A 126302-nucleotide genomic window follows, 5' to 3' on the forward strand; every position below is an offset into this window, starting at 1 on the left:
CACAGCTGCATGAAGAAAAAGCTTCAGGGGCTCTTCTAGCCCCCACTCCAACAGGTGCACCCGTCTCCGGCCGGGCACCAAACTAAACTGAGGTGCCTTGGCTCGGGGGCGGGGTATAGGAGGGGGACCTAGTGCATCCTGGGAGGCTGAAAGCTTAACTCTTTGGTGCCCTGCGACTGACGTCACACCTATACACCAAGGTATCCTGTGGATACCCTATGGACCCTGAAGTAGAAAATATAATTTTTCTTTCTTTTTTTAAGGGGGTGTGGCCACGCCTCCCGCGATTAGGCCATGCCCCTGTCACCTGGGCCCGGCGCGGCTGTCGGCGCCCCTGAACATAGGTAGGTGGGTCGAGGGCAAGGCAGAGCGATTGCATCATCGTGGCCCCACCCTTTCTATACAGTGCCAATATTACAGGTTCTATAGACCGGGGCTAAGATAACACAATTTAGCACAAATCGCGTAATAGTCTTCCCCAGACCGCCAACTCTTTCTCAGTAGGTGTGCAGGGAGGGGGAGGGGCGGCAGCTGCTTGCAGGTGTTGACCGATTCCGGAAGACTTAACTACTCTTTGGGAGCACCACCTAATTTTTGGGAGTCTCCCGGCCATTCAGGGAAAGTAGGCCAGGGACGTGCACAGAGCCTCCCCTGTCATACTCCTGAGATTTAAATAAAAATGATTAAAATAATACAAAGAAGAAATGTATAACTTTTAAACATCTTCTTTGTTAATTGTAATAATTTTTGTAGTTTACACTCACCAGCTTTGTGGAGTTCCCTGGAACTGCAGGGAGACGAGAGACGAGGGAGCAGCTCCTCCTTGCTTCTGTATAGTCAGACACTGCTTGCAGAGCTGGGGGCGGGGCAACACACTGGGCAGTAAGCTACACAGAAAGAGAGCTAATAGAAACATGCCTCTGAGTATGGGCTGAGTATGTCTTGAGCACTGATAGACACCTTGGATGTTTTCAGTTGACCAGGAAGTGCACTGCAGTGTTTAGAGATCGGAGCTCAGTCAGCAGCAGCAAGACTGAAGCTTTGTGTAGTAAGGAGAGAATTACAGTGATTAGGGGTGATACAGGCTCCCAGCACTCAGACCCATGTGTGCCTCCCCAGCCATTGACCTCACCACACGTCACTGGAGTAGGCAAGAATGAGATCAACTCATTACACATTGGGAGTATATGGGCCTTATTCATTACCGATTGTAACTGCGATTATGCACGCAATTGGCCGATTGCGTATGCTTTGCAGTGCATGTGCGCAAAGACTCCACTGCGATCGAGATTGCAATTGCAGTGACTATGCAGACCCATTACAGTTGTTGGCAGGAATGCCTGTTTGGGGGTGGTGACGGGGGGTGGTCGGCGAAACGCAGGCGTGCCAGTGCGATTGAATGCCGTTGCAGGGGTGTGCAAAAATTAGCCACTGCGATGCCGTACGCAGCTTGGGCTTTCACTGCGTGCGATGAGGTTATCAATTTCTGAGTAAGGTGAGACCTTGCGCAAGTGTGCGTGAGGCTGCGATGGTACTCGTTAACGATGGTATCGCAGTCTTGCTAAGTATTCGGATGTGTGTAAGGTAAAGGGGGCGTCCTTTTGTTAGGCTGCGTATGGCATTGCAATCATTAGCATATCTTCACCGTGAGACTGCGTGTGTAATCGCTATTGCATCGTAATCAGGCCCTATAATCCTTGTTCTCTCGGTACCACAATCCTGTGTTTTGTTTGTTTGTTGGTTTTATGGTATGCCTTCGGGATGCCGACTGTCTAATCCCGGCAAGGGTCTAATGACAGGCGTCGAAATCCCAATGCCTGTCATTTTACTTACGCCTTCAGCCAGACGCCCAGCATCCCGATCGAAGTTAAGCTGGGCGGCGGGCTCGGACAGCCGCAGGGGGGGAGGGTTAGGTTAGGGGCTCCCGGGGGGGACTTAGGGTTAGGTACACCCCCAGGAGAGTTAGGCTAGGGGAAGGGGCGGTTAGGGTTAGGCACTTGGGGGGGGGTAAGGGTTAGGCACCCCTAAGGGAGGGTTAGGGTTAGAGGGGTTAGCGATACTTACCTTAATTGATGATCTGGATTTTCACCCTTGCCGGGCTGCCGCTGTCGGGATTCGAACCGCCGGCCTCATGGCTGATTACTGTTTTAAATGGGCCTGGTGAACTGGTCATGTTTGCTCCCCCTCCAATCAGGTAGTTTTTCCATTTGGGTTCTTTGGTCCTCATACCACTACCTGATTTATGAACCCAGCAGTGATGCAGCATCGGATCACCTGTGCTATCATCGTCCAGCTGAGTCATCATGGGGTAATGCTAGCCATCCGCCGCAGATGCACAAAAAGGGGCAGAAAATCTCCAGAGATCCTGGCCTCTTCACTTACCCCCACCCCCAACAGCGGTGATTCAGAGCGCTCGCAAGCGGCTCGATGTTATAGGCCTGCACATGTGCCATGTCCGGCGTACGCATGTGCAAGCCCTGCAGAGCGACTGAAGTTCAGTCGCTCCGGGGCTCGCAACAAGATGGGGCGGCTGTCGATGTTGATTGACAACTCACCCCGTTTTGTGGGCGGGTAGGGGGGTGGCCGGACAAATGCAGGCGTTCCCTAAGGAACGCCTGGCGTTTGTAGGAGGGCTTACTGACATCAGTAGTGATTTCAGTAGTGGACTTACTGCTCTATTAGAGCAGGAAGTCCACTCGGGCTTGTGGCAGCCTAGACCCTACCCCAGGGTCTCGTCGCAAGCCCGATGGTCGCGATAATCACGATGGTCTCCAGCCTGCTCGCACGAGCTGTGGGTGGTCAAATTGAATATGGGCCTATGTTGGAGGGCACTGGAGCCAGGTACATTCCTGACGTGGGTAGGTGATTGGAGTGCCGGGGCAGATTGGTGTGAAGATATATATATGAGACACACACATATATTATATATATATACACAGACATGTATATACAGTATATACACACACACACATTTATTATATATATATATATATATTCATATTCACATACAGTACATTATATATATATATATTGTGATATGATCGGGGTAGGGGGTCCCTCTCCTAGGTAGGTGGTCACCTTCTTACACACAGCAGCCAGGAAACAACATTCCAGTCTTGGGTTTTCGTGCAAGCTGGTCAGCGCCAGTTTTTATTGTGCAACACCAATAATCAAATAAACAAAACATAAGATAAACCCTAGCCCGTCTGGGCTCTAACTAGACAGAAGGTTCCCTCACTACAGAACACTAAAACAAGTTCACGTCCACAATACCTTCAGGTTTGTATCAGAGTCTCAGAGAAAGATAACCTGCGGGCCTGCTCTCCCAAGTGTGAGACACTGCACCAAGACATTCACAGCTCTTATGAGCCACTTCCAGGTGTTGAGATGGATTGCAGCAATCATGCAATTTGCAATCGATTGTGTATAAAAATCTGCAATGTATGGGCTTCACAGATTGCAGATTGCAACCAAAAAGTGATTGGAATTGTTTAATCAGATTGTCCAACATGTTGGATTTCACAGATCGATTGGGGCTGTAGATTGCTAGTGTATGGACATGATCAGCAGATTTGCAGACCGTTTCTAGCAAAATGATGGGCCTTTCAAGATTGCCAGATCTGTGTTTGCTGCAATCGATCTGCAAATCAATGAAAAAGATCTGTAGTGTATGGGATTGCTCGACTGGGAAATCCTAAGATCGGGCAATAAATCTTCAAATTGTTCAATTGTGGTATTCAGATTGCTGATGTATGGGGGCCTTAACACCTGAAATGGCCCTGTGGATGGAGCCCACCCTTCTCTCTCACAACCACACCCCCAGGACCCATTCTCCGGCTTTTACCAAAAGCCGACAAACTTTTAAAATACAGATTACAGGAGTCTGGGACACATATACACGCCATCCCTAACTTCTCCAGTGCTTATATCACTATATATATATATATATATATGTATATATATATACACACACATAAATATATACACACACAGATTATATATATATATATATATATATATATATACACACACATATACATATATTATTCATATTCCCCCAGCCTGCTTACCTCCTCCTAATGTTCTTAAGGAACAGCATTTGTCTCATAGAGCCCCCCCAGTGTGTGCTCCCTCGGTGGCTCAGGGGTCAGCACAGAATTGAAGGAGGGACGCAGCCGCGCAATAGCCGGCAGCCAGAGAGCAGGCAGACGAGAAGGACTGTGGAGACGAATCGGCAGAGTCTGCCGGCTGGTGACATCACCGGAGCTGCGGTTTGCGGCTTGTCTCTCGGGTCTATCTGAGTGAAGGGGAAGTTACCTTGTCGGAGGGGGCGTGTCTAGATGGCCATCCGCCGCTGGTGTAAGCTAAGCAGTGTTCACCGGGTGTCCTAAGTGGCTTCCGTGAGAGTCAACACTTTGTCCCCTCTAGAAGACAGCCTCAGCAGGTCACCCATCAGGGCCCAGCGCCCTTAGGCAGCTGCCTAAGGCTGCCTAATGGAAGCGCCGGCCCTGTATGTAGGGTCATTGCTATATCTACTATGTGTAATTTGCTGCTGTGTCAACTGGACTTTGATTCTGTTATGGAAAAGTGTCTCACCAGATAAGACAGGATTTCTTGGCTAGATGAGTTGCCTGCCAGGAGGGCAGGATTTCTTGGCTAGATGAGTTGCCTGCCGGGAGGGCAGGATTACTTCCCTAGATGAGTTGCCTGCTGGGAGGGCAGGATTACTTGGCTAGATGAGTTGCCTGCCAGGAGGGCAGATTTCTTGGCTAGATGAGTTGCCTGCCGGGAGGGCAGGATTACTTGGCTAGATGAGTTGCCTGCTGGGAGGGCAGGATTACTTGGCTAGATGAGTTGCCTGCCAGGAGGGCAGATTACTTGGCTAGATGAGTTGCCTGCCAGGAGGGCAGGATTTCTTGGCTAGATGAGTTGCCTGCCAGGAGGGCAGGATTTCTTGGCTAGATGAGTTGCCTGCCAGGAGGGCAGGATTTCTTGGCTAGATGAGTTGCCTGCCAGGAGGGCAGGATTTCTTGGCTAGATGAGTTGCCTGCCAGGAGGGCAGATTACTTGGCTAGATGAGTTGCCTGCCAGGAGAGCAGATTTCTTGGCTAGATGAGTTGCCTGCCGGGAGGGCAGGATTACTTGGCTAGATGAGTTGCCTGCCGGGAGGGCAGGATTACTTGGCTAGATGAGTTGCCTGCCAGGAGGGCAGATTACTTGCCTAGATGAGTTGCCTGCCAGGAGGGCAGATTTCTTGGCTAGATGAGTTGCCTGCCAGGAGGGCAGGATTTCTTGGCTAGATGAGTTGCCTGCCAGGAGGGCAGGATTTCTTGGCTAGATGAGTTGCCTGCCAGGAGGGCAGGATAACTTGGCTAGATGAGTTGCCTGCCAGGAGGGCAGGATTTCTTGGCTAGATGAGTTGCCTGCCAGGAGGGCAGGATTTCTTGGCTAGATGTGTTGCCTGCCAGGAGGGCACGATTTCTTAGCTAGATGAGTTGCCTGCCAGGAGGGCGTCATTTGCTAAAGCGGTCCACGATAGTCCAAATAACTGAACAGCCAGCAGAGCGAGGAAGGTCCACAATGAAGTCCATCGCAATGTGTGTCCAGGGTCTTTTTGGTGTGGAAAGAGGAAGCAGTAATCCTGATGGTGGGGTACGAGGAGTCTTGTTATGAGCACAAACCTCACATGCCAAAACAAACTCCCGAACATCCAAAGCCAAAGACGGCCACCAAACCGCACGAGACATTAATTCAATGGTCTTATTGATGCCTGGATGTCTGAAAGCCCGTCTCACATGGAAGTCCTGTAGGACAGCTTTTCTCAAATTTACAGGAACAAACAGGCGATTGGACGGTCTACCAGGAGGCGAATCCTCTTGAAACACAGACAGATTCTCAGCCAAATTTCGAGATAAAGCCACAAGATCTGGGAATGATGGATTATTTGATCACAGTATCCTGTTGGACAGGAGTGAAACTCCTGGACAATGCATCAGCTTTGATGTTAGTAGATCCGGGTGGAAAAGAAATTAGAAAATTAAATCTGGTAAAAAATAGTGCCCATCGTGCTTGCCTGGAGTTAAGCCTCTTGGCCGATCCAATGTATGGCAAATTTTTGTGGTCGGTGAGGACAGAGATCCGGTGTTTGGCTCCTTCAAGCCAATGTCTCCAATCCTCAAAAGCTAACTTAATGGCAAGCAGCTCCCTGTTCCCAACGTCATAATTACACTTGGCTGAAGAAAATTTACGTGAAAAAAATGCACATGGATGGAGTTTGCCATCCAACGGATTATTCTGAGAGAGAATAGCTCCTGCCCCAATCTCAGAGGCGTCCACCTCAACCACAAAAGGCAGATCTGGATCCGGATATTTGAGAAGAGGGGCGCTGGTGAAAGCAAGTTTGAGATGTTCAAAGGCCCGAACTGCCTGACTAGGCCAGTTAAAAGCATCCGCACCTTTCTTGGTTAACTCTACTATGGGGGCAACAATGGAGGAAAACGAGCCAATAAATCTCCGATAGTAATTGGAAAAACCAAGGAAACGTTGAATGCCTTTCAATGTAGTAGGCTGAACCCAGTCCAATACTGCTTTAACCTTTCCAGTATCCATGGAGAAGCCATGAGGAGAAATAATATATCCAAGAAAAGATACTTGCTCCACATGAAACTCACACTTCTCCAACTTGGCAAATAACGAATTCTCTCTCAATTTAGATAGGACCTGACTGACATGCTGGACATGCTGCTGGTGCATGGAGTGAGAGTAAATGAGGATGTCATCGAGATAAACAACCACAAAAATGCCAAGAAACTCCCGGAGTACATCGTTGATAAAGTCTTGAAAGACGGCTGGAGCATTAGCCAATCCAAACGGCATAACTAAATTTTCATAGTGCCCCGTATGCGTATTGAACGCCGTTTACCATTCATCTCTGGTCTTGATCAGGATCAAATTATAAGCTCCACGGAGATCAATCTTAGAAAAAATGGAAGCTTGCCGGAGCTGATGAAAAAGTACCGAGATCAAGGGCAAAGGGTACGAGTTTTTGATGGTGATTTCGTTCAATGCCCTAAAGTCAATGCAAGGACGTAATGACCCATCCTTCTTCTGGACGAAGAAGAAACCAGCCCCAACCGGAGATTTAGAAGGACGGATGAATCCTTTAGCCAAGGCATCCGCAATATACTCCTCCATGGCCTTATTCTCAGGTATAGAAAGAGAATAGAGACGACCCTTGGGCAACTTGGCTCCTGGTAACAGCTGAATGGCGCAATCATATGGACAATGAGGTGGTAGAGAATTGGCCTTTGATTTAGAAAAAACATCGCAAAAAGATGGTATTGAGCAGGAAGTCCTGGAAGAGACTCTGAGATAGCAGAGATAGCAATCCGGATGGGTGTAGATAAACAGCAATTTTGACACGCTGGACTCCATTTGACAATATCCCCCGTAATCCAATCAATGACGGGATTATGGGTCATTAACCATGGAAACCCCAAAATGACGGGAGCAAAAGGACACTGGAGTAGCAAAAAGGAAATAATCTCCGAATGCAAAATTCCAACTGAGAGACGAAGAGGTGGTGTCTTGAATTTGATAATACCATTATCCACCAGACCACCATCTAACCTACAAATAGGAACCTCTTGAGGTAAAATAACTGCAGCTAAACCTAAGGAATGAAAAAATGATAAGTCCATGAAGTTCCCAGCAGCACCGCTGTCCACAAACGCCGATACGGAATGGACAGATTGCGACAGATGTACCACCACGGGAACTAGCAACAAATTTTTTGAGGAAACAGATGCCAGGCCTATATGTAACTCCTCTTTTACATTCAGACCCGAACTTTTACTGGCCTATGTGGGCAAGATTTCAGCGGATGACCTCTAGCTCCACAATATAGGCAGAGGCCTTGAGATCGTCGTCTTTGTCTCTCCCTGGGCGATAGCCGGAAAGCTCCCAGTTGCATGGGTTCCTCAGAGTCCTCCGCCAGCAGCCAGGAAGGTGACTGAGGCGACTGTACAGAAAGACTGCTTTCTCATTTGCGTTCTCGGAGGCAACAGTCAATACGGATGGCTGAAGATATTAAGTCGTCAAGGGACTCAGGTGATGGATGTTGGACCAAAATGTCCTTGATGGCATCCGAAAGACCCAAGCGGAATTGGCTACACAATGCCGGGTCGTTCCATCCTGAATCCACTGCCCATCCCCGAAACTCTGAGGAATAATCCTCTGCGGGTTTCTTTCCCTGCCGAAGAGCCCGCAGCTTGGATTCGGCCAAAGAACTACGGTCAGGATCTGCATATAATAATCCAAGAGCATTAAAAAAGGCATCTACTGATAAAAGCGCAGAATGTGTTGAAGCGAGACCAAATGCCCAAGTCTGTGGATCTCCTTGTAAGAGCGAGATCACTAATCCTACCCGCTGAGTCTCGGATCCAGAAGACAAAGGTCGGAGACGAAAATAGAGTTTACAACTCTCACGGAAGTTCGGGAACTGAGTACGGTCTCCAGAAAACCTCAGGGAGATTCATTTTAGGTTCCTTGGGAACGGCTCCAGGAGTGGATGCCCGAACATCCTCAAATCTTATAGAGAGCTCCTGAACTTTTTGGGTAAGCACTTGGATCTGTGCGGCAAGGATTTGTGCAGGGTTTTGAGCCTGCTCCATAATGAAGGATACGGAACGCACAGACTTAAATACAAAGTTGGCCGGTTATAATGTTATAGAAAAGTGTCTCACCAGATAAGGCAGGAAAACCTTGGTTTGTAGAGTAGCCTGTGAGGAGGGTAGGATAACTTGGTTAGGTGAGTTGCCTGCCAGGAGGGCAGGATTTCTTGGCTAGATGAGTTGCCTGCCAGGAGGGCAGGATTTCTCGGCTAGATGAGTTGCCTGCCGGGAGGGCAGGATTTCTCGGCTAGATGAGTTGCCTGCCGGGAGGGCAGGATTTCTCGGCTAGATGAGTTGCCTGCCAGGAGGGCAGGATTTCTCGGCTAGATGAGTTGCCTGCCAGGAGGGCAGGATTTCTTGGCTAGATGAGCTGCCTGCCAGGAGGGCAGGATTTCTTGGCTAGATGAGTTGCCTGCCAGGAGGGCAGGATTTCTTGGCTAGATGAGTTGCCTGCCAGGAGGGCAGGATTTCTTGGCTAGATGAGTTGCCTGCCAGGAGGGCAGGATAACACATGCTGAAAATAGTTCAGGTGTAAATGTACAGTTTGATTACACACAGTAGGGCTGAGAAAGCTGTAGCTGCTGATTATACAGAGGAAGCACGGACCCAAAGGCTTGGGCCTGCATACACTGAGCACAGCATGTGGATGGTGAAAACAGACAGCAAGCTAACAGCAATCAGAGCAGAGTGGAACAACAGTCTTGAATAATTGAGCTACCTGCTGAAGCCTGGAAGGCATCGTAGAGGGAGACGGAGAGTGGTAAATAGAAGCAGCGGCTGAAGTGTAGACAATCACGGAGGGTAGCTGGAACTACCAGACCGAGCTGTAGGAGGAAACTCTATAACCAGCGAGGGGGAATGAATCTGGAAGCTACAAATAGGAGGAGCAGCCAATCAGCAGCATATGGAGTATGTCACTCTCTGCAGCATCCCCGCTGCTTGGTAATCAGCGGAACCGGATTCTGAGTCAGTGTAGGTCTCGAGCCGGTGGGAAACAAGCCGCTGCCACGGCTTGTGACAGATTCAGCCTTTTTATATGGTGAGTTAGTGGAGGAGAGTTACATGAAGTCACCGGAACATTACAATATTGAATTGATGCATTCCCGAATGAGAAAGTATGTCTATTAAGTATTCAGTTTGGGCTAAAACAAAGTGGCCTCTGCTGGTACACCAAGCTGGACAGTGCAGAGACATCACTGTGTCTGATCCCCCCCCATGCGGCAGAGCCACACGCGTCCAAAAAGGAAACAAGTGCTTACATAAAGGGGGCGTGGCCTCATAGGAAATCCCAATTGCATCACTCCGGAGGCGTGCCCAGGATCCCCGGAGATGCTGGGCTGCCCCCGGAGACTAATGCCTGCACTGACGGCTTCTCTGTGTCAGGAGCCGAGTGCTGCCGGGGAATTTCACACTGCAGTAACCGGCTCCTGTCACTGAGGAGGAGCCGGCATTTTGATGTCACCCCCTTCGGGGGAGACACCCGGGTGCGGCCCGCACCCCCTGCACACTGGGCCAGATTCAGACCCGCTTGCGAGCGAAGGATGCTCGCAAGCGGGTCGATGTTGGCCGAATGCGCATGCGCACGACGGAGGGAGCTCCGTCGTGTGCATGCGCGAGACCCGGTGAGCGACGAGGAAAACGTCGCTCGGGGTCTCGCACCAAAGGGGGCGTGCTGTCGATGGTGACTGACAGCACGCCCCCTTTGGTGGGCGTGGCTGCCAGATGGAGGCGTTCCCATGGGAACGCCTACCGTCTGAGTCCGGCCCCACTGACATCACTAGTGATGTCACTGGGAGGGATTTTGGCTCTGATAGAGCCAAAATCACTCCAGGGCTTGCGGCAGCGAGACCCTACCGCAGGGTCTCGTCGCAAGCCCGATGGTCGCGATGGTCTTGACCATCGCGACCATCATCATGGACGCTCGCATAAGCTGTGGGTGGTAACCCACAGCTATGCGAGCGTCCAAGAGGCCGCTCCGTTTTTAGGGAGGAGGGCCCTGATTCAGAGCGAGCGCTCTGGTCAGAGCGTTCGGCTCTGAATCAGGCCCACTGTTAGCAACGCCACTGAGACAGTGTATTGCTGGAGATTAACTTTGAATGTTGTAAAACTGATCACTGTTTCCACTACAAGTGGAAGGAAAAAAGCTTGTTAATCGTAGTAGTGTGTATAGATGATCTATTGTTTTCAGGTCTAGAAAGCCAGATAGCCAAAGTTAAATTGTTGCTTGTGACATGTTAAAACTAAGGGGTCTATTTACTAAGCAGTGTTAGGAGACAGAGTTAAAAGTGATAAGGTGACAGCCAATCAGCTCCTAACTGCCATCTCACAGGCTGTGTTTGAAAAATGACAGTTGGGAGCGGATTGGCTGGCACCTCATCACTTCTCAATCTAGACCTCATTCAGAGTCGGTCGTTGCGGCCGCACGGTCGTACGCCACCAATGTTCGCTAAACTGCGCATGCATAAAATTCGCAATGCGCATGCGCAAAACTAGCTATTATGATCAGAAATTGCTCTCTCCTTGAACACAGCTAGGTCGTTAGTTTGAGTGACAGGATGAGGCGTTTGTGGGTGGTAACAGGGGAAGGTGCTTGTGAACGGGGGAGTGGAGATCCGAACGCAGGCGTGCCTGACTATGCAAACGGCGTTTTATGGGAGTGCATAATTAACCAAGTAGTGTCATGGCACATGTGACATGGGTGGTTTTCACACTGACTAGATCGTAGTGCTTAAGAGAGGGTATGGTCAACCTTAAGCTCTACGAGCAGCTCCGATGGTTCCCGATGGTCTCGATTAATCCTAATATGCCCGGAGATGACGTGTAATGCGAACGAGAAGGGGGCGTATTTTTAGTCTTACGGCCGCATCCTCCCTTCGCTCGTCCAGGTAACGATCCCATCTTAACGACGCAACTTGCGAGCGCTTCATTTGCATATCCGGCCTATTTTACCTTACGACCGTGTGGCCGCAACGACCAACTCTGAATGAGGTCCTCTGTCTCCTAACACTGCTTAGTAAATAAACCCCTGAAAGACCTTGGGTTCTATTTACTACAATCCGCATTTAAAAATTTGGTTGTAGTGTGATATTTCCGACTGAGGGCCTAATTCAGAGCCGCTCGTAAGCAGCCGCTCGTTCGCTATGAGCGATGTTCGCACAACTGCGCATGCGTATGGTTCGTAATGCGCATGCGCAAACCTGTCATTGCAGTCAGAAATCGAGTGCTTGCAAACCAGCGAGGGGCTGCTAATTTGATTGACAAAATGTACCGTTTGTGGGTGGTAACAGGGGAAGGTGCTTGAAAACGGGGGAGTGGAGATCCGAACGCAAGCGTGCCTAACGGTAAAAAGGGCGTTTAATGGGAGTGCATAATTAGTAAAGGAGTGTCATCGACCACGTCACTTTTAGCCTGAACTGCTCGCAGTGATTGCGGTAGGATAAACCTACCACAAGCACTGCGAGCAGTTCAGATGCCTTTCGATGTACCCGACTAATCAAATACCGGAGATGACGTGTGATGCGAACGGCAAAGGGGCGTCTTTACAAAATAGCGAGCGCATTTTTCGTTTGCTCGCTCAGACATAGAGGCGTCATCAAACCGCAATGAGCGAGCGCTCAATTTAAATAGCCGGCACCTTTTTAGGAACGACCGTCCGCAAATAGCGTCCGTCTCTGAATCAGGCCCTGAATTCGCATTGCTGAAGTCGCAGTGCAGGAGCCGGGAGACCAGCTGACCAGAGGGAGGACATCATCGGAGCACCGATCACCGGACCTGGACTCAGGTAAGTTTTTAAATTTTTTTTTTTACTTTTTTATTTTATTTTCAGTGATCAGCTTGTGGTCTGTTTAGACCACACAGCTGATCACAGGGGCCGACTCCCGGCTCTGCTCTGCCTGTTAGAGCGGAGCAGGAGTCGGTAACTGGGGGGAAACCCTGGATAACACCACCTCCAGATGGAGTTATCACAGGGCTACTCCCTGAAGCCGGAAGGGCTGCTGCCGGGTCCCGATTGCCGGCAATGGGAAGCGCATCTCTCTCACCATCTAGAAACTGTAATCTTACATTACCACTTTTTGTTAAATACAGAAAGGATGATGTAACCCTTTTAACTGTACCAGCACAGATTTAGAGTAGAAGGTGACACATGGGAGCAGCTGAGAGTGGGGTATTGTGTACTGGCACAGCATATGGTACGATGGGTACTAGTATACAGTATAGCAGGTAAGAGTGGGATATTGTGTACTGGCACAGCATATGGTACGATGGGTACTAGTATACAGTATAGCAGGTGAGAGTGGGATATTGTGTACTGGCACAGCATATGGTACGATGGGTACCAGTATACAGTATAGCAGGTGAGAGTGGGGTATTGTGTACTGGCACAGCATATGGTACGATGGGTACTAGTATACAGTATAGCAGGTGAGAGTGGGATATTGTGTACTGGCACAGCATATGGTACGATGGGTACTAGTATACAGTATAGCAGGTGAGAGTGGGATATTGTGTACTGGCACAGCATATGGTACGATGGGTACTAGTATACAGTATAGTAGGTGAGAGTGGGGTATTTGTGTACTGGCACAGCATATGGTACGATGGGTACTAGTATACAGTATAGCAGGTGAGAGTGGGATATTGTGTACTGGCACAGCATATGGTACGATGGGTACTAGTATACAGTATAGCAGGTGAGAGTGGGGTATTTGTGTACTGGCACAGCATATGGTACGATGGGTACTAGTATACAGTATGGCAGCTGAGAGTGGGGTATTTGTGTACAGTGTGGTAGGTACTAGTATACAGTATGGCAGCTGAGAGTGGGGTATTTGTGTACTGGCACAGTGTGTGGTACGATAGGTTCTAGTATACAGTATGGCAGCTGAGAGTGGGGTATTTGTGTACAGTGTGGTAGGCGCTAGTATATAGTATGGCAGCTGAGAGTGGGGTATTTGTGTACGGTGCGGTAGGTACTATTATACAGTATGGCAGATGAGAGTGGAGTATTTGTGTACAAGTACAGTGGATGGTGTGGTAGGTACTAGTATACAGTATGGCAGATGAGAGTGGGGTATTTGTGTACTGGCACAGTGTGTGGTACGATAGGTTCTAGTATACAGTATGGCAGCTGAGAGTGGGATATTTGTGTACAGTGTGGTAGGTACTAGTATACAGTATGGCAGATGACAGTGGAGTATTTGTGTACAAGTACAGTGGGTGGTGCGGTAGGTACTAGTATATAGTATGGCAGATGAGAGTGGGGTATTTGGGTACTGGCACAGTGGATGATGCGGTGGGTACTAGTATACAGTATGGCAGAAGAGAGTGGAGTATTTGTGTACTGGCACAGTGGACGGTGCGGTAGGTACTAGTATACAGTATGCAGGGGCGTTTTAAGAGAGGAGGGGGCCCGTGTGCAGCCTCCGTTTGGGCGCCCTCCTGTCTGACTGCGGCTCAGCGGCACTGAGTGCTGTAGATTCTGGCTTCATGCCACAATCTACAGCGCATGCGCGGGTCTCCGGGAAAATGGTGCCCACGCCTGCTTCCCAGGGACATCTTTTCTGCGCATGCGCAGATCACTGGGAAAATGGCCACCGCCATTCCCAGTGAGTGTTTGCTGCTCTACAGCGCCGGTAGCAGCACTTCGGGAATCGGCGGAGAGGTAAGTATAATTACCCGGGGGCCCGTGTGCCCCGCACACCCTGCACCCATTATAGATACGCCCCTGACAGTATGGCAGCTGAGAGTGGGGTATTTGTGTACTGGCACAGCATATGGTACGATGGGTACCAGTATACAGTATAGCAGGTGAGAGTGGGGTATTTGTGAACTGGCACAATGGACGGTGCGGTAGGTACTAGTATACAGTATGGCAGATGAGAGTGGGGTATTTATGTATGGTGTGGTAGGTACTAGTATACAGTATGGCAGATGAGAGTGGGGTATTTGTGTCCGGCACAGTGGATGGTGTGGTAGGTACTAGTATACAGTATGGCAGATGAGAGTGGGGTATTTGTGTACTGGCACAGTGGATGGTGCGGTAGGTGCTAGTATACAATATGGCAGATGAGAGTGGGGTATTTGTGTACCGGCACAGTATGAAGTGCGGTAGGTACTTGTATACAGTATGGCAAATGAGAGTGGGGTATTTGTGTACTGGCACAGTGGACGGTGCAGTAGGTACTAGTATACAGTATGGCAGATGAGATTGGGGTATTTGTGTACCGGCACAGTATACGGTGCTGTAGGTACTAGTATGCAGTATTGCAGATGAGAGAGGAGTATTTGTGTACTAGCAGAGTATACGGTGCGGTAGGTACTGGTATACAGTATGGCAGATGAGAGTGGGGTATTTGTGTACTGGCACAGTGGATGGTGCGGCAGGTACTAGTATACAGTATGGCAGCTGAGAGTGGGGTATTTGTGTACTGGCACAGTATACGGTGCGGTAGGTACTAGTATACAGTATGGCAGCTGAGAGTGGGGTATTTGTGTACTGGCACAGTGGATGGTGCGGTAGGTACTAGTATACAGTATGGCAGCTAAGAGTGGGGTATTTGTGTAGTGGCACAGTGGACGGTGCGGTAGGTACTTGTATACAGTATGGCAGATGAGAGTGGGGTATTTGTGTACTGGCACAGTGGATGGTGTGGTAAGTACTAGTATACAGTATGGCAGATGAGAGTGGGGTATTTGTGTACTGGCACAGTGGATGGTGCGGTAAGTACTAGTATACAGTATGGCAGCTGAGAGTGGGGTATTTGTGTAGTGGCACAGTGGACGGTGCGGTACGTACATGTATACAGTATGGCAGATGAGAGTGGGGTATTTGTGTACTGGCACAGTGGATGGTGCGGTAGGTACTAGTATACAGTATGGCAGATGAGAGTGGAGTATTTGTGTACTAGCAGAGTATACGGTGCGGTAGGTACTTGTATACAGTATGGCAGATGAGAGTGGGGTATTTGTGTACTGGCACAGTATATGGTGCTGTAGGTACTAGTATACAGTATGGCAGCTGAGAGTGGGGTATTTGTGTACCGGTACAGTGGGTGGTGCGGTAGGTACTAGTATACAGTATGGCAGATGAGAGTGGGGTATTTGTGTACCGGCACAGTGGACGGTGCGGTAGGTACTAATATACAATATGGCAGCTGAGAGTGGGGCATTTGTGTACTGGCACAGTGGACGGTGCGGTAGGTACTGGTATACAGTATGGTAGCTGAGAGTGGGGTATTTGTGTACTGGCACAGTGGACGGTGCGGTAGGTACTAGTATACAATAGGGCAGATGAGAGTGGGGTATTTGTATACTGGCACAGTATATGGTGCGGTAGGTACTAGTATACAGTATGGCAGATGAGAGTGGGGTATTTGTGTAGTGGCACAGTGGACGGTGCGGTAGGTAGTAGTACAGTATGGCAGCTGAGAGTGGGGTATATGTGTACCGGCACAGTATACGGTGCTGTAGGTACTAGTATACAGTATGGCAGATGAGAGTGGGGTATTTGTGTACTAGCAGAGTATACGGTGGGGTAGGTACTTGTATACAGTATGGCAGATGAGAGTGGGGTATTTGTGTACTGGCACAGTATACGGTGCGGTAGGTACTAGTATACAATATGGCAGATGAGAGTGGGGTATTTGTATATGGCACAGTGGATGGTGCGGTAGGTACTAGTATACAGTATGGCAGATGAGAGTGGGTATTTGTGTACTGGCACAGTATACGGTGCTGTAGGTACTAGTATACAGTATGGTAGCTGAGTGTGGGGTATTTGTGTACCGGCACAGTGGATGGTGCGGTAGGTACTAGTATACAGTATGGCAGCTGAGAGTGGGGTATTTGTGTACCGGCACAGTATACGGTGCGGTAGGTACTAGTATACAGTTTGGCAGATGAGAGTGGGGTATTTGTATATGGCACAGCGGATGGTGCGGTAGGTACTAGTATACAGTATGGCAGATGAGATTGGGTATTTGTGTACTGGCACAGTATACGGTGCGGTAGGTACTAGTATACAGTATGGCAGCTGAGAGTGGGGTATTTGTGTACTGGCACAGTATACGGTGCGGTAGGTACTAGTATACAGTATGGCAGCTGAGAGTGGGGTATTTGTGTACTGGCAGAGTGGACGGTGCTGTAGGTACTAGTATACAGTATGGCAGCTGAGAGTGGGGTATTTGTGTACTGGCACAGTGGATGTTGCGGTAGGTACTAGTATACAGTATGGCAGCTGAGAGTGGGGTATTTGTGTATCGGCAGAGTGGACGGTGCTGTAGGTACTAGTATACAGTATGGCAGCTGAGAATGGGGTATTTGTGTACCGGCACAGTGGACGGTGCGGTATGTACTAGTATACAGTATGGCAGCTGAGAGTGGGGTATTTGTGTATCGGCACAGTGGCTGGTGTGGTAGGTACTAGTATACAGTATGGCAGCTGAGAGTGGGGTATTTGTGTATCGGCACTGTGGACGGTGCGGTAAGTACTAGTATACAGTATGGCAGCTGAGAGTGGGGTATTTGTGTATCGGCACAGTGGACGGTGCGGTAGGAATTAGTATACAATATGGCAGATGAGAGTGGGGTATTTGTGTACAGGCACAGTGGATGGTGCGGTAAGTACTAGTATACAGTATGGCAGCTGAGAGTGGGGTATTTGTGTACTGGCACAGTGGATGGTGCGGTAGGTACTAGTATACAGCATGGCAGCTGAGAGGTTAAGAGAAGCAGGAAACTTTTCAGAGTTTTTGTTACTGCTCCAGCCCAGTCTCCCCCCTCTCAGCTGTGCCTCCCTCCCCCCTTTCTCTCATTCTCTCTCCTCCTCCCCTCCCTGGCTGATTACACAGCCCTGGCCCCTTATTTCCTCTGGATTGTCCTGCTTCTTTCCCTCTCCATAGACTGCTCCAGCCCCCTGTGGGTTGAGGGAGACGGGCACCCTGTCAATGAATCTGACTTTGCCTTTAAACTCGGATGCAGTAGCCATTCCCAGGATAAAGTCCCAGTTGTCAGGCTTGGAGAAGGGACCTCTTTTGCCATCACTCCATGCGGATAAGGATGTGATTTTGGGGGGTACCAGATGGCATCTCACTGACCCATCATCCTCATACTGGGGCACAGAGTGTTGCACAGATCAGGTGAGTCCACATTCATGTAGAACAATGGAAGTGTTACGCTCAGCTAGCGAGGGGGCTCATAAAGACCTCTAAACTGGCTGAAACTCAGATCTGCCCCAGCTAGGAGCCTCTTTCCATATATACGCCGGGGACAACTAGCTCACAAACCTTGGTCTGGGCTACATAACTTTAGTTGCATTTAGAAGAGAATCAATGGCCATTGTACTCCAAGACAGATTTTCTTACTGATCATCCCCTGGTATATCTCCCATTGTGTTGTATCATGTATCTCAGTGTTCCTCAGACGAGCCATGGCAGACTACAATAGGACACTGGTGATTCACTGAGAGTCATGTTCACTGAGTCAGCTGTGTCCAAACTGGGTTATCCATCAGTTTGGGGCTCTTAAAGGCCAATATGCGGGATATAAACGGAAAATCTCTCGGTGCTAGTCAAGCTCCCATATTAATTGTATTTGTTAATGTTCATACCGGTCAGAAGAGTTCAAAGCGACTCCTCCAGATGTAATATCCAATCCACAAGACCCATCTCTGTCCCTGAAATTGTCACCCTGTGAGTGGCTCAGAGGCATGACCCCATAGCGATATGGATTGTTGGATTGTATGGGATGAAGGTTCCCTCATATCATAGCGTGTCTCCCAAAAGAAACAGGTGTGACTGCCGAGGAGATGGAGAGGACTTTATTAGTGAAGTGAAAGTGCTGAAATCGGCGAAATATTGCAGATATATAAAGTACCAATATTTATTGCACTTTATGGAAATAGAAGTATGGTGGTCCCACTTGCCTGCCCAATATACTCATTCTACGTTTGTGTGTAGTCACAGTCTCGCAGGCAGTGGGCTGCACATTCTACTGGCTCCACCGTAAGGATCGGCGATCCCCATGTCTTGATCAGTTCCTAGTATGTATGCATGTAACTGTATATTTGCTAACTGCAGGATAAAAATGCGTTTAACTGCTCTGTCTTTAGACACCTCGGCTTCTGCTGGAATCTAGTTTTTTGGCACCCACTACCTTTTCAGTGGAAAAGTGCTTCCTACCAACTCTCCTGAGCCTCCCCCTACGAGCTTCAGTACGCGACCTCTTGTTAGGGTACACCTCTTCCACTGAAATATACTCGCCTTCTCAACTGGGCTAGGCCTAAACTCCTTTGTTAGATAAACCTATGTGCAAACGCTGCTGCGTTCCAATCACGGGGGTGATTTGAGAAGGGGTCACGCTGGGTTGACAACCTGGTATCAATTTCCAAAAATGTCCAGAAGTCCATTTCAAATCAGATTATAGAAGTAAAACAGGCCCTTACAAAGGAGAATTTCACCCGTCACAACACAATTACTGTACCAGGAGCCTCACACCATCTCTGTACTATTTACTCCTCCTGACTCTCCCCCAGGTTGCTAGTATTACACTCCACTGGCTGTAGTGTGCATGAATGGCTTTGTATTTTATATGCCTTCCTTATGCTCAATGTGCCAGTACTCCCACCTTAGCGGTGATGTATAGTATTATACAGCAGGCTGCGCAACCAGTAATACGTGTATAACCCTACTTTACATAAAGTCACATTTTTTTTATTATGACAGTACTCCCAGAGGTAGAAGTATCACCGTACAATACTGAATAGGCGAAACGCGAGAAGTACATTAAGGAATCAGGAGACAATGTTGCGCAACTTAAAGTCCCAGTATGCTCTGGCACCCTCTGACTACCCGGCATGCAGGGACTTGTAGTTCCTCAGCCATTCAAAAAAAAAACCACACAGGCCGTCTAAACCTATTTTAATGAAATGAAGTAATCAAGGGAAAAAAAACACTGCCTATATAAATCAAAAGCTCTCCAAATCCAAAAGGTATGATAATCCTCGGCAGGGGGTTAGCCATGGCCCCTGTGAGTCAGATTGGCCCCCCAATGCTTGCGGAGTGGGTCAGTTTTACAATGAGTAATATGGTTATCTAGTGAATAAGCAACACAGTTTCCATATGCGTGACCAAGGTCTCCCGTGGCGATAACGTTTTCTAATGCATGAGTTACAAAAACGACTGCAGGGGGAAAAACAACAGTTATACTGTTTACCTATTGTGTTTTTCTTATATTTATCCTGTAGGAGTTTTGTGCTAGCTAGGATAACCCTTCATGATCTGGTTGTCCCGTGCATTTTCGGCAGTGCGTGTCCCTGCTGCATCTGCTGAGGGACCATGCTGCAGATCTACTACTATTTACCCTCAGTCTCAGTGCTGTCCTCAGGAATGCAACTCATGATACTGTATGGTTGCGTGTTTATAGCATTAAGGAGTCTAGTTATGATAGAAAAAACATGAGGAAACAGCTGTTTCTGCCTGGTCCAAGTATCAGAGCAATTTAAGAAATGTCTCTAACGCATGTGTTATCCCATCAGACATCTCTCCCTCCATTATTATCAAGGGGACTACTGTCTTGGCCAAATTAAAGAGCCAAACTTGGTGCCCTTCAGATGGCTTTAGACGTTCTTCTAAGCATCACCAGAGAGGGATATTCAACTCTTCCCCATTGTCCTGCATGTGCCACCCATGCACAGCCTCAGGGTCACAGCCAGCACTGTTATAGCAATTGTTATCGCTTTATTGCAGTTTCTTCTTCAGGACCGGCGAGCCGTAATTTGGTAATTTTGGAAACACACCAGCTGATGACTCGTGAACAGCCCAGTTAAACCACCAATAGTGTTGGTTTATTGAAAGCTATCAGGTACAGCCATCCTCACTGTTACATGCAGACTGGTAGTGGAGTGGAGCGAGATTCTATATACAGCTCACCAGCCGGCGAGTGTATGCTGCAGATAGGTAGCAGTGCAGGGATGCTGGAACAAATGTCTACTGTCTCCCACCATGCCACTCTATGCAGTAAACACATGTAAAGGTTACTTTGCTCTGCTCATTATTAAAATGAATGTAATCCTCTTAAATCAGTAATCATGAAAGCAGTACAACATTCTTACAATGGTACTATAATAGTATAATGCTGACAGAGAATGGATGAAGACCGCAGTATTATTGGTGACCTCACTTCCATACCGTTACCAGCTGCAGATATCAAATATGAGGTGCATGCAGCATGATATCTCACACACTCCAGGGTCTTGCACATGGGACTCCTGCAACTCCAGTGGTTGGTGGGATGGGGCCAAATAAAAAAAAAATATCCTAAACACTTTAACTGAGCCTTCCCATTTACGCCTGGAGTTTAGAAACCCTGTAAGATGTTTTGTTGGAACTTGTTTATTATAAGGGCACCACGTGACAAGGAGATATGTGGTCTCATATACCAGGCCGGAGCAGCATTCTGCTCTTCTGACGTGTCCCTCCTCCCTAGTTCTTGAATCTGGGGTGTGGTCCTCCCTATCTCATCTATTTATTTCACCCTGTATTCAGCCCGCATGCTGCCCACCTCATTCACTTAAAAAGCAGGTAGGCAGTGGAGCTTTCAGGGGGTATCTGAATAGGAGGGTCAGCAGTGTCAGCAGATTATTACTATTATTATCATTTATTTATATGGCGCCACAAATGTTCCGCAGCGCCTTACAAAGTACATAAACAAGTTGTAGAAAAGCGACTTACAGAACAATACAATACAGGACCAGGAGATAACCTAGAGAAGATGGTACTGAAGGAAGTAGAGCAACTGCAGTTATTCGGGTGGTTCAAGTATAAGTGGCGCCCCTATAATTAACAAGTGCTGTTTTGTAGAAAACTTAATAGTTATTCTCTTAATTTTTTTTAATTCATATATATATTTTTTTTAAATATAACACCACTCTAACTGTATACAGTATTAACAGTGAACTATATATCCAGTGACCTGTAAAGGAGCATTATATATTCTCTTTTCCTGCTACTAATACTTCTTCCCAAATAACCAAGTTTTCTACTAGCTTTTCCCATTGAGTCACCTGAAATTCTAGTTTCAAGGGCCCTACCTTTGCTATTGACATATATATATATATATATATATATATATACACTGCATTCTGCTCTTCAGTCAGGGACAATGCGTTCCGCTAGCAGCCACTGTTTCCCCTATGTGTTGTATTGAATAATAGGGAGTTGCATTTTATTCTAATATATAAGAAATGTGGCACAGAGATATGCGGCACACTGATCAACATTGAATTTTAGTGAGTTGTCATCATCTGCATATGAGTGCTCACCAGTGAGTGACATTGCATCCTAGTGAGTTGTCATCATCTGTATGAGAGTGCTCACCAGTGAGTGACACTGCATCTTAGTGAGTTGTCATCGTCTGCATATGAGTGCTCACTAGTGAGTGACATTGCATCCTAGTGAGTTGTCATCATCTGTATGAGAGTGCTCACCAGTGAGTGACAATGCATCTTAGTGAGTTGTCATCATCTGTATGAGAGTGCTCACCAGTGAGTGACATTGCATCCTAGTGAGTTGTCATCATCTGTATGAGAGTGCTCACCAGTGAGTGACAATGCATCCTAGTGAGTTGTCAATATCTGTATGAGAGTGCTCACCAGTGAGTGACACTGCATCTTAGTGAGTTGTCATCATCTGAGTGAGAGTGCTCACTAGTGAGTTGTCATCATCTGTATGAGAGTGCTCACCAGTGACTGACAATGCATCTTAGTGAGTTGTCATCATCTGAGTGAGAGTGCTCACCAGTGAGTGACATTGCATCCTAGTGAGTTGTCATCATCTGTAGGAGAGTGCTCACCAGTGAGTGACAAAGCATCCTAGTGAGTTGTCATCATCTGTATGAGTGCTCACCAGTGAGTGACAATGCATCTTAGTGAGTTGTCATCATCTGTATGAGAGTGCTCACCAGTGAGTGACATTGCATCCTAGTGAGTTGTCATCATCTGTATGAGAGTGCTCACCAGTGAGTGACACTGTATCCTAGCGAGCTGTTTTTGTCATCTGTATAAAGCTGGCTACACACTAAACGATGCAGGGGCGTATCTATAATGGGCACAGGGTGTGCGGGGCACCAGAGCCGTAACTATACTTATTGGTGCCCTGTGCCAGAAAGAGCATTGGCGCCCCCCTCATATTTCAAAGGGACATAATGCACCCAAAATGGGCCATGACTTCATGGGGAAGGGCCAGGGAAGAGATAGGAGAGGCCAGGAGATGCTGGGGATGAAATAAGAGGAAGCTTCAAGCAAGAATGATAATAAACAGAAATTTGACAGGTCCAAACAGAGCCCCCTGACCTGTGGTGCCCTGTGCGATGGCACCGTCCGCACTACCCTAGCTCATAATTGCCAACTCTCCCTGAATGTCAGGGAGACTCCCTGAAACAGTAACAATCTCCCTGACTCCCTGAAGAGTCCAGAAATCTACCTGATTGCACCTTACCCTCATTATGTAGCTGTTATATACTTGGAAAAAAAAAGAATTAAGATATTTATACATTCAAATGTGATCATTAATGCCATTTCCCTGCATTGGTTATAAGGCATAATGATGTATCAGTGTGTTTCATCAACAAGTACATCTTAATGAGCAACAATTGTTGCTTTGGGGCTTGTTTACATTTGAATGTAAGTCAACTTTATGGCACACCTATAAGGAGGAACAGGACACGTCCACTTTACCGCCGCGCTCATAGGTGTTGCTATCACAATCTCCCTGAAATTACTTTTCAAAAGTAGGCAAGTGTGCCCTAGCTACGGCCTTGCGGGCACATGGGCCCCTGGGTCCAGGGAGGGCCTGCACTGCACATCCTGCACCCATAATATACTTACCTCTCTGGAGTCCCACGTTGGCGTGTGGGTCCGGCGCTGTAAAAACGTCTGGAAAATGGCCGTGGCTGTCATTTTCCCGTAGTTTGCGCATGAGCAGTACAGGGAAAATGGCCGCCGCAGCCATTTTCCCGGTGACCTGCGCATGTGCTATAGACTCTGGGCACTAGAGCCTATAACAACGGCGCTGGCCGCGAACAACACAGAGTGCTGCCGGCTTCCAAACGGAGAGGAGGGGGCCCGTGACAAAGACTGCACATGGGCCCCCTCCTCACTAGAAACGCCCCTGAAACGATGCGTGTACCCAGCGATGTCGCCGACGATCCCAGGGTCGATGGGCTGACATATCGGGCGGACCGTACACACTTGGCGATCTGCTGCCCGACCGCCCGATATGCCGGCTCCCACGCATAGTGCTAAATGTGCTGTTAATAAATGAGTCCTCTAGTCTGTGAAATTATCAGTAGAGAAAGAACTGAGAGGATGGTACACATTTATAGGCTTATAGGTTAAGAACATTTAAGATTACATATATATATGTTCATGCCAGAAGTCACCTAAACCAGTGGTTCCCAAACTCGGTCATCAAGGCACACTAACAGTCCAGGTTTTAAGGATATCCATGATTGAGTACAGATGGTGAAATCAAACTAAGGGGCCTATTCATCAACACTAAAATAACGTTTTTAAGGACATTTTCCTTAAATAACGTTATTTTGGTATTCATGAACAGACTTAGCACGGGAGATATCACAGATATCTCCTTGCTAAGTTCCCCTGCGTTAATTTCCACACTCCCCATACATTAGTATGGGATGTGGAAGTTGTGGTATTCATCAAATTCCGAAAATTATGAAATTTTCGGAATTTGATGCAGTTACTTCGCCACTGTGAGGTGGCGAATAGCAGAATCGACTTACCTGTATCCGCGTGTGCAGGTCCCCCGACGAGTCCCTCCGGCGCTCTGCTTCGTCCTCAGGCTCCGGAGGCTGGTCGGACATGTGTGCTCCCCAGCAGAGCACAAGAAAGTTTAGAAAAAAAAAAAGTTTTTTTTTTTCTAACCTGTCGTGGTCTGCTGGGAAACCACATGACAGACCAGCAGGACGGAGCCGGAGGCTGCTGCGCGGACAGGTAAGTCGGGGGGGTAGGTGAGCGGAGGGGGGAGGGGGGGGGATCGTTTGGGGTACACAAACTTAACGCATCTGTAGGCAGTGCTGCGCATGCCCTGGTTTTACAGATGTAACAGCGTATGCGCAGCACTGTTTCCAGATGCGATAAGGTAGTGTAGGCAGGGAAAAGTATCTATTTCCCGAAAAGCTGTCATCGCAAAAATGACAGCTTTTCAGAATAGATACTTATGGAGAGGTGGAATGATGAATTCCACCTATAATTAGGTAGAACTCCATGTGAGTTCTAAACCTAATTATCTCTAGAGAATTTTTAGGTTTAATGAATAGGCCCCTAAATGAGGAACTAATTATACCAGCTGTGCTCAAGCATGGATATCCTGAAAGCCTGGACTGTTAGGCCTTGAGGGCCAAGATTGGGAACCGTTGACCGAAGCAAATGTGTCCATTAATCAGAAATGAAACTAGGGGAATTATATAAAGTGTCCCCATCACATATACACAGTATAGGAAGTCATTTCCTAAACTGCGCCATTACTGAACCTATCCATTCACTAGTAGCAGTCTTCCTAATGGATGCCAGTACAATCCCAGTGACTAGAAGGGCCGGATATGGTTTTGGCATATCTGCTGCAAAAGTACTTTTTCTGTTTGTTTCTTGCTCATATACAAATAATTCCAAATAGGGCTAAGAAGTACTTCCCAGGGTCACCTCTAAATGCACTCTGACCCTCTGCCCTGCTCGTTATGGCGACTCGAGTCAACCGATCAAGCAGAAAATGGGCAGGCCAATTATATGAAGGGTTTCTGAGAATTTCTTCAGTCATTACAGCAATGTGATGTATTTTTATCATGTTACTGATTCCTCTAATGTATAAAATGAGCCCAGTAATTAGAGAATTGTAGGAAACAATTAGAGCAGCCTCCTAATCTCCCCCCCCCCCCCCTTCCCCTCCTACTTCAAGTAGAAATGGTGGATAAATGATTTTGCATTACAGTGATAATTGGATCCATCCACTGATATATATCTGTATATGTGGATACATTAACATTTAAAAATCCTGAGTTGGTGCATCTCTAGGTTAAGAGTCCTTGAAATGTACGTGACAACAGACACATATATATCATGCTCAGGGCCACCATTAGAAATTCTGCGACCCGCCCCCCCCGGTATGAAGAGGGAGTGGGTCCGTGGTGCGTGGGTGTGATGTCACACTATGCCGGGAATTCTGTAGCCACATGTACAGGTGCTGATTTGCCGTCGCTACTGAAGGGGTCGTGCTGCCCATACCATATGGTGATGTGGTTCTCTGACAGGCCTGGGCCCCAGAACGTTGTACCTGCACCCCCATCTTGACACCTTTGATCATGTTGTGTGTGCGAGAAATACAGGTGCATGTTAGAAGGTAGAACATGTAGTGTGTGTGTGTGTGTGTGTGTGTGAACAAAATTCTAAAATGGATTGTTACCTATACATAGGCGCTACTCAGATACAACCAATAGTGGAATGAAACAAAGATATTCCGTGGTGATTGGACGTAAAACATATCCATTTAATAAATAATGTTTTAAAATAACATGAAACGTTGATAAAATCTATCATTCACAAAAACAAGACGGTACATATATCGTGCATTGAGTTTTTTCAAATCAGTAATCAATGAAAAGGGGAGGGCGGGGGCGGTTCCTTCCATACATGTTTCAGGTCCATTATACAATATGCTTAGCATGTATATAATCAAGTGCATGTAATGTATAAACATGCAGAAAAAAACATGTTATGGTCTGTCAAACAATGATTAATGACAATATTCAGGAGATCCTACCCGAAGAGTGGTGTGGAGCCAGCGGGTGCTATGTTGCAGGGTACCCGGGCTGCCCTGCAGTGGCTAAAGTCGCTTAACCCAAACGGGGAGGGACTCCTGTAGAAAGGCTTCAGAGTCCAGGAGATGACACAGGTGCAGGTGGCCAACGCGTTTCGAGATGCAAGGTCTCTCCCTCGAGGCTGCCTGGACTCTGAAGCCTTTCTACAGGAGTCCCTCCCCGTTTTTGTTAAGCGACTGGAGCCACTGCAGGGTAACCGGGAAACCCTGCAACACGCATGGAAGGACCCGGCCCCCGCCCTCCAATTTTCATTGATTACTGAATTGAAAAAAATAATTTTGGACACGATATATGTAACGTCTCATTTTTGTGAATGATACATTTTATCAATGTTTCATGTTATTTTAAAACATTATTATTAAATGCATATGTGTTACGTCCAATCACCACGGAATACCTTTGTTTCATTCCACTATTGGTTGTATCTGAGTAGCGCCTATGTATAGGTAACAATCCATTTTAGAACATTGTTCAAACACTTTGGTTTCCACTAGGGAAAACTTTTTACCTTTACGTCCTGCTTACACTCAGGAGCGCCCAGTTTCACATATACACCACTTTTTTAGTGTGTGTGTGTGTGTGTGAAATATATGTGTATCTTAGAAAGAAGAACATGTGTGTGAAAAACACATGGATGTTAGAAGTTACGACATGTTGGTGTGATATACATGTATTTACAGCATGTTAGAATGTTGAAAGTCTGTGTGTGTGTTAGAAGATAGTACATGTCGTTTGTATAATATAAATATGCATGTGTAAATATAGAACATGTTTATTAGAGACATGTATGTTAGAATGTATAACGCATGCATGTGTGGAATACATGTGTGTTAGAATGTAGAACTTTGAAATGCATGTGTATGTTCGAGATTTGTACATGTTATGTGTGAAACACATATGTGTGTTAGAAGGTACCACATGTCGTGAGAGTCTGCGTGAAATTACGTGTTTATGTTGGAACATATGGGCATGTTAGAATGTAACACGTGTGAAATACATGTGTTTGTTAGAAGGTGTGTATGAAAAACATGTGCGAAGGTGTTTATGAAATACATGTGCATGTTAGAATGTAGATCATGTTTTGTGTGTGTGAAATACATTTGAATGTTATAAAGCGGAACGTGTGTCTGTGAGAGAACATGGCTTTGTGCGAGCACCGAGGCCCCTCTCACCAGCTCACATTTTGCAGAAAGCGTTTTACGATATCTGATCCAAAAAGTATTTTTGGAAACATGTCAGATTATTTGGAAACTGATTGTTTCCATATTTGGAAGGGTCAGAGAGCAAGATTTTAGACTGTGTGTGTAATGTACTCCGCAGCGTGTACTAAATGTACTGTGTGTGAAACGCTCAGTATCACGTGCGGCTGGGAGGCTCCTCCTCTGTGTATTGGCATAAACAGATTTTGTATTGTTATCAGCCCACTCATGTTTTTCCTGGCCCCGTCCAGCTCTATGTCATTTTCTTACATTGGTAGAAAACTTGTTTTTTTCCAACTTATTGTTACTTCTCTGTCTATAGACTGTGCATTCTATATGCTGTGAGTGTAGTTGCTTCATAACAAAGTAACAATATACCTGATGTTTGTAAAGGATACTATAATTATTAATATCCTTACAAACACATCTTGTAACTAAGGGGTGTATTCATTATCACATGGGGCCCCATTTACAAACGAAAAGTAACCCCTTTAGTGCTCGCTAAAGGGGTTATGCCGCTTTTCTGTATTTAGTAAACAGCGGTAATCTTAGATTACCGCTGTGTGTACAGCATCGCTCTCGCCATCTTTTAGATGGCGAGAGCGATGCAGGAACCATTGCCGGCAATGGAGACCCGGCGGTGCCTTTCCGGCTCCAGTGAAGCCTTCCAGGCACTGCCGGGTCTCCCTGTCATGCACATGCGTATGACACGGGAGCCCCGCCAGCAGCCCAGCGGAGGACCACGCCGAGGACGAGGATTCCACTGGACTTCGCGGGACCTTGCCAGAGGGATAAGTATTACTAAATACCGTGGAATTTTCGTTTGTAAATGGGGCCCTTAATTTCACCTGCTTTTGTAGAAATTAAGTTTTGGCGCCATTCATCAAAAAGAAAATGCAGGAGACATACCTTTCTCTCCCAATGTGGCCCGCTGTCCCCATACACTAGTATCACAGATATCTCCTGCTTACCTTCCTCTCACAATGTGGCCCGCTGTCCCCATACACTAGTATCACAGAGATCTCCTGCTTACCTTTCTCTCCTGATGTGGCCCGCTGTCCCCATACACTAGTATCACAGATATCTCCTACTTACCTTTCTCTCCTGATGTAGCCCGCTGTCCCCATACACTACTGTCACAGATATCTCCTGCTTACCTTTCTCTCCTGATGTGACCCGCTGTCCTCATACATTAGTATCACAGATATCTCCTACTTACCTTCCTCTGGCGGAATGGCCCGCTGTCCCCATACACTAGTATCACAGATATCTCCTGCTTACCTTCCTCTGGCGGAATGGCCCGCTGTCCCCATACACTAGTATCACAGATATCTCCTGCTTACCTTTCTCTCCCGATGTGACCCGCTGTCCCCATACACTAGTATCACAGATATCTCCTGCTTACCTTCCTCTCACAATCTGGCCCGTAGTCTTCATACACTAGTATGGGGGACCTAAATTCAAGCTTTGAAAATACAATATTTTCATATATGTACAGTATGCGTTCATATATATATCTGTAATCTGGCTCTGCTACTAGCCAGTGCTTCCCCAGCCATTTACCTCATGTCACTGGTATGGACCATCATTATAATGTATTTATAGTGCCATAAGGGGTCTGTAGCGCCTTACATCAGAAAAAAATAGTAAGAACAAAACAAGTAAAAAGTGACTTAGAGTACAGAACATTGCAGGACATGGAAATGGTTTATAAACATTGCTGCATCAGCTGTCATAATACTCAAATAACCAATAATCAGGATGGCAGAATCCAAGGGATAGGTGGTGAGGAGATGAGGGATAGGTGGTGAGGAGATGAGGGATAGGTGGTGAGGAGATGAGGGATAGAAAAGCACAAGAGGGAGGTGGCTGGTGAGAGTGTACAAATCATGTTTGTGTTGCTTTCATCATTAGATGTAACAAGAGTCCTTCCAAACAGGAATAAAGCCAGCTATATGGCAAGGTTACTAGCAGTGGCGTCCGTCCCCGCTATTGCACCAGGTGCGGGGAGGGCTTTAGTGCGCGTGCCGGGAGAAAGGGGGAGTGGCCTCGAGGCCCGAACCCCGTAACTAGGGATGGCCATTGGTATGGTTACCATCAATGGTAAAATAGAAAGTGGCCATCGATTGTAAACCAACTGTGCAATGGATGACCATCGATGGCTTCACTAACCGATGGTCATCCCTGTTCTATGACTGACTGGCCCGTGGGCGTATCAGAAATGGGGGGGGTGACTTTGTGGGTGGAGCTATGCAAAAAAATGACCCAAAAAATAATTTGGTTTTGTTTTTCCATTGAGGGAGGGAAACCATCTGGTTCTCCCCCCATCGATGGGAAAAACATTCGACATTACGAATCATCGATGGTCAATGGCCATCCCTACCCGTAACAACTGGGGAGCTCTGGTGGATGGGAGGTCCTGGAGTTCACCCTGTGACCACTCTGTGGGCAGTGCTGGCTCCCTCACTTTGTCAGGAGCCGAGTGCTCCTTTCACTGAGGGGGAGTCGGCACTTTGGTGTCACCCCTCGTCGGGTGACACCCGGGTGCGGCCCACACCCCCCTTGTGGCGCCACTGGTTACTAGACCAACACCACAAATTCTCAAGGTGGCACAATTCAACTGCAGCATGAAAATGATTTATTTGGGTTATTTGTTGCTCTTATGCATCATTGCCCCTATGCACCCTATACTGGGGAGCTCTTATCCAGCTGTTGTGGGATATGTGAGTATATTGTATATAGCATATATTGGGAGGCTATCACCATAAATTTATTTGACAGGAATGTAGATGGAGCGTATGGTATTGATCTGAAAGTCCTGTCACTGCTAGTATAGTTGACCCTACATTCCCAACATTGAATAAGATTTTGGGCTATTTATCTCCTAACACTAATTGCTGCTTCCCGCACTTAGCAGTAACCTCAGTCACCCACTGTCAGAGCTTAATTATGGGGCCCTAGACAAGATGTTGGTTTGGCCCCTCCCCCCTCCATTTGCAAATAAAAAAATAATCCATATAAAAATGAGTTACCATAAACTAGGCACCTCAGTGTAATATGGGCCCTAAACATATATAAACTGCTCCCGGCTAAAGTGCCCAAATCTATGTAATTAGGGGCATGTGATCACCCCGCCACTAGCTCCTCAGATTTTTGCTTACACCTCTGGAAGGAAGCAACTTATAATTGTGATGCAGAATCCCGGGCAGCTGGTGTATATTGGCACAGGGTAATCGCTTTATGCCAGGTTCCTGTGTGTTAATGTGTATTTCAAGGGAAGGGGTCACACCAAAATCCAGGGACCAGGAATAGTTCTGATTATATTCTTCTTTGTCTCAATAACTTTTAAGGTTTGTCTAGGAAAGGACACATGAAAATTAATTTGATTGTAAGTTGTTAGTGGTATTTTCTAAGGAATAGACCAGAGGTTCCTGAACATGGTCCTCAAAGCCAGGGCCGGCTCCGGGGGTCTGAGCACCCTGTGCCGGCCCGTTGGGATGCGCACTGTCATCGCGCGCACGACCGAAATTGGGGGCATGGTCTCATTACCATAGACCACACCCCCTAAGTGATGTTATTAGGAGGCGTGCTCACATGGCACACCTCCAAATAACGCCAGGCTGGGGGTGTATCCCAGCACTCCATCACTGGCTGGGCTTCCCCCAGCCCCCTCCCATCAGTGAATGGATTCCGCGTGCATGCGCTGCATCCATTCACACTCCGGGGGTGTGGCGGTGGGGGTCCCCAACCTCCCGATTTGACTACCCGGCCCACGGGTGGAACAGCGGGACAGTACTGCTGAAATAGGGATGTTGGGGAGGGGTGCGCCCTCTATGGGTGGCGCCCCTGTGCAACCGCACTGGTCGAACACCCCTAGAGCCGGCCCTGCTCAAGGCAGCCTAACGGTCTAGGTTTTAAGGATAACCATGCTTGGGCACAGGTGACTTAGGGCCTGATTCAACAAGGATCGAAATTGCAAAGCTGCACACAGGCAGCTTTGCATTTGCGATCCTTGCAATAATTAAAATGCAGCAGGAGGTGTATGACACCCCCTGCTGCATTTGCGATCCCATCACTGCAACGGAGATCGCAGGCTGAGATCACTATCGCGACCATCGGTGGTCACGGTGGTGGACGGCGCTGGGCCTCCGGCATGCTGAGTAAGCCTCAACTTTCTCAGGCTGGCCAGCTTGCGAGCCCAGGACACTGCGTTGATCCTGGGCTAGCCACTCCCGGAAAACAGGATGTACACGCCTCCATTTCCAGAAACGCCGGCCGCCCCCTGCCTTAAATGCCTTTGCCTATCAATCAGGCAGAGGCATACAAGGGCTTGCATGCAACTACGCAGGACCCATTCTGCACACTCGCAGAATGGATCCTGCGCATGCGTAGATTCCCGATAATCGCCAATCTGCGATCAGCAGCGAACTTGCGTTCACTGCTGAATCAGGCCCTTAATTATTCTTTTGAGTTAACCATCTTTGCTCAACCATTAATATCCTTAAAACCTGCCATGAAGACTGCGTTTGAGAATCTCTGGATAAGTCTTTAAAATGTGTTCCTAGTAGGAAACATTAAAATTGGGCAAGTTGATTTTTGAGAAGATCATAAGCCAATCAGATCCTCAGAATGTTCACAACTGCGCGTTTTACTTCAAGGGTAGCGTCATGCTTTGAGAGGGGGAATGGAGGAAATTGGGAAGTCACAGGCTGAAAGTTAAATGGTGGAAGGAGCAGGGGGCTCACCAGAGAGTAGCGATGTGAGGCTCCGGGGACCCTGATGCAGGAAGATTCAGGAGTCACACGCACCTCTGCTCAAAATGAAATTCATAAACCATAAACTGACAACCTGTTTACCCTTAGAAGCATGTCTGAGTCACCCTCCATTCATCTTCCAAGGCCATTAAATTGTGTCCTTATTTTCACTCATTTCTTGAAGGGCCATCTGTGAATGCCTTTCAAAATGTGTGAAGAGTCTTACTTATAAAGCAGTCTTCTCTTTGTTACTAATGATTTTATTTTATTCACCTCCCTGCTTATGGGTCTGTGCATAAATTAGTTGTTAGTTTGCAACAGAGATGGACAAAATAAAAAAAAACTAAAAAAGCACCCTGCATTTTTTTTTTTTTTTTTTGCATAAGAAGCTGTTGGCTGCCGTTCCACCATGTTTGTGATGGACTGGGAGTATGGTGCTTGGCTGTTATATCACAACCAGATGCCACACCCCCAAACTCAAAAGCAAAGGATGTTGCCCTTCCTCCCGTCTGCTAAGGTACAAAGCAGTGCCACCACAGAGTGGGTGGTGGGTGCTATCTAGGGCCAGTGTCGGACTGTGCTATGAATGGCACCCGCGGAGAACGTAATGGTTTGAGGACCAAGCTTAAAGGGTGTGGCCAGCCAACAGAGGGGGTGTGGCCATCCACCATAGATGGACTTGGTCAAACATTAGAGATGACATTTAGTCGGCCTGCAAAGAACAGGACTCCTCTATAAAGGAGGGGGTAGGGTTGTGTCAGGACCACTCACTTTGATTGGCAGGAGGGATAATTTTTATGTACTTTCCATAGGACGAACCAAGCACCCATTCTCATTCACAGTCCTGCTTCACCAAGTTAGTGAACTTCTAGAAGAGTAACAATGCATAATTTGAGGCACAGTCTGAAACATACTTACCTACTTTGCTGGGCAGCTTTCCGGGAGCAGCAGGAGGGGACCTGCTGCTCTCCTCTTCGGGGGGCGGGGCCAGATGATAGATGACATTAGGCCCCGTCCCCATTACAGAAAACCCCCTGTGATTTGTGGGTACGTGAGGAGGGGGCGGGGCTAAATGACGCGATTTGCCTAATTTAGCCCCGCCCCTTCCCGACGGACCCGATAATTTTAGGTAAAATCTCCCCATCCTGCCCACTTCACTAGGAAGTGGGCGGGATGCGGGAGATATGCCTACTCTTCCGGGATCGCGGGAGGTTACCCGAAAAATCGGGAGCTTCCCGCGATTCCCGGGAGAGTAGGCATGTATGGTCTGAAACCTGACCCCTAGAGGAGGGGGTGGGACCCACAGGCAGTGGGGCCCACTGGAGATTTTCTCTGTACACTTGTGGGCCAGTCCAACCACGTCTAGGGCATCTTCAGGGCTTGTACTGAACCTATTGATACTATTGCTATCTATGCGAACCATATAACATGCTCCTTTTTATCTGTTACTTCACGTGGTTACCTCATTTTAAACTATATCCAACAACCTGTTTCTTACCCTTTGCCTAATATTTTCATATCTTTCCAGCCTGTGAGCTACTGGGGTCTTGCTCCACCTCAGAATTTCCATCTTCTCACAATGGGATGAAGATATCTGGGTCATCTTTGGTGAGTCATAGACCCGTCTTCCCCACAAAGTACTCATTCCCTCTTCCACCCTATGAAGTGAATAATTGTGGCACTGGATACATCTTAGCACATAACAATCTACTGTACTATTATTGTGTTTAATGAAATCATCAGGCCACTTGATTGGATAACACTTCCTGCATAATGTATCAGGGCTACTTTAGTAGGGCCTGTTTATTAAGGTAATTTTCCACATGATTTATGCTTTCTACTTATCTAAGAAATGCGTAATGTAGGAGTTATGCGTTATGCAAACTAATGGTGCAGATCAAGGTCGCCACTGGTCTCAATGGGGATTGTGGTCTTGCCCAATTTTTCATTCTCCGAAAAACTTGGCTTCTCCGAACTTGTCCCCAATAGCGAATACTCAGATGGGGTCTGGTATAAGAGATAGACAGTAATTAGATAGACAATGTCTCGATAGACAACAGATGTTAGACAGGCAATAGGTCGACAGGGGAAAAATGTCGACACAGAAAAGGTCAACATGGGTAAAGGTTAACAAGTACAAAAGGTCGACCGTGTCAAAAGGTGGACAAAAATAGTTGAGAAATGTTTTTTGTTCCTAGCCCTAATCTTCACCCTAACCCTCCATCCTGGTGCCTAACCGTCGGGGTAAGTGCCTAACCCTAACCGTCCCTTCTAGTGCCTAACCCTTAAAAAAATGTGTCTACCATTTTGTTGACCATTTCTGTGACGACCTATTGACCATGTCGACCTTTTGTACCTGTCGACCTGTATCCAAGTCGACCTTTTGTCCCTTTTGACCTATTGCCTGTCTATCTAGACATTGTCTATCTAATTATTGTTTATCTATTGACTGGAACCCACTGATGCACTAAACCTATCTGAGCCGCTGTCCTGGCAAGGTTTTTCTTTTTGGCAAATAGCCCCTGAAAATGTCTTATTGATGCGATATGCAGCGATATAAGACACAATAGTTATCGGGGCCCCACTGCCATCAATTAAATCCCATAGAGCTATATGCGTGCCATATTGTAATTCTGCATCTTACTTATGTCCCAGATCTCAGGCTCCCCGCTTGAATGCCCAGACATCAGCTGAATGATGAGGCAGAGGGGAGCAGTTTATTATACTGCCAGCGCGACCATGCATTCACACAGGCAGCTTTAATTACCTCAAGTCAGGAGTACGTGGTACTCCTACAACCTGAGAAGTAAAGTGGCCACCCTGATGAACACTGGTACACAGTGACTAGTCTAGCAGGGTTGGGTATGGAATGCCGGCATACACATGACCGGCGGTCACAATGCCGACGCCGGAATCCCGACTGGTTTGCAATACCGACACCTGGAAGTTGTCTAACCCTAACCGTACCCCTCCTTCCCCCCCTCACAGACTAACCCTAACCCTCCCACCGCAGCCTAATCCTAACCTTCTCCCCGCAGCCTAACTCTAATCTTCCCCCTAGTATCTAACCCTAAACCCTAACCCTAATACTTACTTGCTGGGATTCTGAACCCTGTTGGGATTCCGGCGCCGGTATTCTGAGCACCAACATCCCGACCATCGAGATGCCAACTACAACCCGTCTAGCATACATGGACACTTATTAAACCGCACAAACATCAGTACTTCATAGTTCGATAAGTATAAACTAAAACGGGAGGGGTCGGTCAGAATCCCAATGCCAGCATCCCATACTTACCTACTTTGCAGGGCACCTTTCCATGAGCCACCGAAGAGGACCTGCTGCTCTCATCTTCGGGGGGCGGGGCCAGACTATAGCTGTAATTAGGCTACGCCCCCTTTATAGGAAAAGCCCACGGTTTCCGGGTCCTTGATGAGGGGGCGGGGCTAAATGACGAGAATCACATTGTTTAGCCACGCCCCCTCCCTACGGACCCACAAATTTCTCGGAAAACCTCCCCATCCTGCCCACTTTACTAGGCAGTGGGCGGGATGCGGGACATTTGACTACTCTTTCGGGGGTGCGGGGGGTTACCCAAAAAATCGGGAGCCTCCCGCGACTCCTGAGAGAGAAGGCAAGTATGCAGCATCCCGACCAGGTTACAATCCCGACGGTTCTAGGTAAGTAACCCTAACCTAACCCTTAGCCCCTAACCCTCCCCGGTCCCTAAACCTAACCTCCCCCCTAGTGCCTAAACCTAAGCTCCCCCTCCCAGCGCCTTAAACATAACCCTCCCCTCTTAGTTCCTAACCCCTGACCCCGCTACTTACCTTCGGGACCCCAACGGTCGGGATGCCGGTGCCGGTATTCTGGTAAGTGTCGGGATTGTGGCATCGGCATTATGAACGCCGGAAACCCCGGGCTTCTGCACGTATACCACTGAAATAACCCTTAATACAGGTTACATAATGGATTCAGATGAACGTAAAGTTTTCCATCAATATACAACATGAGCAGGTTAATACATCATTGCTAACCCAAATACTTTAACTTAGACCTGGTCAGGGGTGACACAGCCCATCCTTGTTTAGTCCACACCCATCACAATTACTGATCTATTTTTTTATTTTTTACTATCTTCCCTAAATCCCCTCAACAAAGCGCCCTATGTGTTTGAAATGTCAGAGACATCGTCGTCTCCCTACTGGTGTTGTACTGTGTAGTACGTTTCCTGCATTTCATATTTCAGATGGATTCTGTGCGAGTCCTGACTCCTATATAGTGTCGTTATTTCATCTTCTGCTGCAACACAATCTAAGTATTCATCTTTGTAAGTGGCCGCTGCTGAGCGTTGCTCCCTACAGCATATTTTTTCATTTCCGGACTCATGGTGGAACATACAGTAACTTTTCTTATAAAATATACATACACATGATGGAGAACAGCAAATGGTAGCATAATAATAGTAATTTTATTTATATAGCACTTTTTTTACCAGAAGGACTCATTTTCACGTACTCTTGTAGAAATGAACTAGGGATGATGAATAGAGGCCTGATTCTGACCCGCTCGCGAGCGCTGTATGCTCGCAAGCGGGTCGATGGTGCCGATGTGCGCATGCACACGACGGAGGGAGCTCCGTCGTGCGCATGCACGAGACCCGGCGAGCGACGGGGAATCCGTCGCTCGGGGTCTCGCACCAAAGGGGGCGTGCTGTCGATGTTGAGTGACAGCACGCCCCCTTTGGTGGGCGTGCCGGGGGCGTGGCTGCCAGACGGAGGCGTTTCCATGGGAACGCCTACCGCCTGAGTCCAGCCCCACTGACATCACTAGTGATGTCAGTGGGAGTGATTTTGGCTCTGATAGAGCCAAAATCACTCCAGGGCTTGCGGCAGCGAGACCCTACCGCAGGGTCTCGTCGCAAGCCCGATGGTTGCGATGGTCTTGACCATCGCGACCATCATCATGGGCGCTCGCAATAGATGTGGGTGGTAACCCACAGCTATGCGAGCGTCCATGAGGCCGCTCCAATGTTAGGTAGGAGGGCCCTGATTCAGAGCGAGCGCTCTGGTCAGAGCGTCCGATCCTGAATCAGGCCCTGACTCCAAAGCGAGTTGCACAGAGGAGTTTCTAGAGAGGACCCGTGTGCAGTCTCTGTCCGGGGTCCCCTCCTCTCTCTTCGGCGGCCGGCAGTGCTCAGCGTCGCACCGGTAGACTCTGGGCACTAGAGTGTGCCCAGAGTCTGCAGCGCATGTGTTGGTCACCGGGAAAATGGCGCCGCAGCCATTTACCCAGTGTATTCCCTACTGCGCATGCTGAAAACGCTGGGAAAAAGGCTGCGGCAGCGGTTTTACAGACATTTTTGACAGCGCTGACACCGGCTCCGACGTTGGACTCCAGAGGCGGAGTGGTAAGTATTACAAATATGGGTTCAGGGTGTGCGGTGTAAGCCCGAGTGCCCCACACACCCTGCACCCATTATAGATATGCCCCCAGAGTTGCAGGATCCTTACAGAATCACCAGAATCATGCAATGTTCTTCCTACCCACGAGCGTACCAGGTGAGGCAGCCATTTTAGGTGATCTACATAGGATACAATGTGTGAGATAAGCAATACATGGAACTATGACATACATACATCATATGACAGACATCATAGTTCCATTTAGGAGTTTGATATGTGGCAAAATGTGGAACTAAGTTTGTTTTTTATGTTCGGAGGTGGTCACATGTGAGTCAGTCTTACACACTAGATGATATGTCGTCCGATCCCGCGGATTGGGCCGACCTATCGGGCACATCGTCTAGTGTGTACCCACCATGCGCGCCCCCGTTGCCCGACATCAGGGTCGTTCCGTCATCCGTGCATGAACAGGCCGCGGAGCTGCCCATCTGCCGACGCTGGCAAGTTCAGTGGTGCCGGTGACCGACATATCAGGCGGTCGGTCATCGGATTGTGCAGTGTGTACCAACCGCCCGATATGTCGTCCACTGTCGGGCGTCGCATCAGGGGTCGCCTGATGTGTACCCACCTTAACAGCACTGCTTACCATGAGTGCCATTCAGCATGGATCGCAAGTCTGCAATTGCACGCACCCGCTCGCTGCTAAATTATGCAAATGAATGCGATCACAGTGTGATCGCAGCACTATACCAATATGCCCACCACTCTATAAAGCCGCCCACTTCCCATTCCATACATCCGCAAGTCAGAGAAAACATTGGTAACATCGAGTAACATCGGAATCATACGCACAGTTATGGTTGAGCTGACCCTGACTCACAACTGCAAAACTTCCTGTCGCCATCTAGACTTCTGGCTGCGTATGCCGTTGCTGGGGGTTAATTATGCACGACCCTGTAACGCCTGCGTTATTTTTCGACCACCCCACTCTCCACCCCAAAACGGTGCTTCCTGTCAATCACTGTGCGAGGGCTCTGCGTATCCGCTGCATTCGCTTTTGCGATCGCAGTGGCCGGTTCGCGCACACGCACTGTGGTGCATAAGCATGCGCAGTACGCAAACATCGCCCGGGTGTGTGCATCCGCAGTCTTGCAATCCGTGCTGAATGAGGCCCTATGCTCCAGAAAGAGCATTGCCCTACCCTTCATTTTTCAAATAGGGACATAAGATGCGCATCTGAAAAAGGGGTGTGGCCTCATGGGGAAGGGGCAGGACAAATCTGATTTGTCCGATACAATGCTGAAGGGGTACCCGATCACTTTGTAGCATTGTTATCCAGATGTCACTGCCAGATACAGTGTGAATTCAATGGCTGCAATGATGATACACAATAATTATGCAGAGGTGATGGGTTTGAGTCCCGGGTATGACAGTATTTTGAAATGTGTGTTAAATAAAGGAGGATGTGACTGGAGGTGCTTGGGGAGGTGTCCATGTGGCGGTGGAGTCAGCCAGGGAGGAGATAGGGGCTGCTCGCCACATGAATATATTCCCCCTCTATGCCCACTTGGATGATAGGGAATGATGTTGGACACTGGCTGATGACGTCATCGTACACAAACGGAATGGGATGTATCTCATTCCATAAGGGGACTCAGGAGATGCCGGTATAAAATAAGAGAAAGCTACAAGTGAAAATTATTATAAACAGAAAATTGAAAACCCCTGCCCTGCGGTGCCCTGTGCCATGGCACATGTCACACCACCCTAGTTACGGCCCTGGGGAGACTTGTCCGAAGTCACAGGGGGCTGAGCATTTGAAAAGGGGTCTCTCTGGGGCATATTCAATTTTGAGGAATGTATCGTCGAACATCACCACGATGTCCGGCTGCGCACGTTAACGCTTAATGCAGTAAGCAATATTCCCTAATTTTCTTGTGTACCTCTATGGGCTGCGAGGAAAAATTCGTGAAAATATTGGTCGCGGAGTGCCTTCACCGGACGGTCCTGGGCGCACACCTCTCTGTGCCACTGTTATGTGATGAGTACTCCGAACCACTGAATGCATCACTCCTCCTCTTATCCTCCCATCTACACTAGTCTTGTTACGCCCCTGGTTACAGTTTCAATATCTTGACAGAACTTGGGCTGTTTGGCATCCTATTTAAGTTTGCTAATAGTTAACACGCCAGCTATTTCCCCCTGTTATCAGCCATTTCTGCAAAAGGTGTCTGACTATTTTGTCCTTTAATGGAATTTCTCACAGGAAGCCACATCGTAATAAAAATATCTTCTTCTGTGACAAGCTCCTGACATGTTTACATCTATGTGTGATTGCTACTAACAGCTATGTTATATCAGCCCAGCTGAATGTCATGTTTAGTAACATATTTTGGGGACGTATAATTATACCGTCCTATAGTACCGTAAGTAGATAGTCCCCATTTTTGTTGTTTAGTTGCCAGTAGCACTAACATTTATAATGCTGCAGAAGATATTATTATTAATATACCAATGGCAGAGAGGGTGTCTTATGAGGGGAGATAACCAGCGGTCTCCACCACAGAAGCAGGAAGTGAGGAAGAGGAAGATTAAGTGAATGTTTACAGAAGACACATGAGAGGAGCTCAGTAAGATCAGCCTGTAGGCTTCTATAATGACCAGATGTTTGTGAGAGAAGGGACACAAATTAGTTCTTTTACTGAACCAGGGTTGGGTACTTTTAACTTTCCTGCTTTCCCAGGGTAGATTAACCTCTGACGAACTGGAAAAGCTCTATCCTGATGCTGATAAGTACGGTCCTGCATACTGTACCTCCCAAGCGGACCTGTTTGTAGTGTACCCAGGTACCTTCTTCAGTCAATATTCACCTACTTCTACTATATAAATGATTGCGATTACATGACTTTAGAGCCGCTACAGGGCTGTCATGATGTCATGCTGAGGGGGTGGGGCCTCCAGTGATTGAAAGGACAGCAGCACCGCCGTAGCAACCTCAGGATACTCCGGGATGCTGTAGAGGCTGCTGGCTGCCTGTCTGGAGCATCCAATGGCTGAACGGCACCCTGCTAGCCAGGTGCAGGAAACGCATCTGTGATGTCATACTGTTATGTAGTGATATCAGTGATAGCTGTTATGTGGTGATATCAGTGCTAGCTGTTATGCGGTGATATCAGTGATAGCTGTTATGTGGTGATATCAGTGCTAGATGTTATGTGGTGATATCAGTGCTTTCTGTTATGCAGTGATATCAGTGATAACTGTATTGTGGTAATATCAGTGCTAGATGTTATGCGGTGATATCAGTGATAGCTGTTATGTGGTGATATCAGTGCTAGATGTTATGTGGTGATATCAGTGCTTTCTGTTATGTGGTGATATCAGTGCTAGATGTTATGCAGTGATATCAGTGATAGCTGTATTGTGGTGATATCAGTGCTAGATGTTATGCGGTGATATCAGTGATAGCTGTTATGTGGTTATATCAGTGCTAGCTGTTATGTGGTGATATCAGTGCTAGATGTTATGCGGTGATATCAGTGATAGCTGTTATGTTATGATATAAGTGCTAGATGTTATGTGGTGATATCAGTGCTAGCTGTTATGTGGTGATATCAGTGCTAGCTGTTATGTGGTGATATCAGTGATAGCTGTTATGTGGTGATATCAGTGCTAGCTGTTATGTAGTGATATCAGTGCTAGCTGTTATGTAGTGATATCAGTGATAGCTGTTATGTGGTGATATCAGTGCTAGCTGTTATGTGGTGATATCAGTGATAGCTGTTATGTGGTGATATCAGTGCAAGCTGTTATGTGGTGATATCAGTGCTAGCTGTAATGAGGTGATATCAGTGATAGCTGTTATGCGGTGATATCAGTGCTAGCTGTTATGTGGTGATATCAGTGATAGCTGTAATGAGGTGATATCAGTGATAGCTGTTATGTGGAGATATCAGTGCCAGCTGTTATGTGGAGATATCAGTGATAGCTGTGATCCGGTGATATCTGTGCTAGCTGTTATCCGGTGATATCAGTGATAGCTGTTATGCGGTGATATCAGTGCCAGCTGTTATGCGGAGATATCAGTGCCAGCTGTTATGCGGAGATATCAGTGCCAGCTGTTATGCGGTGATATCAGTGCCAGCTGTTATGCGGTGATATCAGTGCCAGCTGTTATGCGGTGATATCAGTGCCAGCTGTTATGCGGAGATATCAGTGCCAGCTGTTATGCGGAGATATCAGTGCCAGCTGTTATGCGGTGATATCAGTGCCAGCTGTTATGCGGTGATATCAGTGCCAGCTGTTATGCGGAGATATCAGTGCCAGCTGTTATGCGGTGAGATCAGTGCTCGCTGTTATGCGGTGATATCAGTGATAGCTGTTATGTGGTGATATAAGTGATAGCTGTTATGTGGTGATATCAGTGCTAGCTGTTATGCGGTGAGATCAGTGCTAGCTGTTATGCGGTGATATCAGTGCTAGCTGTTATGTGGTTATATCAGTGCTAGCTGTTATGTGGTTATATCAGTGCTAGCTGTTATGTGGTGATATCAATTCTATTTGTTATGTGGTAGCACAGACTATGTAATAGTAGGCGTTACTACCTCACAGCACTGAGTTCGTGGGTTCAATTCCCACCACGGCCCTAACTGTGTGGAGTTTGTATTCTCTCCCTGTGTTTGCGTGGGTTTCCTTCGGGTACTCCGGTTTTCTCCCACACTCCAAAAATGTACTGGTAGGTTAATTGGCTCCAAACAAAAAAAAAAATGTAACCCTAGTGTGTATGTGTGTGAGCATATGTTAGGGAATATAGATAGTAAGCTCCACTGGGGCAGGGACTGATGTGAATGGTAAGATATCCTCTGTAAAGCGCTGCAGAATATGTGTGTGCTATATAAATAACTGGTAATAATAATAATGATAATGTGATATCAGTGCTACCTGTTATGTGGTGATATCAGTGCTAGCTGTTATGTGGTGATATCAGTGCTAGCTGTTATGCGGTGATATAAGTGCTAGCTGTTATGTGGTGATATCAGTGATAGCTGTTATGCGGTGATATCAGTGATAGCTGTTATGTGGTGATATCAGTGCTCGCTGTTATGTGGTGATATCAGTGATAGCTGTTATGCGGTGATATCAGTGATAGCTGTTATGTGGTGATATAAGTGCTAGCTGTTATGTGGTGATATCAGTGCTAGCTGTTATGTGGTGATATCAGTGCTAGCTGTTATGCGGTGATATAAGTGCTAGCTGTTATGTGGTGATATCAGTGATAGCTGTTATGTGGTGATATCAGTGATAGCTGTTATGTGGTGATATCAGTGATAGCTGTTATGCGGTGATATCAGTGATAGCTGTTATGTGGTGATATCAGTGCTAGCTGTTATGCGGTGATATAAGTGCTAGCTGTTATGTTATGATATAAGAGCTAGCTGTTATGTGGTGATATCAGTGATAGCTGTTATGCGGTGATATCAGTGATAGCTGTTATGTGGTGATATCAGTGATAGCTGTTATGCGGTGATATCAGTGATAGCTGTTATGTGGTGATATCAGTGCCAGCTGTTATGTGGTGATATCAGTGCCAGCTGTTATGTGGTGATATCAGTGCCAGCTGTTATGTGGTGATATCAGTGCCAGCTGTTATGTGGTGATATCAGTGCCAGCTGTTATGTGGTGATATCAGTGATAGCTGTTATGTGGTGATATCAGTGCTAGCTGTTATGTGGTGAAATCAGTGATAGCTGTTATGTGGTGATATCAGTGCTAGCTGTTATGTGGTGATATCAGTGCCAGCTGTTATGTGGTGATATCAGTGCCAGCTGTTATGTGGTGATATCAGTGCTAGCTGTTATGTGGTGATATCAGTGCTAGCTGTTATGTGGTGATATCAGTGCTAGATGTTATGTGGTGATATCAGTGCTAGCTGTTATGTGGTGATATAAGTGCTAGCTGTTATGTGGTGATATCAGTGATAGCTGTTATGTGGTGATATCAGTGCCAGCTGTTATGTGGTGATATCAGTGCCAGCTGTTATGTGGTGAAATCAGTGCTATATGTTATGTGGTGATATCAGTGATAGCTGTTATGTGGTGATATCAGTGATAGCTGTTATGTGGTGATATCAGTGATAGCTGTTATGCGGTGATATCAGTGCTAGATGTTATGTGGTGATATCAGTGCTAGCTGTTATTTGGTGATATCAGTGTTAGCTGTTATGCGGTGATATCAGTGCTAGCTGTTATGTGGTGATATCAGTGATAGCTGTTATGTGGTGATATCAGTGCCAGCTGTTATGTTATGATATAAGTGATAGCTGTTATGTGGTGATATAAGTGATAGCTGTTATCTGGTGATATAAGTGCTAGCTGTTATGTTATGATATCAGTGATAGCTGTTATGTGGTGATATAAGTGATAGCTGTTATGTTATGATATAAGTGATAGCTGTTAGCTGTTATGCGGTGATATCAGTGCTAGATGTTTTGCGGTGATATAAGTGCTAGATGTTATGCGGTGATATCAGTGCTAGATGTTATGCGGTGATATCAGTGATAGCTGTTATGTTATGATATCAGTGATAGCTGTTATGTTATGATATAAGTGATAGCTGTTATGCGGTGATATAAGTGCTAGATGTTATGCGGTGATATCAGTGATAGCTGTTATGTTATGATATCAGTGATAGCTGTTATGTTATGATATAAGTGCTAGCTGTTATGCGGTGATATCAGTGATAGCTGTTATGCGGTGATATCAGTGCTAGCTGTTATGCGGTGATATCAGTGCTAGATGTTATGTTATGATATAAGTGCTAGATGTTATGTTATGATATAAGTGCTAGCTGTTATGCGGTGATATCAGTGATAGCTGTTATGCGGTGATATCAGTGCTAGCTGTTATGTGGTGATATCAGTGCTAGATGTTATGTTATGATATAAGTGCTAGATGTTATGTTATGATATAAGTGCTAGCTGTTATGCGGTGATATCAGTGATAGCTGTTATGCGGTGATATCAGTGCTCGCTGTTATGTGGTGATATCAGTGCTAGCTGTTATTTGGTGATATCAGTGATAGCTGTTATGCGGTGATATCAGTGCTAGCTGTTATGCGGTGATATCAGTGCTAGCTGTTATGCGGTGATATCAGTGATAGCTGTTATGCGGTGATATCAGTGATAGCTGTTATGCGGTGATATCAGTGATAGCTGTTATGCGGTGATATCAGTGCTAGATGTTATGTTATGATATAAGTGCTAGCTGTTATTTGGTGATATCAGTGATAGCTGTTATGCGGTGATATCAGTGCTAGCTGTTATGCGGTGATATCAGTGATAGCTGTTATGCGGTGATATCAGTGCTAGCTGTTATGCGGTGATATCAGTGCTCGCTGTTATTTGGTGATATAAGTGATAGCTGTTATGTGGTGAAATCAGTGATAGCTGTTATTTGGTGATATCAGTGCTAGCTGTTATTTGGTGATATCAGTGATAGCTGTTATGCGGTGATATCAGTGCTAGCTGTTATGTGGTGATATCAGTGATAGCTGTTATGTGGTGATATCAGTGATAGCTGTTATTTGGTGATATCAGTGATAGCTGTTATGCGGTGATATCAGTGCTAGCTGTTATTTGGTGATATCAGTGCTAGCTGTTATTTGGTGATATCAGTGATAGCTGTTATGCGGTGATATAAGTGCTAGCTGTTATGCGGTGATATCAGTGATAGCTGTTATGCGGTGATATCAGTGATAGCTGTTATGCGGTGATATCAGTGATAGCTGTTATGCGGTGATATCAGTGATAGCTGTTATGCGGTGATATCAGTGATAGCTGTTATGTGGTGATATCAGTGATAGCTGTTATGTGGTGATATAAGTGATAGCTGTTATGTGGTGATATCAGTGCTAGCTGTTATGTGGTGATATCAGTGCTCGCTGTTATTTGGTGATATAAGTGCTCGCTGTTATGTGGTGATATCAGTGCTCGCTGTTAAGCGGTGATATCAGTGCTCGCTGTTATGCGGTGATATCAGTGCTAGCTGTTATGCGGTGATATCAGTGCTCGCTGTTATGCGGTGATATCAGTGCTCGCTGTTATGCGGTGATATCAGTGCTCGCTGTTATGCGGTGATATCAGTGCTAGCTGTTATGCGGTGATATCAGTGCTAGCTGTTATGCGGTGATATCAGTGCTAGCTGTTATGCGGTGATATCAGTGCTCGCTGTTATTTGGTGATATCAGTGCTCGCTGTTATGCGGTGATATCAGTGATAGCTGTTATGTGGTGATATAAGTGATAGCTGTTATGTGGTGATATCAGTGCTAGCTGTTATTTGGTGATATCAGTGATAGCTGTTATGCGGTGATATCAGTGCTAGCTGTTATTTGGTGATATCAGTGATAGCTGTTATGTGGTGATATCAGTGATAGCTGTTATGTGGTGATATCAGTGATAGCTGTTATGTGGTGATATCAGTGCTAGCTGTTATGCGGTGATATCAGTGCTAGCTGTTATGCGGTGATATCAGTGATAGCTGTTATGCGGTGATATCAGTGCTAGCTGTTATTTGGTGATATCAGTGCTAGCTGTTATGTGGTGATATCAGTGCTAGCTGTTATTTGGTGATATCAGTGATAGCTGTTATGCGGTGATATCAGTGATAGCTGTTATGCGGTGATATCAGTGCTAGCTGTTATGCGGTGATATCAGTGCTAGCTGTTATGCGGTGATATCAGTGCTAGCTGTTATGCGGTGATATCAGTGCTAGCTGTTATGCGGTGATATCAGTGCTAGCTGTTATGCGGTGATATCAGTGCTCGCTGTTATGCGGTGATATCAGTGCTAGCTGTTATGCGGTGATATCAGTGCTAGCTGTTATGCGGTGATATCAGTGCTAGCTCTTATGCTGTGATATCAGTGATAGCTGTTATGTTGTGATATCAGTGATAGCTGTTATGTGGTGATATCAGTGATAGCTGTTATGTGGTGATATAAGTGCTAGCTGTTATGTGGTGATATCAGTGCTAGCTCTTATGCTGTGATATCAGTGATAGCTGTTATGCGGTGATATCAGTGATAGCTGTTATGCGGTGATATCAGTGCTCGCTGTTATGCGGTGATATAAGTGCTAGCTGTTATGCGGTGATATAAGTGCTAGCTGTTATGTTGTGATATAAGTGCTAGCTGTTATGCTGTGATATAAGTGCTAGCTGTTATGCTGTGATATCAGTGCTAGCTGTTATTCGGTGATATCAGTGCTAGCTGTTATGCGGTGATATCAGTGATAGCTGTTATGCGGTGATATCAGTGCTAGCTCTTATGCTGTGATATCAGTGATAGCTGTTATGTTGTGATATCAGTGCTAGCTGTTATGTGGTGATATAAGTGATAGCTGTTATGTGGTGATATAAGTGCTAGCTGTTATGTTGTGATATAAGTGCTAGCTGTTATGCTGTGATATAAGTGCTAGCTGTTATGCGGTGATATAAGTGCTAGCTGTTATGCGGTGATATCAGTGATAGCTGTTATGCGGTGATATCAGTGATAGCTGTTATGCGGTGATATCAGTGATAGCTGTTATGCGGTGATATCAGTGATAGCTGTTATGCGGTGATATAAGTGCTAGCTGTTATGCGGTGATATAAGTGCTAGCTGTTATGCGGTGATATCAGTGATAGCTCTTATGCGGTGATATCAGTGATAGCTGTTATGCGGTGATATCAGTGATAGCTGTTATGCGGTGATATAAGTGATAGCTGTTATGCGGTGATATCAGTGATAGCTGTTATGCGGTGATATCAGTGATAGCTGTTATGCGGTGATATCAGTGATAGCTGTTATGCGGTGATATCAGTGATAGCTGTTATTTGGTGATATAAGTGATAGCTGTTATGCGGTGATATCAGTGATAGCTGTTATGCGGTGATATCAGTGATAGCTGTTATGCGGTGATATAAGTGCTCGCTGTTATGTGGTGATATAAGTGCTAGCTGTTATGTTATAATATAAGTGCTAGCTGTTATGTGGTGATATAAGTGCTAGCTGTTATGTGGTGATATCAGTGCTAGCTGTTATGTGGTGATATCAGTGATAGCTGTTATGTGGTGATATCAGTGCTAGCTGTTATGCGGTGATATCAGTGATAGCTGTTATGCGGTGATATAAGTGCTAGCTGTTATGCGGTGATATCAGTGATAGCTGTTATGCGGTGATATCAGTGATAGCTGTTATGCGGTGATATAAGTGCTAGCTGTTATGCGGTGATATAAGTGCTCGCTGTTATGCGGTGATATCAGTGCTCGCTGTTATGCGGTGATATCAGTGCTAGCTGTTATGTGGTGATATCAGTGCTCGCTGTTATGTGGTGATATCAGTGCTCGCTGTTATGTGGTGATATCAGTGCTCGCTGTTATGCGGTGATATCAGTGCTCGCTGTTATGCGGTGATATCAGTGCTAGCTGTTATGCGGTGATATCAGTGCTAGCTGTTATGCGGTGATATCAGTGCTAGCTGTTATGCGGTGATATCAGTGATAGCTGTTATGCGGTGATATCAGTGCTAGCTGTTATGTGGTGATATCAGTGCTAGCTGTTATGTTGTGATATAAGTGCTAGCTCTTATGTGGTGATATCAGTGCTAGATGTTATGTGGTGATATCAGTGATAGCTGTTATGTGGTGATATAAGTGCTAGCTGTTATGTTGTGATATAAGTGCTAGCTCTTATGTGGTGATATAAGTGCTAGCTGTTATGTGGTGATATCAGTGCTAGCTGTTATGTGGTGATATAAGTGATAGCTGTTATGTTATCATATCAGTGATAGCTGTTATGCGGTGATATCAGTGATAGCTGTTATGTGGTGATATCAGTGCTAGCTGTTATGTGGTGATATCAGTGATAGCTGTTATGTGGTGATATCAGTGCTCGCTGTTATGTGGTGATATCAGTGCTCGCTGTTATGTGGTGATATAAGTGCTAGCTGTTATGTGGTGATATCAGTGATAGCTGTTATGTGGTGATATCAGTGCTAGCTGTTATGTTATGATATCAGTGATAGCTGTTATGTGGTGATATCAGTGCTAGCTGTTATGTGGTGATATCAGTGCTAGCTGTTATGTTATGATATCAGTGATAGCTGTTATGTGGTGATATAAGTGCTAGCTGTTATGTGGTGATATCAGTGATAGCTGTTATGTGGTGATATCAGTGCTAGCTGTTATGTGGTGATATAAGTGATAGCTGTTATGTTATGATATCAGTGCTAGCTGTTATGTGGTGATATCAGTGCTAGCTGTTATGTTATAATATAAGTGCTAGCTGTTATGTGGTGATATCAGTGCTAGCTGTTATGTTATGATATCAGTGATAGCTGTTATGCGGTGATATCAGTGATAGCTGTTATGCGGTGATATCAGTGCTAGCTGTTATGTTATAATATAAGTGCTAGCTGTTATGCGGTGATATCAGTGATAGCTGTTATGTGGTGATATAAGTGATAGCTGTTATGTTACAATATAAGTGCTAGCTGTTATGTTATGATATAAGTGCTAGCTGTTATGTGGTGATATCAGTGCTAGCTGTTATGTGATGATATAAGAGCTAGCTGTTATGTGGTGATATCAGTGCTAGCTGTTATGTGGTGATATCAGTGATAGCTGTTATGCGGTGATATCAGTGATAGCTGTTATGTTATGATATCAGTGATAGCTGTTATGCGGTGATATCAGTGATAGCTGTTATGTTATGATATAAGTGCTAGCTGTTATGCGGTGATATCAGTGCTAGCTGTTATGCGGTGATATCAGTGATAGCTGTTATGCGGTGATATCAGTGATAGCTGTTATGCGGTGATATCAGTGATAGCTGTTATGCGGTGATATCAGTGATAGCTGTTATGTGGTGATATCAGTGATAGCTGTTATGTGGTGATATCAGTGATAGCTCTTATGTTGTGATAAAAGTGATAGCTGTTATGTGGTGATATCAGTGATAGCTGTTATGTGGTGATATCAGTGATAGCTGTTATGCGGTGATATCAGTGATAGCTGTTATGCGGTGATATCAGTGATAGCTGTTATGTTATGATATAAGTGATAGCTGTTATGCGGTGATATCAGTGATAGCTGTTATGCGGTGATATCAGTGCTAGCTGTTATGTTATGATATCAGTGCTAGCTGTTATGCGGTGATATCAGTGATAGCTGTTATGTTATGATATAAGTGATAGCTGTTATGTTATGATATAAGTGATAGCTGTTATGTGGTGATATCAGTGCCAGCTGTTATGTGGTGATATCAGTGATAGCTGTTATGTGGTGATATCAGTGCTAGCTGTTATGCGGTGATATCAGTGCTAGCTGTTATGTGGTGATATAAGTGCTAGCTGTTATGTGGTGATATCAGTGATAGCTGTTATGTTATGATATAAGTGCTAGCTGTTATGTGGTGATATCAGTGATAGCTGTTATGCGGTGATATCAGTGATAGCTGTTATGCGGTGATATCAGTGCTAGCTGTTATGTGGTGATATAAGTGCTAGCTGTTATGTGGTGATATCAGTGATAGCTGTTATGTGGTGATATCAGTGATAGCTGTTATGCGGTGATATCAGTGATAGCTGTTATGCGGTGATATCAGTGATAGCTGTTATGTTATGATATAAGTGATAGCTGTTATGTTATGATATCAGTGCTAGCTGTTATGCGGTGATATAAGTGATAGCTGTTATGCGGTGATATCAGTGATAGCTCTTATGTTATGATATAAGTGATAGCTGTTATGCGGTGATATCAGTGATAGCTGTTATGTTATGATATAAGTGATAGCTGTTATGTTATGATATAAGTGATAGCTGTTATGTGGTGATATCAGTGCTAGCTCTTATGTTATGATATCAGTGCTAGCTGTTATGTGGTGATATCAGTGATAGCTGTTATGCGGTGATATCAGTGCTCGCTGTTATGCGGTGATTTCAGTGCTCGCTGTTATGTGGTGATATCAGTGCTCGCTGTTATGTGGTGATATCAGTGCTCGCTGTTATGTGGTGATATCAGTGCTAGCTGTTATGTGGTGATATCAGTGATAGCTGTTATGTGGTGATATCAGTGATAGCTGTTATGTGGTGATATCAGTGATAGCTGTTATGTGGTGATATCAGTGATAGCTGTTATGTGGTGATATCAGTGATAGCTGTTATGTGGTGATATCAGTGCTAGCTGTTATGTGGTGATATAAGTGATAGCTGTTATGTGGTGATATCAGTGCTAGCTGTTATGTGGTGATATCAGTGATAGCTGTTATGTGGTGATATCAGTGCTAGCTGTTATGTGGTGATATCAGTGATAGCTGTTATGTGGTGATATCAGTGATAGCTGTTATGTGGTGATATCAGTGATAGCTGTTATGTGGTGATATCAGTGATAGCTGTTATGCGGTGATATCAGTGATAGCTGTTATGCGGTGATATCAGTGATAGCTGTTATGTTGTGATATCAGTGATAGCTGTTATGTGGTGATATCAGTGCTAGCTGTTATGTTGTGATATAAGTGCTAGCTGTTATGTTATGATATCAGTGCCAGCTGTTATGTTATGATATCAGTGATAGCTGTTATGCGGTGATATCAGTGCTAGCTGTTATGTTATGATATCAGTGATAGCTGTTATGTTATGATATCAGTGATAGCTGTTATGTTATGATATCAGTGATAGCTGTTATGCGGTGATATCAGTGCTAGCTGTTATGTTATGATATCAGTGATAGCTGTTATGTTATGATATCAGTGATAGCTGTTATGCGGTGATATCAGTGCTAGCTGTTATGTTATGATATCAGTGATAGCTGTTATGCGGTGATATCAGTGATAGCTGTTATGCGGTGATATCAGTGCTAGCTGTTATGTTATAATATAAGTGCTAGCTGTTATGCGGTGATATCAGTGATAGCTGTTATGTGGTGATATAAGTGATAGCTGTTATGTTATAATATAAGTGCTAGCTGTTATGTTATGATATAAGTGCTAGCTGTTATGTGGTGATATCAGTGCTAGCTGTTATGTGGTGATATCAGTGCTAGCTGTTATGTTATGATATAAGTGCTAGCTGTTATGTGGTGATATCAGTGCTAGCTGTTATGCGGTGATATCAGTGATAGCTGTTATGCGGTGATATCAGTGATAGCTGTTATGTTATGATATAAGTGATAGCTGTTATGCGGTGATATAAGTGATAGCTGTTATGTGGTGATATCAGTGATAGCTCTTATGTTATGATATAAGTGATAGCTGTTATGTGGTGATATCAGTGATAGCTGTTATGTGGTGATATCAGTGATAGCTGTTATGTGGTGATATCAGTGATAGCTGTTATGCGGTGATATCAGTGATAGCTGTTATGCGGTGATATCAGTGATAGCTGTTATGCGGTGATATCAGTGATAGCTGTTATGTGGTGATATCAGTGATAGCTGTTATGTGGTGATATCAGTGATAGCTCTTATGTTGTGATATAAGTGATAGCTGTTATGTGGTGATATCAGTGATAGCTGTTATGCGGTGATATCAGTGATAGCTGTTATGCGGTGATATCAGTGATAGCTGTTATGCGGTGATATCAGTGATAGCTGTTATGTTATGATATAAGTGATAGCTGTTATGCGGTGATATAAGTGATAGCTGTTATGCGGTGATATCAGTGCTAGCTGTTATGTTATGATATCAGTGCTAGCTGTTATGCGGTGATATCAGTGATAGCTGTTATGTTATGATATAAGTGATAGCTGTTATGTTATGATATAAGTGATAGCTGTTATGTGGTGATATCAGTGCCAGCTGTTATGTGGTGATATCAGTGATAGCTGTTATGTGGTGATATCAGTGCTAGCTGTTATGCGGTGATATCAGTGCTAGCTGTTATGTGGTGATATAAGTGCTAGCTGTTATGTTATGATATAAGTGCTAGCTGTTATGTGGTGATATCAGTGATAGCTGTTATGTTATGATATAAGTGCTAGCTGTTATGTGGTGATATCAGTGATAGCTGTTATGCGGTGATATCAGTGATAGCTGTTATGTTATGATATAAGTGATAGCTGTTATGCGGTGATATAAGTGCTAGCTGTTATGCGGTGATATCAGTGATAGCTGTTATGTGGTGATATCAGTGATAGCTGTTATGTTATGATATAAGTGATAGCTGTTATGCGGTGATATCAGTGATAGCTGTTATGCGGTGATATCAGTGATAGCTGTTATGCGGTGATATCAGTGATAGCTGTTATGTTATGATATAAGTGATAGCTGTTATGTTATGATATCAGTGCTAGCTGTTATGCGGTGATATAAGTGATAGCTGTTATGCGGTGATATCAGTGATAGCTCTTATGTTATGATATAAGTGATAGCTGTTATGCGGTGATATCAGTGATAGCTGTTATGTTATGATATAAGTGATAGCTGTTATGTGGTGATATCAGTGCTAGCTCTTATGTTATGATATCAGTGCTAGCTGTTATGTGGTGATATCAATGATAGCTGTTATGTGGTGATATCAGTGCTAGCTGTTATGCGGTGATATCAGTGCTCGCTGTTATATGGTGATATCAGTGCTAGCTGTTATGTTATGATATCAGTGCTCGCTGTTATGTGGTGATATCAGTGCTAGCTGTTATGTGGTGATATCAGTGATAGCTGTTATGTGGTGATATCAGTGATAGCTGTTATGTGGTGATATCAGTGATAGCTGTTATGTGGTGATATCAGTGATAGCTGTTATGTGGTGATATCAGTGATAGCTGTTATGTGGTGATATCAGTGCTAGCTGTTATGTGGTGATATAAGTGATAGCTGTTATGTGGTGATATCAGTGCTAGCTGTTATGTGGTGATATCAGTGATAGCTGTTATGTGGTGATATCAGTGATAGCTGTTATGTGGTGATATCAGTGATAGCTGTTATGTGGTGATATCAGTGATAGCTGTTATGTGGTGATATCAGTGCTAGCTGTTATGTGGTGATATCAGTGATAGCTGTTATGCGGTGATATCAGTGATAGCTGTTATGTTATGATATCAGTGCTAGCTGTTATGTGGTGATATCAGTGCTAGCTGTTATGTTATGATATAAGTGCTAGCTGTTATGTTATGATATCAGTGCCAGCTGTTATGTTATGATATAAGTGATAGCTGTTATGTGGTGATATCAGTGCTAGCTGTTATGTTATGATATCAGTGATAGCTGTTATGTTATGATATAAGTGCTAGCTGTTATGTGGTGATATCAGTGATAGCTGTTATGTTATGATATAAGTGCTAGCTGTAATGAGGTGATATCAGTGATAGCTGTTATGTGGTGATATCAGTGCTCGCTGTTATGTGGTGATATCAGTGCCAGCTGTTATGTGGTGATATCAGTGATAGCTGTTATGTTATGATATCAGTGATAGCTGTTATGTTATGATATCAGTGATAGCTGTTATGTGGTGATATCAGTGTTAGCTGTTATGCGGTGATATCAGTGCTAGCTGTTATGTGGTGATATCAGTGCTAGCTGTTATGTGGTGATATCAGTGCCAGCTGTTATGTGGTGATATCAGTGATAGCTGTTATGTTATGATATCAGTGCTAGCTGTTATGTGGTGATATCAGTGCCAGCTGTTATGTTATGATATCAATGATAGCTGTTATGTTATGATATAAGTGCTAGCTGTTATGTGGTGATATCAGTGATAGCTGTTAACTCCATCTTAAGATGGCGTTAGATAACGGGGTCAAGCTTGGTAAATCTCACAATATAGCAGCCCCCATAGAAACCTATGGGGACTGCAACTGAGTTTGGAAACAGGGGAACAGCAGCATATCTCCGCTGCAGAACATCTGTAATACATGCCGGAGATACTTACATTTGGTGGGTATCCCCTGAAAACATCCTTTTTCTGGGGATACCCACAAAATATAAGCATCCCCAGGATGTATTATGGTGAACTCCTGCAAAATGCATGGCCATTCTAGTTGATGTACATTATGTATCGACACGGAAACCGTATGTACAAAAATGTGGATCCTTTGCCGACCACTTTCACACTAGGATGAGTAACAATAAAGGGGTAGTGTGTATGCCTTGTACACAAGCTTTGTACACTTTAGTATTTTAGTGTATGAGTTCGGCTGGAGAATAATGAATGTGATGTATTGGCCTCGGGCCCAGAATTCTGCATTGTATAATCTGAATTATATAGGGCAGTGCTGCTTATTATAATGAATTTAGGAAGAGTGTAATATATAGCATGTAAAGTGATATGGAATTAAAATTGTGGGAATAGTATAATTATAACGGATGATCAGAGCAGCATAAAAGAAACTGCAGTAATTCTCCCACAAAAAATAAATTCTGTTCTGACCAATGCATAAACCTTTACTGAGGTAAAACTAACTCACATAACTATGACAGTCGAAGTTGTGTTAAAGGGATCTAGGATTCATTAAAATTGTTCATATACCTTTTTTGATTTGGTAGTCGACATTCACTGGATACTGGTACTGGATGTCGACATGGTTGTTAGGTCGACAACCATTATGTCAACATACACTTAGGTCAACATGGTTAAAATGTAGACACTTTCAGAATGTCGGCACAAAAATGTTGACATTTGATTTTTTGGTTGATTGTTAGGGTTAGGTCTAGGGTTACACTAAAATAAGCAAAAATACATATGTCGACACCAGAATGTTGACATGTTAAATGTCTACTTCCTGAACATGTCAAAATGTTGACCTAAGTGTATGTCGACATATTGGTTGTCGACCTACCATCCATGTCGACATTCTGGCTGTTGACATTCCGAACCTGTTGACATTTGGGGCAGAATGCCAAAGTTCTTAATGTCGACTAGGTATAGCACCCCTGTGGCTATGCCTCCCGTATTTGGCCAAGCCTCCTTCAGTAGTAGGGCACAGCAAGTCACCGGTTCCAGAACACTAGATTGCTGTCTGAATATTTATAAGATAAGCCTGCTCATTGTTTTTCCTGTCCAAGGCTTTATTGAAGTTGAATAAAAAACTCGCTGCACCTAATACAGAGGTGGACATTATAGCAGCTGCAAATTTTTGCAGAGTCGCAGTGGTGATAATATGCAAATGCTAGTTTCAGCCTCCCCCTTTGTGTAGTTGTGTGCACTGGACTATGCAAGCCCTGAGACCAGAGCCATAACTAGACTTTTTAGTGACCCCCACCCTGTTTTTCAGATAGGGACATAAGACGCAAACCCACAATTTCTGATGGCAGCCTCACGGGCTGCCATCAGAAATTGTGGGGCAGATGGCTCTGTGTGTAAGGAGGCTGACTGCCATGTAAGAGGTGATGGGTTTGAGTCCCGGGTATGACAGTATTTTGAAATGTGTGTGTAAATAAAAGAGGATGTGACTGAAGGTGCTTGGGGAGGTGGCCAGATGGAGGGGAAGTCAGCCAGGGAGGAGATAGGGACAGAAAAGTGACAGGCCCAAACAGCGCCCCCTGCCTTGCGGTGCCCTGTGCCAAAGCACATGTCGCACTAGTTATGGCCCTGCCTGAGACAGAGACACCCACTGTGAAACTCTGCCGGTGGCTCTGGACACCCCACCATCGGCGCATCATTGTGCTCACCATCGATGCTTGCACCAACCTATGGCAGGGTCAGCGTCTCCTTCTGAAATTCGTCTGAACATGGGCACTGTGGCTGCGGCTCTGCGCCTGAGAACGCAGCCGCTTACACCGACACGCCTGCGACCCTCCCATAACACGTCCCCATGAGACGGCCTTTTATTGCATTCACTTCATGCCATCTCCAAGTCACTGTCCAGAAACGCCCATGGATTTGCCACACCACTTCTAATGCCAGGGGCTAGGTACACACAGCTTCATTCTACGTACACCCGGGGGAACGCAGGGGGGGATCTCAGGACTTTTTGTGCATGCGCAGTAGAATATAATCACTCAATCGCACAAAGATCCGCACTGCGGCCACCTCTGAATCAGGCCCTGGATAAGGTATTAAAAACAGCAGCGGCAATTGAGGTGTGAGAATATCGGTAACGATTAAGACATGAGAACATTTCTAATGACCGAGAGCCCGATTCAGAGGTATACGCTAATGCCACCGCGGCTGAGAATGTGTACGCAGCGGCTGTGTGAAAATATGAAATAATGTCGCAGCCACCGGGATTTGTATTAAGACTCCCACAGGCAGCTTCGCAAATCCCTGCGACTGTGTATAATGACGCAGCACCGGTCGCAGATCAGTCGATAATCCGCCTCCTGAATAACTCTCGGGTCGCGCAGAAAGTCTGTAATAGTTGATTTGCAGGAGCCATTTTTACTGCGTACAGGATCACAGACAGAGGCACCCCGTTGAATAGATTGCGACAGGTCTGCGTTTGAGTCACCACCTCCCCGTTGCCGGCCACAGACGGTCCCTGCCTGTCAATCACTTTGCCAATAAAAAGTACAACAGCATGAGCACTTTCTCTTCTCTCACTTTCCATATAGAGTATATAAAATATATCATGCTTGATGACTTTCTGGGGGGGGGCAGCTAGAATGCCGCTGCAGGGGGCGTGGCAGCGGCAGTGGTGCTAAGTGCAGGAGCATGGCGGTGGCAATAGTGTGCAGTCAGACTGGCGTGGTGGCGCAATTGCATCATTGCAGCCCCGCCCTCTGCTATACAATGGCGAGATTACGCCATTGTAAAATAAGGGGCGGGGCTAGGATGATGCAATTCAGCGTAAATCGCGTCCTTGCCCCCCTCCTGGATCGCCCACTTTTACGACGGGGAGGGTGGGACGTGTATTCTACAGGTGGCAGCGGACATATTCTTGCACTTAATACACAGTAGAAAATGTAATACAAGTCCAATCCCAAACTTTCACAGACACAGCCACTATATACACACACACCAAGAGGGCGCTGATAGTGTAGTATTTTTAAAAATGTCTTATAATCGATTATGTCTACACTAGTAAGCAGCACGTCAAAATGATAGGACATTGTCACGCCCGCGAAAAGTCCCGTTTGAGCGCTGAAACGGGTCACTGTTCGGTCATTCCTGTTCGCCAGCTGCAAGTAGAAATGTCAGCACCGGCGGCAATGGCCGGATTGAGCTCTCAGGGAGCTCGAGGCACTTAAGACAGGGGGGCCCTCCCCCTCCTGTCAGGACCTACATGAGGCAACAGTATGTCCTACCTGAACCCCCATGTCTCTCTATAGCCCATGGCTTAGCCCCTCCCCTGCTGTCTATCTATAACCTTAGCTCCGCCCCCGTGCCTCCCTATAGCCTCAGCTTCCCCCGTCTGTCCATAGCCTTAACACACGCTGTTTGCAGCAATCTCAACCCTGTCCCCATGTCTCTCTATAGCCCTCAGCTCAACCCGTGTCTCCCTACAGTCTCAGCCCTGTCACCAGTGTCTCCCTATAGCCTCAGCCCTGCCAGCAGTGCATACTTGCCCACCTTCCCGATTTAGCCGGCCCCCGGAAAAGCAGGCAAGCCTCACGGTCCCCGGAGATCCATCTGGGCCCGCCCCCCATCTGGGCCCGCCCCCCCCCGCGCGTATACAGTATAATCCCCAGCAGCGGGGCGGCCGGTGACGCGATTCGCGCTGAATCGCGTCATCGTGGCCACGCCCCCTGCTTTGCAATGCCATTTATAATAATAATAATATTTTTATTTATATAGCGCTTTTCTCCTAAAGGACTCAAAGTGCTTTACATTTACAGTACAAAATTCAAAATAAGCTTAAACAAGAGGTGAGTCTTGAGTCTATTTTTGAAGGATTCTAGAGTGGAGGCCTCTCGAACTGTGCGGGGAAGTGAGTTCCATAAGGTTGGAGCCACAAAACTGAAAGCTCGACCCCCAGACGAATTCCGTGAGATTCTAGGTACTGTTAATAGTCGAGTAATCGAGTGGGACAGTAAGGAATCAGAAGCTGCTTCAGGTATCCTGGGCCATGGTCATGTAGGGCTTTGTAAGTTATTAATCCAATCTTGAAAGCAATTCGCCATCTGACAGGCAGCCAGTGCAGGGAGTAGAGAATGGGTGTTATGTGGCTGGAACGGGGCTGGTTGGTTAATAGCCTGGCAGCTGCGTTTTGTACCATCTGCAAGCGGTGTAATTCATCTCTGCATTGTGAAGAGGGGGCGGGGCCGCGATGATGCGATCACGCTGTCATGCCCATGCCCCACCCTGTTGACGCATCATTTTCCGGGCCATGCCCCCTTTTGGTGTGACACGCCCCCCTGCTGAGGACGCCCGACAGCTCCCGGGAGCTAGAAGTCGGCAACTCTGCACCAGTGTCTCCCTATAGCCTCAGCCCTGCCCTCGTGTCTCTATATAGCCTCAAAGGCCTTCTTCCCTCCCCTTCCTCCCCCATGTCATGTGTCCATCTATAGCTGCAACCCTGTCCCCATGTCTCTCTATAGTCCCTCAGCTCAACCCCTGTGTCTGCCTATAGCCTCAGCCCTGCCCCCAGTGTCTCCCTAAAGCCTCAGCCCTGCCTCCTGTGTCTGCCTATAGCCTCAGCCCTGCCCCCTGTGTCTGCTATAGCCTCAGCCCTGCCCGCAGTGTCTCCCTAAGGCCTCAGCCCTGCCCCCAGTGTCTCCCTAAAGCCTCAGCCCTGCCTCCTGTGTCTGCCTATAGCCTCAGCCCTGCCCCCTGTGTCTGCTATAGCCTCAGCCCTGCCCCCAGTGTCTCCCTAAAGCCTCAGCCCTGCCTCCTGTGTCTGCCTATAGCCTCAGCCCTGCCCCCTGTGTCTGCTATAGCCTCAGCCCTGCCCCCAGTGTCTCCCTTTAGCCTCAGCCCTGCCCCCAGTGTCTCCCTATAGCCGCAGCCCTGGCCCCCTGTGTCTCTATATAGCCTCAAATGCCTTCTCCCCTCCCCTTCCTTGCTTGCTTACCTGGATTACGGATCTTCTGCTTGCTCCTCCAGAGTCCTCCTCATTGCAGCGGCAGTGACAGCAGGCTCCTCACAGTCAGTCTCTCTCTGTTCTTCTTCATCGCGCTGACATCATGACGTTACACGCGCAATGCATTGCAGAGAAAAAAAACTTTAGTGTTCCGGCCAGGTCACATGATCCCAGCCCCGGTACTCAATGCCTGCGTCCTGCTGATTACCGCATCGGCGCAGGCACAGACAGGCCAGGACCAATCACAGTCACGGGAGGGTAGCAGCAGCAGCTAGAGCTGGAGAGAGCATCTCCGGCCGGGGGGGGCCCCAGAGAGACGGGACCCGGGGGTACTCGCCCTCTGTGCCCCCACCCTTAATCCGGCACTGCCGGAGGCTGTGCACGCCCGAATGGAGCAATAACTGAATTGCTCCATCGGGCACCACCTAGTGGCCGCCGGCGCACAACACACTCAAATCCCCCCACCATGGAGGTGAAGAGCAGCATTAGCCTTTTAAATATATAGATACAATTACGACACGTTCATAGTGTCGACATTTCGTCTATTGCTTATTTTAGTCTAAGCCTAACACTAAACCTGACAATCAGCAAAAAAACATGTTGACATTCTGGTGTCGGCATGTTAAATGTAGACGTACTGAACATGACGCCATTTTAACAATGTCAACATCATTGTATGTGGACATATCGGTTATCAACCTAATGCCCATGTCACTATTTGGATTGTCTGCATTCTGAATGTCGACCTTTTGAATGTCGACTAGCTAACTGGAATTGGAGAAGGCACCAACATTAACGGTGCTTCAAATAAGCAATTCAAGTTTTGATTATGTTGGCGGAATATATTTTATAATTGATTATGAGAATTTTCTAAAAATACTATAACATCAGAGCCCTCATGGACTATAATATATCACGTCAAACTGTTTTCTTTGTTTCTTTCCCCCTGATCATCTGTCCCTGACCATACACAGTACTCGTTACACTCTACCCACATCATATTACATTGTACTCTGGGGCGATTTAATCAGTCATGCATAGGACATAAAAGATGGATTGCTGTGCCAGTGGCCGGTGAGGAATCCAAATCTTTGTACATAAGGTTTCCATGTTGAAACACATCGTACATCAACTAGAATGAACTTGAAGACAGACATAGCTCTTACATTAAACTAACGTTATATTAAAATCACATGTGAAGGAAGCAATTAGAATGTTAGAGGGTTTCAAGCCAAATTCAAATACCAGCAGAATCTAAGGTATCCAGTTACACCATCCAGCTTACAGCACTGGTATATGTGTCAGCACACACTATAACAACACGGAGGCTTGCACAGATTTGTCTGTGTTACAGATGACACTTCCACAGGCTGTTCCAGACAGTATCTTATTACAAACTAGTAGGCGCTTAAACGAAATTTTCAAACTCATAACTTAAAAAAAAAAAAAAAAAACTGGAAAATGCTGTTTGCATAAGTATTCAACTCCTGCAGAGTAGTGTTTGGTAGAACGACATTTTGCTGAAATAGCAGCTTTAAGACTGAGGGTTAAGGCCCTGATTCAGAGGCGCTCGCTATTTGCGAGCGCTCCCTCTGAATCAGGGCGGATTTTATTTTTTTACCACCCACAGCTTTTGCGAGCAGCCTGGCGATGGTCGCGATTATCGCAACCATCAGGCTTGCGACGAGACCCTTGTGGTAGGGTCTCGGTTCCCGCAAGCCCGAGTGAACTTCCTGCTCTAATAGAGCAGGAATGTCACTACTGACATCACGAATGATGTCAGTAGGGCCGCCCACAAATGGCAGGCGTTCCTTCGGGAACGCCTCCGTTTGCCTAGCCACCCCCCTCCCCGCCTACAAAACGGGGCGAGCTGTCGATCAACATTGACAGCCGCCCCGTTTTGTAGCGAGCCCCGGAGCGAGTGAAGTTCTCACTCGCTCCGGGGCTTGCGCACGCCGCGCATGTGCACTGGCCGACCATCGACCCGCTTGCGAGCGCTATGTGCTCACCAGCGGGTCTGAATCAGGCCCTAAGTTTTTACCAGGTTTGCACACTGTTTGGGAGTGATTTTGACCCATTCATATTGCAGATCTTCTCCAGATTGTTCAGTGTGGTTGGTTGATGCTTGTGGACTGCAAATTTCAAGTAGCGCCACAAATTATCAATTGGATTGAGATCTGGGGGTAAATTTACTAAGTGTAGATTTTCAGTTCCATTCTATTTTGTGGTGAATTTGACAATAGGTTAATTACTAAAGTCAAAACCATCTCAAAATCCCCAGAAATGCGACTTCCTACAAAAAAATAGAATTTCAAATAGACCATCGGTACTTCCCAATAGATATCAGTAGAAAAAGCTTATCTACTAACAGACGATTTGAATATCGACCCAAAATCGCCATTTTAAATAGAACCATGAGAAACAGTGCTATTTGATTGAATGTAGAATTGTCTGAAAACTCACTATGATGGAAAAAAAAAAACATGGGAGAAAAGCATGTGGGGTACTCAAGCTGTATAAATCAGGCATTTAAAGGCATAGCAATGACTTTTTAAAAAGCGTGGATATGCAAATTAGCACTGGGATGAGGGTGTTCGTGGGTAATACAGTGCATGTTCTGGCCAATAGGAATGCTTTTGTATGATTTTGGGTTCTATTGATGGTGAAGAGAACACATTTAGAACTTTAAATAGAACTTTAACTTGACTGTTAGTAAATGATCTATTTTGAATAGAAACACCTTAGTCGATTGTGTGGGGATGTTGGTTCTATTTTGGTCGATTTTAAATGTAACCAAAATCAACCCTTACATTTACCCCCAGGATGTTTACTTTGAAGAACTTTTACCTTTTTGTTGCTCTTCCACGCCAGTGTAATGGCGGGTATCCACTTGCTGATTAAAATGAGTGATTGAAAAAAACGATATCGTGCACAAATCGGAAATGAAGATGTCGGGAACGACCAGCGATGCACGCTCCCGCTGGTCGTTTCCGACATCAATCATCGCCTGAACATGCTGGTCAATGTGCCGATAACGACATATTGACCATGTTCAGGGATGAGGGAGGGCGCCTACACTGAGTGACATATCGTTCAGTGTAGGCACTGCAGGGGAAGAGGAATGACTGTAGGATTACAATGTTGTAGTCGTATTGTCGTTCCACTATCTGCTAGTGGATAAGCACCTTAACTTTGGCTTTGTGCTTGGGATCATTGTTCTGTTGAAAGGTAAACTTTCTCCTAAGCTTTAAGGTGCCCATCCACTAGACGATTAAGTTGAGCGATTGAACGATAATGATCGTTCAATCGTTCATAAATTGTTTGCAAATCGTTTGCAAAAATGTCTGAAACGACCAGCGATGTGCGTGCCCGCTGGTCGTTTAGACATCTATCATCGTGCAAACATGCTGGTCAACCTGACGATAACGTCAGGTTGAGCATCTTTGCAGATGATTGATGAGCCCTGCACGTTCAGTGCAGGCTCATCACAGACTGAGAAACGACTGCACAATTACAATGTCGTAATCGTGCAGTCGTTTTAATGTCTGCTAGTGGATGGGCACCTTTAGTCTTCTAGCAGACTGAAGCAGATAATCTTGGAGTTACTCACTGTATTTTGCACCAACCACCCTTCCTTCAATTTTAACAAGATGCCCAGTCCCCGCTGAGGAAAACCACTACATGATGCTGTCACCCCACACCATACCTGCCGACTTTCTGGCTGCTCCTTCTGGGAGGGGCAGCCAGATCGGCAGGATGGGGGGGCATGGCCGGGACAAGGGGGAGTGGCCGTGCGGGTGACAGGCACATGTGGGCATGGCGGGGGGCAGGGCCATGCGATCGCGTCAGTTTGGTCCCGCCCCGCTACACAATGCTGATAATATAGGCATTGTGAAGCAGGGGCGGGGCCAAAATGATGCAAATTGCGTCACCGGCCCCCCGCTGCAGGGTTTGCAGGTGTTATTGCGGGGGGATAGGAGGGGTGGGCAGCTGCCGGGAGGATTGCTTGCCTTCCCAGGAGTTCGGGAGCGGCACATGATTTCGGGAGGCTCCCGACCAAATTGGGAGGATAGGCAAGTATGGCCCACACTTAACTATTGGGATGGTGTTTGCTGATGAATGGGCAGTGTAAGGTTTGCACCAAACATTAGGCCTGAACATAGGATGTGTGGCTGCAATTTATTTTGAATTCGCAGCTGCAATAATATGCAAATGCTAGTCTCAGCCTTCCCCTTGTGTACTTGCAAGCGGCAGATATTTCAGGAGAATCCCATTTTCAATGTTTCTGAATGGTGCAAATCTACCGGAGGACTCAAGCACTCCACCATTTGTGCACCATCGAGCTCACCATAGACACCTACATCACCCAGTGTCTCCTTCTGAAGTTTCTTTAAACATGGCATCTGTGGCCTTTATGGCTGTAGATCTGTGGACGAGAACGCCGCCACGTACACTGACACGCCCGTGACTCTCCCATAACACACCCATGAGATGGCCATTCTTTGTAATCACTTCAAGCCACCTCCCAGTCAACAGCCAGGAGGGCAAGACTGACATAAACTACCACTGTTTATGTCAGTCTTGCCCTCTGACATTTCCCCGTTAAACGACATGGCAAAAATGCTTTCCGCCACCACCTCAAATGGGAGCGGTTCCCTACGCAACAGCGGTCTCTGTGTACACTCAATGGTACACATGTGCCATAGGGGTTTCCAGGACTTCTCGCGCATGCGCAGTAGCAGATAATCGCTCAACTATGCAATTATTTATCAACACCCAGGCCCCATAGCGTTTTCAATTGAGGCCAAAAAGCTCCATTGTTTTCTCATATGACCACAAAACTACAGAAGTGCTTGGATGTGGTAGCTCCTTTGTAACCTCCCTCCTATATATATATACTGTTTGGTGTGTATACTGTTTGGTGTGAGCTTGAGAAAGGGGTTCACCCTGAAACGTTGCCGCTTCTGAATATACACAAATATATTGAGTCATGCCTCCGTGTGCCCTTCTTCGTATGGATTTGCATATATATAATATATGTGTGTGTGTGTCCTGATGACGGTACTTTAACCCTGAAATGTTGTATTAAATCACCAGCTAACCCTAACCCTCCCCGCGGGGTGCCTAACCCTAAGTCAACCCCCCCCTGCGGCTAAGAGGACGGGCACCTGTACTTACCTCGTTCAGGCCCGCATCGTTGTGCATTGTGCGACAGGATTATGACAGGCGTCGGTATCTTGACGCCTCTCATAAATCCCTAGGCGGCATTACTTCGTCGGGACTGTGAGCGGCGGACATCGTATATATATATATATATATATATATATATCCATATATATACACTGCATTGTAGGACTTACCCTGTAAGAAATTATACATCAATGCAAAGAAATTGAATTTTATATTTACATTGATTGTATTTTCAAAAATAATTGTTTAATTTTCGCCAAATGTTTTGTAAATGAACGACATCCAGTTGCTCTATAATCCACATGACATTTGTATTCATTTGTCTGCTGCAGATGACTCTGTTAATTAACCACAGACAGATTTTATCCAGAATTAGTAACTTCGCCACATCTGACAGCAGCAGGAACTGCACCCACATGCTGTGCCCTCACTTTTCACTGAACTTCTTCCCAGTAACAGAAGTGGTCATTTTTTTCCATGTAGAAAAATGTCCTACACAAATATGTCACTAGTTTTAGTTAATTCAGGGATAATTCTAATTAAAAACATTGTGTAGTAATGGACTAGGTAGATTTATAGTTTAAAAGCACAATATACAATGTATTCAGGGCTTCTACTACACATTTAACATATTAAATGGTATCCGAGTTATGTCAATGGGCCTTTAGTCTATGGTACTGGCAATTAAAGGGTACCTTACCCAGTGTCGGACTGAGACATGAAGGGCCCACCAGGGAATGCAGTGGTAGAGACCCAATCTTAAGGGGTGTGGTCAGCCACCACAGATGGAGATGGCCGACCGTTAGAGAAGTTATGCAAAGAACAGGGCTCCTTTATAAAGGATGGGAAGGGGATGGCAGGACCACCCACTTTGATTGGCAGGAGAATTAATCCTGGTGTAGTTTCCATAGAAAGAAAATTAAGCATCCAAGTATATCCATGATCCTGCTCCATCAATTATCTGAACTCTAGAGGAGAGGGTGGTGCACTCATACAATGGGGCCCACCAGGAATTTCCCCTGTACACCTGTGGGCCAGTCCGACCCTCTGTGGCTGCTGGCCACACCCCCTCTGGTGGATGACCACACCCCTTAAGTTTTGCCCCTACCAATGCATTTTTTTATGCTCCAGTCCCACACTGACTAGGAGTTTAAAACACACTGGGGAGATGTATGAAGCTCAGAAGTGGTATCAGCGCACGTTATGTGCACTGATACCGCTTCTCCCCGATGTGTGATCGGGGGTTGAGTGGTAAATGCAATTTAGTAAATTCATGTGATACTGTCATCTTCAGTGCTGCTATCTACAAGATAGGCTGGGCCATGTATGAATGGTCAAATCGCCTGACCGTTCGGCCCACTGTAGCTGTCGCTATTGACAGCTACAACCCGGCGCTGCCCTATTCCCACAGCAAGGACAGCGCTGTCCCTGCTGCGGCGGCAACCGGCTCCAGGCTGCATGCGGGGATCTTGAGATCCCGCGCATGCTCAGTGTAGCCGGCCGGGACAGAGACACAGGGCATCGGCACTAGGCTGATGCCCTGTGGTCTCTAGTAGGTAGCGCCAGAGGGAGGAGTTAACGCTCCCCCTCTCTGGCTGATGAATTTAGGAAATATCACATGGGTGTACTAACATCTGCATGCAGGGACAGAGCTTGTGATAAAGCTCTCTCCCTGTGAATCCCGTCCACACATCCCGTCACCAAAAACACCCCCCCCCCCCTATTTTTTAGTAAATCTGGGCAGATCACATTTCCCATTACATACAAGTATTAGGGTTCGGATTGCACTTTAGTAAATTCATGTGATACTAAAACCACCCCTAGAGCCGGCCCTGCTCAGGACGCTCCGGGCGGCACTGCATCTGTGATTCTGGATGCAAGGTGGCGATCCAGGCACCCTGCTAGCCAGATCTGTGCGGGCGCTCCACTCACCCACAGCTAGTTACGGCCCTGATATTATCATCACCACTAAGCTTGTGCAGTCTCTGAATGAGGCACATTCCTGTGCCTTGGCCGCATTTAGCAATGGACAATCAGATCTTCCTATCAGAGGCTGCCATCTTGATGCCACAAGCCAGGAGTTTACCCATATAACCTGGTGAGGGGAGTGAGCAATTAAAAAATAAAATGGACCCATACCTTTGACATCATGATGGTAAAATGCCCCCGCTCCTGCCACTCTGTTGTCCTGCCCACATTGGGGCAGTTAGAACGCATGTGTTGTTATCCTGCCATAGAAAATAAACACCAGGACTCCTTTACATTTGATAAATAATGTAACCTGGAAACAACAAATCCTACTTATTATAATACGTGAACTTTTCATAAACACTATTTTCTGGTTCAGCTGTATAGTCCCTAATAATTTCTATTCCACATATATTTTACTGCTGTCATTAATAATAATATGTCAAAATAAATGACTATAGAGCTTATATTTCTGCTTAATTACAGTAGGGTGGTTTCCATGTGGGGATGTGGGGTTCCCTTTAATTGCAGATTTGGTGACCCAGTAATAATAATGTTGGGATGGAAGCAGAGACCACAGGGCGCTCAGCACAGTCTTCCCTCAGCATCCGCTAAGTGGAAACTGATTTACGAAGCCGACAAGAACATGTATCCTGGTTCCCTGGGATATATTATGTATCTGTTATTGCTGGTTATTTATCACCACCATATTAGGCAACGCGGTGCAGGGGATATTTACAGTCTAATTTGCATTCCACTCACAGACCCATTCGGGTCCATTTTAGTCAGAAGCCAATAAACTGGACTTTGAGAGGAAACCACAAGTTATTATGATGTGGATGATGAAATATTCCCTGTACATCGCTGTGTAGTATGGGGAAGATATAGAAATAAACAATAAATATAGGTAACCCCCAGAAACACAGTGGAAAAAACATACAAACTACACACAAATGGGGTCCTGGTACTAACCACTGTGGGGCAGAATTGCACAGCACATGCTTCAAAAACGGCATCAGACAAGTGCGGACATTTCAACTACATCTACGTCCCATGGAACTGGTAACGGGGGGAGATGTACTAAGCTCTGAAAAGTGATAAAGTGCAGAGTGATAAACCAGCAGCCACTCAGCTCCTAACTGTCATGTTACAGGCTGTGTTTCAAAAGTGACAGTTGGGAGCTGATTGGCTGCTGGTTTATCACTCTCCAGTTTATCACTTTTCAGAGCTTAGTAGATCTGGACCAGTGGTGTTTCCAAGTAGGCAATGCTCAGTGAGGGTGTGTTCATACAAATGCGGGCTATGCAGGCCTGGAAGTAAGTGGTGATGACTTTAGGGGCAGTATGTTTTGCACCTAGTATCAGGCCAGGAGCACACACAGAGGCGGTTCTATCACCGTGTGTAGCATCCGGGCATCTCTGTACTTTCATTTGCTGGTGGCCCCGCTCCCAGGGCAGTCCTTACAACATTATAGGTCTTTAGCAGAGCAATGCTCTGTAGTCCTGACGATCAGACACCCACTGCCCCTCCCCATTGATAAAATCAGACCCCAGATCGGATGCTCAAATGCTTCCATCCCTTACTTAAAAAAGAGCAGACCCCAGATCTGACAATCCCCACTCCCATGCACCAATTAAAACAAATCAGATCCCAAATAAAAACAAACATAACTTGCCCCTTCTGCGGTCCCTCGCTGTCTCTCCACATGCTTCCATAAAGTGAATGGCTGTCAGCACTCTGATTGGTGGATAGCTCCAGCCAGGACATTAAGGATGCATTGTCATTTACACCAGGTCTGACCAGCGGCAGAAATCGCAAGTCTCCTCGCACGCAGAGGGCTCTCAGGCTGCGTATGCAATCGCAGTGGCTAATTTATGCATGCCAAAGCAATGTCTTCAAATGGACAGGCACGCCTGAATTTTTCCGACCACTCAACCCTCAGCACCCCCAAATGCTGACGTCCTGTCACTCACTCTGCAATGGATTCCTCCGCGCGTATGTAATGGCAGCGCACACGCAGTGCATCTTATGCGCAATGGCTAACAATCGCTCGATCTGCGTACATAGCTGCATTTGTGATCGCTGCTGAATCAGGCCCATAGTGCTTATTATATATCAATAGACCCTCTCTGAACTGTTTTGCATTCTCTCCCTTACAGGACGGGGAGACCCCCATCATATCAACATGCCGGAAGGAGTCCTGAAAGGAAGCAGAAAGCGACCAGGTGAACAAGGTGTGTTCTCTTTATTTTGTGATGCCTGTAGAGACTCGGGGGTCTATTTACTAAGCAGTGTTAGGAGACTGAGTGAAAAGTGATAAGAAAGTGATAAGGTGCCAGCCAATCAGCTCCCAACTGTCATTTTTCAAACACAGCCTGTGAGATGACAGTTAGGAGCTGATTGGCTGGCACCTTATCACTTCTTATCACTTTTCACTCAGTCTCCTAAGACTGCTTAGTAAGTAGACCCCTCTGTTTCTTTCTGGGGACATAAATAGAACTTATTAGCTTCCATATACACATATTCAAGGATCCACTTCATTGCAAGTCCCTCCAAAGCACTATACTACTACTAAGCTCACAGCCACCTTCTACTCAAGCACTAATCATATCTCCCAGCTATTAAATCGGTACATAGCGGGCAGCAGACATTAAACATGATTGGTAGAAGCTGACTGGTTACTATGGGCCATTTTTAGTGACTTTGTAGTCATCCTTTGCGGGAGCAGCTGGGAGAACTGCTGCTGCAGGTCGGTTCGGGAGGGGAGCGTAATTAGGCCCCGGCTCTTTCTTGGAAAAGCCCGCTCCTCGCAGGTCCGCGAGGAGGGGCGGGACTAAATGATGTAAATTGTCATTTAGCCCCGCCCTCTCCTCGCAGACCCGGAAATTCCCCATTAAATCTCCCCATCCTGCCTGCTTCACTAGGACGTGAGCGGGATGCAGGAGATCTGCCTACACTTCCAGGGGTGCGGGGGGGGGGCTACCCGAAAATAGGGAGCCTCCCACGACTTCCGGGAGTGTAGGCAAAGTATGCTATGGGCTACTTGTCGACTTCTTTGCTCTTTTCATACATCACCCCCTTTGTCTTAATGTTCAGAAAAACTGAGGTAACCCTTAGGTTTGGACATCGAAAACAGCGATACAGCAATATATCGAAAACATTGATCTTTGGGGTACGATATTAGTGCCATCTCACATAGATACATGAAGCCAGATCTATCAGCCACATCAATAATTTCCCTCCGATATCCAGTCCATCTGATTTCGCAGAATGCATTGCTTTGATAATGCAAAATATTGATTCTACCACAACGATGATTGGCTGTCATCGATATACTGGGTCCGATTATGCATCAATGCAAAATATTGATGCAGGACCCTACTTTGTCCATCCCTAGACTTAGGTCTTCTAAACTGGATTCCATCAGATGACTGCTCAGTGCAGGAGGTTTATACCCTCCTCAACTCACTGGTGCAGAACTCCGTGACCACTTATTATGTTTGATACACCGTCTATTCCATCGTAACATATCTGCCACCAAGCTAATATTTGTCCAAAGAATGTCTGTTATTATCTCATTATTTTAACCAGCAAAATGACCTTTTGTAGGAGCTTTTGTGACTTTGCTTTTTTTCAAAACACAGTTTTGATAGGAAAATGCAGCTTGCAGGGATATTACAGCTCCACGTGCAATGTTGCTTCCACTCTCTCCTTGATCTCCAATCCACAAGCACTGGGTGCTGGGAAGGAGGGTGATAGCCCAGATCTGTCAATCATCAGAGTAGTCACTTACTAGAGCTCCGGATATTGAGGGGGAAGAGCAGACAGCAAGGTGTGTTAATAGACCCATCTCTTTGTATAGTGCCCCGACATTTGTTCTTTACAGGAGGTCGTTCCACTTAGTCTTCCACTATTTCCACAAATTAGGGTTAACGAGATGTACCATATTTAAATATAAATTAAAAAGTCTTTTGAAGTAGACATAGGGCTGATCGGAACAAGCTACATGGTGTGGTGAGATATTGACGCTTCCAGGGGTATGAATTGCATTCAACCACATCCATTACCACCACCATCCTTAGCTCTACGTTTCCCTTGTATAATGACCTCCCTCCTCTTCTAGCTGCCCCCAGGCCTTCATCTGTCAGTTCTCTGAGTGGAATCGTAGCCGGGATGTCTGGCAGCTGTACCTCCGTTAATACTGTTTGTTCGGACAGCGACCGTCCAGTCAGTCTCAGCTCCTCCACCTCCTCAGCCTCCCTGCAAGACAGTCACAGTTCCTTTGGAAGCAATGGGACCCTTGGATCCTCACAATACTGCAGCCCTTCCTATCCCCAGCAAAATGGCAGTGACATTAGTCTTGACCTTATGCCTGTGGCCCAGCTGGAGAGGGAACACAAGGGGCTCTCTAATGATAGAGCTTTTCTGGCCTGTACATGGTCTCCTGTTTTGCGCAAAGCCAAGGATCCAAAGACCAAGCTTTCCCACGTGGACAGAGTCGTTCTAGAAATTCTGGAGACTGAGCAGGCCTACGTCAGAGATCTGAAGAGCATTGTAGAGGTGAGAGGACTGTGTGTGTGTGTGTGTGTGTGTGTGTCTCTCTCTACTAGTTTGTGTGTCTGTTCCATTCTTAAATATTGTGGTTGCAAGGCAAATGGTGGATATGGTCTATGGCAGTGGTTCTCAAACTCGGTCCTCAGGACCCCATACAGGTCACGTTTTCCAGGTCACTCAGCAGGAGCACAGGTGTTTTCATTACTCACTGACACATTTTAAAAGGTCCACAGGTGGTTATAATGATTTCACTTTTGATTCTGTGAAGAGACCTGGAAAAAATGCACTCTGTGGGCTCCTGAGGACCGAGTTTGAGAACCTGTGGTCTTTGATGTATTATCCATTTGCAGCCACGTTTGGAGCAAGATGCTTAGAGAACAGATACAGAATGATTTATAAGCTGACAGGACTGCTTTGCAAAAATTCATGTGGGTAACCGGTATCCATACACAGGGGTGAAGCCAGTAACGTTACACATGTCTTAGTTTGGTTTCTTGTATCATGCAGTCCTGAGATGGTTGAGAAGCTTTAGCTATCTGTAGACGTGTGGAGAGGTATTACTTTTTAACTGAGCTGAATTAAGATGTCAGGGTAACACTAGATAAAGTCTTTTTGCTGCATGGTTCGTTTCCAAATAAAAATCTTTTCAACTTGTTATGCATACAATGGTCTTATTGAAGATGACTGTAATTCTTGTCTTGGAGGGATGCTTCAAAATATAGTAGAGTAAGGACACAATTTAAGTATCATATTACTAATAACAAAAGTATATATAATTTGTATATCTAAAGGCCCCCATACACGGTGCGATTCAAAGTTGGTAAGATGAGTTGTACGATTGCCCTTGAAATTCTTCCCTTGAAATTTTTCAGAAGATGTGGTCAAATGGTGTACGACTGATCGTTACGATCATAGGATAAGATGCATAGAAGTGTATCACATGGTACTGAAAAGATCGTAGATCTCTCTGCAAAACCATCTGATCTGCGATCCAACTAGACGACGGCGGGGACGCGCATTGGGGTCGCAGAACACACAAAATACACCTATTTTCACACGATTGGTCTGTCCAACCTGTCGTAACTGGCCATATCGTGTAAAAAATCGTCCCGTGTATGGGCACCTTATTAGTTTAAGAGCAGAGAAAGATGGAAAATTCCAAAATAGTATAAATCTCATTTATTTACTTTCCTGCACTGAAAATATATGTTAGCAAAACTTTTTTTTAGTGATTTATATATAAATATCATCAGGTCTATTCATCAAGATGAGGCGATAACATAACAATGACTGTTTCTATGGAAGTTTATTGCAACAATGGAAAATCTCGTATTACCACAATTTACCAATAAAATGTCACAGGACAGCTGAGTGAAACTCAACTGCCTAGGGTACTCGCCGTCAGTGGCAAGAGGTTATGGTTTCACCAGCCAGTCCATACTTTGCTGGTTTACACATGCACTAGTGGTTGGAAGGCCGAACTTGGGCTTCCAGTTCCATATATACGTATTTTTTTATTTATTTAAACAAATAAATACATTTCTGTGCGGTACCCATGCTATTGCCATCCACAGATAAGAAGGCAATGCAATCTTTTCTAAATGAGCTTCCCCAATAATGGATTATGTATGTAGACTGGCTCTAGAGAAGCCTTTATTTTGGTTCCCTGGTGTTTTAGGAAGAAAATCTTCTACGGGGACATTGTTTAAATTTTTTATCCCTGAATGGCTGAGATGATTTGCAAATGATTGTTATCAATGCTTCTACTGCCTTATATAAACTTAAATAAACATGTATAAACTTTTTCCCAATCTATCTGTGTGTGAGTTGGCGATTTCAGCTGACAAATCAATTTCATTTAGATAGTTGTAGTTTTAAGTCTGCCATCGTCAGTCATTTCCCTATTTACAATAATAGTGTTGTAGTTCTCTGTAAGGGGTCTATTTACTAAGCTGTGTTAGGAGATAAAGTGAACGGTGATAAGGTACCACCCAATCAGCTCCTAACTGCCACTTTTCAAACACAGCCTGTGACATGGCAGTTAGGAGCTGATTGGCTGGTACCTTATCACTGTTCACTTTATCTCCTAACAAAGCTTAGTCAATAGACCCCTAAAACTGTTAATAGTTAGGACGCTGTGTCACTGGTGCGTTTCATGTGGAGTGAAACGCGCTAGTAGGACACCATTCTAACTACTAACAGTTTTACAGTACAAATCACAGAGTTGAATCTCTCCAAATGAAAATAAATTAATGAATGAATAAATACTAGGGGTCTCACATGAGTACTGTAACAACAGAAATGTTTTGCTTTTTTTTGACAGCTGCATTTTGGACAAGTATCTGCCATTGAAATACATTATAATTGAGCAGACACATTATAATTGTCACACATTCAATCGCTCATTATAAACAGTGAGATTTAAAAGCAAAAGCATTTTTGCAAAGCAATAAAGACGCTCTAAAAATGATCACATATGAAACTGGGAAAGTGCCAGTTGACCTCTTGTGCCATAGAGAACCTGGTGATCTCACATCGTGTTTTCAGCTGTAAAGCAGAGCTGTTGCTCATTTGCAGTCTGAATGCTTGAATTAGTCATTTACTGACTAATCATCACCAGACTTCTCGGCTTTCCAGGTACACAGGGCTGGAGAATGGCAAACCACCACGTTGCCTGCATGTGTCCCAGCCAAAACAATAATAAAGCAATAATTCATGTCTGGCCTACCGCCACCTAGATCCAGTCGGATTTCATTAGCGGTTTATGTTGTCTGATTTACACCATGCTGATTGGTGATACAGTCGGGTGACACGCGTGTGCAGGGTGTTGCGGGAGTCACTTCCACTTTTCCTCTAGGAATAAGACAGTAAGTGACGGATGGGGGGTCCAGCTGTCCATGCCATAGAGCTGTATTATTAGATCAGAGGCAGCTGTGCCCCCATATTCCTCATAGCTAGGATTTCTGTACAGGAGAATGGCGCGGGTGCTTCCATACTCTGCAGTGGGTATTCTGAGATCTTCTGCACCCAACTATCTGCTAACGTATCACTACAGGAAGGAATTCTCACCCTGGCATGATCAGTAGATGCCTTGTTCTAACTCTCAATGAATCATCCAAGGCTAATGTGCAAATACTCTTCATCTTAGTTCTGAGTAAAGGCTGCCGTGCTGGGTTTGATGAAGGTGACAGACCAGTCACACAACGGATCACTTGCACAGTTAATATATTTAAATGGACAATATGTATAACGAAAATATTTTCAAGGGGGCACAGAATAATTGGTAACTCAGGGTTTGGCAAACCTTTTGTTACCCATATGAGAGTAAGGGCTCCATTTACAAACGAGTTTTTGTCTTTAAAACTCCTTTTATGTGAAATTTAACATATTACTGTATTTATTGTCGCTGATAGCGCTTTTAAGCAGCACTTTTTCAGTACCTCGCACCCTCATAGCAGATGGCAAGAGTTTGCTATTTATTAACGAGCGCTATTTGTCTCGTTTATTTAAACTCGTCTCCTCATAGCCGCTATTAAACAGCGGGACGGCGGTGTGTGCCCAGCGCAAGGCCGTAATTAGGGTAGTGCGACCAGTGCCATGGCACAGGGCACCGCAGGGCAGGGGGCGCTGTTTGGGTCTGTCAATTTTCCTGTTTATTATCATTCTCACTTGTAGCTTCCTCTTCTTTTATCCCCAGCATCTCCTGCCTCCACTCTTTCTTCCCCATGAGGCCATGGCCCTTTTTCAGGTGCACTATCTTATGTGCTTTTTTAAAAAAAAATGGGGGGGGGGAGGGGCTAATGCTCTCTCTGGCACAAGGCGCCAAAAAGTCTTGTTACGGTTCTCCCCGGCACCCGGAAGTATGCCCAGCATTGTCCCAGCTGCTTTGGAAACCAGCCTTCTGCTCGTCCTCCTTCTAAAATGGCCCCCGGTCACAATCTCCGCGGCGTCCAAGGAGTTAGACAGCGCATGTGTAATAGTATTCTCTTCAGTGCGCATGAGCCTGACTCAAGTTAAAAAAAAAAATTATGGTCAGCGCTATATACATATGTAAAATAGCGCTGATATGACTCGACTTCATTAACGCTAACACCGGACCGGGGTATTATTAAATACTGATGGCAAAATTAAAAATACCACAGAAATTGAAAAAGATAATTAGCACTATGATACTGACTCGTTTGTAAATGGAGCCCTAAATGCGTACACGTACCCCCAAATGTGCATTGGTTTATAGTACCACATTTGCTGATTTTACACAATTGGTTTCACCCACTGCTCCTTTGTGTGGTCCAACTTCAGGGAGATTACCAGACTCCAGAAGAGTCAGGGCCTGATTCAGACCCACTCGCGAGCGCTAAGCGCTCACAAGCGGGTCGATGTTGGCCCAGTGCGCATGCGCACGAGGGAGCCGGCTCCGTCGTGCGCATGCGTGAGACCCAGATAGCGACGGCCAAGCCGTCGCTCCGGGTCTCGCTACAAAGAGGGCGTGCTGTCGATGGTGAGTGACAGCACGCCCCCTTTGGTGGACGTACCGGGGGCGTTGCTGCCCAGACGGAGGCCTACCGTCTGGGGCAGGCCCCACTGACATCACTAGTGATGTCAGTGGGAGTGCTTTTGGCTCTGATAGAGCCATAAGCACTCCAGGGCTTGTGGCCACGAGACCCTACCGCAAGGGTTTCGTCGCAAACCCGATGGTCGCGGTGGTTTTGACCATCGCGACCATCATTTTGGCCGCTCGCTATAGCTGTGGGTGGTCACCCACAGCTATGAGAGCGGCCAGGAGGCCGCTCTTATTTTCAGAGGGACGGCCCTGATTCAGAGCGAGCGCTCTGTCAGAGCGTCCGGCTCTGAATCAGGGCCTCAGTGAGTATTGGTTGTGAGGGACGCCCCTTAAAGTATATAAATGTATTTAAAGTACCCTGTTGTGTGTGTTTAATATATACCAAGACACCTCTTAGGTATTTAGGGGCCAATTCATCAACGTGAGCCCCTGGCAATTAAGCATCTAACTCGCCGCAAGATGTGGTGGTGGATCAGCAGACCCTCCGACATTGCCCATTCCATTAGGTACAAAATGCTCTGCTCCTGGACTTCCTTCTTAATTTATGATTGAAGCCACCAGTGCTGAGACACCCTTCTCATGAAATAAATAGCTCAACACAGGTGGCTGCAATCATAAATTAGGTGGGAAGTCGAGGAGCAGAGCAGTTTGTACCTGATGGAATGGGTCATGTTGGAGGGTCTGGATCAGGGGCATCTTTAGAGAGGAGGGGTCTCATGTGCATCCCCCGTCACGGGTCTTCTCCTCTCACTTCGGCAGCCGACTGACGCGGCTGGCTAGCCACCGCAGAATCAATAGACTCTGTGCACTAGAGTGTGCCCGGAGTCTATTGCGCATGCGCAGATCGCCGGGGAAATTGCGCGGTGCCATTTTCCCGGCAATTTCCTCACAGCGCATGCACAAAATACCGGAAAAATTGCCACGGCGGCCATTTTTTGGCGTTTGAGCAGCGCTGGGAGACCCGACGAAGGACATCGGAGAGATAAGTTATACATAATATGAGTGCAGGGTGTGCGGTGCGTGGACCCGAGGGCACGTGTGCACCGCACACCCTGCACCCATTATAGATACGCCCCTGCGGCGGACACATAATTACCAGAACAAATCAGTATTGCTCCGGTGTGGGGACAGTTGCCCCAAAAAACAGATGTCCCTCGCGATCCCTTAACACCGCTACCAAAGTAGCAGTTTTTCTTACCGGACTGAGCTGGCCTTCTGAGCATGCGCCATAGGTGGCGGTGTGCAGAGGCGGTGTCGGGATCTACTTGGATCCCTCTTCTCAATCTCAGAAGGGCGCTGGGACTCAGCGACATCTGAAGAGAGCAAGCAAAGTACGAAAACTTTTAGTTTTTGTTGTTTGCTGAAAATTAGGCAGCCCTTTCGGGTCCCTAATAATGGATGGGCCCGTTAGGCCTATTAGTGATGGTGAAGAGGCCCTTTAATGGGAATCGGTATGTTATACCACCGAACCTAAGTCTGGTAGATGAAATACCGATGCCGGAAGGCCGGCAGATGGAGATCTCGACAGGGTAAGTATTAACCCTATCTCTACCCCTCTCCCCCCCCTAACCCTCCTTTAGTGGTGCCTAACCCTAACCTGCCCCCCAGTGCCAAAGCCTAATCTCCCCCCAAAGGTGCCTAAATCTACCCCCCCCTCTACACGCCCTAAACCTAAATCTCCCGGGGGGGTGCCTAACCCTAACCTCCCCCCACAATGCCAAAGCCTAACCTCCCCCCAAAGGTGCCTAAATCTAACCCCCCCTCTACACACCCTAAACCTAAATCTCCCGGGGGGGTGCCTAACCCTAACCTCCCCCCCGGGGGTGCCCGACGCTTAACCCCCTTCCCCTAGCCTAACCCTCCCGGGGGGGAGGGGGCCTGACCCTAAGTCCCCTCGGGAGTCCCTAAACCTATCCCCCCCCTGGCGGCTAACAGCTCCTGACCCCCAGCTTACCTACATCCGGTATGCCTGGCATCAGGATTTCGGCGTTGGGCTAATGATAGGCGTTGGTATTTAGATGCCTATCAGTAGTTCCATGTCAGGCTTTCACTGTCGGGAAGCCAGGGTCCTGCATTTCACCCGCCGGCTTCCTGACTACATCCCCCTTTAATTACATTAAAAATGCTTTTTGAATAATGGTATATGTGTTACATTCAACCCTCAGACTGCAATACCCTTTTCATTCATTAAGTTAAGATACCCCTTTGGGATACATGTATCACAGGTTGAGAACCTGGGTTTTATCCTACATGAAAACTTTGGGAAGGTACGGTCCCCGTGACTGGATAGTAGTCTTTCATGAATGTAATATTGCCATTTGCGTATGTTTATTCTAAAATTGTATTCTTATTGTATTTTGTAATATCCATAATGTAATAACATAAAATGTATACAATCGTTACATTATAGAACATGAGAAAATGTAAGTTAAAAAACAAGAAGTTGTTTTTAAATGGTGGAAATATTTCCGTCCAACTGTGTTCCTGTTTGGTCCCTTTTTCTTAATCCTTTCTAGAAAGCAGAAAAAAATGCCGTAAAGAAGTTATGTTACAGGACCCCCGCCTGTAGCAGTCAACGCGTTTTGGTTTATGGTCCCACATCTGCATTGTGATGGATGTCCTGCTTGTGTTGTTATTTAAACAGAATAAACTGGTGGCCAATGATATTCCTGGAATTCCACAGATTGCTGAGACCCAGCGTCTCTCTGACACATTCCCACCGGGCAGAGGTCACTGTGTGAGGGAGAGCAGACCACACTCTAACTTAATACGGAGTATTTCTTCCCTCTGTCCCCCATCCCCTGTGCTGTGTGCAAGGACACATTACTGTAAGGGTCATGTGTCCCGCTGGGTAACGCTTCCTCGGTCCCTGCTCCTCTCACATCACTCTCATACGTGGGGTCAGCCACATGTGCAAGCACAGATCTCTGTGCCCCATTCAGACCCGTTCGCTAAGCTGCGGATGCATGCTATGGGCGATTATTGCACGTTTGCACATGCGCGAAGCAGTCACTGCGCCCGGGAATCGTGTGCTTATGGTACACAGACTGGACGCTATTTTGAGTGACAGCGCCGTGTGCGGGTGGTAACAGGGGAAGGTCCTTGCTGCGAACACAGGTGTGTCTGGGCGTCAAAGCGGCGTCTTATGGGTGTGCATAATTAGCATGGATGTGTCATTGTACACGTCACTTGGTTATATTTCAGTCTGCAGTGATCGCAGTGCTTGCGGTGGGGTAGGGTCTACTGTACCTCAAGGGCTGCGAGCAGCTCCGATAAATCTTGATGGTCATGATTAATCTACATTTCCTGGAGATGACGTGTGTTAAGATAGAAAAGTGGTCGTCTTTAGACCGGCGTGCGTTCGCTCTGCCATCGCTCTCTAAGGCATAGACGGCGTCCTTACACCAGACAGTGAGAACGTGGAATTTACATACCCGGACCCTTTTAGCTGCGAAAGAGCGCAGCTTAGCGTCCGGGTCTGAATCGACCCCTCTGTTCACAGGCGCATATAGCAAGTTTCTGCATACAGTATATGTCCGGCCTATTCTGAGGCGGACTTAACTTGGCCGGATCTGTCTTTCCATGAATCAGCTTCTAACGGTCACGTTACAGGCTGTGTTTGACAAATGACAGTTAGGAGCTGATTGGTTGGTAAAGTAACTTATTTATTAACAGCTTCTTATATAGCGCAGAATATTCCGTTGCGCTTTACAATTGGAAACAACAATAATAGTACAAAACTGGGTAGTAATAGACAGATATAAAGGTAAGAGGGCCCTGCTCGCAAGCTTACAATCTACTTTTTCACTCTCCACTTTCTCTCTCTCCAAGCTTTGATAAATCTTCCTATTTAAAAAATTCACTAATAGCGATTGCCATAAACATAGTGTTAATGACACACAAAAGAACAACGATTCAAGTCTCTATATTCATCAACGTATAACTGGTGGAACATCGATGCAAACCGCGGCTCTGCAAATCACCATCCCGCCGCCAGAAACGGCCATTGATAAATTCCTCCCCTTGGTGAGGCCGCAGCCTCTGCTATCTCTGCTCTCCCTCAGCCTCTGCTCTCTCTGCTCTCCCTCAGCCTCTGCTCTCTCTGCTCTCCCTCAGCCTCTGCTCTCTCAGCTCTCCCTCAGCCTCTGCTATCTCTGCTCTCCCTCAGCCTCTGCTATCTCTGCTCTCCCTCAGCCTCGGCTCTCTCTGCTCTCCCTCAGCCTCGGCTCTCTCTGCTCTCCCTCAGCCTCGGCTCTCTCTGCTCTCCCGCAGCCTCTGCTCTCTCTGCTCTCCCTCAGCCTCTGCTCTCTCTGCTCTCCCTCAGCCTCTGCTCTCTCTGCTCTCCCGCAGCCTCTGCTCTCTCTGCTCTCCCTCAGCCTCTGCTATCTCTGCTCTCCCTCAGCCTCTGCTATCTCTGCTCTCCCTCAGCCTCTGCTCTCTCTGCTCTCCTGCAGCCTCTGCTCTCTCTGCTCTCCTGCAGCCTCTGCTATCTCTGCTCTCCCTCAGCCTCTGCTCTCTCTCTGCTCTCCCTCAGCCTCTGCTATCTCTGCTCTCCCACAGCCTCTGCTATCTCTGCTCTCCCTCAGTCTCTGCTATCTCTGCTCTCCCTCAGCCTCTGCTCTCTCTGCTCTCCCTCAGCCTCTGCTATCTCTGCTCTCCCGCAGCCTCTGCTCTCTCTGCTCTCCCTCAGCCTCTGCTATCTCTGCTCTCCCTCAGCCTCTGTTCTCCTCTCCATGACTTTCGCTCCCCTTCCTTGTGTCGCTTTCTCCTCTTCTCTCCACCCTTTGCTGTAGTTATCTAATTCATTCTCCCTATTGCTGAGAGGCCTCCTAGGACATTCCAGAGCAGAGTTCCCGACCTCTCATCCGGTTTGTGAGAAATGCCCTATTTGTAAATAGAGTTTCTGCTATAAATCCACAGGGGTCCAGCTCCTCGATTGCACAAGAGAGAGAGCAACTGTCTCAACCAAATGTCTTGAGGGGAAATGTTTAGAGATACTACAATGTGAGCAATCTGGAAAGAGCGTTAGAAATGTCGGTATCTTATGGATCTTCCCTCTATGCTATAGACTCAAGGATGCTGTGCATTATCTTCCTGCTATATCACAAATAAGAGCACAATGATTTGCTTTCTGTGTACAAGACTCAGGGGCCTATTCATCATAACTAAAACTCGATGGAGGTAATTAGGTTTAGAACTCGAATGGAGTTCTACGTAATTACCGGAGGAATTCATCATTCCTAGTCTCCATAAGTTTCTACTCCGAAAAATCAATTTTGCGATGACAGCTTTTCTGGAAATAGATACTTTTCCCTCTCTACACTAACTTACCGCAGCTGTAATCAGTGCTGCTCATGCGCTGTTACATCCGTAAAAGCAGCGCATGCGCATCACTGCCTACAGCTTTGGTAATTCTGTGTACCCCCAAAACCCCTCTCCTCCACCCACCTACCTGTCCCCCACCTACCTGGCTTCTGCAGCCACGGACCCCGACCTCCCGTCCGAAGAGGAGAAAACAGTAAAGATAAAAATTTTTAAATATTATTATTTTTTTTAAAAACTTTACTGTGTTCAGCCAGGAGAACACAGTCAGAGCAGCAGCCGGAACCAGAGGAGGGACGAGGGAGTGACGGAACGAGCCGGAGGAGGACCTGCTCAGCTGAAAGCAGGTAAGTATAACCCGCTGTACGCCACCTGAGAATAGCGTATAATAACACCATCAAATTCCGAAAATATATCATTTTTGGAATTTGATGAATAGTCTAATTTCTACATCCCCATGCTACTGTACTAATGTATGGGGAGTGTGGAAATTAACGCAGACGGACTTAACCAGGAGATATCAGTGATATATGTGTTAATGAATACTAAAATAACGGTAATTAAGAAAAATGTCCTTAAAACTGTTATTTTAGTGTTGATGAATAGGCCCCTCAAACTGAAAAATGAATATTACAATTGCATAATATATTATGCAGTAGATCAGTGGCCATAATATTATAGCTGGAACAAGCCGCGGCTGGCATCGATCACACCTGGGTACTGAGGGCGTGGCCACTGGAAGGGCATTGTTGTGAAATTGTGAGGTGTGTGGTGATGCCACCCCTGCTCTTCCAAGTCGCTACAGAGGCTGGGTAATTTGTACCCATCCCTTCCCCTCTCAACGGACCTAAGGGGTAACACGGCATGTTTTGCTTTGTTTAGTATTGCCGTGATAAATTTCCAGGTTGAATATGCCGGGAAGCGGCAACTCCATCAATAACATTCCCCATACGTGCTAAATATGCACTAAATCATAGCAACCAATCAGATTCTTGATTTCACTGCTTAATGTGCATTACACAGATAAAATCTAATTGGTGATTGATTGCTGTGGTACAGTGTAAATCTGCACAGTAATGCAATGTTAGAAAATGAGCCCAGTTGAGCTTACACCAAGGGGCCTATTTATCTGGAGAAAAGCCCTATGTCCAGATAAAAAAAATCAATATACACTACCTAGTAAAGGCTACAGCAGCTGCTGTAATAAGCTGCGATAGTAAAATCTGTGTTATCACTGCATAATAATAAATGCCTAGGGGCCCGCTAAATGGTCGTGAGTACTGAGACACCGTAGCCATGTTTCTAGCGAATGGGATCGCAGTCGCAGGCTGTGACAGGCCCCCGAAAAGGTTGCAACACGTCTGCTTCCCCCAAACCCTACCTGACTGTCAATCACGCTGTGAGTAAATATTCGCTGCGAGCAACTACGGTAATGTACCTTGACGCACAGATTGCCGATTATACCTAAACTGCGAAAACTTCGGCATAGCGTATAACTCTAATCAAGCCTTATATTCTCAAATGCTCTTGTCTAATGCCGTGACTACATTCAGGGTTGCACTAAACATCATTGGATTGAGCACAAATGAGGCCCTACGAAAATGGGTCCTTCAGTGGTCAATGGGCCCTGGGTGGAGTTAGGATGCGTGGTTGTGGCTCCAACTAGTGAAGTAAATAGGAGTGTGCGAGTGGTGCCACCGCACAGAGCACAGTGCCCTGGAATGGCACCATGCAGCCAGAATTGCAGCTTCAGTGCACCCTACAGCTCTAACAACCCCGGAGCAAGTCAGAGCTGTAATTACCAGGGCTGATTGCCCCGCCCCCTTCACATGACATCATGCTCTCAGGGGGTTGGGGGCGTGGCACAGCACAGGGTGCAGAAAACTCCTGTATTACCATGCAACCATGCAAATCGCGAGGACGATTCTCTCTATACTAGCTGCACAGTTACTGAAGTCACACGACGTTTAAAATAAATATGTAAATTCTTAGAAAAATTAGAAAAATTACGTCAGAATAGCCCAGAGCACCATGCTTGAAACTTTGTGTCTGATGCCCAGAATCAGAAACACATCCGCTTCAAGTTATACACAGAAGGATATTTCCACACAGCTGCCCACTGTCAGTAAATGCCAGAGGAAAGGCAGAGTTTTAAAGGTTTTCTCTAGAAATTCTGCTTTTCAGTATTGACCAACTGGTCAGTGAAATTCACTGTTTTCTGTATGTTAGATATAGACTCCTTGGTGCCGTCAGTGGCAGGAACTAGCACTGGAGCAGTCTGTGCAATGCCTACAGGGCCCGGAGGCAGGACTGTCAAGAGCTCTAACAGGTCCAGGTACAGGAGGGGGGGTGTGGCCAAAACTGGGAAGACATGGCCACGCCCCCTTTAAAAACAAAAAACTAATTAAGCCAGTGGTTCACAAACCATTTTTTTTGAATCATGGCACCCTAGATATCAAGATTTTTTCCACGCCACCGCTAAACCCAAATTTTCTTATTGAGTAACTCAGCAAATAATAATAAATGAAGGTAAATTGTGCTTACCTGCCATCCTTAGGTTCAGTTATGTGGTGGTGGACAGGGTTGTCCACATATTTTATTTTTGACAGCTACCAGCACTGGTTTTGCCTGTCATATTGGCCAGAAATCATTGTATTTAGTACTGGACCACCAACCTGTGGCACCCCTAGTTTGGGAAGCCCTAGAATAAGCTATTATTAGTGGTGCCTAACAGGGCTAATATGCAGGGCTCACCCTTCCTCTCTGACCACTACCGCTGGCCTGTATAGCAGCGCATTGGGCAGTGAGAGTTTCCTCTCTCTCACTACCCAATGTGCCGCTTGGCTGCGCTGCTATACAGGCACAGCCGGCGGTAGTGGGGGAGATCATACGGGCCAAGGTAACTAGTACCTGCTCCACCCCCCACTCTCAGCGCTCAATGAGAGGGGCCTGCCAATGATGGTCTGTCTATTATGTCTCCTCTCTGCTATTCTGAGCATCGCAGACTTGATAGCCCAAATGGGGCTTCACTGTATGCGAGTAAAAAATAGGAAAAATACATATATACAGTTCTTAACCTTTAAATGCAAAAAAGTGCACTGTTTTCACATTCAGCAAACTTGGCATGATGATTATTGTAGTGCTCCAAGTTCCTCCGAGACTGCATGACACATTATCTGCCCAGATGCCTGACTCACTGGCAAAGTGACCCAGGGAAATATTTGAAAATATTAGCAACTATCCCAGTATGAGCTGCAATAGGAACCAGTCCAGAGAGGTGTAGGCGGCATAAGGACACGTGTAGTGGACCACACACGGATGAATGGACATGTATTGTAAGGCTTGTAAAGTCACTGTTCTTTTACAGAACTTCCGGAACACTCTGGACGTAATCTATGGTTCAGGGAAAATTCACCACCTCAGTACATTGTTTTATAGCACTGTGGCTCATTCCAACACTCCTGGGTGGAGCGCATTGAGGTATTAACATAAATGTTAATAAATAGTATAGAACATAGAGATGTGGTGGGATGTGGGGGGGTGGCAATATGGAAAATAAAAAAGGGGTGTGGGGGGCAGCATGGAACATAGAGTTGGAGGTGTGGGGGCAGTGTGGAAAATATATGTGGAAGTCAGTATGGAACATAGAGATGGGGTGTGAGGGACAGTATGGAACATAGACATGGGGGTCAGTATGGAACATAGAGATGGAAGTGTGAAGGTCAGTATGGAACATAGAGATGGGGTGTAAGGGACAGTATGGAACATAGATGTGGAAGTCAGTATGGAACATAGATATGAAGGTGTGAGAGTCAGTATGGGACATAGAGATGGGGGCAATATGGAACATAGAGATGGGGTGTAAGGGACAGTATGGAACATAGACATGGGGGTCAGCATGGAACATAGAGATGGAGGTGTGAAGGTCAGTAAGGAACATAGAGAAGGGGTGTAAGGGACAGTATGGAACATAGATGTGGGAGTCAGTGTGGAACATAGACATGGGTGTCAGTATGGAACATAGAGATGGGGTGTGGGGGACAGTATGAAACATAGACATGGGGGTCAGTATGGAACATAGAGATGGAGGTGTGAAGGTCAGTATGGAACATAGAGATGGGGTGTGGGGGACCGTATGGAACATAGATGTGGAACAGTATGAAACAGAGATGGGGGTGTGAGGGGCAGTATGGAACATTGATGTGGGGGTATTACGGAACAGAGATGGGGGTGTGGGGGGCAATATGGAACATATGGTGAGTGAAGGTTATTTCCATTTCTGAGGTATGGGGCCTGCAGAGCCTATTTTTCTATTTTCGCTCCCCCTCCTATCAAAAGCTGGCTTGTCATGCTAAGCAATTGGGAGTATGCCCAACTCAGCATGAGCAAACAATTCTGACTGTAGGGTAAACATTGAGATCTATATTCCCTGCCTGCCCCTTCGATTTATCATTCTGGTGTATGATTTCTCTTGTGTTCCCTTCCTTTTCGCGTAATATTGCTTCCCCACACCCTAGCATGGGGACTGCAACTGGCAGCTTGTCTACACTTATATGTGGCACTTACGTGTAGAGATGAGCGTTTCGGTTCTTCCCGCTTACTTCGGATCTGAGTACATTGGCACTACACTGATGCCAGACATATATATATACAAATAGCTGCCATCTTCATTGGGGAAATCAGTGAAATATGCAGATAATTTCTGGAAATAAACTGTGTATTATAAGAAACAGACCCCGCAGTCATCAATGTCCTTCAAAGATTGATGGATCAGTTTGTTCATGTTGCATTCCGCCTGGAAATTAAATGCCTGTGTAAGTGACCCCATACTGGAGACTGCAGGGTCCACTCACCAACTCTGTCAGCAAATTCTCATTGGGAATAAGTGTATTCAAACAGTAAGAACTGTGAAAGCTCTGCACTCCTGCTGCTAAAAGCGCATTACGCAGCCCTATGTACAGTACATGGTCTGCAGGGGAAACCTATATATTGTTTAGGACGATGTAACACAGACAGACTACAATGCCTGCAGACCAGTGTAACTCAACAGATTAGAGCGTGAGTCACCATTATTACTATACTCTACAAAGTGTACTCTAAGTGTCATTAGATACATGTTTGCTGACTTTTGACCAGAGAAAGAGCTTTTCTCATCTTCTGTCAAGTTATCAAAAGGTTAACGCCAGAGATGCCTGCCACTGACTACCGTCCACATAGAGCTTTATACAGACTCTTGCAGTTCATCAAGCAACAAAAAGCAAAGCTTGAGATGGTATACCTGTAACAGTCAATGGGTTACCCCCTTCGGTTAAACTACTGGGCACATGTGACCTTTCGTTGGCAGCGTTGGCTCCCAGAGGAGCGGGTTTTTGCTGGGGCTCCACCAGGGTACATACAGATGCAACTGTATCACTGCGATACACTGAGATACAAATTATTAGGTCTCACTGATTATTAATAAATAGATCCCTAAGGGGTCAATACAATTAGGTGCGAATTGCGAGGTGCGAGGTGCTGTTTTCTCTGTGAATTTGCCTAGTGAATTCATTTTGCGATCCAATTAGCAACTCGCACTGAACCAGTCGAAGTAAATTAGCATTTTTCCACTTGCACCTCCCTGAGGGTGAGAGATGGACGGGACGGGAAAATCTTTATTTTAAGGTTAAAATGTCGGGACACCGTGCTGAACCCCTTGGACAGCCTCCACTAATGATTAATTAGGTAATTAGAAGATTCCAATTACCTTAATATACCAATAATTACATGTCATTTTTTTTGGGGGGGGGGGTTAAAAAAACTCCCAAATTACCCCAAAATCAATTTTTTTTTTTTTTAGTTTAAGCACCCCTATTAACGTATATTTTAAATTGAAAAATAATTGTTTGTTTTTTTTTGTTTTTTGTAATAATTTTTCTTACAATTTTTCAAATTGCCCTCAAAGTACCCCAAAATCACCTTTTTTTTCCTACTTTTTTTTTGCATTTTCACTTAATTCGTTTGAGATTAAACAGAGTTTGCTTTATTTTTACACCATTTAGCCATTTGACACCATTTTAAATCCTTCAGTAATTTCCTTATGTCCACAAACAGCTTTCTATACGATCCTGCTAACGAAATTATCAATTTGGGGGGGGTCCACGAGGGTCTCCCACTTTTTCATGCCCTTCTCTCACATCACATGTGGCAGTCAATTCACAAACCTCCACTGCGAGTACCACGTTTAGGCATTTTTATTTGGATTGGAGAATTCTCGGGTGGGCGCATTCGTGTGAAGTCTGCGAGTTTCATGAAACAAACTCGCTACTCGCAATACGCACCTAATTGGTTTGACCCCTATGAATGAAAAGATCTTGGTAGACCTATGATTATTAGTTGAGCCTGTGTATAACGTCAGCTGTGACCGTGACTGCTTATTTCTGAGGCTGGAGAGGGGGAAGCAATCCTCTGAGTCTCATGGAAAGATTGGTGCGCTCCGCTGAGGGTGCAGGAGGACAGTTGAGGAGCGTTGAGCGATCTCACCTGGACAGTGTTGTACATGACAGTGATATCAGATACAGAGCAGAAGGGCTTCTCCAGCCATAATACAGCTCTGTACACAGGTATAGCACCAGTTATTTACAATGGTTGGGATTTGGGTGTAATTCTGAGTCGCAAACAAAGTGGCTGACGTTGTGGGCAGCCACGGAAGCCTGTTTTACTACTGCCGCAACCGACATGCTGGGATGCATGACAGTGTCATCCTGATTACCCTGTGTAGCAGCTTTCCTCACAGTGAGAAAGTGATTGTGTGTGTGTGTGTGTGTGTGTGTGTCCCATGTTACATTATGTAGCCTCTAACAACACACACACTACTTACCAGCTTATGTTCCTTTCTCTCCTCACAGGATTATTTAGGCTGCATCATAGACTGTGGTCAGCTTCCCCTGAAACCTGAGCAAGTCAGCACTTTATTCTGCAACATAGAAGATATTTATGAGTTTAACAGGTGAGAGGAACCTTTCCTTTTCTAATCGCAGCCGTGTAAGATAAATTAGGGGCTGTAATAGCATTGCTTTAATGGCAGCAAGTTTCTATGAGGTCTAATAGATTACAGAGCTCAGCTTTATTCTCAATCGAAAGTGTTTTATTAGTGACACCAGAGGTGGAGATGCAGCACAGTTCAAAATTCAAATAGGGGAGCCACACCAACTGCCACCCCAAACGCTGCCACTCATCGCCGGCTGGGTCTCACTGGCAGTTGGTGTGGCTACCCTAGTTGAAGTTTGGACTGCGCTACAACCCCTCCTCTGGTGCCACCCCTGGAGCTGCCACTGATTGTTTGTACTTCCCATCTAAAGAGCCAGGGAGCTATTCAATTGTTTTGCGCAGCCAATTGAATTGCCCCATTACTTCCTGCGACAGCCCCTTTCTCGCACCCTAATGCAAGGGATCAACCTCGTTAAGCAGCTTTTCCCCTGGTAAGTGCCGGGTACTCTGCATTTATGGTGTGCACAACACATGTGACCAGCCCGAAGCCTTACTTTACTTGAAGGGCTCAGAAGGGTGCCAGCAGAAATCCGCGATAAGTGCAGCCTTGGGCTGGTTAAGAAAAACAATTGAATAGCTCCTGGCCTCTTTAGAACCATTGAATCGCCCCCAGAATGCCTACAGTTATGATGTTGACATGCTTTAGCTGTAGACATCTAACATGTCAACATCTGCAAAATGTCAACATGGACAAATTGTCGACATATGGCATGTTGACAAAGTGAAAATATGATTATTAGGGATAGGTTTAGGGGTTAGGGACACCTCGGAATTGGATAGTCGACATTATGACCATGTCGTCATTTCATCAGTGTCGACATGCTAAAAGTCAATATGCTAATTGTCGAGATGATGAACATATGCCATTGTCATCATGTCAACATTCTAATGTCGACATTATGAATGCCGACATAGTCACTGTAGACATAATATGTTGAATTCTTTCAATCCTCTAAGTTTAGGATGTGATGAGGAGACCACGGTCTTAAGTGTATAACACTGTACAAAGCATGAGACGCAAGAGATGCTGGCGTGATAAAAGCCTATAACAATACATCACTTATTCATTACATAAGTATATCCCAGCAACATAAATAACAGGCTTATACTGTATATCCAAAAAAATCATAATCCAGTAATGTATAACCTTTATTGTGAAATATATACAATATATATTTAAATAAATCATGAGACTTTGGATGATGTCCTATATATTTATTCTAAGGCCATCAATTATATTTTAATATTTCATGATACTTCAAAATTGCATCCAATTAGTGAAACATGATTGCATCACAAACAAATCACAAAATATTGTCCCAACTTTATATGGTGTAAGCCCAATACATATAGATCATGTAGTGATAAAACATCCAAAAACAAATCACAAAATATTGTCCCAACTTTATATGGTGTAAGCCCAATACATATAGATCATGTACATTGAAAAAATAATGATAAAACCTCCAAAAACAAATCACAAAATATTGTCCCAACTTTATATGGTGTAAGCCCAATACATATAGATCATGTAATGATAAAACATCCAAAAACAAATCACAAAATATTGTCCCAACTTTATATGGTGTAAGCCCAATACATATAGATCATGTACATTGAAAAAATAATGATAAAACCTCCAAAAATAAATCACAAAATATTGTCCCAACTTTATATGGTGTAAGCCCAATACATATAGATCATGTAATGATAAAACATCCAAAAACAAATCACAAAATATTGTCCGAACTTTATATGGTGTAAGCCCAATACATATAGATCATGTACATTGAAAAAAATAAGGATAAAACATCCAAAAACGAATAAAAAAATTAAATAAAATATCCATATAATTGGCCTCATAGGGATTTACGTAAACCCGATATTTATGTCTAATGATCTGTGCATCTGACATGCTGCTGGCGTGTGGGGGCGGTAACGCTATGCGTTCCAGAAACCGGGTTGCTTTGGACCCATTTTCTGGGCGTACCCAAATCAGTGGCTGCCTCCTTGGAGGGTTACACAGATGTCCGATGTTTAAGAGGTTGATCCGATGCTGCGTCTTTAGACTAAGCGCAGGAGGCCCATGTTCACTCACCATCCGGGGCCCCCTCCTCTCTCTTCGGCGACCGTGGCGTACTGACAGGTTCAGTAGACTCCGGGCACTAACCTGTGCCCAGAGTCTACTGTGCATGCGCAGGACACTGGCAAAATGGCGTGGCAGCCATTTTCCCAGCGATTTCTCTACTGCACATATGCAGAACGCCGGGAAAGTGGCTACTGCGTTCTGTGTAGCACCTCTCCAGCCGACGTGGGACTTTGGAGAGGTATTAGGAAGTATGGGTGCAAGGTGTGCGGTGTGGGCCCCCCTGGACCCAGGGGCCCGTGTGCCCTGCACACCCAGCACCCCCAGCACCCATTATAGATACTCCCCTAAGTGTCAGATCACAGAAGCCTGTAGTAAGGGGTCTTTCTATTTAGGATGCCCTGTGCGGCTTTTGCATAATCTCACACAGCCGCTGCGTACAATAAATTCATATACAGATATACAATAAAAAAATAATTCATTTAATTTAATTATTTTTATTGTATACCTGTATATAAATTTAGTAAATTGAAAACAATTTTCATGCACTCTCTCTTGATAATTCATTATCATCTAAAATATATATGACGTATTGTTTTTATTATACTGAAAACTGAAAATGTTAAAAAGTTATAATGCAGTTATGAGTTAAATTAAGAATACCCAGGAAACTTAGTAGTTAAGGCTGCTTATAGAAACGCAGATGGTGCCCAGGAGAGAGGGAGCAGCGTGGAGCCGTATCATATTAATTGTCTCCTCTGTTACAGCGAACTGCTTGAAGAGTTGGAGAACTGCACCTCTGCCCACATGATTGCCGAGTGTTTTGTCATGAGGGTAAGACTGCCCCCTGCTGGCCAAATACCCAGTGGTGTCACTAGTTAAGCAAGAGCATCTTTTAAGGGTGGAACATATTATCAAAAAAATATAATTAAACCTGGGATAGTGATAGACTATTAAAGAAGGTATAAAAGCCAATAAACATCACAATACTGAAACACAAGCTGAGCAGTGCCAGCCCTATGCAGCTAATTTAGTCTATCTAAGCAAAATATAAATGTAGATACTGAACATATCAGTCTATAAGCTTGTAAGATACAGTACCTCAAATTGCTGTTTGCAAAGGGAAAAGTGTTTTATTTTAGAAATAAAGTTTTTTTTCCCCTTACTACACAGCTATCACTAACACGAGTTGAGATAGTGATTGGATTACAGAGACGGTCCTTGTATACAGGAGATAGTTAGCTTCCCCATGCAAAGCTATTACCTTAGATGGTTGCTAGCGACAATGCTCGGTGATAGACTCTGCCGGCGGTTGCCTTTGAAATAACAGTCAAACCAGCCGTGATCCATATTTGAATCAACCCCTAAGTATATATTACAATGCCCTGCTGCCGCCACTACACCACCTGTCATTCCCTGTGGATTGGGTGCTAATATAATGTATTGCTGGGAAGGGTCAGATGTCATTCTCCACATACGCTGCTTGGTCCACACAGTTAGGCTGATTATGCATCAAACAGATTATCTGTGCACAGACGCAAAGGGCTGTCTTTCTGTGAAATAGGGCGTTTCAGGGCGGGGACTGGGCAGCGGCAAAGCAATTGCACATAACCACCCTGACTTGTGGGAGTGTCGTGGGAGCGTGTGGGCGTGTATCTTATTCGTCTGTACTTGCGATTCTGAGTTGTGGTTAGGGATAAGGGACGCCTATTACCAGTGGATCTCTAGCATCTAGCGTGGGGCTAATGATGACAGTTGCGGCGGCCGGCGTCAGATCAATGGGCGGCACGGTTTTCCGCTTGCATGCGCGTAAACCCTGAGTTAGTTGAATGGAGACCTGCAGTTGCACAAGGTAGTAAATAAGGATGAAGCGGCTGCCTGCAACTGCAGATACTTTGCGTTTCTAAGAATCAGCCCCCAAGTATAAGCAGCACTGCGGCTGGTGCTCATTGAACCTATGAGGATATTGCCTCAGTACACGTAAGTGCTCAGTGTCAAAGGTCAACCAGACACATTGGCTTATCTATAATGGGTGCAGGGTGTGTGGTGCACACGAGGCCCTAGTTCCAGGGGGGTCCACACCGCAAAACCCTGCACCCATATTGTTATTATACTTACCTCTCTGTAGTCCAGTACTGCAGACTCTAATCACCAGGAAAATGGCGTTTTCCCCTTGATTTGCAAATGCGCAGTAGAAATGTCTCCAGGAACATAGAAGGGGCGCCATCTTCCCGGAGACCTGTGCATGCGCAGTAGACTCAAACCAGAGTGTACTGTGCTGCTGTAGAGGAGGGGGCCTGCACGGTGGCTGCTCACCAGCCTACTCCTCTCTTATACCACCCCCTGACTGGACATGGATGCAACAAGTCTTGTTCTATTGTGTCCATGTCCATCCAGCATTTACTCATGTGTACTATTGCCATGTTCCCCATAGGGGTAAAGGGATCCTATTTGCAGCCTCAGTTAAGCTACCCTCACCTCCTCAGATGGAATGTTCCCCCCTTCTCATGTGTACGAGCCCTTAGATGTATTTTAGTTTACTAGAAAATCTTCCTCCACACCTATGTTCCAAATCTCAGGAAAAGATCTAAGAGCCCAGGGTCTATTTTAATAAATAGGCAGAATGGGCATTTTCCCATGGTCAACAATTGATTTTTAATGAAATCTTGATAGGTGACGGTTCTAAAACAGCTCCTGGCCCAGTTCCCAGGAAAGGAAGCAACTCTGGGTTTAAGAGGAGATATTTTCCTCAGATAAGTAAAATAGCTGCTCTACTAAACTTAATTCTATGGAACGCTCTCATTTTCAGCCCAAAATCTAATCCTATCCCCAACCTGACACCCAGCATTATTCCAGTCCCTAAACTCGGCCCAAGCTCTAAATCTGTAATCATGTTCGAGACCCCCAAAAAGCAAAAACTCTATATTTATTTTTTGTGTTTTATTGCTGTCGAAGCCGGAGAGCGCTACTGCGCATACTCCATATTGTCTCCTTTAGGGAGGCTTCAATCCCTAACCAAGATGGCCGCCATCTTGTCACTGTATTAGCGTGCCACAGTGAGACTTAGCTCCAGGGAGACTCTGCTATTCCCGCGTGTTCCATCCTGCTACAGCCACCGATACTCCTCGCATCCTGCCCCGCTACCCATATACTGTCACCGGCTCCGCCCCATGCTGTATATGCATAACTGTGGATACGGCTACACTAATCACATGGCAGCTGAATAAACCACCCCACTGGTCAAGTACTGGTCTGTTCATTGACTGAGGGCATCAGCTGGTATGTACGAATACTCTGCCATGCCATCGCCAATAGTACACACATATTCCAATTGTGGTAAATTGATTGTTTTGGAATATAAGTTGCTTGCCTACTCTCCTCCAATGTCCGGAAGTCTCCCAAATTTCGGTGAGGTCTCCAGCATCCCCGGAATGGTAGACACAGCTTTCCCCAGTGAATTGGGTGGCCTGGGGACCTTGATAACGCAATCTGTGCTGAATAGCGGCATTGTATAGCATGCGTCAGGGGCACGATGACATGAACCCGCCCTTTCCCCGTGGTCGCCACCCCAAGGCTTCTCCCGGAGCAGACATTTTAAAAGTGGGCAGGTCACCCCTCCTCCACCACCACCACCACCACCACCACGTGTCAGAGCCAGGAACTGAAGAGTGTACTCTAAAAGTAACTGGCCCAATGTGCATTGAGATTCCACCACTGGAATCTTATGTATGGCTATCACAGTAATACTAGTAGCTGTAGAAGAGCTGGATACAGGATATGTTGCTCACACTCTATGTAAAATCCAAACTTCACATCCCAGCTTCATATTGACCATATATTTTCTCCGCAGAGTGAAGAGTTTGACATCTATACCCTGTACTGTATGAATTATCCCAGGTAATCACCCTCTTATTGGAAACAGCTGGAAGACCTCTAAAGGTTACGGACAGAACAGCAATAAAGGTCGTCCACAAGAGCGCAGGATACTACACGTGGGCTCGCAGAGCTTTGCCATTTCCCCCCCCCCCCCCCTGTGCACCTATTTGTCCTGCTAGCATGTTCACAGGTGACCTCCCACACTCCAGTTTTGGCAATGCAACCCCAGAACATGAAGTGCACCACAGGCGTAGTTATAGGAGCAAATAGCTTCAGGGCTGTGAGAGGCGCACATTTTGCACTTGTGTAACCATGAGCCCCATGTGCAGCCTATGGGGTGTGTGATCCTGCCCTCCACAGGCTGTGCGGTAACAGCCGATGCTGGACTTACAGCTTAGGAGAAGTGTGACAGATAGAAACCTAGTGATCCATGTAGTCACTCTCTCCAGCTAAAAACCTGGTTAAGATCGGGCCGTAGAGCAATCCATCCCCACTGTAATAGCCGCCAGTGACCCTCACTGTATGGTCTGGCATGATACTTTGGACCTCATTCAGAGTCGGTCGTTGCGGCCGCATGGTCGTAAGGTAAAAGGGGCCGGATATGCAAATGAAGCGCTCGCAAGTTGCGTCGTTAAGATAGGATCGTTAGCTGGACGAGCGAGGGGAGGGTGCGGCCGTAAGACTAAAAATACGCCCCCTTCTCGTTCCCATTACACGTCATCTCCGGGCATATAAGGATTAATCGAGACCATCGGGAACCATCGGTGCTGGTCGTAGACCTTAAGGTTGACCATACCCTCTCTTAAACACTACGAACAAGTCAGTGTAAAAACCTCCCATGTCACATGTGCCATGACACTACTTAGTTAATTATGCCCTCCCATAAAACGCCGTTTGCATAGTCAGGCATGCCTGTGTTCGGATCTCCACTCCCCCGTTCACAAGCACCTTCCCCTGTTACCGCCCACAAACGCCTCATCCTGTCACTCAAACTAACGACCTGGCAAAGTTGAAGGAGAGAGCAATTTCTGATCGTAATAGCTAGTTTGCGCACGCGCATTGCGAATTTTACACATGCGCAGTTTAGCGAACATCGGTGGCATACGACCGTGCGGCCGCAACGACCGACTCTGAATGAGGTCCTTTATACCCAGCACACTCACTCCTATGCAGTCACAGGGCGAGAATTATCACAGCTTCTAAAGAGGACACGTGGTGCTGTTGCCCATAGCAGCCAATCATATTCTAGAGCTATAATGTATCCAGTACATTCTATAAAATGATAGCTACGATCTGATTGGTTGCTGTGGGCAACACCACCACTTGTCCCCTTTAGAAGGTTTGATCATTTAATAAACGTTTGTAGTTTGTTCCTCTTGAGTAGGTTCCTCTCCTGCGCTCCCTGATTGCTCCCATATGTTACCGTTTAGAAAAAAGTTTACATTATATATACCGCATAGAAAACCCTAACCTATAATAATTTACCTGTACAATGTAATATACACTATTAAAATATTCTGATATATACACAGTAAATAATCATATTGATAAATCCCAAAGCAGATAAATGGTCAGAGATTCTTGATCTCTTTTTTTTTTTCTTGTAAAGTGCACATTCATATTAGTAAATAATAGTAAACTAATGTTTATGCGGCTTTAAGATAATAGGAAGAAGAATATTACAGTATATACGTATAGGATAGCGTCACAGCGGTAAATCACTGAAGTTGGATATAGAGACACTAGTGACTGTAATAACACTGGGATAAAAATTGCTGTAAGCCAGGCCTGGCCAACCTGTGGCTTTCCAGCTGTTGTGAAACTACAAGTCCCAGCATGTGCCCTGCTATTAGGGAATGCTACAACTATGGAAGGGCATGTTGGTATTAGTTTCACAACAGCTGGAGAGACACACGGGTTGGCCAGGCCTGCTGTAAGCAATGACTACTGCCAGCAGATGGCTGGTGTGACCTCCTCCAACAATACCTAACGGATGGACACTAACCTCAGACACACAGTATACAGTACAGTGCCGCATTAAAACACAAACAGTGCCCCTTTCATGTTATAATGTCTCTATTTCTTCCTTTCCCATCTCCCCAGCTCTGTGTCTGTGCTCCGTGAATGTATGAAGAATGAGGAGCTGGTGCAGTTCTTTAGAGAGAGACAGGCGGTGCTGTCACATTCCCTGCCTCTGGAGACCTATCTCCTGAAACCCGTACAGCGCATTATGAAGTACCACCTCCTCCTGCAGGTGGGTGGCAGTCTGTATATTGACCCTACTGTCACCATCCATTTCCTTCGCACCTGTTCTCAGTAGCCGTTGACCAGTCTCGTGTTGTCCCCCCTGCTGATTCCCCCTGTCCAATGTGCCCATGTCTGCTCTTGGTTTTATGACAGGAGCTGGCTAAGCACTTTGATAAGAATGTCCCTGGTTATGAAGTGGTGGAGGAAGCAATCATCACTATGACTGCGGTGGCCTGGTACATCAATGACATGAAAAGAAAGCAGGAACACGCTGTTAGGCTCCAGGTAACTAGGGATGAAGAGGTTGGGAAGCTATCCAGTAAACTTCAGGAACGAGCGATTAGAATGAATGGTAATAGCTGTGCCTGAATCTCAGCCGGTGAACTATATGACACTACGCTCTCCTTACTCACCTCCAGGAAATACAGAGCAAGCTGCTGAACTGGCAGGGACCTGACCTGAGTGGGTTTGGGGAGCTCATCTTGGAAGGGACGTTCCGTGTGCAACGTGTCAAGAAGGAAAGAGCCTTCTTCTTGTTTAGCAAAATGCTACTCATCACCAAGAAGAGGATGGATCTGTTCATATACAAAATGCATATCTTTGTGAGTCATGCTGCCCTGCAGAGCTTACACTCTTATTCGTCTGTGCTTGCAAACCGTCTTTTAATGCATTTGTACTGCTCTAATCACCACTCTATTGTCTCTGTTTTCTGGAATTATTTCACCCTACTTACATGTCTCTGAAAATTGATTCTCTGGGACTATTCTCTATCACTAGGCTCAAACTGGTCTGGGAACATCACTACACACACTGGTCTGGGAACATCAGTAGACACACTGGTCTGGGAATATCACTAGAGACATTGGTCTTGGAACATTACTACACTCACACTGGTCTGGGAACATCACTAGACTCACACTGGTCTGGTAATATCAATAGACTCACACTAGGCTGAGAACATCACTAGAGACAGATTGGGAATGGGATGCCGGCGCTCGGGATCCTGGCAGTCAAAATCCCGACACCGGCATCCTGACAGGGTTATGATACCGACACCTGTCGGTAGGTATCCTAACCCTCCTCCTATCTCTACCCCTAATCCTCCCTCCCCGGTGCCTAAACCTTCCCCCCTAGTGCCTAAACCCAACCTCCCACTCCCCGCACCCTAAACCTAACCCTCCCCCGCTTAGTGCCTAACCCTAATTCTCCCCCAACTGCCTAACCATAACCCCTAACGCTAACCCTCCTCCTAACCCTGCTACTTACCTTCGGGATGCCGGCGCCGGGATTCTGACAGTTGTCGAGATTTGGGCACCAGTATTTTACTTGCCGCATCCCATGTGCTGGGATATTGACCATAACCCCTAGACACACTGCTCTGTAAACATCACTACACTCACACTGATCTAGAAACATCACTGTACTCACACTGCTCTGGAAACATCACTACACTCACAGTACACTGGAAATAACACTACTTACACTGGTCTAGAATCATCTCTGCTCTATAAACATCACTAGACACTCTAATCTGGAATCATCACTGCACTCACATTGTTCTGGAATCATCACCACTCACACTGCTCTGTAAACATCACTACACTCACACTAATCTGTAAACATCAGTACACTCACAATAATCTGTAAACATCACTACACTCACAATAATTTGTAAACATCACTTCACACACTGATCAGTAAACATCTCTACATTCATACTGCTCTGTAACTATCACTACACTCACACTAATCTGTAAACATCACTACACTCATGCTGATCTGTTAACATCACTACACTCACACTAAACTGTAAACATAACTACACTCACACTAATCTGTAAACTCACTACACTCACACTAAACTGTAAACATCACTACACTCACACTAATCTGTAAACTTCACTACACTCACACTAAACTGTAAACATCACTACACTCACACTAATCTGTAAACTTCACTACACTCACACTAAACTGTAAACATAACTACACTCACACTAAACTGTAAACATCACTACACTCACACTAAACTGTAAACTTCACTACACTCACACTAATCTGTAAACTTCACTAAACTTCACTACACTCACACTCCTCTGGAATCTTTATATAATGTTCTGTTAGCGTGCAGATTGTAGACTTTAATCCGGTTTCTCCTCCAGTGCTGTAATCTGGCCCTGGCAGAGCAGCTAAAGAACAGTTTAAGTTTTCGAGTATCAGACATGACCATCCCCAAGCACCAGCAAGTTATCCAGGTAAGATCTCGGGTGGGAAATGTGCAGTGTTGTATAATAATGGAGTAAACCCAAAATTCTACTGAGGGAGCTGGGAAAGAGTTACAGTATGTGTCATTCAGCCAAGGTGTCATATACAAGATGCTTAACCCCAAGTGATCCTAAACCGTGACAAACAGTATAAAGCCATTTGTTCCATATGGAATAGGCGTGATATCACTATTGACTTGGGCACTGGTGCACTTGGGGCTTGTAAGTACAGTAATCCTATGGAGACTGAATTACACCCCCCTAAAACCCAATTAAGAATTAAACTTATTTTTAAGATACAACATTTACTAGGTATATCTTTACACACTCCATAGGGTGATAGTTTATGACGATGACGACTGTGTTGTAGCCCAGATTTAGCTATACAATAAATTTCTAGCTGCATATATCTTCAGATGCATGCAAATCAAAAGACAGCCGTAGAAACGTAAATGTACGGATGCAATTATCATGCTCAATGTGTAATTTAACCAAGTATTATTATTCAAAACAATCTATTGACTTTGGCGCTTATTAAAAATGTATCAGGTGATACTCTATAAACCAATACAAAATGTAATTTGAAAAAAATTGTTAAATTATAGCAGCGAGTCTTTAAACATGGGACTTGTGAATACCCATGAAACACACAAAAATCTATTGAACTACAGACTGCGCTAATATAGAACTCCTTACTGTGAGATTGCAGAACACACACAAATGCATATAGCAGTCAAGGCTCCATAAAATATATTTTTTTCTATAGATTTTAATCATGAATCAAATATTTAAAGATATACATATACATATATATATATATCTCACAATATACATGAAAAATATATTTAAATATAATAATACAACAATATAGCATAATAAGAACATTAATGTAAAAGTCTCTTGTGTGTGCACACAAAGAGTGAGAAAGCCCCCATTTCAAAGGGCCGAAACGCGTCTGTGGACCCCCTGATTTACAAGCACCCGTTCTATGTGGCAAGCCCATCTGGCTGAACATTCCCTACTGCTTCAAGCGGCTATTTCTCTGTGCAGCAGCATCCAGCAGAGGTGATCGTACATAGGCTCCAGCCCAGCAATTACAGCGCGCCCAGCAGACGAGCACGGGAGACAGATTGTTTGCTGGTGCAACGTCAGCCCAGCTCCGGCGGCCGATCACCTAATACGGGAAGCCTTATTCACCAAGCACCTTATCACTGTACATGTTACAGCTGCTAGCAGTCACCTGCAGGTACTTTGGGGGTCATTCAGACCCGCTCGCGAGCGCAGGACGCTCGCAAGTGGGTCGATGTTCCCCCACTGCGCATGCGCACGACGGAGGGAGCTCCGTCATGCGCATGCGCGAGACCCGGCGAGCGACGGGCTCTCCATCGCTCCGGGTCTCGCACCAAAGGGGGCGTGCTGTCGATGTTGATTGACAGCACGCCCCCTTTGGTGGGCGTGCCGGGGGCGTGCCTGCCAGACGGAGGCGCTCCCATGGGAACGCCTACCGTTTGAAGCCGGCCCCACTGACATCACTAGTGATGTCAGTGGGAGTGATTTTGGCTCTGATAGAGCCAAAATCACTCCAGGGCTTGCGGCAGCGAGACCCTACCGCAGGGTCTCCGTCGCAAGCCCGATGGTCGCGATGGTCAAGACCATCGCGACCATCATCATGGACGCTCGCATATGCTGTGGGTGGTCACCCACAGCTATGCGAGCCATTTTCATGGAGGAGGGCACTGATTCAGAGCGAGCGCTCTGGTCAGAGCGTTTGGCTCTGAATCAGGCCCTTTGTATCCATAACACTGCGCTCATTCGGCTTGTCCATTATCATTGATACTTTTGGATATGTTTATGGAACTGTAACTGGACCAGTCATTACGTTATTGGAGACTAATATTGATTCAATCCATTAGTTCAAACCAAGCGATGTGTGCACACACAAGAGACTATTAAATTAATGTTCCTATTATGCTATATTGTTGTATTATTATTTTTAAATATATTTTTTCATTTATATTGTGAGAGATATATATATCTTTAAATATTTGATTCATGATTAAAATCTATACATTTTTATTTTATATTTAACGGAGCCTTGACTGCTATATGCATTTGTGTGTGTTCTGCCATCTCACAGTAAGGAGTTCTATATTAGCACAGTCTGTAGTTCAATAGATTCAAGTATTATTATTATTACAATTAATTTATAGGGCGCCACAAGTGGTCCGCAGCGCCGTACATACAGTACAGGATGCACAGAACATTACATTACAATACAGTAACCAAAATATAAACAGAACACAAGTAACAAATAGCAACACAATTCTCCATACACAGTACAGCTCTGAAGGTGAAGGCTGTCATAGAAGTGCTAGAGAAGAGGGCTGTGAGACAGTGGGGAGGAGGACCCTGCTCCTAGGAGCTTACAATCATTATTATTCTTTATTTATTCGGCGCCACAAAGGGGTTTACAGTGCCTTGCAAAGTTCATAGACAGAAAGAGTATGAGCCAAACAAGACAATAAGGAGACTTAAAGAACAGAACGTTGCAGGACATGGGCCACAAGGATTATAAACATTGCTGTATCTGGCCAGATATTGTTTGGGCAGACTGGGAAATCGGGTGGGCTAGTGATCGCATCGGTGGTGTGAGTGATCTGCTGCAGTATCTATAGGTCCTTTACAGTATAGTCATGGAATTTTCCCCTATTGTATGTTGATAGAGATTACTAAGGCTATAATTTTACAGTTATTGTGCATTGCGTTATGTGGGACTTGTCTTATTGGCTGGTGTATAAATGATCCAGGAATATTAACTAAAATGGTGCAGTGTGAGCGCCCCCTGGTGGTGTGACATGACACTGAGTTCCCCTCTCTTTCTCAGGCCAGGAATCAGGAGGAGAAGCGCCTTTGGATCTATTACATAAAGCGTCTTATAGTTGAAAACCACCCAGCATCCATTCCTCAGAAGGTAACTGCATGCCCTGTACATAGAGTGACTGCAGATGCTTTTATCCGATGACGTCAGTAGCATAAAGGTTACTCGGAAGTACTGAGGAGTTCTTTGGTTATATAAAGGGTACATGATGGTGTCGGAAATAAATTTACTGACAGTATCATTATTTTATAGCATTTGTAAAGTTGGGTACACACCATACAACGGTGCGACCCGCGATGCAGCGACCAATGTAATGATATATCACGCGTGCCGTACACACTGCACGATCAAGTGTACGATGGCGCAATTTATCGTTATATGCTGTATGTAACAGCACCGCGTCGTTCATTGCGTCATCCCATCTACCGTGCAGAAAAGCAGCTGGGACAATGCAATGGACGATGGCCGGGTAAGACGGATAGGGCAGACACACTATACGATGTGTGCGATATATCGTTCTGATACGGGACAAATTATATATCTTCTGACATCATATAGTGTGTACCCAGATTAAGAGTATCTATATTTGATTTGATGCCAGCACAAAAACAAACATCTATGTGTCAGTAAAAATATCCACCAACAGCACTAAACTAGAGGTAAGGTACCAAAGCAGTAGTTTGGGTCTGAAGAACTTTTTATTTTACATAATTATGTGTCCATGAACATTATTATAATCAGGGATGGGGAACCTCAGGCCGGGGCCCGTATAAGGCCCCCGGAATCATTTGGTCTGGCCCTCTGAGCTTTTTTCTGCTAGTCTCATCTGGCTAGCAGGGTGCCTATAATGGCACCGAGCATGCCAGAATCTATGCAGCAGTGCCGCCTGGAGCATCCTTAGGACGCTTCAGACGGTCACACCGCTGCCCTTACAGCTCCCCGGAGCATCCTCAGGATGTTCCAGGCATTGCTGTAATCACCAGCGATTGTGGCCCCGTCTCCGTGTGACATCACACGGAGGGAGCATGGCCTGCACCGGGCCCGCAAATAATGTCACATATATATCAAAATGGCCCCTGGCAGAAAAAAGGTTCCACACCTCTGTTATAATTGAACTCCGCTCCAAATTAAAATCCAGTATTGGGTGGAATTTACTTTTTATGATTTAAAACACGGCATACTGCAGGAAGTATTCAGAGGAGCACGCTAGCTACATGCAATGCTAATATGCACACAGTTGGGTGACGTTGGAAGTACTGCGCATATGTCCGATTTACACAGTGCATGCGTCCTAATAGTTACCACTGGGAGACGCAGAAGCATACTTGCCTATCCCCCAGGAATGGCCGGGAGGCTCCCGAAAATCGGCCACAACCACCCACTTTCCCAGTGAAGGGGGCGACAGAGGCAGCTGGTGACGTGATTCACGTTGAATCGGGTCATCGTGGCTCCGCTCCACAATGCCTGTAATCTACAATGACACAGTCACGCCCCCATATCCGCCCACCTCTGCCAAGCCCTGCCCATCACCGCCTGTACACCTGCTGCACAAGCCGCCGGGGAGGGGGGTGCAACGCGACACGATCCCCAGCCAGCGGGACCCCCGGCCAGATAGCAGAGATGGTTGTTCGGTGTGTATGAACAACCAACATCTGTTGATATATCTGCAGATCAGCCGATCTGCAGATATATATTTCTGGTGTGTACCCAGAGTAAAGCTGGCCACACACCAGACCAACTTACATCCAACCAGCCAACTTGTTGATTGGTTGGAATGAAAATCTGGTAACGTATGGGAGTAAATGATGATCAGCAATTGGCTCCTAAATGCTAGAAAACAGATGAAAATGGTCGTTTAGACAAGTTTGTTAAATGTTTGATCTAAACTATTTGTTCAAGCAACAGTTTTGGTCCATTTTCCAGCGTTTGGGAGCAAATTGCTGATGGTATTCCTTACCAGATTTTCATTCCAACCAATCAACTAGTTGGCTGGTTGGACAGATAATCTTTAGATGTGTGGCCAGCTTAAGTCTCACGGCACTGCAAGATGCTTATTGACCTCTCTCTGTTTAGATGCCTCCATAAACTAGAAGTGCCTGTTATTTTCAAAATATATACTGTCCAGCTTTCTAACACATTAGAGCCTTTCATTATATAAAACTTATTTTCCTGCTCATTTTCCCTACTGTATGACTTAAGTGAAGAAGAATGGGATAATGAGAATATTTTTAATATATGAAACAATTTTATTTAAAGTTTTTTTGGGTTTTTTTTACATTGGGATAGTTGCATCCTGAAATACACTCTCCCTCCCTTTACATCTAATTTACCGATCTCACTCAGAAATGTCTGCAAAACCTGGGGCATCGAATAGTGGTGCTTCTAAACCTGAATGTGATATCTTGCTAAATATTTACTGCTACTATTTTCTTTTTCAGGCTAAGCAAGTTCTACTTGAAAACACATTCCAAAGTAAGTTGTATTGCTGGTTCAATGACATGAGAGTATGAAGATCATGGATTGTGTGACACTGATAGTCACCTCTCTATATTCTGTGACTCTAGAAACCCCCAATCAAAGTTGCTTGACAGTGGAGGTTGCCTATCCAGAGTGTAGGACACTTGCATTCCCTGGTCCAGAGTACATGATTCTTGAGGCCTCCAGTCCAGAGTATACGATTCTGGAGGTCCAAAGTCCAGAGTATGCGATTCTGGAAATCCCAAGTTCATATATTATTGTGGAGATGCCCTGTCCAGAGTATATGAATCTGGAAATCCCCAGTTCAGAGAATATAATTTTGGAAGTCCCCAGTTCATTGAATATGACTCTTGATGTCCTCAGTCCAGATTGTGTGTCTCTAGAGGTCTCCAGTCCACAATATATATATCTTGAGGTCCTTAGTCCATAGTGTATGATTGTGGAAGCCCCTAGTCCAAAGTGTTTGACTTCGGGAGTTCCCGGTTAATTCTGTGTAACTCTGGAGGCCCCCAGTCTAAAGTGTGTGTGACTCTGGTGGTCCCCAGTCCAAATTTTGTGCCTATGGATGTACCCAGTCCAGAACTTGTGACTATGGAGGTTTCAGTATGGTGTAAATGACAGTGAAGGCCCTTTGTACAGAGACTCTGCAGGTCTCTCTTCCAAAGTGTACAATTCTGGAAGTCCACTTTCCAGAGTGTGTGATTTTTGGAGGTCCCTCTCCAGAGTGAGTTACTCTTCAGATGCTTCATTCATTTTATGTGACTGAATGTCCCACTCCAGAGTGCGTGTCTACAGGTCCTCTCTACAATAAATAACTCTACCCTGTGTGACTCTGGAGGCCCCCAATCCATAGTGTATTCTTCATCCAATGACTATAAATGTCTAGTCATGGGGCAATGTGGTCCCAAAATGGGCTTGTTTACCCAGGACACTTCCAATGTTTAATCATAAAGTGCAATTTATTAACCCTACAGGTTCATACAAATAATGAAGACTCTTAGTTGAGTCTACATAAAGATTGCATTGGTTAAATGTACTTAATTATCTCTTGAGGTCTTTCTATTGGTCTAGCTTAAAGGATATGATAATGTGAGAATAGGGCTCTTATATACAGTATGTTATATATATTTTTATTCTCACAGATTCTATGGATGTGCCGGTTACTTCTGACAACCCCAAATCGCCTTGGATGGAGGATTTGTGGACGTTTCACCGCAACCGGAGACAATCTGGTGAGGATCACCTTCCCATTTACCTAGTTGTTAATTAAATACGCAAGGGGAGCAAAACCGAATATAGAGGTGCAACCGGAGGGACAGACTCCATGGGCCAAATGTAATAGGGTGAGAGTTTAGAAAACGTGAGAGTTTAGCAGTAAACTCTCACACTTTTTAAACCCGGCCAATGTAATAGAGTCAGAGAACATGCAAACTCGCATGTTTTACAGACTCAAAAAACTCTCACGATTTAATCTCCCATCCAGATGTTTTCCCATTTTGAAGATTAAACTCAACCAATGTGAGAGTTTACTGCTAAACTCTCACCCTATTACATTTGGCCCATATATTTCATGTTAACTTTATGACATTATTGTCTGGTCATATATTTAAATGTTTGTTTCAGAGCCCCCTCAGTACATGTGCAGTCCAGGAAAGACCAAAAAATCCTTCACTCTCCAGAGTCTAGGCAGCAGCTCCCAGCCTCGGCGAGGACGCAGACTATCTGGTGAGTGACGTGGGCTCCAGAACACACAAATGTCAAATATATTATATAACTGATGAGACCACCGATTCTAAAGCTTAGTTCTCTTACATTACCTTCACTTTGCAGAGCCAGTCAAAGAAATTCAAGCAGCATTCGAGCATAGTGGTGAGTAACTTCATTTCTACATTCTGCTCTACATGTTTCCATTCAGCATACACATGTGCATCCGACTCAGTGATATGTAGAAGTTGACTTTCGCTAATCTTTTTGTTTTGGCTTATACCACATTGAATGTATGAACAATGTTACTTAGGGCCATATTCATTATGTTAATTATCGGGGGCTAGGAGGCCCCCAATAATTAACATTCATACTCGCAGCAAGCGCCGGAGCAATTCATAATTTTCTCCGTCGTGGAGACAGCTGATCCGAAGGCGGAAGGAGCCAGAGAGGGACGGAGGGAGGATCCGTCTTGGCAACTCGGGACTCCTTCCCATAGGGTAGGAGCAGGGTGCAGGAGCAAACGCCATCTGAAGATGGAGAAGGTTCCCATAGTCAAGCTCCAAAATATTGTATTATTGGATCTTGATGAATTTAGGTCCCCATACTAGTGTATGAAGACGCCAGGCCAGATCGGGAGTGAAAGTTAAGTTGAAGATATCTGTGATATCACCAGCGTTACCTTTATGATGAATATCCCCAATACTTTATTTCTACAAAAGTAGGTGAAAATGTAAATTTTCACCTACTTTTGTAGAAATTAAGTGATGATGAATATGGCCCTCAGTGAAGTGTCTGACACCAACGCTCAGACTGTGGCTTCTTAATGTCTCCATTGTCCTTCTCATATCGCAGCCCTGTCCTCACTAATACATCACTCATCTCCTGATATATTCTGTAATGTTGGGGGACCCTGCTCCTTTCACTATACAACTCTCAGTCTGTGGCTTCCTACTGCCTCCATTCCCCTCCTCACATCTTGTCACTGCCTCTGTCGCATGCAGCCCTATCTCCACTGATACATCACTCATCTCCTGATATACTCTGTGCTGCTGGGGACCCTGCTGAATCTACTATATAACTCTCAGTCTGTGGCTTCATGCTGCCTCCATTCCCCTACTCATATCATGTCCCTGTCCCTGTTGCATGTAGCCCTGTACTCTCTGATACATCACTCATCTCCTGATATACTCTGTGCTGCTGGGGACCCTGCTGAATATACTATATAACTCTCAGTCTGTGGCTTCCTGCTGCCTCCATTCCCCTACTCATATCATGTCCCTGTCCCTGTTGCATGTAGCCCTGTACTCTCTGATACATCACTCATCTCCTGATATACTCTGTGCTGCTGGGGACCCTGCTGAATCTACTATATAACTCTCAGTCTGTGGCTTCATGCTGCCTCCATTCCCCTACTCACATTATGTCCCTGTTGCATGTAGCCCTGTCCTCTCTGATACATCACGTATCTTCTGTTGTACTCTGTGCTGCTGGGGGACCCTGCTCATTCCAGTATATAACTCTCAGTCTGTGGCTTCCTGCTGCCTCCATTCCCCTTTTTAGATCATGTCACTGCCCCGTTACATGCAGACCTGTCCTCACTAACATAAATGTAGACAGGTCACACGATATGCAAACTTTGCTGCCCACAGCCTGTGCTTCTGGCTAGCAGGCTGACTGGAAGAGCACCCTGCGCCAGGATCACTGCTGAAGCGCCCGCCTGAGTGCCCTTTGGACGCTCCAGGCAGGCGCCCTGCAGTCTGTGCAACCGCCCTCAGTGCTGGGAAGTGTAGTAATGCCCTCTGCACAACACCATGCTCTCAGGGGGCGGAGCCCGCACAGGGCATTCTGATCTCACTGACTGTGTTGTGAACGTTTCGGTATCTGTTTAATTAATAAACCAGGTGCACATGGATTAGCAGGTTATTATATGTAATAAATGAGTAGATAGCTGCATGACTATAGGCAGCACTGACTATACGAGGTAAATAATGGCTGGAGACATGCCATGGCAACTTAGATAGGGGCCTAGGAAGCAAAATGAAGAATATAATGGTCCTACAGAGTCTACATAAGTCTCCCAAGGACTATTCAAAAAAGTGACATTCTTAATACTTTCTTAGTTATTAGAGAGCATCCGGCTGTTACATGAGGACTATAAAGGGGAAAAGGTCACCAATAGGAGGAAATTAACAGTTATTTTTACATAATAATTTATAGTATACATTAATAGAGTTTTCTTTAGTGTTATCAATACCTCACAATAAAATATAAATATTACACTTATATTTAAATATGCAAAATGACCAGCACATCCTAACAGTGTGTTTTATCTCTATGTCCTAGGTTTGGTGCAGATGAAGGTTAGTATATGTTTAATCCATCTCATTTCGTATAATCCTATTTCACTTAGAACACTGTAAGATAACTGTCCATAATCATGTAAATCAGGGACAGACTGGGGCTTAAATGCAGCCCCGTGTGTACATGTGTCACAGGGGTGTGCCGCGAGGCATTGGCGGCGTGGCATACCAGCCGAGCAGAGCACTGGGGGGCCAGGCCTACAGACTGCTGGACCGGCCTATCAGGCCATCGGCCCTTCTGGCATTCACCAGATGTCTAGTCCGGCCATAATGTAAATTGTAAACCATATTTTGTAGTGTATAAAATCACAAAACATATGCCTGGGCAATGTCTGGCCATGTCACGATGTAACAGAAAGGCTGGATCAATCTGGGTTGGAAAAGGACCACATAAGCAGAGACTGATGAAGATCATTTTTAATCCGCATTTATCAAGACGCCCGATAATTATCTGACTGATTCAGACTAAATTACTATCGGGCATCCGACTAGTTTTGGATGCTTTACAGATCCAAAGAAGGGAGCTGATCTCATTCAAACAACCACCTTTATGTTTCCTAATGTTGACTTTCCTTTTTTGTTCCTTAGCATGCGGGCAGCGAGGGAGAGCTTTTCCCATCCTCCAGCTCTCTTCAGTCTTCAGACAGCATATGCACGCTGGAGTCCTGCATCTTGGAGGATACAAGTGAAGCTTGTGAGGAGAGTATAGAGGACTCTCCCTTCTGCCTTCCTGAAGATGTCCTGTCTGGCAGCCTTTCCATCACAGATGAGATACTGGAGCTACTCAATCAGAGAGGCCTTCGGGCTGAGCCAATGAATGGAGAGTCTAAGACTTCAGAACAAGAACAGACAAAGGCTGAGATGAAGGAGCAGGTAAATCACTGTGATCTGTACATGTTTGGTATCCAGGCCCCTCAATTTAGTCCAGGTCCAATTCTAGGGACTGCCAAAATTCATGAGTACTCCCCACTGTGGGCCTTTCACTTGTTTTTCTCTCCATGGGAGTTTTACAAAATCACCATCTCTGTGATGGTTTATAATAAAACTAAATATATTGTGGGTGGATAAATCCTTTATGTAACAGAGCATTTATCACCAGTGGAATGGAATAAGATGGTCTTAAAACTGGGTCACACAAAAGCCTTAAGCCGACACTACAGCTGTCTATTTGCATATTACACTGAGTACCATTGTTGTATACATCATCCAGGGTCGGACAGACCCACAGGGATACAGGGGAAATCCCTAGTGGGCCCCAATGCCTTAGTGCCCCATCCCCTCTACTAGGGGTCAGTAATTTGGTGGAGCAGGATCATGGTTGAACTTGGGTGCTTGGCTTGTTTCTATGGGAACTACACCAAGATTAGCCAATCAAAGTGGGTGGTCCTGACACTCCCGTCCTCTCCTTTATAAAGGGACCCTTTTCTAAGCATGTCCTTTCTAATGGTTAGCCAAGTCCCCCTGAGGATCAACTTCTGATCCCTACCACTGCATTCCCTGGTGGGCCCTTCTTATCCCAGTCAGACACTGACATCATCCATGGTATTACTGCTGTCTATACACCTGTAACAGATAGATAGTACCAGAGCTCTGTATTCACATCTTACCCAGAGTACCACCGCATTGTACACCCCGTAGTGCTGCTGTTTAATGACAAACTATTGCAGCTCTATTTGCATCACACTTTACACTACTTCATCCCAGCTGTACTGTTTACATGTAAACCAATATATTCAATTTCACTTTGTGCTAGGAGTCTGTGAGCTGCAAGTTGAGACGGTCAGGATCATCTGAATACCTGGCTGAAAGAGAGAGGACAAGTTCCATCTCACTCGAAGAAGCTCCGGATGTATTCTCCAGTGGTGACTTAGCATCGTCTGATTCCCTGGATGAGATGAGAAGTCTAGAGTCAGGTCTAGGTGCCCCTGAGGTTCCTTTCTGCCGTGGATCTTCAAATGAAAGCTTGGAGAACAAAGAAAATGGAGAGTTCTCTGTAGAAGAGAAGGCTCCCTCGGAAGACCTTGGACAAGAAGAGACTGACCCCAGTGTCTACAGAACAGAAGCTTCTAAACCAGAGGAGCTTCAGCAGTCAGTGTCCTCTGGTGATGGAGAAGATATATCTTACAAGCTCAAAGAGATGGGTGAAGGACAGGAAGCGAATGAAATACAGGATAAAAATAGATGCGAGCCTGCTACAGAAAAGAAAGAACGAAGCCCAAAGGTCAAGAGGGACTCTACTTTGACACCGGATGACAGACTGTTGATTGAGAGAATAAAAAATTACTACGATAATGCTGACGCCGGAGCCTCATACCTCAGTAAAGAGGATAGTATTTCCTATATACCCACTGGGGTGGTGAAAGACTCCATCTTGAGATTCAATTACATCCTGCAGCAGGAGGTCAAGAAGGACAGAGAAAAGGGCACATGCCGGGCAAATGGGTGTGGTTCAGAGGGAAGGCAGATCGATTGTCAAAGGAAACCCCCATCCCATGTAGCCGAAGAAGCTACAATCATATTAGAGAAGAACAATGGTGGCTTGGAGCAAGAGCCAGAATACAAGTCTTGTGCTGAGATAAGAAAAGCCTGGAAAGAGAAAGAGAAACCAAACACTCCAGAAATGGGAAGAGTGCTAAAAAGAGGGAAGTCCTGGAGCAAAGAGCTGGAGGAGCAGGGTGGTGAGCTGGTTATCGTGGAGGAATCTGACTTAGAAGTTGTAGGTCATCTGCCAAAAGAGAGTTCCCTAAAGGGGGAGGTAGGAAAAGACCATCACAAACACAAGGCGGAAGAAAACGCCATCAGGCAGGCCGGCCCCCTGAAGACTGAACTTACCTGCTTCACCAGCGACACCAGCAAAGCGACCTTCTGCTCTCCAGGGATGGGCCTGTACGAGGGGGATGACATTTGTCTGATTGAGAACTCAGAGAAAATCATTAATAAAGTACAGCTGCTTGCAAAGATGTACAGTGAAAAGATTGGCCGGATGAAGACACAGAAGAAGAACGGGGAGAGCAGGATGTCGGCCGTTCAGAACAGAGCTACAGTGAAAACGCTCCCTCTGGTCCTTGAGGAGACCACTGGGGAAAGACACATGACAGGTAAGAATAGGAAAAGGCCCAGGGCTATGCTATGTCTTCTTCTAGGGGAATCTTACTGCTGACAAAACACAAATTGTGTCTGTAATGATAACATGTAATTCAGAGAGTGTTTATAAAAAATAGGTGTTACCTGGCTGTCTCCCAAAGGCAAATACGTTGTAATCAATCACTGCTCCCATGTTCATTCAATCTGTAATATATGCACAACTAGTAAAAAAATGATCAGACATTATATAATTGTAAAAACCAAAACGAGCAGGGCTCTGCTTATGGGAAATGACAATCTATAAGGAGATAGGGGGCAAAAAGAGACATACGGCGTTGGCTGCATGAAGACCAAACTGGTTCAACACGTTTGATTAATGCGGAGTAGTCTTTAAAAGGGAGTTTCAGCAGTTAATGAATACGTATGATGATTGAGCCAATTCTTAATTGAATGAGGTGTAATGAGAAAGCATACTTACGTGACTAAGTGTTTGTATATGAACGTTCATGTAAATGTCTACATGAAAGATTACCTATGGACGGGGGAACAATGCTTAAACTGTGCACACACTTGCAGATCAACTCTGCATATCAGATAAACGCTCCGGCCCTTGGCCTCCCAATCCGACCGTTGCAGGAGCGTTTAAAGCCATTTATCAGCTGACAATCCTGTAACACTCCTGCATGCACACTATACAGTTATCAGGATGAATTTTTGACTAATCTGCCCGATAACTGTATAGTATGTACCCAACTTTAGAGACATTGGAGCCAATGCAGAATTAAACGCAAGTCGGTTTTGGGAAAGTGTTGTGTGTTTTTTTGCACTGCACATGCTCCAGAATCAAATACTGTATATCTCAGTCTCCATCTGCACCTGCAGCTGTACAGAAGTAACTGGGTGGTAACACTCAGTGGCGTCACTTGGGTTGGTGTCACCCACTACGCCAAATAGGCCCCCTGCATGTGCCTCTGCGAGCGAGCCCGAAAAAGGGGTGTGGGCATGTGGGGAAGGGGCATCGCACCCCCCTGGTTCTATGACTCTGGGGGCATGCCCAGGACTCCCGGAGGACTTGCGGCTCTTCCTCAGTGACCGGGAGATGCACAATAACATGACAGTGCAGCACCCGGCTCCAGGATGACATCTGGTGCGGTCCACACGCCCCTAGTGATGCCACTGGTAACACAGTGTTCACATGTAGACCAAGATCAAACTATTAGTGGAGCTGGAAAAGAATTAGGAGTTGAGGTATTTATGCCATAGATGATCAATAGCATAGACTGTGTCTGATGACTCTTTCAGAGCACCAGCAACCTGTGGCCTTTGATTAATTCCACTTGCCCCCTTTAGTGCTCCATGTGCCATGTTGAGAGCTGCTTTTGCCTCTGTAGAAGTTTAATGTCAATATCCCCTCCTGTTATTTAATGAACTGCACAGACCTAATTACCACATGTTACAGAAGAGACATTTGTGCACTTGATAGGAAAGCAATTTACTGCCCCCACTGTTGCCTCATTTCAACCTATCATAAAATTAATTTGTACATCTTTCGCTGATGCACGGCTGATCAGAAACTAGAACCCTCCACAACGACAACTATATTTGGCTGTGTCTTTATAATGTTTGGTTGGAGTTTGCATCAGTATTTGACATTTCTACAAAATGTTTTTTTTTTTTCCCCCTGATTTAGAGCCTCAGTTGTATGGACACCTGATGATACATGAAACTTTACTTCACATTAACTGTGTTCAAGAAAATGGCCTATGCGTTCCGGCAGCTCGTGAGAGCCTTTCACAGCTTCATAAGAAGGAGTCCTTATGGTCCCAGCTTCCTAGGCAGGAGCAGGCCCCACTGCTGAAGCCACTAGAGATAGATCTAGTGACCTTAGTGCCAGAGGAAGAGTCTCACAAGGAAGTAGCGGAAAGCAAAGACATCTCCGTTGAAGTGTTCAAACCAGAAAATAAATCACACATGAATTATGGTTGCATTTCGGAACCACTATCAACATCCACCGGTTTATCAAATGAAGTCAAGACAGACAACCAGTGTGTAACTGAACCAGGCCCAAAAGAAGAGAGAGAAACCCTTATTGCCAGTGTTGATTATGAGGACAAGGAAGTCAGTGTTTTAGAAATGAATGAATTTGATAAAGCCATCTACTCAGAGGGTCCAAACAAACTTCTTGGTGAGCTATCACCAAACACTACAGAAACTCAGAAGCTGAGAGAAACTGAAGTGGTGGTATTCAGGACATCCACTGATGGTGAGAAGTTCTCTAATGTGCACTCTACAGTAGGGAAATTAGGAGAAAGCCCAGATGAAGGACCAGAGACTGTAGAAATGAAAACCACAAGGGAGCTTGAGGAAGTATCAGAAAAAAACACTAACAATGAGACACAAAAAGTCTCTTCAGCTACATTTAATAATTCACCTACAATTGTCCCACACTGTGATACAAAGGAAACAGACATATCTCCTTTGCCTTTACCAGTTTTTGAAAATGGTTCTCACCTAAGCACAGATGGTAATTATGTTGCCTCATGTGATACATCTTCACATGAATTATCCGACCCACCACGGACTCAGAGGAGCAGGGGTGTCTCTCCAAATGTTATGGATGTCATGCAGCGACTGCAGCTTGACTCTTCATTTTCTGTCCAATCCTCCCAAGACATAAACTCCTCAAAGAAACTGAATATGGCGACGCGCTCATCGTCCTTCAAGAGTAACACTTCAACGGCCAAGGAATTCCAGGGCATGCTCCAGCCAAAGACAATGGTTAAAAAACAGCAGAAAGTTGTTTCAACTCCTGGCCTCTTCTCTCCTTCTGTGCTGCAAAGGAAATTATCTAGAGCAGTGGCATTGTCTAAGAATGTCCCAGAGTCTCAGCAGGTTCTTGCAAAGAGAAGCCCCATCACAAAATCCAGAAGCTCAGACACAGATACTCAAACTGCAACGCTAAGGTCCCAGTGTTCTGTTCCTGGTCCATCACCTTACAGAAATTCATTATATTCAGGGCTAGTATTGAGTGAGACAAAACTTAGAGTCCCGAAAAGCATAGCGTTGGTCGACACTCAAAAGGAAGGAGAAACATATCAGTCTGACTCCAAAATGACACCAAATATATCAACATATGAAATGCCACACAAGCCTTGCCCTCTGTCTTTCAACTGCCATAAGGAAAATCTTGTAGACAAAGTATTAGATGGCCCTGTTTGTATTTCTCCTGGTTCTGCAGTCCTCATTGCAATCCCCTGTCCTCCGTCCATAAGACAGACACCAGCATCCACAGTTTCTGAACCAAACTCGCGGGTACAGTCCCCACTGACATTGCGTTCTAGAATGTTTTCTCCTCCCCCCAGCCAAATCCCTGCAGGTCCAAAGTCCCCTCACGTCCCTTCCTTCTCCAAGACAAGAGCATATTCATTTACCCCTCTTTCCATTAGTAACCTGGAACGGTCCTCTTCATCATCTGCAAGTTCTACTCCAACTTGCACCAGTCCTCCAGCTTGCCCATGGTCACCTGGATTTCCTCTGCACTCTAGGAGATCTTGTGGAAATAATGTACCAAGTGCTGGAGACAGTCCTATCAGCCCTGGTGCATTACATTATCCAGTTGGGTCTCCGATTGAAGAAAACAGGTTCTGGTGTTTAAACAGAACACCTCCATGTCTGTCTCCTGATCCTACTTCACCTAACAGTGGAATCAGTACACATGAGCTGACCAGCATCCATTGGCCTGATGTCCGTGAGCTACGCACAAAGTATGGACCATTGAAGCACCAGAAATCTACCAATGCGGAGAAGAAATATGATTTGAGGTCGCCAGACTCATTCAGAAAATGCAAGTCTCTGGATGAAGGACCGAAACTATTCCCTAAAAACACAAGTTCCCTATCTCCAGCAGCCTCCCATTACCCAACTCTAGTGCCCAGGGAAAGTGTACAGCACTGTGGTAGTACAGAGAGGTGGGACTCTTCTGACACAAAGGAAAAAGCAGCCCTAAAGACAAGTTATTCCACCACGGTGAACATACAGATTGGTGGTAGCGGCAGAATAGCATCTTTCAGCAATGCCCAGGTGAGTCTAACACATCCCCTCCTGCAAGCCCCAGAGTCTCCCTCCTCACGGAAGATAAACATTAATGGAAGCACCTTAGAACATAAAACTGTGAATGCTATTAGAAAATGAGGCCCTAATTTCATTCTACATTTCCGAACTCACAATGAGCTAAGAAATTAATTTTTTGAACCATGCGGAGACACCACATGAAGAGGAGCACATGATACAGTATATACCAAAGATCAGGCACAGCCGTACGCCTTTGTGCACCTTCTTTCTATGTAGAACTTTGTTGCGTTGTGCCGATGCGGCTGGCACCACCACTGCCAGATGAACTTAACAGTGAATTTGCACTTACAATGAACAATTTGCACCGAAAGATCCTAATTAAGATCTTAGTGTTGGCAAAAAAAAAAAAATAAGCCAAAGAACACTTTTATCCTCCGTAGGTACCCTTCGTCCACCCACGTTGTGGACATGAGAACTTGAGACCATACCTTGAGCCATATTACCATAATCCATGTCTGCAGCCTGTCTCACAGTACAGAACAATGATACTGTGAACCACCTTACAGGACACATCGTGTAAAAAAAATTCTACATGCACACAGAGAAAACATAAACATTAACCATACAAAAGGTATAAATCACTTTTCAAAAAAAAACCAAAAACTTTTTTTTTCTGAATTTCTATTTAAATGCCCTGACTTTATCTGGCATATTTTAATTCTTTAATACCAAAATTGATTTTTATAAACAACTTAAAAAAAAAAAAAAAACAACCTGTGTTTACATGAAAGGGCATACTCTCCAAATCAGGGAAGCTTTTGTCATCTTTGCAGGTACAATTAGATGGTAGTTTATAATGTGCTTTATCTATGCAACAAGGGTTTAAGCTCTCTCCCCAGAACAAAAGGGTACGTACCTGGCAGATGGACTCGGACTATGCTGAGTATTTCGGATATTACTACAGAGGGAAAACGCTCTAAGTGACCATATCATGAGATTGTTCCTGCAGCAATGGAATGGTGACCTTGTGATGTGGAAAATAATGTATTTATTTAGCATTTTTTTATTTCGCTACCCTCCCCCAAAATGATGTGATAACCATGGTGTTGGGGAACTTTTAAGAACCATACGATAATCATTTTTTGAGGACAAGCTTCCCTATAACTAGTTTATGGGGAGCAATTGAGAAGTGTGAAATTAGTTTGAGAATATGTGAAAAAGCATTTAGAAAGAGTGATATCGCCCCATCCTTACAAAGGCCTCCCAGGCACCATTAGCAATGTACACTGCCACTTAAAGAAGTAATATTAATATATCAAAACCACTCTTGGGGTCTAGGACATATATATACGTGAAACCAACACTTTCTCCACACCTCTCCTTCTTTCTCCCCTCACTGTCTCTCTCGATCACTGCCCCTCACTCTCTCCTGTGCATCACTGACACAGGTGGGAGGAGTCAAAGCTCAAACTAATTATCACATTCCAATGTGATGACATCATTTTTACCAGCAGTCAGTTTTATTATATATCTAATGAAATTGCAAACAGTTATTACACAGAAATTGAAGTCAATACCGTGGGAGTTTCATACTATTATTCCAAACATTACAGAAAGAATATACCAATGCAAAAATCACACAAATCTCTAACTTACCATGTTCTGAGCACTTATCACAGAGATCGCACTCTCCCCCGTACCAGGAGGATGTGATCCATGCCATTATCTCAGCACTTCCCACAGTGAGGTTCTATCTCCCACCAGCTCCACCATCAAATTCCAGGTCAGATTAATCTCACGCGCACACTCATTTCAAACTTTGCACTTATCACATAGATCCTAAATTTTACGTAGTGATCATTCTAGCACCAACCTGTGCAGTTCCTCTTTCCTGCGTGGGGTGTCGCTCTCTGCTCTGGTGCTTCTAGCGCACTCAGCTAATGCAACAGACCTCTGATGCACGGACCAGAGTATGCACGAAGCACCAGTGCAGAGAGCGACACTCCAGGCAGGAAAGAGGAACTGCACAGCTTGTGACAGGTGCAGGGTGCTAGAATGAACACTATTACACCTTGATAATTCTGTACCGTCCATATATTGAAATGCTCAGAATTTGCCTGTGGCTTGTGTTTTGTACATCAGCAACCATGCCCCCTTCGGTTATCTCCATATATACTCCTGGTGAAGTGATGCAGATACGACAGATGGTAGGTTGGATGGAGTATTGACTCTTATAAAGTTTTTATACGCTCTATTAATGCTAAAGGTTGTTTTTGGTCAGGTGATGATACGAATGCGAGCTGCAAGTCTAGAAAATGGAGATTTCGAGATGAATGTGTGTGTACCGCACTGTGATTTGGCTACAGAATGTGATATAGCGGAAGACAGGCAGTGGCGGGTTCTAAACCTTGGCGGTTTAGGGATTCTAAACCCCAGGGGTTTGAAGGTGATTTGGCTGCGGTTTCCAAATTACAGCCCCATTCTATTCTATTCTAAAATCTGTTTTGACTGTGGTTTCTCAGCGGTTTTGGCCTAAGTAAATCTGCGGATATCAAAACTGCCGAGGTTTAGAACCCGCCTCTTAGTAAATTTTGCCCGATGAATCTGTTACTCTGCTGTGTCCTAGCGTGACAAACTCTGGATTTCAATGACAAATATAATATTTAGCAGCTGCGTCGACAATACTACTTTTCCACTATAAAATGCGTGTACTGTAGAGCTCGGGAGAAAGTGTAGAATTTGCACAGGGAGACGGGCGTGCCACTTTTGTCTTCAATGTTCCCTATATAAGTATACATTTGACATTTACAATAAAAATACATTATGTATACAGGTTCTGCTCTGGGAAATGCCACAAATCTCAGTGCAACAAATGTAGACAAACCGGTTTTTACTGCTGTATTTTAATGTCCACTTACAACGGTCCAAATTAATATATCTAGCCTAGAAAGGGATTCCAGATGGGATTTAATGTATATCCCAGCTGTCGGGATGCCAACAGTAAGTATTGGGGTTAGGGTCTGGCACTAGGGGAGGGCTAGGCTGCAAGGGTGGAGGGTTAGACTGTGGGGGGGGGTGTTAGGTTTAGGCTGTGGGGAGGGAGGGTTAGGTTTAGGGGAAGGGTTAGGATACTTACTCACAGGTTTCGGTATCCTAACCCTGTCGGTTTGCCGGCGTCGGGATTCTGACCACTGGGATCCTGAGCTCCGGCATCCTGTACCCAACCTTCCAGAGTCCCCTCCCGCTCCCTTACTTGCCTATTCCTACGTGGCTAATAATATTATAAGGGGCTTATTCTGACTTGCATGCAGTGTCTGCATCCTTTGTCGCATGCCCGTCTGCGACTTTATGCAAATACCGCTACATACCTCCCAACTGTCCGGCTTCCAGCGGGACAGTCACGTTTTTCTGGTAGTGTCCCGCTGTCCCGCCCGCGGGCCGCAGTGTCCAGCGGTGGGGGGGAAGTTGGGGAGAGCACACCCGCTGCTCTGCCTAGTAGAGCAGCGGGTGTGCAGAAGGTGAACAGATGCCGTGCGCATCGCACGGCATCTGTTCACTAGCGTAGGGAGAGCCTGGGGGGCTGCCCAGCATCTCTGAGAGTGCTGGGCACGCCCCCTATAGTGACGAAAACGGGGAGAAGCCGCGAGGCTCTGCCCTGTTTTCAATGGGCTCCGCCCCTTTTTCGCGCACGCCCTGTCCCTCCTTCGCATTCTGAAAAGTTCTTAGGTATACCGGTACAAGCCCTTCCCTGCTGCAAAGCCATGCGTAAGAATGTGCGAAGACTGATACACTCACTTTGACCATATTTAGATGCACAGATGCCGCGTGGTGCGTCTTTAGACATAAACATCAGTCGCACCATCGAAACTTGCACCACCCTCTTTATAGGTTCAGATTCTCCATCAGAGTATGGCCTGCAATGTGAACAATTATGCGTCTTAAGTTCGCAAACATTACATCGACACTCTCATAACACGCCCACAAGACGGACCATATTTGTTGCGTCCACTTAGCCACCTCACTGTCACTGCCCATGAATGCCCAATACATTTTCAAGTCAGATCTGAAGTCACTGATGTACTTAATGCCTCTTACAGATGGAGGAATGTAGTTGCAGTTTGCTGATAGCCAGTGAGTAGGAAGCATTAAGGGCCTCATTCAGAGGCGGTCGGAGGATGCAAGCGGTCGCTCAGAAACTGGGCGGCCGCTTGCATCCTGACCGCCCACCTCTGTTTCGGTCGTTAGGCTGTGGGTTTACACCCACAGCTCTAACGACCGATAGGGTGATGGTTCGCGATGGTCAGAGACCATCGCGACCATCGGAGCTTACGACAAGACCCTAGGGTAGGGTCTCACTTGTCGTAAGCCCCGGAGAGCTTCTGGCTCTGTCAGAGCCGGAAGCTCTCCACTGAATCACTAGTGATGTCAGTGGGGCCTCCCCCAAACGGTAGGTGTTCCCATGGGAACGCCTCCGTTTGGGCTGCCACCCCCCCCGGCCTGCCTTCCAAACGGGGCGAGCTGTCAATCAACATCGACAGCTCGCCCCCTTTGGAAAGAGACCCGCTACGACCGGCGCTGTCGGTCGTAGCGGGTCTCACGCATACACACAAAGGAGCCGGCACCCTCGTGCGCATGCGCACTTGACAAACATCGAGGCGGCCGTGCGGTCGTAGACCGTACGGCCGCCTCTGAATGAAGGCCTATATCTTTACTTAACGCTGCATTATCGGCTAGGAAAGAGTTTTCCTAAAATCGCACATCCACCAGCTGGAACCTCATGGGTGGGTCCTTGCCACCCACGAGGAAGGGGCAGGAGGACCAATCACAAGCATCAATCTCCTGACTGCAGTTTGTGATTGGTCCTCCTGTTCTAGGGGGAAGGACCACCTTTAGGAAAATATTTTCCGGTGGTTATGCAGCTATAACACTAGCATATTCCTTAACGTGGGAACTATAATAACATAGTATCACTTATACCTCTGTTGCAATATATAATGTACATAATGGTACTGGTTAGTTATACTGTAATAATGAACATTCAATAATGTCTCTGCTGTTACATGAGATAGCTTATCCTATCTATTAAGGGGGATGTAGTCAGCATCCTGGCGTGCGGGATGCCGATGGTCTGAATACCGGCGCCGAAATCCCGACCGCCGGCATCCCGAAGGTAAGTATCGGGGTGTTAGGAGGAGGTTAGGGTGCGGTGTTAGGGTTAGACACTAGGGGGAGGGTTAGGCACCGGGGAGTAGGGCCTTAACTAGGGTAGTGCGACCAGTGCCATGGCACAGGGCACTGCAGGGTAGGGGGTGCTGTTTGGGCCTGTCAATTTTGCTGTTTATTATTCTCACAGAGCACCAAAAAGTCTAGTTACAGCTCTGCTGTGGAGGGAGGGTTAGGATTAGGGTGCGGGGAAGGGGAGGTTAGGTTTAGGCACCGGGGAGGGGGTGTTAGGTTTAGTGTGAGGGGAGGTTAGGATTAGGCACTAGGGGGGGAGGTTAGGGTTAGACATCGGGGAGGGAGGGTTAGGGTAGGGGTTAGAAAATCACTTACCTGTGTTCCCTGTGGGTGTTGGGATTCGGGCTGGCGGTATTCTGACCAGTGGCATCCCGACAACCGGGATTTCATACCCAACCCCTATTAAGGTATTAAGGGATACTACAAAGAATCAAAGCAGTTTGAAAGGCTTTAGGTGTAGAACTACAGTCTGACGCCTGACTTAGGCCCTGATTCAGAGCCGGACGCTCTGACCAGAGCGCTCTCTCTGAATCAGAGCCCACCTCCATAATTATGGAGCGTCCTCCTGGACGCTCGTATAGCTGTGGGTCACCACCCACAGCCTATACGAGCGTGCAGGTTGATGGCCGCGATGGTCTTGACCATCGCCACTGCGAGCCGGAGCCTGCAGTTGAGTTTCTCAACCGCAAGGCCCAGAGTGATTTTGGCTCTATCAGAGCCAAAATCACTCCCACTGACATCACTAGTGATGTCAGTGGGCCGGCTTCTGACGGTAGGCGTTCCCTTGGGAACGCCCCCGTCTGGGAGGCACGCCCCCGGCACGCCCACCAATGGGGGCGTGCTGTCAATCAACATCGACAGCACGCCCCCTTTGATCAGACACTACGAGCGAAGGAAAGTCCTTCGCTCGTCGCGTCTGGTGCATGCGCACGACGGAGCTCCCTCAGTCGTGCGCATGCGCAGTGCACACCATCGACCCACTTGCGAGCGGACAGCCGCTTGCGAGTGGGTCTGAATGAGGCCCTTAGTTCATTGAAGGGTGTTACAGTAAGTGCTGTTGGTGGCTGTCTGCCTGTACAGGTATATCTATCTGGTTTTTCACTGTTTGCAAAAAAGAAACACTATGGAATGACCCTGGTTGTTTTTGCATGGACTAGTTTATACAAACCACTCTCCTAAATGATACAAAATGAAGTGTAATGCAGTGCAGAACATACACTATGATAATGCAATATAGATAAAATCGCTAGTAATACCTTTGGTACGAGAAATACACAAATCCAATGCAATTCAGCCAGCGAGGACCATGCCAGCACTTGTAATAAATACCAGCGGTGCTGCTAAGCAGGGTTGTTAGACAGACGCTGAGTTGTGCTTTTGTCCAACCACTTTCAAATGAAAGTCAGTTTTGGATTGGAGTTTTCCTTTAATTAACATGGTTCAAACAGGACACAATGAATATATGAATATATGTCAGTTAGTTTAATTAAAGCTAATACCTAACTGGTTACCATAGCTTATGGCACTAAGCACCATTTTATTACATATATCTTTTTTCAGAATATACTACCTTTCTAAGGGTGCAGAATAAATGATAACTCAATATACTACACTGCGACAAGCTAGTGTTGGGGAATACTTAAGCCTAACATGGTATTGTACAGTTGCCTACAGTACTGTTGGCGGACCAACCCTAACCCAACACGGAATGGTACAGAGCAATAGGTTGTTCTCAATGTATATACTCCTGACCTGCATTGTGATATCAGAGCCCCCATTTAGGGTGCAATAAGGTAACAGAATAATTTCCCATCCTGTGATATTTATACGGGAGGTATAATATACACTTGGAAGGCATATATGTGTACATAGATTTGAGCAGTTATTAATCCTGATTACCTGTTGCTCATTTTATATAATTGTACATTACATTTGTGTAATCTTTTTTTTTTGTATTGTCAATAAAAGAAATACTTACTAGGACTGATTTCCATTGCATTATTTATCCAGAGTGTGTAGTGTTCTGTCTGTTCTTATTTAGATGCATAATATAATAGAGTTCACTATTATTATCCTTTATTTATAGCAGGGATGGGGAACCTCAGGCCCGGGGGGCCGTATAAGGCCTCTGGAGTCATTTGCTGTGGCCCTCTGAGCTTTTTTCTGCTAGTCTCATCTGGCTAGCAGGGTGCCCAGAATGGCCCCCTGCAGCCAGAATCTATGCAGCACGGCCGCCAGGAGCGTCCTGATGACCCTTTTGACAGTACACCGCTGCCCTTACAGCTCCCCGAAGCATCCTCAGGATGCTCCGGGCATTACTGTAATCAACGGCGATTGTGGCCCCACCCCGTATGACATCACATGGAGGGAGCGTGGCCTGCACCAGGCCCATGAACGATATTATATATATCAAAATGGCCCTCGGCAGAAAAAAGGTTCCCCATCCCTGATTTATAGGATGACACGAGGGGTCCGCAGCACTTTAGAAAATGCATATCCAGATAAAGTACAAACCTAAGGGGATATAAAGTGCAAAAGACTCGGGGGTATATTTACTAAAGGGCGGGTTTATAGAAGTGTAGTTGTTGCCCATAGCAACCAGATTCCACTTATTTATCTAGCCCCTTCTAGAAGATATAAGCTATGATCTGATTGGTTGCTATGGGCAACACCACCACTTCTATAAACCCGCACTTTAGTAAATATACCCCTTTACAGTTCAAAACGGGATAGGAGGATACAAGCCATATAAACAGTCATCATACCCACAAAAGCGTGTCGGGTGAATCCGAAGGTTCATTTTTGCTGTTGGCAAGGGCATGGAGATGATGGTATAAGTGAGCAAGGAAGAGTACAAAAGGGAAGAGAATCCTGGTCGTGAGAGCTTTCATTGTATAGAGGGGCAGACAGATGAGTGACATAGAGGGATGACTGAGTATTACCCAGCAGAGAGTGAGTCTTGATGTGGTCAGTCACGTGTAGCACCGCTTATCCCAGAGTTTAACACATACCTCCCAACTGTCCCGCATACAGCGGGACTGTCCCGCTGTCCCACCCGTGGGACGCAGTGTCCTGCGGCGGGGGGGAAAGCATACACCGCGGCTCTACATAGCAGAGCAGCAGGTATGCAGAGCGAGAATAGATGCTGTGCGCATGCGCACAGCATCTATTCACAGTACGGGGGAAAGCCCGGGGGCAGCCCAGCATCTCGGAAATGCTGGGCACACCCCATTAGTGATGTAAACGGGGGCATGTCATCAGACCACGCCCCCTTTACGATCAGGCCGTGCTCCCTTTTCGGACGTGTGCGGCTTCGGCGCGGGGAGGTCCCTACTCTGGGACTTTGAATGTTGGGAGGTATGTTAACGTGATAAAAATGCCTCTAAAAGTGAGTTAGTGTGGTAAAAACAAAGAGACATGGGTTAGGATGAGAGCTGGTTTGTTTTAATAAAGAAATAGGCTTTCTTTATTAAAACTGAGCCTGTTTGAAGCTTTGCAGAGACAGGGGCACCCCTAGGGGATTTTCCTGTTGCCCAGAAACCTGTGTGCTGAAATTATATACATTCCCTGCCATGCAGGAGCTAAGGCACTGTAGGAGGCTGTGAAGAGAATAAAGTCGCAGAACAGATCAGTTGTTTGCCGAGTGTCTCTTCTTGGTCATCAGGAGGAGCCCAGCACACAGCTCAGGAAGGAGAGACTCAGATGGCTGATCTGCACATGAGGGTGAGCACTGTCAGGGTTGTCTATCAAAAGTATTACCATTGATGAAAGATGGTTTTTAACCATCTCCAAGAAGCCATTGATGGTTCACGTGTGCGCATAGCCCATATACGTGGCAACACATGAAAATAGACCTGGAAAATAACCATCAGAGCCCCACCATCAACGGGTAAAACCATCAGGCTCAGAAAATCAGTGGTTGCCTACTGTCCGTGTGTGTCTGAGTTGTGAGCCTGTCTTCTAGCTCTGTCAGTGTAACTGTCCCTCAGTCCTGCTTGTGTCTCTCTGTCTCTTATCACAAAGGTAGTAATCAATATATTAAAATAACAGAAACACTCTTCAGAAATAGATGCTGCATAAATTGGTTTTTGCCTCTAAAAAACGGGAGGGGGACATGGCTGTGGGAATCTAGCAGGGCATGGCCATGCCTTTAGAAGTCAACTAGGCATCGCTAAATCCCCCATCATAATTTTTTTTTGTCACGGAAACTCATCATAGAGGTACCTGCCTACACGGCGTACAGCAGTAGTATAGCTCATATCCCCAACTCTCAACAGTAATATAATATCAGTACTGTCCCAAGGAAAACAAGGACTGCAAAGACAGGAATTCTGGAAATGTATACTTAGCTGTAATCATACCTCCCAACCATCCCATTTCGGGGGCACAGCCCTTATTAGGGATGGCCATTGCAAAGGAGGCCAGCGAACAGTGATGCCATTGCCACCATTACAACATGCTTTAGTGTAGCCATTGATGGTTAACTAGTGCGCATGCCCTAGGGATAAACATCAACCATCTTAGGTTAGCAACCATTGATGTTTTGCCAACTTTGTTTGATTGCTTTGACATTGATGATGGAGCTCCAATGGCTCTTTGCCACTGATGGACCAGGAATTTTTTTTTTCCCCTGGCGCATGGCACACATCACTTAGCTCTGCCCCCTCCTCTGATTGGCCCGCCGCAATCACTTATCCCACAGTAGTGATGCCCATTGATGGTATTCTGTCAATGGTTTCCTGCCATAGATGTAAAGTACTAATGGCATTATCTATGGTGACCATGGTGAACCTTTCAATGATCATGCCTAGCATGCGTGATGGACACTGGATGATTGTGTATGTGCAAAGGAACTCTACTGCAGTCACTCCCTTCCTGGCGTTGGCAGCAGAATGGAAGCTAGCAGTCATTGGATGAGCATTGTCAAGAAGCATAATATTGTTACAAGCATTCCAATCCCGGCATCGGATGGAAAAACTTTCCATCTGATTGGGAACACGGCTGGTTGCCAACTATCCACTGGCCATGCCTAGTCATGAATTGAATGGACTGTCCTTTGATAGGCATGCTTATCCCATTTAACAATTGTCCTGATTCATGTGAGGACAGTCTGGATTTTGGGAGTATGTACCCATTCTGAAGTCAGTTCACTCACACATACAGTAGGGGCTGCATCCACCAACTCCAACCAAATGCTCCTCATCCCGTCGCTCTGCACACATGCATGCCGACACTTCCTCAGCTCCACCAATAGTACACAATATGCATATCACATCCATCCCTCCTAGAAACCTCAGTAATGTAAGAGTAAAGGAGAATTATACATGGGCAAGATCAAACCATAGCATGGGGCTGCAACTTGCTTATATGTCATCACGCCAGTCTCCTAAGGACCTCAGCAGAGCACCGGAACTGGATGTGTCACTGTGATGCCACCATCCATGTACAGAATCAGCAAGGGGCAAAGTACTGCCTCATATGGAGAAATATAGAACCAGGCACATAGCTGGGAGCAGAACAGTTGCTATCACACATCAGGCCTTG

At 45.8% G+C, this 126302-nt stretch overlaps 1 protein-coding gene across 3 annotated transcripts; it reads left to right on the forward strand.

The window, feature by feature from the left end:
* Window positions 1–17589: 17589 nt before the first annotated feature.
* Window positions 17590–117494, forward strand: LOC148453443 (uncharacterized). Of its 3 annotated transcripts, none has more exons than XM_088462100.1 (20): window positions 17590–17809; window positions 34043–34122; window positions 69163–69237; window positions 71127–71563; window positions 88328–88428; window positions 91323–91389; window positions 94406–94452; window positions 96535–96685; window positions 96832–96957; window positions 97092–97280; window positions 98841–98933; window positions 101827–101913; window positions 104259–104292; window positions 105441–105530; window positions 105922–106023; window positions 106129–106167; window positions 108349–108365; window positions 108954–109238; window positions 110119–111463; window positions 113140–117494. In XM_088462100.1, the coding sequence occupies exons 3-20, from the start codon at window positions 69189–69191 to the stop codon at window positions 115638–115640; spliced, it is 5760 nt and encodes a 1919-aa protein (XP_088318226.1). In that variant the 5' UTR covers window positions 17590–17809; window positions 34043–34122; window positions 69163–69188; the 3' UTR covers window positions 115641–117494. The 3 variants fall into 3 exon arrangements, with proteins under 3 accessions (XP_088318226.1, XP_088318228.1, XP_088318227.1); XM_088462102.1 differs by having other exon boundaries at window positions 69163–69228; XM_088462101.1 differs by lacking the exon at window positions 34043–34122.
* The last annotated feature ends 8808 nt before the right edge of the window (window positions 117495–126302 follow it).

This window comes from Taudactylus pleione, unplaced genomic scaffold (genome assembly GCF_031769625.1).
Source record: "Taudactylus pleione unplaced genomic scaffold, aTauple2 ptg001150l, whole genome shotgun sequence".
NCBI lineage: Eukaryota > Metazoa > Chordata > Amphibia > Anura > Myobatrachidae > Taudactylus > Taudactylus pleione.

Bases quoted from the DNA above. Each gene is read 5' to 3' on its own strand.
- LOC148453443 (XM_088462100.1), top strand. From the start codon at position 69,189: ATGCCGGAAGGAGTCCTGAAAGGAAGCAGAAAGCGACCAGGTGAACAA. The intron at 96,958-97,091 runs CTCCAGGTAACT...CTCCTTACTCAC, and splicing joins AGCAGGAACACGCTGTTAGG to CTCCAGGAAATACAGAGCAA. The intron at 104,293-105,440 runs GTAAGTTGTATT...TTATTCTCACAG, and splicing joins ACTTGAAAACACATTCCAAA to ATTCTATGGATGTGCCGGTT.